The 130,785-nt window shown below is 36.7% G+C and overlaps 3 protein-coding genes across 3 annotated transcripts; 1 reads left to right on the top strand and 2 right to left on the bottom strand.

The window, feature by feature from the left end:
- The first annotated feature begins 14,897 nt into the window (after positions 1 to 14,897).
- On the top strand, positions 14,898 to 17,815 carry LOC134741854 (uncharacterized). Its single transcript, XM_063674748.1, has 2 exons — positions 14,898 to 15,093; positions 17,461 to 17,815. The coding sequence occupies exons 1-2, from the start codon at positions 14,988 to 14,990 to the stop codon at positions 17,625 to 17,627; spliced, it is 273 nt and encodes a 90-aa protein (XP_063530818.1). The 5' UTR covers positions 14,898 to 14,987; the 3' UTR covers positions 17,628 to 17,815.
- Positions 17,816 to 21,011: 3,196 nt separating this feature from the next.
- Positions 21,012 to 85,743, bottom strand: LOC134741658 (nose resistant to fluoxetine protein 6-like). The gene is made up of 12 exons (XM_063674521.1): positions 85,174 to 85,743; positions 39,948 to 40,120; positions 37,406 to 37,599; positions 36,522 to 36,804; positions 35,066 to 35,229; positions 30,062 to 30,230; positions 29,550 to 29,743; positions 28,553 to 28,678; positions 27,726 to 27,931; positions 26,927 to 27,069; positions 25,578 to 25,689; positions 21,012 to 24,798 (listed from the first exon to the last, which is right to left on the bottom strand). Exons 1-12 carry the CDS (start codon positions 85,679 to 85,681, stop codon positions 24,713 to 24,715), a joined length of 2,358 nt encoding a protein of 785 aa, XP_063530591.1. The 5' UTR covers positions 85,682 to 85,743; the 3' UTR covers positions 21,012 to 24,712.
- Positions 85,744 to 89,122: 3,379 nt separating this feature from the next.
- LOC134741647 (uncharacterized) lies at positions 89,123 to 124,372 on the bottom strand. Its single transcript, XM_063674502.1, has 12 exons — positions 122,678 to 124,372; positions 116,023 to 116,261; positions 113,291 to 113,508; positions 112,960 to 113,129; positions 111,817 to 111,998; positions 106,133 to 106,275; positions 98,742 to 98,910; positions 95,124 to 95,317; positions 93,326 to 93,446; positions 91,496 to 91,685; positions 89,848 to 89,990; positions 89,123 to 89,736 (listed from the first exon to the last, which is right to left on the bottom strand). Exons 1-12 carry the CDS (start codon positions 124,311 to 124,313, stop codon positions 89,164 to 89,166), a joined length of 3,978 nt encoding a protein of 1,325 aa, XP_063530572.1. The 5' UTR covers positions 124,314 to 124,372; the 3' UTR covers positions 89,123 to 89,163.
- Positions 124,373 to 130,785: the final 6,413 nt, after the last annotated feature.

The following is a 130,785-nucleotide window of genomic DNA, read 5'->3' as shown; positions in this document are numbered from 1 at the left end:
AATATGATAAAATGTATTTAAATATGGATAAATGTTTTTTTTTTATTTGCATTAATTATTTTTATGATTTTGACCCATGTTCTTTCACTGATATGCGTTAAAATTGTTTAATAACAAACGAAACCGTCAACGCCATCTATACGACAGTAGGCGAAAGCTAGTAGCGCCCTCTGAACGAGAATCAAATTTTCTTGATTTTCGAGGCACGTTTTTTCCTTAGACTGTATCCATCTATTACGGAGTTATATCTATCTTTGCTATTACTAAGACTCCGCTGTCCGTCCGTCCGTCTGTCTGTCCGTCTGTCTGTCAGCAGGCTGTATCTCATGTCATGTGTCATGAACCGTGATAATAACCGTGATGTTGCCGCTATAATAACAAAAACTAAAAAGTACGGAACCTTCGGTGGGCGAGTCCGACTCGCACTTGGCCGGTTTTTTATAGTTAGCTAGATATGAACGTAAATATACCGACATTTGTATGGCACTATTCAGCCATTTGTAAGGCGATTTTGGCATGTAAATGGCATTTTTTTCGACAGTATGAAAATTGTTTTAATTTAGGTTTTTGCACCTCCTAATTGGTTAATTTATGTGTTTTATTTCTCTACTATAGGTTGTCTGGAAGAAATCGTTCTCTTTCGCGATAAGGCCCCCTGTTGTTTACCTCTGTCTTCATGTATTATTTGTGTTTCCATGTACATTTATTCTGAGGTTGTGCAATAAAGAGGTAGAGGTTTGTATTGTATTGTATTGTATTGTTATGGCACTTTTTATTATTTGTATGGCATTCGTAAGACCCTGACGACATTTGTATGGCACCTTTTCGACATTTGTATGGCACTGTGCCGACATTTCTATGCCAAAGTAGCCGTCCAAATGTTGCCATAAAAATGTCGACAAAAATGTTTTTTGGCCATCTTTAGTACATTATGCACCCGATTCATGTATTTATTCATTACAATTTTCTTACACCATATTGGCAACTGTTATTATAAGGAAACACATTTTTATGTCAATTGTATATCAATATTAAGTAAGAGCCCATACAAATGTCGCAGTGACCGTACCAAAATACGTCGTTCAAGAAAATTAACTGTTCTTCTATCAAAAATACCGTCATTGCGTCCACTACCGTTGGAGATCGAAGCCCAAGTAATGGACTATTGTATCGTTAATTAAAATGTAATGGTAGATCAATAGACACACCAGATTTAGGGAGGTATCCTTGAGTAATAATATATAAAAAGGCTTTCCTGGTTTTAGAAATAACGCATTATTTTCTATAAATAAATAGATTGATTCTCTAAATAGTTCTCTACATAAAGGGATACCTTTATGGCCACCTTGGCTACCTTGCTACCTTTATTACCATTATTTTTTATAAATAAATAGATTGATTCTCTAAATAGTTCTCTACATAAAGGGATACCTTTATGGCCACCTTGGCTATCTTGCTACCTTTATTACCATTATTTTTTATAAATAAATAGATTGATTCTCTAAATAGTTCTTTACATAAAGGTATCCCTTTACGTTCCTTATAGAACTATTTAGAGAATCAATATATTTATTTATAAAAAATAATGCGTTATTTCTAAATACTTGATAAATTATTTGATAAATTTTTTGCCGAGCCAAACCGCACGTGGGACACGCGAAATAGCGGTAAATTTCGCCGTTTTTTATTATTATTACACACTTTTATTTAGCTTCACTGCGTATATACTTTTGTATAGTGCTTCAAATCTACCGGTATCTACCGGGAAGTGGTTTAAATTTTAGGTTACGACAATATGGTTAATCACGACAGTACTCCAAATTTCAACTGAATCAGATGATTCAGTTGAAATTTGGAGTACTGTCGTAATTCCGGTGACAATGCAATAATATGCTAACATAGAGGTGTTCTGATGATGCAGCCGGTAGGTAGCCAAAGGAACTCCTCGATGGAAAAACACAAACACATAAAGTTTAGGCTAATGAGCCTCAACTTAATAATGATAAAGGTCTCAAGAAGTACTCGATAGACATGCAAACGAGAAGAAGTACAGTCAGCAATAAAAGTGTGTCATAAAAAAGATTTTTTTTACAGTTACTTGTTAGGGTTGGAATTAGATTTTAGCACAAACAACTAGTACTAATCGCACTTAAACTATCGTGAGACATATTTCAAAATATTTAGATCAGTACGGTTTTTACTCACTATGTGTCTGCGGGGTGTGCACGATGTACAACCGCCGCGGACACTCGTGCCTGAGGAAGGATTCCCAAAGAATCCGCAACATGTCGCCAAAAGCGACTAAAAATAATAGTGAGTAAAAACCGTACTGATCTAAATATTTTCAACTAGTACTAGTTTTATTACCTAAGGAATATTTTGTATATTTTTATTATTAGTTTACAACATATATAATGAAAGTATACCCATGGCAATACTGTTCGTTCGTTTATTTGGAATTATAGCCTTGGCACAGCAAAAAATGCTCATTTGAAAATTGACCCAGGCCTTTTTCCTTCAGTATACCTGCATTGTAAGAGTGCTAAGCTTGTTTTATAAATGTGACGTTTTCAATCAAAAAGTTGCACATTGTCGCTTACAATAAGGACGAAAATTGCTTGTATCTTTATACGAGAAACCTGTCAGAGCGTCTATATAGCAAGCGACAATGTGGTACCTTTTGCTTGAAAACGACATAAATAAGGGGGTTAGAATAGACACCTGAATATGAATGGCATTTATTGTTACATTATTTAACCTTTTATCCGCCACAGAATAGGGTAGTTGACACATGTTGAATTTTATACCTAAATCTAGTTAGATAGAAAATGAGCAATTTATCACAATAAATTGGACACTTCATGGTGAGAGCTGGTGAGTCCATAAAAATGAATGTCAAAATACAATCTATATGTACAGATAAATACATACCTAGATACTCGTACATAGATGAATCCATAACTCTCCTGAGTTATTTATGTCATCTATATCTATATAATATTCGTGAACACACAAATAATTGCCCTTATCGGGACTTCAACCTGGGACCTCTTACTTTTTAGGCAGGGTTAGTATCCTCTAGGCTGGGAGGCTGTTAAATACATATATGGGGATGTTCGTAGTAGTTCGAAATAAAATCATGTTATTATTAAAACACTTTAATTTACTTTAATAATATAATTAAATCTTTATATCGATCTGAAATATACCTATATATAGGTGGTTACTAATAGACCCTCGAGATTGGACTCAAATGATTCACTTTTAACAGAATAAGTTTAGTGTGTTTATAAAAATTAAATTTTTGGCATTATTTCTGGATAAACTACTTACATTTATCCCTTTTCGTCAATCTTTTCCAAAATCTTTGGCACGGATACGGCATAAGTGGACTAGTTTTTAAATGATTTCTTCTTTCTTTGTTGTTTGTACCTACGCCTCTGACAGCTGAAAAAGTTATTGGTAATTCTTATATGGAGTTAAGGTATTGGTCGAGACTCTTCTCAATGAGACCTTTCGCTAACACGACACAGGAACAATAGGCTATTTGACTAATTTTTGAAAATGGTTTTAATTGATTGTTTATGACTTAATAATTACACTACATTGATATTTCCGTGAAATTTCCTGTATTAAATATAAAAAAAAAAACAATGTTAAAGTTTATTTATTTTGAACGCGCCTTAAACGCTGTTTTTGCAAAGGGGCTAATCACGTGACACGTGTGACGTCACACGCGAGTAAACTCAGTCAATGACCTTAGTAAATCGGTTTATGTGCATTGAATTGATTATTTCACTGTAAAATGGTATATAAATGGTGTATAGTGCCGCAATGTTCAAGTACGACTATAAAAAATCCAGATAAATTGTTTGTTTCCGTTCCAACAAATCCCAAAAAAAGAAAAATGTGGTTAACACTAGCGCGAAGAGACCCAAAGAGCATTTTAGCGCATACAAATGTTTTTATGTGTGAAGACCACTTCGATGTAAGTAATATTTAACTGTAAATAAATATGGTAGTTAAAGCAGCGGATTTTGTTGTATTTAACGAAACAAGATCTAGGTATTTAATGTATTACTACATAACCTCATAACATAGCTCTTTCAACATTAGTAGGTGCAGTATGGAGATACTATTCTCGTCATCGTATTCTATATATATATCGTCGTCGTATTCGTATCATCGAAATCGAAATGTTCGTAAATAAACAATTTCTACGTATACTCACACAGCTGTTTTTACATTTCTAAGTTCCGCAGCATAGTAATCCGGATTATCTTTAAATAAAAGTGCAACCATTAATGCGTCTATGTCTGGTAGGTTGCCGCTATCAGCTTTCACATATTTCGGCTCCATTTTGAGATTCTTATGAATATTGTGCTACTAGATATACGGATAAATCGGAATATATCAGAAAACTGTGGAACAATAACTAAAATTAACTAAATACAAATAAAACAGTTAAAACACTCAAGGCAATCAAGAATGTTTACCCGCGTGTGACGTCATCCGAGCGTTGACCAATCACAGAGCGTTCACGTCCCTGATGAAATTTCAAAAAATATTAAATTTTCTTTCGTTTATATTCCAAAAACTAAACATAATTTACATTCAAATATAGTGAAATATACTTTATTAGTTTATTATCTTTCAGGATGACAGCAATTCGTTATATATTTTTAATGTTGTCAAATACCCTATTATCGTTGAGTCAACATCCCACATGGCGGTTATCTCGTGAGCCAAGTCTAGGTACTTGCTGGACTTGTCCTTCTCGGCCTTCACGAGATTCTCATCATGGGAGATGGTGACGTCGTCCACAAGGCCGTATAGGAGAGCAAGCTGCTGGTGAATAATTCTGGCTACGAGATGTCTGTGCAAGTACTCGCCGTTAGCAAGATGAGAACAACCGGAGATAATATGAAATGTCGACCGTACCGTCCTTCAGTAATACGATTATTATTATGTTATTCATTTCGTCCATAAATTAACGTACACAATCTCTCTAGTACTTATTTATTTATAAAAAGGATACCTACCTCTAATAATTTACAACCTAGGTATTATTCAATTAAAATCATACAGCACCTACTAGTATTATTATCACTATATTTATCACTATCCTGTCTGGAAATCAGTCCTCCCATCTGGGGCATCTAAATGCTCAAGTCACGTTGATGTTGCCGGAAGATGCATCATGGAACTGTGTTAATAAATATTCTATCACAAACCCCATGTTCAGGTAAATATACATCATCAACTACACAAACAAATAACACAGTAATTACCTGTTGCTAACCGCCTCGTGGAGTTGGAATGGAAGCCGGCTCCAATCGTGATGGGGCATGGGGCAGAGCCCCCGCTCTTGATGGTGCTTGAATTTAATGTTCCGAGTTTCCTGACACTTATAACACAAACACAGAACCGTCACAGGTTTGTATAATATATAGTACTAGCTGTGCCCGCGGCTTCGCCTGCGTGGAATTCGGTCTGTGTCAGTAAGCGGCTAATTCACCCCTAATTTATCTCCCTGTCCCCGGGAGACGGAACTTAAAGTAAAGTTGACAAATGGATACGCTAGAGGACTGTAGTCCAGATAAAATATTTTACAATTAGGTACCTACCACCAAAGATAGATATAACTCCGTAATAGATGGATACAGTCTAAGGAAAAAACGTGCCTCGAAAATCACGAAAATTTGATTCTCGATCAGATGTCGCTACTACCTTTTGCCTACTCTCGTATAGAGGGCGTTAACGGTTTCGTTTGTTATTATTTAACAATTTTAACGCATATCAGTGAAAGAACATGGGTCAAAAAAATAAAAATAATTAATGCAAATAAAAAAGATCGTTTATCCATATTTAAATACATTTTATCGTATTTTAATAAATCTTCATTTTTAGTTTTAAAGTGTGTCGATAGATGGCAGTGTGGTTACAAAATTTACTATGACAGTACCGCTCTATAATATTACATCCTCTTTGCTACCACTAAATAAAATTACACTCCAAAAGGTTTTTGTTGCCCTTATTCAAATTTTTGACGTGATTTAAACGGCATAGAGTAGTAGGTGTATATCGAACGATACAGTACCATTTTTGTATTTTTACGTCCTTGACTGTACCTATCCAAATCGGGTACACTACATATTTCCGAAAAAATATTATTCCGAATTTTAGAATGTCGAATTTTATCATTCCGATTTTTAAATGCTCGACCCATCAAAATTCCGACTGTCATAATTACGAATGATGAAAATCACGAAGATTTATATTTCCGAAAACCCAAAAAGCCGAATTTTGTAAATTCCGAACTACATAATTTCGACTATAATAATTCCGATGGTGGCAAACACCGAATTTAACATTTACGATTTTCAAAATCACGAATTCGGAATTGCCCTTATCCGATTCCTATTTTAAATATCCCAATTTTTAAATTTCCACTTTTTTGGCAACAGTTCGTTTTCTTGGGGGTCGCAGTTATAACCTAACCTAACCCACTTTTCTGGCAACAGTTCGTTTTCTTGGGGGTCGCAATTCTAACCTAACCTAACCCACTTCTAGCAACAGTTTGTTTTCTTGGGGGTCGCAGTTCTAACCTAACCTAACCCACTTCTAGCAACAGTTCCGGTTCGCAGTTCTGTCTAATTTATTTATGCCGAATTTTTATGCCAAAAATATTTTATGCCGAATGCCATGACGCGGCACGACAGGTACCCGTAATAATTACTAAAACGTGAGTCTTCATTTGAATATCACGGACTTCATTTTTCCAATCTTAAAAAACCGAATTTCTGAATACCGAATTATTTTATTTCCGATCGGACAATGATTTTTCGGAATTTAGGAATTCGGAAAAAAAATATTTTCGGAAAAGTGTAAAATCGGAACTTTAAGCTTTCTGTCAAGTGACAATCGGATTTAAAGTTTTCGGAAATAGCACATTCGTGATTTTATTCCATCGTGTTTTTAAAAATCGTAATTTTGATATTTCGGACTTATAAATAATCGGGATTATGAAAGTCGTGGTTATAAAAATCGAAAAAACGTATTTCGGAATATTTGGGTGTTCCCATCAAAATCATGTCATCCAAATCGGTCCTCCAGTGAAATCAGTCTAAGCATGACGCCGGCGGCGGGCAGTGTCTGCCCCTTTTTTTGTTGTTTTCGGAGTGGGAAATGCAACTGCGTAGCGTCTGCCCCTACGACTTGTTGATAGTCATAGCGAAGCAGGCGCTCACGGGGACCTGTAGGCGCTTAAAGCGGAACGGGAAGTTGCTCGGAATGGAGGGGGATACGCAGGATGAACACGGCTTCTCCGGTGCCACACTCCGTCAGGATCTGCGCCTATATATGTATTGCGTACGATGTATTTGGGATCACAATCGAGACTCGCGCTGGCTTGCCGTTTCAGCCGAAAGCGAAGCGACCTGCCTGGCTAGCGCCACTGAGTCTCTCACCGTGGTTTTTCTTAGACTCCTGAGACCGTGCCCCTTGTGGCCGCAATGCATTGCGAGACTTTCGCGAAAGATTCGATTTTTTTCGGGACGGCATGGTAACGCGTATAAGTCCCAAATCGTTTGACATTTACTGAAAAATTCGTGACCATTATTAAGAGGAAAGGGCACGGCCGCTTCTCCATGCAAACGCAGTCTCCATTTTTTGGATAAAAACTACCCTATGTTCTTCCACGGGACTCAAACTATCTCTATACCAAATTTTATCTAAATCGGTTTAGCGGTTTAAGCGTAAAGAGAAATTAAAAAAAGTTTTTTTCATTTTTTTTGTGTTTTCACTCGGGAATGGTGTCATTTTGATATCATAAATGAATTCGGCATACCCGATTTATACAAAAACGATACCTAACTTGGCCTAGTAGCTAAAATGATATAGTTATCAAGATAAAGTTTTTAACCCCTTTTTCCATGGGGGATGAACTTTTAAAAACGCTGAAAAAAAATTTCTTGCTTTTTAATATAATTAACGTTTTGCAAAATTTGCACCACAAGACAAACTTTCATCCCCTTTTCAACCCCCTGAGGGGTTAAATTTCCAAAAACGTCAAAATTAGTTTTTTTGTAATCGTCTATCATACATTTCTAAGAAGTTTCAAAGCATTTGTAATGGATTCAAACTTTCAACCCCCTTTTAACCCTGTTAGGTGACGAATTCTTGAAAACGCTAAAATTACTTTTCCTGTATTATAATAATATGCCCATTATACAAAGTTTCAAGTAACGCACTCAAAAAAAAAATTGAACTCCATACAAACTTTCAACCTCTATTTCACCTCCTTATGGGATGAATTTTCAAAAACGCTGAAATTAGTTTTCTTGTATTTCAATAATATATCTTCTTACGAAGTTTCAAATTGCTAGCTTAAAATAAATCTTGAACTCCATACAAACTTTCATCCCCCTTTTTAACCCCCTTAGGGGTAAAATTTCTCAAATTTTTATAGCCTATAACCTGGCCGTGGATTTTTTCGACAGATTAGTAATGTTTGCATCAAAATCCGTTCCGCCGTTTTCATTTGTAGCGCGGTCAAATAAACAGACAAACAGATAAACAGACAAACAGATAAACAGACAAAAATTCTAAAAACTGTTGGAATGTGTTCTGTTATCGATTCTAAGTATCCCCAGCCAATTTTTTTTCGAATATCTTCCATGTACAGACTTTCGACCCTCTTCCGCTTTATTATAAGTATAGATTTTCACTATAAAACCATTTTTATTGCACCGCGATAGCAAAAACGTGTCGCCCGTGTTTTGTTTTCTGTTGCGACTCGTTTCCCTTTTTAGGGGGAACTGGGGGAAGGAGGAACTAACCGGAGAGTGGCTTGACTGTCGCGCGGTCGACGCAAGCAAGGCGTTTTCCCGCGCCATTTGAATTATGTAGCTGATAGAAATGTTTTATTATGCCTGAACAAACTGTTTCATCATTGAGTGTTACACTCAACAGATCATTTCCTTAAACTTCCGTAATTAAAGGCCGACCGTCTGAGTCTAGATAGCCCGCGTTTTCTTAATATTTTCTTAATATTTAATTTAAATATACTTCATAAAACTATTATTCGTTTAAATTAAAACTCAATTTCATAGCTAGAATTAACAACAACAACACCAATGACGTTGAAAGTCATTTTGAAGGTTGAATGAAGTAGAAAATTTCTAAGTGGCCAGTCATTTATCGTATCTTATCTAAGGAGTATTTATGATGGCGAAAGTTTAAACTAACTATTTTTGTTAAGTAGTAGGTAAACTAAGACCTACTTATTAACTAAACTAACTAATATGGCACAGCGACCCGAAGAGGATCTTGACCTCCGAAAAGAGAGCACAACAGTTTTCCCGATCCTGCGCCGTCTTGTTAAAAAGGACAATATATCACATGCCCTGCTAATATGAATAGTTTTAGAGAAATGTTGTTTCAATTGAAGCGCGGCAGGGTCCAACTTCTCCTCCTTTCCCCCCACTAAATGTGCCGTGGCTCTCGATGGCTCCCGGTCTGAATCTACTCAAAACCAGATAAGAAAACTGTGCCAAGTTTTAGCACATAGTCACAAAGTGCAAGGCTGCCATACAACGGCGTGCACTATCAAACCAGCTCATACTGTTTAACTTACAACTGTTAAGTTGCAACTGTTTAAACCTATATGGACTTTAAAAAAAATTAAGTCTACACAAACCCGCATGCTCCGCGTGCTTCATCAGTGTTGGAAATTATTATTTTTGCTTTTTAGCTTTAGCGGTATAAAAACTGTCACGGACTTGTTTAAAAAACCACTTTCTTAGGAATAAAAGTATAGGTAACGAAAGCATAATAAAAGCATTTCAGGCTTGTTTTTAGGGTTCCGTACCCAAAGGGTAAAAATAGGACCCTATTACTAAGACTCCGATGGCCGTCTGTCTGTCCGTCTGTCAGCAGGCTGTATCTCATGAACCGCGATAGCTAGACAGTTGAAAATGTTCACAGATGATGTATTTCTATTGCCGCTATAACAACAAATACTAAAAAGTACAGAACCCTCGGTGGGCGAGTCCGCTCGCACGTGGGCGGTTTTTATTTAATGGCGCATCAAGTGCGCTCTCTAAAAGGTTAAAAAAAGTTAAAATTAAGTACAAGTAATAGCCTCACTCAGTTTTTAGGGTTCCGTACCTCAAAAGGAAAAAACGGAACCCTTATAGGATCACTCGTGCGTCTGTCTGTCTGTCTGTACGTCTGTTACAGCCTATTTTCTCCGAAACTACTGGACCAATTAAGTTGAAATTTGTTACACATACGTAACTTTGTGACCCAAAGACGGACATCTAACGTAAACAAATGAATTTTAAACATGGGGGCCACTTTTGGGGGGTAGAAAATGAGAATCTATAAATTGTATATACAGATGTCAATCAATGAAATAATCAACGATGATCATCATCATCAACTCTGATCAACGTGGGACTCGAACCCACATCCTTGGACTGCCGGTCCAATGCGTTACCAATTGCGCCAGCTGACCATCCGTCAATCAACGCGAATTTATTCGTCACTATCGACATCTGCATATTAAGGTTCACAACCTTGACCACCTCTGAGGTCATGCGTTAGCGCATGAGTTACCTCCCGACCACACAAAATGTCCCACAATAAAAAAGGAAAAAATACATTAACAGTAAATGAGAAAATTAAAAAATAAAGTTTTTAAAACCATTTTGTATTTCATATCAAAAAATAAATAAATTAAATAATTAAATTAATTAATAATTATTGTGTAAATTATTTATTTATTTATATCAAATGAAAGAGCTCGTATCTCAAATTTTTTTTTTGTAATTTTTAAAATAAATAGTTTAGAAGTTATTTAAGAAAAACCGGCCAAGTGCGAGTCAGACTCGCGTTCCAAGGGTTCCGGCGTACATTACACAATTTAAACAATGTTTATGTGAAATGTAAGTGAAATGTCTTTAAAAAACCCGTAGGGGTCGGATACAAAACTAAGTAATTCAGTCCGACTCACGCTTGACCACACATTTCTAATAGGTTTTCCTGTGATCTATAGGTAAAGAACTATTTTGTGTATGTTTTTAAATTTTTAGACCCAGTAGTTTCGGAGATAAAGGGTGGGGGGGGGGTCATTTTTTGTATATTTTCGTGAATAATTTCTAAACTGTTTGTAATAAAATTATAACAAAATATATTTAAGTTTTTCACAATGAGCTCTTGTAACACGATATAGTTTGAAAAACTTTATTTTTTATTTTCTCATTTAACCCCAAAAAGTGGTCTCCATGTTTAAATTTTATTTGTTTACGTTACATGTCCATCTTTGGGTCACAAACTGACATACGTATACAAAATTTTAACTTAATTCGGAGAAAATAGGTTGTGACAGACGGACAGACAGACAGACGCACGAGCGATCCTATAAGGGTTCCGGTTTCGAGGTACGGAACCCTAAACATAGCCAAAAAATTACCATTCCCCCCCCCTCCCTCCCCCTTTTATCTGCGAAGCTACTTGGTCTCAAATTTTGAAAAAATATACCAAATACCTCTACCAGATCACAGGAAAACCTATTAGAAATGTGCAGTCAAGCGTGAGCCGGACATAATTACTTAGTTTTGATCCGACCCCTACACGGATTTTTTAAAGACCTCAGGTTTCACATAAAAAATAGGTACATTGTTAAAAATTGTGTCATGTACGGAACCCTTGGAACGCGAGTCCAACTCGCACTTGGCCGGTTTTAACCGTTAGTAGAGCAAAGTATCCAAGCAGTTGAATAATGTCCTATCACTAAGCTAACCTTGACAAAGCGTGCATGGCGCTGTAAAAAAACAATTATAAGAATCGAAGACACTCGACACTCCTTGACTTTCAGTTTCCTCCAGTATTTGTACGATGATTCACCGTTCTAAATGTGGAAAGTGGTAAACAGGAAAACATTTTACGGAATATGTAGCTTATTTTCGTTGCAAGAAGGTTTACAAATGATAATTTAAATTACCTATACCGCCGGTGTGTTGTAAAGTTACAATATCAAATGTATAAAGGACACTAATATCTATTTCTCGAAAAATAAATTGGTATCAGACCGCCTTATCTACTTGTAGAAGTCAAAGAATTGATAAGAAGTTGCGACTTTTGGTCGAACTCGCAAGTACCTACAGTTGCGGCCAAAGTATTTTGACAATGACAAAAACTCTGGTATTGTATGAAACGTATTAGTTTTTCCAATTAAATTTTTGATAAGGTAATTTAATGGCTCAAAAGCTCTTTGAAACATGTAAAAAGTTTTGTTTCACTGAATGAAAATGTAAACTTGGCTAAGTACAAAAAATATCAATTTACTGGTTCAAAAATATTTTGACACGGTCTATTACAATTTTATTGAGAACAGGGGCTGCAGAATTTAAATATTTTGGAAGTAATTACAGCAGAAAACTTTTCTTAACATGCCAAAACATAAAGCATATTCGAACGATTTCAAGCAAGCTCTTGCGGCTGTACTTAAGAAGGGTAAGTAGCAAGCTGAGGTTTCCCGGACTTTTGGTGTATCACATCACTGCATCTGATTACTGTCTGTAAAAAGACTAATAAGCAGTTTAAGGCTCGAAACTGCATGACAAATAAACCTAGAAGCGGTTGTCTTCAAAAAACTATTTCTACAACTGATCGTGTAATAAAAAAGATTTCAGTAGAAGACACACGGAAAAGTACAGCAACAGTTAAAAAAAAATACTAAAAAAACTGAAATCAATGTTGATGTTTTTACTGGTAAACTACGCTTATTAGAGCTAGAATTACATGGTCGACGCCCATTCAAAAATATACATATGCAAAGAACCCTAATTAGCATTAGCGATTCGTCACAAGTGGATAAGTGCCGATTGGTAAAAAAATATATAGATTGACGAGAGCAAGTTTAATTTAATGTCGTCGGATAGTACTTATCAGTATGTGCGTCATTCTAATAACAAAAGATACGATGTGTGATACCAGGTACCCACAGTTCAGCATGGTGGCCGCGACGGCTTAATGGCTTGGCGATATTTTTCTCGCAATTGATGGGATAATAGATGAATATGTATAGTAAAATATATTCTACACACAAATGATACCCTATACTAAAGATATGCCATCTCGTTGGGTTTTACAGCATGGATAATGAGATAATGACCCCAAACATAAATCCACTCATGTAAAGGCTGTTTTAAAGCGTAAAACAATCAAGGTTTTTGATCAGTAATTCCATTGAGCATTTATAGAAAGAGTTGGATCGTCGAGTGAGGTAAAGGCATTATTCAAACAAGGGGGGTTTCTTCCAAGGACTTCAGTCAGAATGGCAAAACACACTGTATGACCATATACTGAAATTAGGGCACTCTATGCCGTCTCGATGTACTGCTGCTGTGAGCAAGGCTAGAGGATATGCAACGAAATATTAATGAAATGTTTTATTTACCCGTCTTGCCAGTTCAGCAAAATCATTTCATCAGTGTCAAAATACTTTTGACCTACCTGAAGCGCGAATTATCAAATGTAATTCTGTCTGTTGTTAAGTTTTAGTAATATAGGTGGAAAGTAACAAATAAAGGGTAAATAATACATAATTGTAACGTAAAGATTAGATATATACTCTATTCATATACATATTGAAAGAATATTATTTGACAAAATAGTTTTGATCGCTACTATACAAAGCGTGTGTTCACATTCTAAAAATATTAAACTAACATGGGTACTATTGGGTACGTAATGTTCACTCGACATGTGCCTTCTTCTCTAGTGACGCTAGATGGATGCTCTGAAGTTGATATCATGTTGGTGTCGCATTATTAAAATCTAAATACGCTTCCATAACCGTTGGTGACTAAACCTCTAATCTAATTTATAAAGCTGCGAACACATTAACCTGCCTTACGCCTTCCCTACAATGAAAAGGTGACAAGTAGGTTACAATTTTTTCAAACACAAAATATCCATAAGACGAGAGTAAGTTATGTGTGACAATAATATTTAAAACCTTCGTTTATTTATTTTTTCATCATCACGATGATAATGATATGATTGTTTTAATCATTTCTACATACATATTAAATTATAGACACATACAAAATACAAAATAAATACATAAATAATAAATTATTTCTACATACACCATGTAGAGCAATTTCAAGCAATTTTCTAATTAAAAACACGAGTGAACCGTTTTTTATATTTTGCATACCTTTTTTGTTTTTAGGGTTCCGTACCCAAAGGGTAAGAACGGGACCCTATTACTAAGACTCCGCTGTCTGTCTGTCTGTCTGTCTGTCCATCTGTCACCAGGCTGTATCTCATGAACCGTGATAGCTAGACAGTTGAAATTTTCACAGATGATGTATTTCTGTTGGCGCTATAACAACAAATAGTAAAAATAGAATAAAATAAATATTTAAGTAGGCCCCCATACAACAAGTAGGTACGTGTTTTTTGTGCCATTTTTTGCGTAATGGTACTGAACCCTTCGTGCGCGAGTCCGACTCGCATTTGGCCGGTTTTTAATATGTCCTTACTGTCCTTAGCGACGTACGTCGCGGAAAAAAGGTCGAACAGCGCAGGAGCAAACATTTTGTTACTAGTTTGTATTTGGTATTTAATAGATAGTTATTTTAATAACTTCTAAAATTTCAGTAGGAATTAGGTTCGCTTTTCTGCTTTGGCACTAATGCCATCTTAATGGTTTTTTTTTTGTCATCTATCACTAGGAGGTATCATAAAGTCGAATACCGACTTCAGTAGGTATTTTGCCAAAACCCATTCCGGTAGGTACATTTCGCTTGTGCTTATTTTCAAGCTGTTATCAGGAAAGCTAACTAGCAGGACAGTGTGAAACCACCTTAAATACATTGTTAAAAGCGCACATGCATCGCGCTCAACATCAGTCCCCGAGTCGTTCTCGAACCAATCAGTCCCGTGACAAGTTCCTTTAATTTTTTATCAAAATGAAATATTTAATTTTCATGATTTTGGCAGTGGCAGCAACCCAGGCGAAGGTCTTCATGTCACCCAACAGCCTTTCTGTTGTCATGGAGAGAAATGAAGTTGACGGTAAGTTTAAGTATTCTTATTGTGAAACCTGGACAACCCAAATTTTCATAACGCGATATCGTCATTAGCTGCGAATTAGTAACCATTAATTACAATTATTTTGTTGGGATAGTTGGAATAAGACCTAATTTATTTTTATAAGATTTTAATTTTACGAGAATTTATTTTACATTCAACGGAGTTAAAGTAAATAAGAGATGATAAAAAATAAAAAATAAGTACTTACCTGTTACATTTAAATGCATATATACCTAGGTACCTTTAGACAAATACATAGGTCAATGATTTCTTTTATTTGCATTAATATCGCCATTTAATGATACACATGAATACATAGGTACGTTATTTAATTTTGTTGGAAGAAAATACGCCAATTTTTTTTATTTTATCACAGCGATGTTTCCCTTAAGGATATTTCATCAAACGAATCGACATTAAATTTTTATTTCCTCATTGCTCAGCCGACGTGAAACGTGCAATGTGGTACCTACATGTAAATAAAATATCATTTATAAACTGAAGTAGATAACATACACTAAAGAAAAAGTGACCAAGTAAAAAGCTGAAAAAAGCAAAGTGCAAATGACCTGTAAAAAGTAATGAAATAAACTCATTTGTATTTGTAGTACAAATTTTGTACCAAGTTCACCGGTGGCCGAGGCGGGAATCGAACCCGCGAAGAAGGCGGGGATCGCGTCGGAATCAAAAAATATTTCATAAAATAATTTGATTTGTTCCGTTTCTGTGCCGCTCAAGGTTGTATTTGTGCCGATTTAGCTAAATTAACATCGATCCTAACACATTTACGTACCTATCTCAGTGACTCACACGGAAGTAAACGCTGGTTAGACCATTGCACAGCATAGTTATGCTGCCTCGGGATGGAACTCGATACTTGATTTTTTTGTTGGCTATGACGTTTATTGCTCTGACCATTTTCCTCTAAAGTCTAGTCATTAAGTGTAAGTTAAATCTGGTGGTACCTAAATTGTGTAATGTGAATTTGTCACCGCAACATAAACAAATAGTTTGGGGTGACAGGACACCGTGTGAAATTGATAAATACACCGACAGATGTAACGAGCTGGTAAAATGGACTTTCCTGCCGAACTTCGAGACTGTTATGGCAAGTGTTGTTGTACAAACAATAAGATTCACTTCGCCTTAATATTCTTGATGACATGTACCTAAATATTATTAATGCATTGAGTAAGGCGTGCTGGTAACGCACTTGTATTCAGTAAAGACATTGCAGGTGGTAAGTACTGGAAAGGGAAAAATCGCAGGATGGAAAAAACATGTCAGTGCCCACAGGAAAGCAAGACTTTACTTTCAAAACTGGATCTTATGGGGTACACCAAATACGGGTCACGTTTTTACCTCAATGCGTCTTAGTCGGAAAGTTTTGTAATCAAGGTTGCGTTGGGTCCAAAATCACCAAGACCAAATTAAGATGGACATGCTCGTGGCGTGGCCCATCGTAAAAATCATAAGAAAATCAAAAAAATCATAAGAAAATGAAAGTGAAGACTGGACTCTCAGTTAGTGTCAACGGCATTTCAGACGCCCAGGGTATCGCTGACATGTTTAAGAATCATTTTAATAATAAGTCGTCATCTGTAGGGTCAGAAAGGTGCCTGACAATGAGGTAGGGAGGTAGGGTGCAGATATGTTACAGTGCAAAAGATATAACTAACATTGCGGGATATGAAAAGGGAAAAGTCTCCTGGTCCTGCCTTAGCGTCGAGCACTTGCATTTGCTGGCCCTCATCATCATCATTATCTCAGCCGAAAGACGTACACTGCTGGACAAAGGCCTCCCCCAAGGATCTCCACAACTAACGGTCATTCGCTGCTCTCAACCAACGGTTTCCTTCGACTTTAACCAGATCGTCGGTAAAAAGCTTGACGAGACAGATTTTCCTAGAGAACTAACACGCATGTATTTAGATATTGGTACGCCAGCTAGAGAAATAGTGTCTGATGGGGAAACGTTTTGTCAGATGAATGCGGATTAGAAAATTATTTAATCTGTATGTTAACGAGTTTATCGGTGAGCTCAGCAGCACGCATGTCGGATGCCACGTGAACAGGGTAGCATTCAATAAATAAGCTATGCAGATGATATGGTGCTTTGAAACATATTTAATTTAAAATATAATGTGTGTTTTCAAGGCGGGAATACTTGGTGTATACATTTCATGTCCCACCGACCCACCCATTCGCTTGAATGGCGAGGAGCTTATAAGAGGGTTAACTCGTTTAAATACCACTTGGTAACCGACGACTTGCGCGACGATGTGGATATCGAGAGGGAGCGAAGGGCTCTGAATCTTACCATTTACCATCTTGATATTTTCTTAACAGATGCACCCTTGGCCCAGGAAGCCATGCTGTCAGAGGAGCTATACATCCCGATGGCGCAACTGAGGACGTGCGACAACAACCGCTGCGAGGCCGCCTGCCATGCCCTCGGCTACCAGCACGGCCGATGCGTCAGTGCCACGACGTGTCAGTGCTACCACTATGAGTAGCACGGCAACGTTGGCAGCACTGGATCGATGCGGTTTAGGGCGTAGGCCCAGCCCCGCACATACCTAACTGCCCTAGTTCTTATCAAAATATCTGTCTACTTAGGTATGAGTTTTATTTTTCTTTTAAATAATGTTGTTTGAATATAAATACTAAAATGATAAAAAGTTATTTTTAATTTATAGAACCCAATACTTTTTTTATTTTTCGAAAACAAGGTGGATATAAAAATATGATAAGAGCCGATTTCTCAGTTCCCAGTTAAACAGACACATACGTAGGATTTATTTCACTGATAACGATTATCATGTGTCGTTCTTATAACTTAATTCGTTGGAATAGTTATCGGACGAGTTAGGCGGTTATCACACTGGATGTGATTCGTGTGCGAGCGGATGTTGCATAGCGGCATCTCGCTCAAACATCGGACGGACGTGCGAATCGGATCCAGTGTGATAACGGCCTTAAATGTCAACTGAAAAATCGTCCCTAAGCGTAAGCAAAGACAGGTAGGTATTTACTTAGACATCGGTTAATGGGGTACTAAGCTAAGTAAGGTAAGAGCTGCCCCGTCGTTGAAGCCAAGGAAATGTTTTGTCGATCTTAATCTTTGTCGTGTCTCACGGATACACATTGCTCGCGTCTCGGATTATGGATATTATGATTTTAGATCTTAATCCCATTACACCCAGCGGTTAGCGATACCTTCACCTTCACCGAGGTAAAAACAATTTGAAATGTACCATAATATACCTACCAATGTTAGTATTAGTATATAATTAAGTGCAATGTAAAAACTGTCATTGCAAGTTACAAATAATATTTAATCAAAACTGCGATTAAGATGCGAATGTGGCGCCGAGTCGCAGACTGTCCAACACATAGTCCAGGAATGCCCTCTCAGAGCCTACCCTGGAACCCCCGATGACCTGTTCTCACTTACTTATGACGCAGCTGAATGGCTGAGAAACTTGGATATAAACTTGTGACATACCTGAATAACTAAAATACCTGTTATATTTTCGATTTATTTGTGACTTTTTATGCCATTTGATTAAATAAGTCGACTTTCTTTAGTTTTTTTTAATGCTTATGATATTATAGTATAAAAGTAAAACGCCACATAGGTAACTCAACTCCTGTAAACGCAAAACTTCTAATGTGGCAAACTCGTCCGAGTTTCAAGAAGCGCCAAAAAGCCTCATCTACGGCCGCAGCCGCTAAAAGTGGCGTAAATAAAAACAGGTCACGAGGGACGGAGTAAAAAATATTTACCTACATAATTCAGGCAACGCAGGTGTTGAGAGGACCTCTAAAAGGGTGAAATGTTCGCTTCATCACTTCAATTTAATTCGATGCTCGCGTACAACGATTTAGGTAATCTTACGCAAGTGCTGTCGCGCTACAATGCAAAAGGACCGAGATTTTTATTTAAGTGAAGTGAAGCGGGGCAGGGGGGCGAGCAAGCGTCAGATTCTCAAGGTTCTTTAGGCTAGGAAGGCCCCTTAAGGAGATTTTCAGAATAAATTAATCGATTACCTATTTAAAATTGACAAAAGCTAGCGTATTATTTTGATGAAGCTTATGGCAGCAACTATAGCATCCAAAGTTAGGCAAGGTAATGTTGATAGGAACATTCTGGAAAATTCCACAAGAAATAAAGGCAGTCGGAGAGTTGGAAATGTTCTGATACAAAAATTTACGAATTTTCTGTGATTTTTATAATATGGACAATTTTGCAATCTCAGAAACTTTCCGTCGACTAAAAAGTAATTTTAAGATCCTAATTGCTGAAATGTAAAAATGTTTTACTCACCAGACATTGCCAAAAATGCCGCGATAATGAAAACCAGAAGCAAGCATCCCTTCATTTTGTTTTTAAGTATTGCAAATTATATACGATAATCCCGATGCACCCGACTGTATTTTGATCGGAATGTTATTACAGCTGTGTTGCCTCGTCTTATAAACAAAACTGTAACCTCAAGCAGCAAACTTTCATTTGCAGTAATTATTCGTTGAGTTCAAGCAATTTGGTTGAAGTTTTCATTCAAATTTATTGTTTATTAATAACATGAAGTGAATTTTTAAGTTTGCAGGCGGAGCCCGCCTATAGTGTATCGGTAAAGTCCCTCCCGCCAATAAACAGACGGAATGATGTCATATTTTTTGCTTGTGATACTCGGGGCTGCGGGTCTACTGGGAAGTACCTCAAGGTACTTGTAAGATGTTTATAGTTATATAACAGTTAAAATATAATTTTCTTAAGATTATGTATGAATTATAAACTGAAATATAGAATTAAAACACATTAGAATAAGTGACCAAACGGCCCGATTCGAACAATGCTTATAAGAAGTCACAGCGGTACGTTTTCTGCATTCGCGAGTGACGTCATCACAACCACTGGCTACTTAAAAAACACGAATCAAAATACTTAATGAAATAAATTTAATTTGAATATGCCTAAAATGCTTTTTTTGCTTTCATTGTATGTACCTTTGTGCATAATATATCAGCGGCCACGTATGTCGAATTTTACATAATACAATAACAGAACTATAAAAAGTCATAAAAGGCGTATGTGATAGATTTTATACACAAAAAGCTATCATGGAAAAATAGTAAACAAAAGCTTAATAGTAGGTAGTGCTAAGTTTGCGTTCAATAAAATGTCAGGAATTTTAATTTTCAACAACTATATTTGTCTATTAAAATAGATTGAAACAGAACAAGTATTATTTTGACATACATATTTATATAACTTTTATTTACTTAGTAAGAAATGGATGTTTAGATAATGGGTCGGTATAGTCAGCATCAATAGTAGCGGAAGTAACAACGCTCCAACAGCACCTGCCATTCTGGATTTTGTCTCCAAATAGAGATTTATCTCTACAGATCTCGTTATTAACTATCTGTCACAGTATAAGTTTCACTCGGAAGCAAAGTTTGTTTATTGTTTAACCCTCGTGCCTTGAAACTCACCATTTTTCGATTTTGTAATTTTTCGTTTGCTTGGATATCAATATCAACACGAAGGGTTAAACAACAATTTTGCAATTTTTGTATAACAAATAAATATTGTTAAGCTATTAGAGAAAATGAAAGATACTTTTGACGCGCAGATTGATCAGTTAATTCTGATGCTAAGTGTACCTTTTAAAGGAGGTCTCATCACGCGATCGGCGCGGCGAAAAGGAACTGACAGAAGTTTGAAAAAAAAAATGTTTTTATTAAAGCCTTAGTATTTTCTATTAAAAAAATCTAAGTAGGATATAGTTTATTTTAGGTAACCTTCAGAAAACAATTTCATAACAACACTTAAAAAAAATGGCATACCTACTCCTTACATAATTTTAGAAGAATGTAGGTAATGTAATAAAACATCCCAAACAAACCTTGTATAGAAAAACATAGTTTAGCGCGGCAGGCGGCCTTACATCGATTTTTGCGGTGCTGTAGATATGAGGAAATAATGAATATTCACGAGAACCCTAGGGGAGGATTCCGTAAGAAATTGTCAACGTAATGGGAATTAGAGGGTGATTTACGACAGATATTCTTAACCCAGTCACTATACTATTACAGCCGTTCATTATATTGTGTGGATAAGTTGGCAGTAAAACTCATTAAATTAAATTTAGATTTTAGTCAAACTATGTGTAGAGTAGCAGACGCGTCAACAAGTCTAATTTACCACATAATAAAATATCCACCTATATAGCAGAAACACCCATTATATAATTATAAAATATTAGCAATAATTATCGAAATGGACACCTCTAACAATCGTACAGTAGGTACAGGTATATTACAGGTATCAATACCTGTAAATTTGAGTCAGAAATTCAGTGTTCCAAATGATTAGTTAGCCTCCTATTTTATATACAAATACATAGGTAAATAAATAAATTAAAAAGGGCAATGTTCGCAGAACATAATAATCCTCATAGGTACTTACGGATGAGTACTAGTTTACAGAAAGATATCTAAAGGTACTAATGCCTTATGTGTATAAGCCTACACCTCGATACTTACATAATATTTAGATACGTGTTTCAATTGAAGAAATACTTTCGCTTATAGCAATGAAACCAAAGCATAGATCTAGTCTACAGGTCGCACACGAGCCTCGAGCACTTTTGATAAGAGTTAGTGAGTGCCCGCGTCCGCGCCGTGCAGCAACAGCAAACATGTGGGGTGCAAGCAAAGCGGCCCTTAAAGTTGCTCGGAGCTCATGTACAGACTATAAGATATTTGCTAATACTAATATCTTTTCATTTTAAAAGCAAAGGTAACAAATTTTACAACTAATATTTTAGGTATATAAAATGAGTTTTGGATTGGTTCGCATCCTATCACCGTATAAAAATATAAAATACCTACCAGTTACAATACATAACTCGTAAGTATAAAGCTTAGCTAAAGCTCTTCTTGTATTTTATTGTACATAATTATAGGCCACACTGAATGTTTTGCACTACTGGCCACTCGTAAACATTTAAATTACGAATTGTATAAAAAAAATACATGCTTTTGTTTATAGAATGTGATAAATGTTGGCGACATATCGATCATGTTTTCTTTTCAAAGTAATGGCTTGTCAAAGTAAATCACTTGCGTTAAACATGGCTTTGACGCGAAAAGATTTTAAAAATTCGCTTACTCCGCAAGTGTAGTGCTCGCCTTCAAAATGCTTTTGAGATTGAAGCACCACATCTGAGCACCGTGAGGGGTTGGAATGGTGAATTTATTAGAGGCCGTGTTCTAGGTAATGATTTTCGTGAAGGTCGACCGTCAACCGCGGTGACTGAAGAAAACGTGACTGCTGTGACACGACTCATTGAAGAAAACCGATGAATCACCTATGACGAAATTTGAGGACAATTGGGGATAGGCATGAGTCAAATACAAAAGATTTTACAAGAATATTTAAGTCAGGAAGCTTTGTTGTGAATTAACATAAAAACAGGTACTTGTTGACTGGTGCCGAGAAATGCTGCGTAATAATAAGCAAGGGAGTTCAAATGCTATATATAACATCGTTACAGGAGATGAAACCTGTATTTACTGCTACGATCCGGAAAAAAAGCAACAGTCCTGTGAATGGGTCTTTAGAAGGTTACAGTAGGCCCACAAAAGTTCAACAAGCCAAAAGCGTTGCCAAACAAATGATCGCCTGTTTTTTTTTAACGGGACATATTTGTATTGTACTTTTAAATAATAAAAGAACGTTAAATACTAAGTGGTAGTACTACCATTTGTCTGCCCACAGTTATTTAAAAAGTCCGCGAGAGACGACCAAGAAACCGCATCCTCCTGCATCATGACAATGCGTCTCCCTATACCGAAAAGAAGACAAGCATTTTTGAATTCTGAAAACGTGAAAAATGTCACTTATCCGGCTTGTAGTCCAAACCTTGCACCTTGTGATTTCTATCCATTTCCCAAAATTAAAGATTTAATGAGGGGTTTGACATTTAAGACCCCCGAAGAGGCAGTTACTAAGTTTAATCACCACGTCGAAAACATGCAGTCAAGTCAAGTGATTGAGCCTCATCCTTCTAAAAATGGTCCGAGCGAGTCAATATGTGCATAAAATGTAAGGGGAAATATTTTGAAAAGCAGTAAATGTATTATTATAAATGTAGTAAAAATGTTTTTATTCAAAAGTTACGCAAAACTTTCAGTATGGCCCTTGGGCTTTGTATTTATTTTACATATTAACTAGTAGCTCTTGGAGCTGATGTCTATATGTGACATGCTCGGATTAACTTTCCATTTGAAATTAGTAATTAGTATACGCAAAGATACATATAACTCCGTAATAGATGGATACAGTCTAAGGAAAAAACATGCCTCGAAAATCAAGAAAATTTGATTCTCAATCAGATGGCGCCACTACCTTTGGCTTGGCCTACACTCGTATAGATGGCGGTGACGGTTTCGTTTGTTATTTAACAATTTTAACGAAGATCAGTGAAAGAAAATGGGTCAAAATCATATAAAAATAATTAATGCAGTAAAAAAATCATTTATCAATCTATAAATACATTTTTTGATATTTTTATTTTTAGTCTTAATCGTGTGTCGATAGATGGCAGTAAATTTACTGTAGCTACAAAATTTACTATGACAGTACCGCTCTATCCTATTATATCCTCTTTGGTATACGCAAAGATAGATATAACTCCGTAATAGATGGATACAGTCGAAGGAAAAAACGTGCCTCGAAAATCACGAAAATTTGATTCTCGATCAGATGGCACTACTAGTTTTGGCCAACTCTCGTATAGAGGGCGTTGACTGTTTCGTTTGTTATTTATAATTTTAAAAGTGAAAGAACATGGGTCAAAATCATATAAAAATAATTAATACAAATGAAATAATCATTTATCCATATTTAAATACATTTTAACGTATTTTTATAAATCTTCATTTTTAGTTTTAAAGTATGTCGATAGATGGCAGTGAATTTACAGTGGTTACAAAATTTACTATGACAGTACCGCTCTCCTATTATATCCTCATTGGTATACGTAATGTAAAGTTTGGTAATTCATGACTCATGAATCATGAGGTACCAAATCACTTAGTTAAAAAAAAATCATTAATGCTGTCCTAATATAATTTAATTTTAATTTTTAGACCTTTGAACGACAAATAATGTATTTTATGTGTTTTTTTACTCATATATTGTAAATATGCAAGAAGGGCTTTAATTAAGCATTCTACCTACTATTATACCTACTTAACGTATTTTCTAGGCGCCAAGCTCCGAAACATGAGGCATCCTAATTTAATTACTAACATTTTTTTTTGCAAATCGATCGGCAAAACTCATTTACAATAGGTCTCTTTCAAAGTAGGTAACATTTGTCTTTGACATCATTGCTGTGTTGTGCCCCGTCGCGTTATCGCGCTTGTCGCTTCTGTTAGCTTTCATATAACTAAGTTAGTATCTTCATGATACTCTACTTGCAGCTTACAATGTTCTGACACTTTGCTTGTAGTATTTTCCCGGGCGCTACATTCCGATCAGTCATTCGAATATTAATTTAATTAATTTATACATTAACTACTGCTACGTTTCTAATTTTCTTTGACTAGTGTTTCTCGATATCTGGTCCTGTTGGTTTCTCATAGCGTTATCACTTAAAACTGGCCGGGCTGAAAAAGAAACAGATTTCATAAAAATAAATTGATGAATTAGTATTTAAAAAATCTAGAAAAATAATTGTATTTGTATTTAGTCATTACTCATTATTATAATGGCTCCTCTACACGATGGGCCAGTCTTTAACGTGTATAGAGGGTAAAAATGCGTTGGTGCGTGCATCATTATCTACACGTGGCCCATTCCATAGTGAGTGCGCTTACCAGCGCATGGCCATCTCGCTGGTCCAGCGCTGGGCCATCGTGTAGAGGAACCATAAACATCGCATGGCCATCTCGCTGGTCCAGCGCTGGGCCATCGTATAGAGGAACCATAAACATCGCATGGCCATCTCGCTGGTCCAGCGCTGGGCCATCGTATAGAGGAACCATAAACATCGCATGGCCATCTCGCGGGTCCAGCGCTGGGCCATGGCGTAGAGTGTAGAGGATAAGAAGAACAAACAAATAGAGCACAAACACAAAAGAAGGTAGATAATATTAGCAAGATACTTATAGTAGATAGTAGTAGGAATTAATTTTTGGGAAAAAGTCAATGTAATGGGAAATGTTTTGCTTATTCCAATTTTATTACAATACGAATTCAATCCCTTTTTTCTAAAACTCAAATTTGAATGCTGCCAATATTTTCCTGTATCGTAGACCGCTAGAGGTTACGTGAAACATTCCAGACTAAATATATTCAGTAAAGTTATTTTTTATATAATAAAAACGCATATGTTACATATAATGTTAGGGCGTAAAGGTAGGTAGGTACTAGTCCTTTTACTTACCAAACATTCTGAGAAGAATTTTCTCGATTCCATGAATAGGTGACTCGAAGCTCAGACAAAGAAGCGTAGCCAAAAAGAACGTCAGTATTATGTGGGATATAGCATTAGCCACCTGAAAGTTACGTAATTTGTAAATTATATGGCTAAACTCAGTCCGTGAGATATCAAACAGAGGGGCATACATTGTATGTAAAATTTAAGCTCCAGCAGCTGCCCCCCCGCCCCCCTCCTCCCTGCTCCTACCTGCCTACGCCCATGACAGCGCCTAAACGATCACATGATGTATGTATATTGAAGTGCTTTCAATAAGCTAAAAGACTTATAAAGAAAAAGTGAAGTCCTAGGTTTCATGATTTCCGTATCTTGCCCAAACTTTTATTCAACTTTGTATAAGTAAATAATTATATCGAAATGAAATGTCGCTCTTATCGATTTACTAGATTTATTAGGCACGTGGAAACTTTTGTATTTCGAGATCAGAGAGAGAAAACTAGTTTGGGAAATGACCAACTAAACATAATCATATTGATTATAGGAGTTATATACATAATATTATATGTTTGTAATACACCCTTTTAGGTAAATTGTATTAATCTTTGTTAACAGTTGAACAAATCGATTAAATCCATTATTTCTTTTTTGCGCCGTTGACTGGCTATTTTGTTGCTTGGTTGTTTGGCTTGTTTTTGTGCTTTCTGTCATCAAAACCAAACAAAACAATTATTATAACTATTACGTACCTTTTTGTATATTTTACTCACAATCGAAGTTAAAAGTAGAGTGTATAACTCAGGCATAAATGTCAGGCATAGATCGCTTTATGCCCTTGTTGTACAATCTAATATAATTAACTTATCTATTACATTATGTAGGTATTACCATGGCTGTCTGGAAGTGATCGCCTACAGCGATAAGACCTCCTTTCGCTACCTTTATTTACACCTTTATTTACCTTTATTTGATTGTACATCTGTTTTGATTTTGTTTTATTTTGTGGTGCAACAAAGAATAGGTACTTACTTAGTTATTTACTTAAGGGGCCCACTGACTATCAGTCCGCCGGACGATATCGGCCTGTCAGTTATAACAATTGTATTGACAAGACTTATATTGACCGGGATATAGACCGTGATTACCTTTTGTATCCCGGTCAATATAAGTCTAGTGAAACTAACCGTGAATCATTCAAAACTCTAAAAATTTGACAGTTCCGAACAACCCCTTTAGGTACTTATATTAAAAACAACATAAGACTGAATAGGCTAATATTTTTGGACAAAAGACGACGAGTCTTTCTGGCATTTTTGTCTATGGTCAAGCACGTAAAGGAACATGAAGCAATATCTTACCACAGTGAAGAATGTTATATGTAGTGGATGCCTCAGCTGCCCTACATAGTACAACTCGACGACTCCGTTGACGAGGTAAGCACAGAAAGTAAGCCGAGAGAGCGGTACGAGGAACTTCCATGACAGCAACTTGCCGAGATAACCTGTAAAAATTTAACAAACGTATACTTACTATAAAGAAAAAACTAAAAAAAGAACAATTTAGTCGTTAGTTGTACAGGATGCGTAGACAAGATGTCAATTGTTCACGCTCCGTAGCGTAGTTATATCTCGCTATTACTCTTCCATATTAGCTTGAGGCAGTTGCGTTTCGTTCGCTGCCGAGCGTTAACGATTGGCATCATGTCTACGCACCCTGTAGTCCTGTCCTACTCAACAATCATCGATACGAGAAATATGCATCCTGAACACTGCTTGAGCTATGTCAACGACTAAACTATGTGATAAGAATGTATTTTTTTCTTTGGACGTGGTATCTGGATTCTGGCTATTTTTTTTTTTTTCATTTATTCATTTTATTTATTTGGGTAGCTTATTTTTTATCCAATATGCTTTTTATCGATTTCCCATACAAACTTCCACCACCCTTTCCACCCCCTTATAGGAAATCTGGGATTAAAACTACCCTATGTCCTTCCCCGGGACTCAGAACTATCTCTATACCAAATTTCAACTAAATCCTTTCAGCGGTTTAAGCGTGAAGAGGTAACAGACAGACAGACAGCAGAGACACACTTTCGCATTTATAATATTAGTATGGATTTCGTTGCTAATAACTTTACGGTTTGTAAGGTCTCACCTCCGCTGCCAGTAGCGCAGGCAGTGACCAGCCACCCGTTGGCGATGCCCCACGCGACCTTATGCAAGGAGATGTACGCCGCAGCCTCGATATTGTTGTACTCGTACCAGTCCTGGTAGAATACTGACACGCTGAACGTGGTCACCGTCCCGAGGATTATGCTTGTCGTCCATGCGAACACTTTGAAGATGCGAGAGAATTTGTAACTGGAAACAAAAACACGTCACGTTAAAGCGGGATTCCACCAGTGTGCGGCACAATCATTTTTGTACTGAATATGCTTGTGGACACTGGTCAAATCCCGCCTTTACTCTTTACCGTGCCTAACACGGGTGTCACATCAAATTATTCACCTAATTTGCTTCATACTATACGCTTGGCGTTACCAAAAATACACATATATTCCATCAAAATCACAAGGATATTTTCATATATGGGGTTGTTCAGTATAATATTTAACTTAACTAACGCTTCAATTAATCAGGTATTATTGTTTAGATTTGTAACTAAACAGTTGTTTCCTATCCAAAAACGTCTAATTGATTCCTAATTAATCGACTTAATTATTCACGCGTCGGAAAGATAGAATTTTAATAAGTAAAGTAAAATGAGTATTTGTGCCATTTTCAACCAAAAGGGTACTAATTGTCGCTTGTCAGTAAAGCGCTATTTCCATATAGCTTCAATTAGAAATCAACCTTATCAACAAGCGACAATGTGGTACCTTTTGGTTGAAAACGTCACATTTAAATCCAGTTTGATTCAGGTACGATAATTTACGACTTTTAAGAACTAAAAGTGATTCAAGTATAGGTCCTAATACTCACTCTTTTTCCTGTATCCTGTGCAATATATAACCAGTAAGCAAACCCATGAAGTACGTAGTCAGTTTCATGTGTGTCTTGATATATTCCGTCTTGAAGTAGAAGTTTGATACGATGTCAGTAAATTCTCTGAAAAACATTTTTTTTGAATGTTAAGGATCATACTGTAATATAAAATACACAACAGATACAAGTAGACAAACAAGTAGCAAGTAGGCCACCTCAGTAAGCTATTGTCAAGAAAAGTCATGGTTTTGAACAGAGGGTTCCTATGTACAGTCAGCATCAAATTCTATAATAGCTAAACATAACAGATATATATCTAAATGTAGAACAATTAGACTGTGCCAAATACACAAATACGAATTGTAGTGGTACCGTAAAATGGGGTGAGTAGGGTTCGCGGGGAGAGTTGGGTTATGAATGGGGAGAGAATCCCTTCTCTCCTAATTCATAAGCCAACCCATCCCTGAAAGGGGGGTGAGATGGGAGTTTAAGGCTACTACTACAAAAATAATGTATTCCAATTTAAAATGGAGCTATAGTAATACACATAATAAAAAAAACGATCCAACAATCTTCCAAAATCACCTTTGTATGGAATCCCATCTCACCCCCAATTTACGAGGGACAACGGGGTGAGGTGGGATTTCCTGTTTATCGTCAAAGTTATGAAATGGAACTACGCAAAATAAAATAAAAACTTAAATGCAAACGTCCGGAACACTTATTAAATATATACACCATTGTCACCATTCAGTTTGCATATGTAAAAATAAAATGTTATCGAAGTTTGAATGTCAGTTTTGTCCTACTCACCCCATTTTACGGTATACTCTTTTTGGAAAAGTATTTGAGGGTGGCAGATACTTTTGGCGCGTAATTTCATTGCTACTATTTACTATTGACGCTTACTGTTACAATATAGGTGTTTCAGACCTCTTTTTATTTTTATTCTCAAGCTTACTATCGTTCGCTTGCATTTTGTTCACAAACTCACTTGGCATAGAACAACAAGGTGGGATCCAGATAGTTCTTATACGTGATAACAGCAGGAATGATAACGGAAACGATAATGCTGATGGAGATGAAGATGGGCCCGACGCGGCGCCAGCGCCACAAGCTGAAGATGAAAATAGGCGCCACGAAGAATAGTTGAGTGTCCACGGAGAGGTACCACGATTGAAACATGCACTGGAATAGAAACGGCAACTTAGCGCTACAGAACAAGCTTGTACAACCATTTATATTTAAAAAGGGTAGAATTTTAAGACTTCATCCTTGTACTTGGAAAGAATATTTCGAATAAAATCAAGCAAACCATTGTTTTTATGGCAACTATTGAGAAAAAGTGTTCTGGAACTATAATAAATTATTGTCAGGTTATACTGAGCCAGTACTGAGCCCATTTTGAATACATCTGAAATATAAGCGTCTATTTCTTAAAAACTATCCAAGCTTCTATGATAGTGACTTTAGTTAAGATCAACATCTACATAACTTAAATCTTACCAGATGATCAGTGTTGACATAGTTGTTGATATACAGAATGTTCGCCCACCAAGACGTCATGCATCGCTCCTGCTCCAGTTGCATCCTGTCTTCCCACAGAGGCCCCTCTCCGATTTTCGGCAGCCACGTCATGTAGAACAGAATCACCACGATATACGCGGGAGTTACTCTAGGAAAAATAAGTTGAACTCTTTTATTTAAGGGAGTTTTCAGAAAATAGTGTACCCAATTAGCGTGAGTTGTTAAGAAAAGTTAATCACTGTCAGTTTTGTGACTATAATTAAGAATTAATATTCAACAAAAACTTTGTTTTGGTGTTCATTTCATAAACCATAATTGTAATACCACATTGTAATATCGCACAATGTAAAAAAGGCAAAAAGAATATTCCCATAAAGATTTCATGCTTAATAAAATTGTCTTCATAAAACAGACAGCGATTAACTTTTATTAACTAGGTTCACTCTATCATCAGAAAAGTCCCCATCAAAGCAGATTTTCTCATTAGATGTTTGCTATGCTAATGGTAGTAATACTTCTTTTCCACATATTTGACTTGAAGTTGTTGAAGTATCGAAAGGAAATAAATACTCTAACAAGTTAATAATATGGGTTTATAAAACCCCCCTGGGGCTGTAGTAACCCGTCTTTACAGTAGGTATTGTAAGTTGATTAAAACAGTTTTGTTTTGATGTTTTAATGTGTCAATATAATCAACTTCTTTTCATTTCCATTTGGTTATAATTACGGCTCGATTCGGACAATGTTTATAAGAAGTCACAGCGGTACGATACCGATCTGTCAGTATCAACAGTGAGTATAGTGACGTTTGTTTTTTGGTTGAAGAAATGTCAGTTTTGACACTGACAGATCGGTATCGTACCGCTGAGACTTCTTCTAAGCATTGTTCGAATCGGGCCGTTAAGTAATCAGTGTCTATCCATTAAACTAGATACATACAATATAATATTAGGTATACAATTTAATAAGCTCTTTTTTTTATAAAAGGCAGATAATGTTATTTTTTTTTCCTTTTTCTATTGTGGGTAGGGATTGCAATCTGGTCCGGCGGATCCGGTAATCCGGCCGGATCCGGTACTTTTTAGGCGCTACCGGATCCGGTTAAAATCACCGGATCTGGAAAATAAGAACAAAACTCGACGACGGATAAAAGGTTTCCTTTTCTTTCATGTTGGTGGCACGATACGACGATTACATAAATAAATACAGTAGTTAATAGAAGGAAAAAATAAAGAATGGATATGACACACTTGAGAGAGAAGGTTAATGTTATGTCCTAATGTTGCATGATAGGTTGATAGGAGATCAAAACTAAACAAAAAGGATTAAATCGGCGGTACTCCACTGAGGTACGCGTCATACTCGTGAACGGGTGCTGTTTGTGGAGACCGGTCTGTTTAAGCTTCATTTGACCTATGTAACTTTACTTTTGAGTGGCATTAACGTGAGGCACTTCATTCGGTTCTTGTCTGTTTGTCTGATTTAATATCTTGTCTTTTTATTAATTATATAACAATTCAAGTCTTAGAGACCCTTTACATCTCTGGATAATTTGATGATCTTTTTTATTATTATATACATTTTATCTCTGACACCTAGAGACTTTTACATCTCTAAACAATGTTAGTACTTCTGTTGTTTGTATATTTATTATTAGCTTTTTTTGTGTAATTTGACATTTATATTTATGTAATTGTTTTTTTTTGTAATTTTGGGTTAATTTTATTGTTTGTAAAAATTGACATGTAAAAGTGCCCCTGTGGCCTATTTGCTGAATAAATGTTTGATGTTTGATGATGTTTGATGGGCCACATGGGAATTTTTTATTTGATCCATGTAACTTTTCTTCGGCATTCCCTTTCTGCGGTGGCTCTGAATCCTACACTGTTATTTTTTCGCATGAGATCGTTCAATATACTTATTTGTAAAATAAAAGTTGCAAATTTTAAAATCATATAGTCTATAAAACTACTTTATCTGATAAAAAATGCCAGCAAGACAATATTGGAGCGCATTTCATATAATTTTGGCTAAAGGTAAAATATTTTCTTTTGTTACTAGAATGGATGTCAGCGTTACGAATAATTCAATCAAAGAACAGTTACGAAAATATGTCCTTTCAAGGAATTCCAGTTCTCACCCTAATATCCCATCATTACGATTTGGAAACTAATCAAATTTAAGTAACAACAAAGATAGATATAACTCCGTAATAGATGGATACAGTCTAAGGAAAAAACGTGCCTCGAAAATCACGAAAATTTGATTCTCGATCAGATGGCGCCACTAGTTTTGGCCTACTCTCGTATAGAGGGAGTTGACTGTTTCGTTTGTTATTTATAATTTTAACGCATACCAGTGAAAGAACATGGGTCAAAATCATATAAAAATAATTAAAGCAAATAAAAAAACATTTATCCATATTTAAATACATTTTAACGTATTTTTATAAATATTCATTTTTAGTTTTAAAGTATGTCGATAGATGGCAGTGAATTTAAAGTGGTTACAAAATTTACTATGACAGTACCGCTCTATCTTATTATATCCTCATTGGTAACAATTAACGTTTGGGCACTTGTGAATGGTTAAATATTATAAATGACTTAAATCTCAAACTCTGTTTTCAAAGTGGGATTGACATTGTATTGTAACACTTTTTACTACTAAGTTTTATATTATTGTTAAAAAGCTATACATATTAACTTCAAATTATTGATTTAAAAAAATATGTTTCTGACATTACGCAAAAAAAACTATAAAAAATATGTCATTTAATTAACTATAATATCCTTATACCAATCCGCATCGGACCCGGTTGAAATCCCGGTAGGTATTGCAAACCGGATTGAAAATCAGTCCGGTTTGCAATCCCTACCTACCACGAATACCGAAGTTCGCAAATTTCGGGCGCGGGCGGGGGTGATTGCGCCTAGCACCAGTCGTTTCGTTCGCGAATCGAGTCACTTTTGGTGCGGCAGCTATAGTATTTTTCAAACAGCATGGGTATGGTGACCGATGTAGTTTCCATATAATTTATAATATAACCTTAAACCGCAAAATCTCGCAAAGTACCCATACTGTTTGAAAAATACTATAGCCCGGTGGAACTTTACGCGCGAAATTTTCAATTTACTATAAGATATTCATTTAAATTGTATGGTGTACAGGGCCATTATATTATAATCTGTATGAAATTATCAATGTAAAAAACGTATTTAGTTTGTTAATGATTAAATACTGTATCCGTGTGTGTACTTTAGCTTTGTAAATACAACATTATATGTGATCTATTTTTGAAGTTGATAAGGGGTATAGTAAGTTATCCTTAAAAGATAGACATTTATATTACCATCGCGGACTTTTTTGTAGACCAATAAAAGAGAGACAATCCCACGATACATTGTGTTGTTATATCTCAAACGGATTATTAGGCAGCATTTTTGTCAGCTCCTAGACAACGTGATATTTTCCGACATCATTAACAAACATCGTCATATTTCAACAAATTTACACAAAACCTTAACAAATTATACACCTAAACCTTCCTCAAGAATCACTATCGATAGGTGAAAACCGCATAAAAATGCGTTCAGTAGTTTTTGAGTTTATCGCGAACATACAAACACGCAAACAGACAGACGTAGCGGGGCTTTGTTTTATAAGGTGCAGTGATGTTGTGTAGGTATGTAGGTACCGTGGTCGAGCTTATTTGTTGCCCACTAAATATAACTACAAAATTTACGATGGGGAATTAAAAAAAGTGACTGTGACAAGGACAAACAATAATAGAAAGATACATAAGACCAATGAGGATATAATAAGATAGAGCGGTACTGTCATAGTAAATTTTGTAACCACTGTAAATTCACTGCCATCTATCGACATACTTTAAAACTAAAAATGAAGATTTAAAAAAATACGTTAAAATACTTAAAATGTATTTAAATATGGATAAATTATTTTTTTATTTGCATTAATTATTTTTATATGATTTTGACCCATGTACTTTCACTGGTATGCGTTAAAATTATAAATAACAAACGAAACAGTCAACGCCCTCTATACGAGTGTAGGCCAAAACTAGTGGCGCCATCTGATCGAGAGTCAAATTTTCGTGATTTTCGAGGCACGTTTTTTCCTTAGACTGTATCCATCTATTACGGAGTTATATCTATCTTTGATAAGACTATCCCGTTAGGTCATTCCCGCCCCTCATGCCTTATCTAGGTATACTATTTTCATGCCTAATAAATATAACTGGTAACATATTAAATATATCTAGAAGTCCAACTAGGTAGAGCTAAGAAGGAAAAAGTAAAATCTCAAAGAAAGTACCTAATGGTAATATTCAAGCCCCTACTTTAATTGGTTCTCAGCTTGTGCACTAAACTCGTAAATGGAACAACATTCAGGATAACTATGTACTACTAGTTAATTGGCCGCGTGAGCGACATCAAAGGCTGCGAGCACGTGCCTGTGAGGATTCGCCACAAAGGACTCCCATTGTTTATATAGGCGCTCTACGTCAAACACATGTTGACACTTTTGCACCTTATTCACTTGAAATAAGGAGAAATTTGTTTACATTTATTTGACGTGGACCTCACCTAATTTACCGAACTATAATTCTGAATCATGTTTTTGGTATTATGGTTACGTTTGTTGTGCGTTGAATAACTAGCGCTTGTAATCACGCCCTTTGTACTTTCTATTGTAAAATGCTTCAATTGCCTGCAGTTGAAACAACAGCTCAAAAACACCACGTTCAGTATCGGCCAATTATTTCAACGACAAAGCAAAGGTTACCTAACATCATGCTGACTTCTGAGAGACTTTCTAGACGCCGTACACAAAGAAAAAAGTCTGACATGCAAATATAAAAAAATCTACTACTGAAACTAGGTTACTTACAAAGGTCATTCAAAATTTTCAAAACCATTCTTAGATCTCAAAAAAGTAGTCATTTGTTAAAGTTCTTACCTAATGTACCGGAAGACCAATATCGGTATGACGTTGAGCCTGCCCTTCCTCTTGTCTAGTTCGATCAGCAGGAGCCGGCAGAACAGGAACGCGCTCAGGAACAGGAAAGTGTCCACTAGCAGGGAATTGTTTAACATGAACGCGTCCGCTGGGTGACGCACCAACTGAAAGTAAAATTGGTGTTATAAATCACTGCAATAGGAATTTGATGTAAGTATTAAGTTAAGGCCGTTCCCTGAGCCAGAAGGCGAAAAATCTTCTTATATGATCATATTTTTCTAAGAGACGTTGATATTCGTAGACGTGGGAAAAATATATGTAGTTCTTGATTATATTATTATCTTTAATAACACAGCTTCCGATACACGAATCTCTCTCACACACACACACTTCTACACTAGATACACTTCGCTCGATACAATTTATTCCCAAAGTAACCTCTAACTCGGACTTTTAATCAAACTGTACACGGTTATTTATTATGTGACACTACAAACAAAAAAAAGAAGAAAAAACAATCTCAACTTAAATAGTAATTTGACAGCTTTCGAATTTCGATATTGTAAGGCGTTTAAAAAAAATCAACAAAATTCGATCAAAATTGACACTTGGCGCGCATAGTCTTTCCCTTTCTTTCTTGCTAAATGTGACAGTGATAGCGGCAAACCGATGAAACGGCCTTAACATGACATCGTCGTAATTTTAAACTAACACGGGACTTAATCGCGTAAAAACTGCAAGCTGCTGCTGCGTGTTGTGTGTAGGCAAAGTGACAACCCTAGCGTACAAGTTATTTATCAAGATCAATAGTGCGGGTAGTTCGCAAAACCCGCTCAGCAAGAAGATGTTGATACAATTCGCGATTAAGTCCCGTGTTTGTTTAAAATTATGAGTGAAAAATCGTGTACATCGTCGCATTAAACAATTCATTTATGGTATGGTATGGTAGCGCGCACTTTTGGCCTAATCTTACGTGCACTTCAAAATAAATTTCCACGAATTATTTGCCAACTAGTTACGACTGGTTAGCAGCTAAATAACTAATCGGGGTCAATGGCCCCGTCCAAGGCGTAGACTGTAGGTAAGTTAGGTACCTACATGTACTTTACGTACATAAGTGCCTCAATGTTGTCGTAAGAGCCTAATGTAATATTATACAATTTACGGTCCACAAGGGTACGTATTAAGTACACTTAACTTAATATTCGTGGCTCGTGTCATATTTAAATTCAATTATTTTATTGTTATATTTATGCCGAAAAACCGAAACAGATAAATTCATCAAGTTGAAGTCGCGCCGCGAGGGTTCCATGCCATTACACAATATTCATAAAGGTCCGGCTGATGTTTAACCAGTTTTTATTATTTGTTGCCAAGCTAACAGGCCAATTCGGACGAGCACTGAAATCAAACCGATATTAGAATGATAGTGGAACCATATCAACGGCTATCTTACCCGGTCCCATGCCTCAGCATCCATCACTGGTCCACTGGCGATAAACAAACACGCATGCCCAGCTATTATGAACACCATGGCCAGAGTCTTGATGCCCGTCACGCACTCCAAGCCCAACGTGTGGTTCTGCTTGCACGATATCAGCTTTTTCACATTGTGGATGACGGAGAAGGAGACGACCAAATTGTGGAGTACCGACGTCTTGTTGACACCCCATTTTATCTTGTAAAACTCGTAGATTGTGCTGAAGAGCAAGATGACTGCGAAGAATAGGATCACTGCCCTGTAAATACAAATTAAATTTTCAGTTTGCCACAGGTAACAACACGCACTTGAATCTGGAGCAGTAATACTGGGAAATACGATTTAGTGAGACCGGCCATAATGCTAACTCTAAGCCTGTCTATTTTTAACGATACTGTGATGCCGGCTTACCATCAGGCGTGACATTATAAAATATATTTTTTAATAAAGGACCTACAATTTCGACCTGGTTTTATGGTAACCACGAAAATACCTACTGCTAGGTATTTTCGTGGTATTATGGTAATGACTATTTTTGAATACGTCTGCTTATGTATCTTGTGCGCCTAAAAAAATGTGTCTACCTCCCATTTGCATTAAAATGTAATTGATATTTAATTACGTCAATGGTATATTGTTTTATGTTTTGTAGGTATGACTGACAACTCAATGGATTGTGTTAAGGACATAATTTAACGTAGGTACTCATAATCAATTCAAAGTGGATCACTTTGTATGGAAAGTTCCCTACAAAAGTCCTGTTTTAATGGTATACAGAACGATAACGATGATCGTGCTTTCACTCAATTTTATAGTAACAACGAGAAAAATGATTATTGCTACCATACTAAGATACTCACAAAAAGCCGACGTCCAAAGACGTGACGGTCAACGGTGTTCGAGAGTAGCAGTCTCTCTCGGTGACTTGAACACTGGTCCTGTTTCCGACCGTATGAGAGAGGACGCTGGACACGAAGCTATTAACGGATTTGGCGCTGCAGGCGCTGGGCACGCACACCGCCCAGCGGAGAGTCTCTCCACGGCCGGTTCGAACCTAGGAAACATAGCAGTGTTAACTAATGTGCCAGACGGTAATATTATTTTTCACCTCAGCAGCTCGAACAAGCCTACTTTCGTCACTCCCTGGAGTGAGGAAAGTTCGACTTTCCTCACTCCAGGGAGTGAAACAATGAAGCTTTTTAATTTAGTGAAGGCCATGAACTTCATACTTTTATAACATTTTTTTTATGGTATGGTACGGTACAGTACGGTCCGGTCTCGTATCGTATCGTACATATTATAATACTTTTTTTTCTGTTTATTCTGTGTAATTCGAAATACATTTTAACCTTTAATATGTTCTCACTACTGAGGTGAAAAATTATGTGTGCAACACGAGAGCAAAGTTATTTTACATCTCGTGTTTTTGAGTCCCTCGCTACGCTCAAGATTCTACCTTAGAATCACTCGCTTCGCTCGTGATTCAATTATAGAATCTTTCGCTTTCTCGGCACTCAAAATAAACACTCGCAAGAAAAACCAACTTTCCTCTCTTGTTGCACAAATAACTATTTACTTGGCAAATTTATGGCATGAAATTATCTATCATGTCACCCACGTCCAGTTTTGTTTTAGGACTGCGATTGAAGGCAGATAGATTGGGATTATCTATCGATAATGAAATTGAATAGCGGTTATGTAGTTAGCCAAACCCACATATTATTAGGTATTATACAAATCTTTGGATTTCTTATGTTACACCTTATATTGACTTTGTCTTAGAATAACTTTTGTCAATAAAAATGCTAGGTGTAGACATCTTAGCGCCTCTTGCACCATCCCACTAACCCGGGGTTAACCGGTTAAACCAGGAGTCACCATAGTTACCAATACAATTTTACATTGGGTTAACGGGTTAACCCCGGGTTAGTGGGATGGTGCAAGTGGCGCTTTATGTAATTTAGTAAACTATGTACCTACTCCGCCTTTACAGCGCTCACACAAAAATACTTGTAGATACGTACGTACCTTATTAGTACTTACCGACAATTGTAATAATAAAACTGACCAAATATATAATAGACGAAAGAGACTTTTAGACGCGTAGTGCTGATGCATGTCACCCCGCTCGGGATGTTCAAAAGTATATTTTAATAGAATTATAATGTTAGTGTTTTTGTGTATCAACTGCTGTCTGAATACCTGCTTGACCTTCACAAAAAGCTTATTCCTATATAACTTTGGAATTCCGTTAGGTATAAATACTATAATATTCCGTAATTAATGTCTGTAAATCTTTGTTTTGTTAAAATGCTGTTGAAATTCGTTAGGCGATACACTATAAGTAGCCAACTAACGGGATAAAGCAAATTTTTTTTATTTTTTTTTTATTGATAATAACATGGAAAATACAATATGTGTACCTTAACACTAATAACTATGTTTTATTTTAAACTACCAACTCGTAAAAATACAGTGGCTAGTGGCGCTGTATACATTATGGATAAGTACTTACTACTATTGTTTTATGGAGTTATCGAATTTATCTAACAATATTTCTTTCAATTTTTCTTTTAAGGTTCCTATTTTTAATTTGGGGTTACCTAGTAATATTGGATTTTCATTGTACATTTTGGGGATTAAGTATTCTTGGGTTCTCCGTCCATAATAGTTTTTGGCTACAGGTTGATTTAATTTGACCATCTTAGAAGATCGAGTTACATGTTTATTTTTCCTTTGTACTTTAAAATCATCAAATGGAGAGAGGCTTTTGGAGAAAGAGCTTTTTCCATTAAAACTTTTCGGAACTATAATATGAATAATGTAATTATTGCCGTTATACTATCTTACGTATTTTTTGCATGTAATATTGCCACCCTCTCACTGCAAAAAAAAAAACAAATAAACTCAACTCCATATTACAAATTCCCACCTATAATACAAAACTCGTCACTGATAACGATATCGTCATCAATAATTAGATACTACTGATAACTACACCAGGGGGGCCTAACCAAGATGCCAATTGTTTGCTCTACGACATCGAAACGCTTTGTATCTCTATTACTCTTACATATTATCAATATCTGGGAGACCAAGCTTTGCTCGGAAAACATATTTAAACTCAAAAATGTGCGTTTTCCCAAAGACCTTGCTAGATCGATTATTCGCCACCGAAAACCCCAATATAGCAAATTTAATCGAAATCTTTAGAGCCGTTTTCGAGATCCCCGAAATATAGAAGAATTGCTCGTTTAAATGTATAAGATTTCGATGTTGTAGCGCAAACATTCGTTCGCGTTGCGCGTTGCGTTGCGTTGTCGTGGCATCTTGGCTAGGCCCCCTGGTGTAATAATTCGCAAAGTAACGACTGTTACAATATATTTAATAAGGATGCCATACCTTTTTCGCTTTGTGCTTCTTCGGCCACTTGATGGTCGCCAAACAGTATTGCCCCTCGACGGTGATACCGCCATCTGTGGAGTCGTCGATGGCGACGCACTCGTCGAAGTTGCCCAGGTGGTAGGACGAGCCGAACAGCAGGCCTTGAGGGGACTTTGCCGACGCGTCGAACACTGAAGAATTGGAGATAATATAATAAATTGTTCATAAGTTTCTGTGTATAATGCAATCATTAGTACAGCGGAGTTCTGATTTCATAATTCAAAGTTAAAGTTTAGGTTTAAGTTTTGATGTTATTATGTGAGTGACATGAGTCGCAGTGCATCTTGCGCGCCGCACCAATATACGAGCGAGATGCCCGATAACACGGCTCATACCTATTGCATGCGCGAGCAATGTGGAGTGTGGGGGAGTTCAAATTGGAATCGGGCATGCCATTAACCTAATGCATTTAATGGCACTAATTTAATTGCGTATGTTCTGTCCCTCACGGTCGCATGGGTGCACATCTATATAAATACTAGGTGTATGGTCAAGGTACTTCAGTGTATGGTGGCGCCGCCTATTTACTGTTTTTTATGGTCACTTTTTGATACATGAAGATTCATTTCCTTACCTCTACCTTCCATACGTCCATACATAGTTCACTTCTTTGTCACAGATGACATTTAAAATAAGGTTGGCATCAATGTATTTCATACAATATTTTTTAAGTGGTGGTAGTGGTGGTTATTACACGAAGTATCGAGAAGTGCCAAAAATATCCTGCTTGTATGCGAAAAAGCGTTTTTGGGGAATAAACTAAAGACTTGTCTTGACAATTATTTGAGCGATGTCCGATTTATAGGTGAAATCCCACAATGTGCAATCGCATCATATCAATATCAAAACCTTAACAGATTTTAAAATCAGAAACACCGCTCCTAACAGTTAGTACAGTTAGCAAATATACTAGCTTAAGAGTTAAGACCACTACATACAAATACTTACGTATGTAAAAAAAAATATTGACCATACCTACCTACCTACCTACTCCCTCTGCAAAAATAATTTCTAATTTTACTCCAAATGTTATAAATGAGCACGAAAATATTTACAAAATTCGTAGGCGAGCTATTTCTTGTTCAGTATTTTTAAATTGTAAATTCCGGATTTCTTTAAAAATATTAAGGTGTCTATAGTTTATCACCGCTGAGTTGGTAACAGGTGCATGTCGAGTTTGAATTCATGCTACTTTTGTTTAGTAAATATTAATTAAAAGAGGGGAATATCATTTTCTCGCAGCATATCAGCATGCACACGTCATGCTATCTGGCAATTGCGTTTTAGCACGAGATATACCTATTACCTATGCTGGAATTCGGTAGGAGGTGCAGGTGAAATGCTCTACGGCAACCCCAACGGTATATTAAATCACATTTACAATCGGGTCTATCGCGAATTTATTTTGTTACCTTTATTTACCGACGTTTCGACACAGGTTTCACTGGTCGTGGTCGCGGTCAACTGATGTCCCAGCAAAATGTCAAAACAGAGATTTGTGTGACTACCCGACGAAAAGTGTATTTAAAGTCAGTCTGTTTTGACATTTTGCTGGGACATCAGTTGACCGCGACCGCGACAAGTGAAACCTGTGTCGAAACGTCGGTAAATAAAAGTAAAAAAATAAATTTGCGATAGACCCGATTGTAAATGTGATTTAATATTGGGTTCAAAACGCGAAAGTTTTAAATGTTATAAACCCCAACGGTGCCCTAAAAGAGGTACCATTTTTTTCCATTAAGTACTAATTTTGTACTAAATCCTCATATAATAAAAACTGCCAAAACGCAATGGGTAGCCAGAGAGCATGGCGAATAATAGATACCCGTTCGAACTTAAAACTCACGTCTTACAAAATCTCTTCTTAGTCAGTCAACTCTTGATATTTGATAACAACCAACTGAATTCCATTACATAGGTACTTATCTCAGATTAAGACGGAATATTTAACATTCCCGGTTGCCTGGGAGGTTTTGGGATTAAGTATACTGAGCACCTTTTACTATGGGAACAACCCCGAAATCGCAAAAAAAATTGGCTGTTTCATACATTTTGGCTGGTCCGTTTTCTATGGGAGAGTAAAATTTTTTTTCATGGTTTCGTGGGTGGTCCCATAGAAAAAGTTGCTCAGTATAATCCCAAAACCTCCCTGGCAACGGGAATGTACTTATTTTTTAGCCACGCTGTATAAATAACGCACTTATATATAAAAAATATCACACAAGATGACGTTTGATATTTGAAATTGACGTAAATTCCGTATTAGTTCTGTACACATCGAATTCGTGACAAACACTTGAAAATTACGTCTCTTAATGTATAATCGATATTTATTTTGTTACTAGAATAATATTGCCTGTACCCATCAAAAGTTTAAAACTCGTTCATTCTATCGGTGGCCTTTTTTAAATATTGCCTAAAGCTTTATGCGAATGTTGTTTGCAGCAGGTTAGTGTTTTCTTTTTGTACCTACCTAGCGTTACAGCCAAGTGACATCACCAGCCTCAACAATGAAATAACGACTAACCTTTAAGAGCCACACGAACCCGCCGCCAAAAAGCAGCTCCCATACAATCAAACTTACGCTCTCATTTTAAAATGCCATGCTTAACTAAACTACATGAAACTTGGCACTAACAGTTATAACATAATATAAATATCAGGCCAATTCGAACGTACACTGTCATCAGAATGATATCTAAATGATGTCATTTAGTTATTGTGCGTCTCACTAGCGCCAATACATTATTTAGATACAATTCTTATGTCAGTGTACGTTCGAATTGGCCTGATAGTCTGGTACTAGTTTTCGTTCTACGGTAGAGCGCGTCGAAGTTTTGTAGTATGTTACTACATTTACTGACTGTATAGATTAATTACCCAAAATTTTTGTTCCCTAATAGCTTTTGTTCCATTCGCGTTTTTCCCCATTCTGCTTTTTAACCAAACGTTTATTTTTTCAGTAGTTAATTTAATCACACGCGTATGTCCCAGTCGCTTTTTACCCCTGGCGATTATCCTGACCGCGCGCTGCTGGAGACGGAATACCCTTTCCCACTCGGCACAGCGTCCCCATAGCTCCGCACCGTACTGGATCAGCGAGTGCGCAGTGGCAAAATAGCACGAGCGAGCGACCTTATCCGACACTAACCTAGTTAGGTACTCGTCCTAATGCAAAGCACGCACGGCCGATTCTTCCGCTGAGTCTGTTAATATGATGGTCCCACTTTAAACAGATGTGAATTTCGAACTAGGAATCCGGTGCTACTTAATTGGTCTAGATCAGTCCCATTTATAGAAACAGCAAGCGGCGGCCTCGTGCTGCGACCTGATAGATTGAAGACCAGGTAGTGGGTCTTCTTAAGGTTTAGCGCTGGACCATTGGCATTAAACCACACAAACAATGAGAACGTAACTTCGATTGCGTACAGCGGCGGCTAGGATCGTATGACTTAATGTCACGAATGTAATACATACATATTAAAAGTATAACTCTGCCTGCACTGCCACACTACGCATAAAAACCACAAGTGAAATTGGTAAATTATTAAATAAGGTAATTCAAATAGGCACGTCAATAATCAACATTAATAATTGAACCAAAGTTGTTGTATAGGACTATAGTTAGCGGCCTGAGTTTACGGAACCTAGTTTTTATAAACTGCTGCAAATTTGTTTGATAATCAAATACTTGCCTACAAGTGCTGTTTAAGTATTATAGTGTTGGACTACGTTCGAGTGCTCTCGACTCCAATCCACACCGAATAGGCGTCATAACATAAATAAATAAATTAAATAAATAAATATTAGGGGACATCTTACACCAGGGTTTCTTAAACTTTTTGCAGTCACTGACCATTTTCACAATTTAAACAATTCCACGCACCCCGGTCAAAAAAATATTTTAGAAAATTAAAAACCCTTATTTATATTTTAAAATTTACTTTGGTACCTACTTTTAAATGAAGTGTTTTTTATTCATTATTACAAACTACTACTACTATACAGACTATACAGAGGTGTCGGTTACGGTAACAGTGTCGCGAGTTCAATGGTTTTTGCCCAATTTAAAAAACCCGAGAACTCGAGAACAGGAGAACCCGAGAACCGTGAACACAAGAACCTGAGAACACAAGAACACGAGAACACAATAATACAAGAGTGAGTTGCGAGTAGCCAACCGTTGGGAATTGGACGGAATCGTGACGTCCGTGATGTTCGAAAACAAAAAGTCGTATGTAACTGTAAACTTTCTATTATGAATATTATGATATGAATATTTGCCATTCACCGTAGAATTTGAGTAGCGAATGTTCTTTGACATTTAGAATATCGAATATTCCCGATAAACGTAAAGAATAATGACAAATGACTATGAACTCTAAGTTGTTGTTTTTTTTCCATCTCAAAAAATGCCCAACGCAACGCGCCTAAGAATAAAGTAGATACTTATTTTTAAAATTGTGGAAAAATCAAACTTAGAAGTCAACGAAGCGCAATCAAACACTGCTTATTCCAAATATTGACACTAGTAAGGGACAGAAGATCAAACAATTTTTATTATTATAAATTATTTTTCAGTTGATGTACGTTTATACGTCATATTTAATTAAATAACGCAAAATTTTAAAACCTACTCGTAGATTGACCGTTTTCTGTTTGCCTAAAAGCAAACAATTTGTTAAGAAATCTTTTTTTTTAATTCTAAACTTATTTTCAGTTGATGTAGCTACCTTTATGCGTATATAAACGCAAAATTAAAAAACCCATGGCCGATTTTCCGTTGGCCTAAAAGCAACCTAAAAGTAAACAATTTTTCAAGAAATAATGCCTTACAACCTAGCAAGGGCAGCGGGAAAATAAATATATGTATATATCTGTACGATTTCAGACTTCATTTGATGGCGTTAAGTACTCGTACCATGAGTCACTCTGACAGTGTCAAAACTGACATATACGCTAACGTCTACGTAATTTACTTTCTATACATCTCGCTCGCGCTAACATGCAAGTACGAGCGAGATGCAAGCGTAGCGTTTATGTCAGTGCCAAACTGGTCGTAGCCAACTAGCCACACCGTTCATGTAAAAATTGTTTGTTTTTAACGGTACAGCACTTAAGTTTTAATATCTATTCTTGTACTTTCATAGATCATGAAATCATAAAGTATTAGCTAGACAGGTATGGAAGCCATGGTCAGACAAATTAATTAAATGATATATTATACTTATCGAGTCCCATAAAAATAATCGTAAGGTAGAAGATATACGATCCAATTAAATATATTATGTTTTGTATTTCTCGCAAAAAGTTGAAATTCCTAAGCCTTATTTTAAGTTCTTGCGGGCCTAAATATTTCGCCTTAAAAATATCTTAATTCACCCTATATTCTGCGCTTTTGTCTGTATCTTTTTAATTTCTTATATGCCCCTATACATATATCATTGTGCTCAGACAAAAAGAATAAGTCAGACTCAATGTTACGGAAACCATTACGTCACGTCAATGAGGACCGCAAGGACATTCCTTTGTTTAAAACAAAGAGCATTGATGGATGATCGGGAAAGTTCCCTGGTCATATATCCAATGAGAAATTCCCATTAGACGGCGGTCATTTTACTAGTTATATGCTCCTCGGATACGAGGTAATTTACCAGTACCTATATAATATGTGTTCATTAAAGTGATTGGAATGTTTAGATTACACGTACATATGTCATCCATCAAGGACGACTGCTTTGCAAGTTTGCAGTACCAACTTCAAGAGAAGGAGGCTAACGTTTATTCTTTTTTTTGATATAAAAGTGTAATTTGATATTTTCGATTTCATAGAATAGATGAAATGAATAGAACAGTGAGGAATAATTATAAACTATAGAAGTCCTGTAAAAGGTTTTAAGAGGCACAGGGCCGATTTTAAAAAGTAAAAAAGAAAAGCGTTAAACTCTGCCGGAAATTGACCCCAGTTAATTCTAATCACAAATCCGAGTTAGTTTTTATTTATGGTAATTAAGAGTGGGCACTGGTTTTAATGGACACAATCAAAGAAAAATACAACAAGTTTGTGTTTTTTTTTTGAGTAGCTACATAAATCTCTCTTGCGGCGCGATGCATAGGGAGTAATGTCACGTGATGTCAAGTTTAGTATCAAATCAATAATAGAATATACTCTAAAAGCAATGAGGGACTAAAGCCCATGGACAAAACGTAGTAGTTATTAATTCTAGGAACGCATAGTTTGCCTGAAGTCACAGCCTTTGTGATGTAAGTGTGATTAACTGGTGTTAATGCATCCTCTAAGCTAAGCTCCTGCCGGCCATGGTTATTGATCGCAAGTAGGTATTTATGTTTTAAACTGACAGGTAAGATATTGCAAATTTTGAATAGAAGTCTGTAGTTACCTTTACATTTGAGTTTAGTTTTATGGTTAACAAGTAATTTTAAAAATCTGATCTGCATATATTCTAATTTATCAATATTGGTCTTAGTTGTGAGTCCATAGCTTGGTCTAAAAAAATCTACGAGTACCATTCAAATATAAATCTCAAAGTTACGATTATTTTTATTCGCCTAAACGCCCTAAACAAAGTACTTATATACCCACAAGTATTATACTGTTGTTATCGTTTTGAGCATATTACTTCAACTACGCTGTCTTGCGCACTTTAAGCCACATTAGTAGTCCCCGCTTGCTCGGCCTTGGCGCCCGTGTCGCGAATGCCTAAGCAGACATTCGGGAGCTGAGGGTCTACCGCGAACCACGTTCGACTTGTTACCTCTCTGTCGCAATTGTAAATTCGTACGTAAGTGTAACAGGGAGGCAACACGTCGTACGTGGTTCGCGGTAGGGCCTCTGCAACAAACATGGCTACTGGCAACCGCTCGAACCGTGAATTCAAATCGTACCCGCTCGCAGGCGCCGCGTGGTAATGACCCAAATTGTGTAATTTTACACACTTTATTGAAATCCTAGCTCTATATTAAAACAATATTAATATTTTGAAGAACCGCCCTGAATGACCCAAAAAATGGAAACATGATAGGTACTTGACAATCTTGACATGAAAACGTAGCTCCACATGACCTCACGCAAACATCAAAGACTCCCACTTGATAGTTTCAGACGTCTTATCTTATAATATAAGTACAGTTCTGTTGTTCGTTCACAAAGGATATAAATCGGATCTGACTGAAGCAGACATTTAATATAACTTTTCGTAATCTGATTGGCTGACACATGTATAACATTGGGATTCGTTGCGCCTTGAAACCATAGAATTCCTATGCTGATGCATAGGTACTCTATTAAATAACTATAGGTACATAGGTACATACATATTTTCACAAATACCTTTATATAATAAAATAAATAAATAAAATCATTTAATCCAGATAACATTGATCCATAATTAAAACATACAAAACATTTGCAATAAAAATTAAAAATAAATAAGATTAAGTATAAAAGATAGATCCATTAAAATTAAATCGACTAAGCATTTGATAATTGAATGATAAAATATAAAAGATCTTGACAATTAATTGATGGGTAATAATAAAATTAATTGATTATTAAAAAATAAAAATAAATAAATTATAAAATTGAAATTAAGATATATTATGCACAGTCAAATTTAGTTAAAATGTCAAAACTTAAAACTAAAAAAATCAATGAGATAGGTATATAATATAAGGATCCATGACTAGACATTAAAACTAAAATAACTGGGCATTTGATAAATGATAAAAAATAAAATTAATAATTATAATTATAAAATCTACGTTAAAATTAAAATTAAAAAAATAAAGTTAAACGCTCTAAAGGTATGCGCAGTCAAGTTTAGTTAGAATGTCAGGACAAAATTATTCTTAAAACTATTCTTAAGTTAGGATAATGTGGGAACATGGAGACTATCCCAGTGCCTTGCTATTGGGCAATCTACCTATAGCCTATTAGCTACCAGACTTAGGATGACGTTGGAGCTCTCACGTATGCTTTAATTAATTAATATAACCGGGTTTCAGACATTTGACCGGCAAGATGATAGAAAAACCTTTCGATAAAGATGAAAAAAAAAATACTGACTAACGAATAAACAAAAAACCGGCCAAGTGCGAGTCGGACTCGCGCACGAAGGGTTCCGTACCATTACGCAAAAACGGCAAAAAAATCACGTTTGTTGTATGGGAGCCCCACTTAAATATTTATTTTATTCTGTTTTTAGTATTTGTTGTTATAGCGGCAACATAAATACATCATCATTGAAAATTTTAACTGTCTAGCTATCACGGTTCATGAGATAAAGCCTGGTGACAGACGGACGGGCGGACAGCGAATTCTTAGTAATTGGTTCCCGGTTACTCCCTTTGGGTACGGAACCCTAAAAATATACATAATTACAATACACTTTTTGTCTCTCCTTAGCTCAAAGTGTTTAGATATCAAGAACTATCAGGGGGCGTATTCAAATTCTAAAAGGCTTATTATTATTCGAGCAACTAAAACATTAAACTTGCATTGGGCACATAATAATACAATTTGGCTGTGATGTGTATTAATATTTTAGCCCCAAACAAATATACATAAACATCGTAATTATTAAAAATCGTCAGCAAATTAAAGCCACCAAAAAATGAATAAGGAACTTGAAATAGTCTGGCGTCTAAAATAAGAAATTGGCACCTAATATTGTAAAGCGTACGATTTTTAATATTTGTTATCATAATAGTTTTAGCACTTAAGTAATCATACTAAAGTTGAACACATCGTTTCAGGTAGTATTTAAATTGCGGAAGCAGCTGCTAAATTTAATGAATATTGGTTGATTTTTTAAAAGGTAAGGTGGGGTAAGACTATAACCAGGGTAAGACTATCACTTGACTTATTACGACCGGGATATGGACCGTGATTACCTTTGTATCGTTTTCGAGCTCCTGATATTTCTACGTTTAAGTTTAAGTATAGTCACTACTAGAGCGCTGGTGGCTTAGCGGTAAGAGCGTGCGACTTGCAATCCGGAGGTCGCAGGTTCTAACCCCGGCTCGTACCAATGAGTTTTTCGGAACTTATGCACGAAATATCATTTGATATTTACCAGTCGCTTTTCGGTGAAGGAAAACATCGTGAGGAAACCGGACTAATCCCGACAAGGCCTAGTTTCCCCTCTGAGTTGGACGGTCAGATGGCAGACGCTTTCGTGAAAACTAGTGCCTACGCCAATTCTTAGGATTAGTTGCCAAGCGGACCCCAGGCTCCCATGGAGCCGTGGCAAAATGCCGGGACAACGCGAGGAAGATGAAGTATAGTCACTACTACAGACTATCACTTGTATGGAATCCTCATACTGTTAGTCTTGCTCCGAGCAATATAAACTATGTTAGTCTTACCCCACCTTACATGGTTTGTTTATGAAAACGGGAGCCAAGTCGACCACCGCGTTATACGTATATTATTATACTTGTCAATGTTTGCACGACATATTTAATTTAAAAGTGAGTCCCACAGTAAGCACTTGTGTTATGTCGCCAGAAGAGAAAGTTAGGTTAGGTTAGAACTGAGACCCACACAAAAAGAAACTGTTGCCAGAAAAATAGGTTAGGTAAGGTTAGGTTGCTGCGGAAGAGTGCTCCAGTGTTCCTGTGGCCTCGCCTTATAGCCCTGAGGCGGTCAAGAGGGGTTTTTAGTGGGTAAACCGTGGGTCCCATGAGCCTATACGGGAGTCCCACATAACCATCCCAAGCCCGTCCCCGCGCCTGGGTGGTATGCGAAAAGCATTTTCCCCTCTATAAAAAAAAAAAAAAAAAGGTAAGGTTAGGTTAGAACTGCGACTCCCATAAAAACGAATTGTTGCCAGATATCTCGCATTTAATACATTCGTTGTTGTTGTATATAATACCTAGGCAAAGTTTAAAATGAATAATATTTCTTACATTACCTAAACGTTTTAGGTATTTTATATAGGGTAGGCTGGTCTTAGAGCACGCATCTGATAAGACTACGCTACACCAAAATCCACGAACCTGCTTAGGATACGCGCTCATTTTATGTCGTATTTTGAAGTGAATGGAAACCTCCGTTTGAAGAAGTGCTGGAAAATACAGAAGTTACGTAAGTATAAAGATTTTTCTTACAATCTTAATTATTTTTAGCATTTAGGAAGTAGTTTTGAGACAAGGCTGTCATTATTTTTTACAAATGAAGTACACAGTTAAATCTCCAAGGACGTTGCCTACCGCGTTACATGGGAGCAGTTCTGGTCAGAGTTAATAAAGGATGTCCCAAAAAGGACGCAAGATTTGAAATTGATAAAAAACACATTTTTTTTTCGTTATAATACATTTGTATATAAAATCTTGAAATACATACGTCAGGCAAATGTCCTCCTAGGCTTTGCTGGCACATACGCACTCTTTTGTCAAAAATTTCTATGACCATTTTGCATAGATGCGGCTGAATTTCTCCGATGCAGCGTCGAATTTCCTCTTTTAAAGCATGAGTGGTTGTGGGCTTTTTGGCATAGACTTTAGACTTTAAATAACCCTAAAAAGAAGTCTAAAGGCGTTAAATCGCAAGATCTAGGGGGCCAATTCTGATCACCGAATCGAGAGATCACACGACTAGGAATTTTTGAACTGTACCCGCCAAACTTTCATTACTTTTTAAATATTGTTCAATAATAAAAACGCGTTGATCTTTCGTATAATCCGCCATTTTTACAAACCCTAAACATTCAGCTGTCAAATAGTTTTTTTTTAGGGTTGCCAGCACTAAAATACAAAAATGGCGGCAAATTGAAATCTTGCGTCCATTTTGGGACACCTGTTATATGGTGTTGCCATATGCACGTTTACCATATCACTATGTGCATGAGTCCGCAGTAATGTAAGAGTGCGCGCGTATTCTTACACGCCAGTTGATGATGATGATTTATAACGGGATCTACCGTTAATAGAAGAATTTCGACAATGACAGACAGCTCATCAAGCAACTGATATTTATCCCGGGCTTATGTTCCACTTACGGAGTTTTCGCTCCAATTGTATTTATATAAACGGAACTCATCTATTGCATAAACTGTACATTTATAGCTTTGTCTTTTCAGTCTATGAAACTCGACTTTGCTAGTTTTAATATTTACAGGTACTTTTGTGTTAATGTGTAGTTGTTTTAAATACACCACAGTCAGCATTAGCAACCCTGCCCCGCGTACCATAACCGCGGTAGTTGCATTTGAAAACTCGTTTAATTAAGGAGGACAAGGTAGACCATTTCATGAGTTTTCAAACTGCTGGCGTGGCAGAATTATTATAAGCATAACCATACCTTCCCAAGGCCCACGGTCCTACATGTAGTAGGTACCTACTTTTTAAGTTCGATGAAATTTAAAATTTTTACCTCATCTATTCGGAAAAGGGCTTTATTATTATTACTCTTTACTCCTTAGACTTTATTTTTATTTTTTTATTTCTCAAATGAAAAGTGGAAAGCAGTATGGGTCACATGGTAGCAAAATTATTTTCACTGGCGTTGTCAACACTTGAATCCCTCACTACGCTCAGTATTCCATTTTAGAATTTCTCGCTTCGTTCAGGATTCAATGCAAGCCCTCGCCGTAACCATGACATTTTGCTACATTGTGACACGTTTCACTAATGTTCAATGGCAGCAGAGTGGCATCTGCTTTGCTTTGTTCTATTTTAAAACAAAATAAAATTAACCCTATTTCCTATATTATCCTCGTGAGTCTAAATGTACATTAAAATGTACATATTCATTGCAATCTAATTTGAACCTTTTGATGAAACCAATAGAGTAGCGTTTCTTTTGTTTTACAGCGTTGTAAAACAAACGAAATTCGTTCCAATTTACTTATAGAATAAAGTCCAAATTAAAAATTTAAAAACTATATGGTGGGTCTTACGAGGTTAAAGGTTTAGATTTCATTAGCAAATTTCGGACTTTTTCCTTGTATGGCTGGGCCCCAGGAGGATCAGTGCAATCTTAACACAACATTAACAACCATAAAGGTATTTCCATGGAGAATAGGTAATTACTTGCTTTAACGACAAATTTCACCGACCGTATCAGTTTTATTTACTTATTTTTCTTTTTTACATTCTAGAAAGAAGACTCAGGCAATAATGTGCTGATTTGGTAAACAATTAAAATTGATACCTAAATAGCACACGTTGTGCAGCTGATCAGTTGAGTTTTATTAAGTCTGACGCTAAATAAAGTCTACACTACAATTATGAGACACGTCCATTGTAAAGTGTACACTTATTATTTATTTAGATAACTTCTGGTTAAAACTATTATGTGAACTATTATGAAGCAGTTGTCGTTTATACCACATATTCGTGAGCTACTAATATATTACAGTCATCATTCGCTTGCCCTTGTCCCATTCATATGTCCCATGTATACTACAGTTGTACCTAGATCAACAACCGTTACGCAGACAAAAGCATTTAATAGTATTCAGACTAAATAAGACGTTGAAATATGCTTTATAGTAATACTATTAGCGCAAAAATAGTTCTTTTCTCGACCATACTACAGAAGAAAATATGGTATCATTTTATTCGATTCCTTACATAAAAAATAATAATAATATCGTATATCGTATGGCGCATAAATGCAATATTTCGCCGCTTGTTTTCCATACATCGAAACGGTTTCTAAGCAATAGCGACGTTACATCGTGACGTCACGACGTATTGCCATTTTGTTAGAAGCGTTTCGTCAGTAAAGTGCGGGTGCCAGACTTCGACCATAATTTGTGACTTGTATTCTATTGCTTATGGCAACGGGTCGCATAGACATTTGATTTTCAAAATAAACCTGATCGACTGATACCATTAATAAAAATTTGTCAAATACCCTATTATTAACGATAAGGAGTGATACTCTGCTAATTGTCACATAGACTCGTTGAATTTTAATGTATGTCTTGGGGTCCAATCCTATGTATATGTGCCTACCTGTTCTGTTGTTAAAAACGTTAGATAACTTCGATAACTCGCTAAGTATGGAAACTCGGTAGTTAGAAGGTACTTACCTAACGCACATGTTCCGTGCTTAATTACGGATAGTATTACCAAAGACCTATGTAATTCCATATAAGATGAATAAAGTCCAAGGAAATACATGCCTCGGAAATCAAGAAAAATTGATTTTAGGCTAGATGGCGTTGACGGTTTCGCTTGTTATTTAACAATTTTAACACATATCTGTAAAAGAATATGGGTCAAAATCATATAAAAATAGTAAATACAAATAAAAAAATAATTTATCTGTATTTTTGGTATTATTATACATTTTCATTTTTAGTTTTAATCGTGTGTCGATAGATGGCAGTAAATTTACTGTGACTACAAAATTTACTATGACAGTAACCGTCTAGTCTACCCTAATATATATTCTCCTTGGTATTACAATGATGTCTTAGTTGTCCGCGTTATAACGAACAGGTCAACAGGATTGTAATAATGGTGCTGCCTTTCCCCTAAAAGATAAAATGTGCCGGCATGTGATAAATGTGTCTGCAAAGACCAATTCCAAATGCAAAGCTGCACTAGGACTAAAAGAGTACCGATAAAAGTCGACGGGCCGACTAAATAAAAGTCCAAGAATGAATAAATTACCTAATGCCAATCAACTAGTTTTAGTGCCGAAAGAGCACGTAATTCTATAAATTGATAATCAGAGGTAAATAAATAGACGCTGGGTAAAAACTAAATGCTGAAAAATAAATAAAAAAACAAAGTACAAATCAGTGGCGTTGCGTGAAACCTTGCACGGCGAGAAAGCCACTGCGGTACTTTATATATGACTTGTTCCTAATAGTGAAAAACACACATACGTACATAATAACCGAGTTCGTAAAACAGACTGCCTAGCCATGGCGCCAATATCGGACAATTACCCAGACAGAGATGGGTTTTAATTAAGTATACGTATAAAAACATAAGCAAATAGGAACAATATTCGGATCAGACTTGATCTTGATTGCACCAAATTACAGTGTGCCTAGCTGAGGCAACAAAATAAAATAAAAATAGTGAATTGAGGTTGCTAGATTAACATTACAGTCGAGATACCGTATTTGAATATAATTGATGTCAATATTGTATCCAACAAGTATTATAATTATAGAACTAAATAATATGTCCAATGCAATTTATAATAATAACGGTCAAATACATAATATGTAGGTTCATCATTATACCTAATTAATATAAATCTATTTATATATACCATTGTTTGTTTAAATAACATTATACCTGTACACAAGTAAAACTACACAGCTTGTTGTGGTATGTACGGTAAACGGTAGCAGTGTGACATTCCTACCTTACTTAACATTGGACCATTTATGCATATTATAAATTGCATCATATCTAGACATATATGTACTGTATTATCAAATATGCCAAGTAAAACTAAGGCAATCAGTTGTTGTACAGGTACAAGATGTTATTGGAAAGCGACCTGTATGATATAATTTTATTGTAAACTCACGAAATAGGTATTAATTTGGTGAAAAATGTATGTAGCTGGTATGCTAATAAAAATACCTAGAAATGTGTAGCCATTATAAGGCACTATGTAGTCATACTATAGGTTAATACTTGTAAGATAAACCTCAGTTTTTATAAATTTGAATAAAAGAAAGTAGACTCAAAACTGCAAAAAAGGAGAAGGAGAAGGACTGATATTGTAAAATTAAAATAACAATAAGATAATACAATAAATGTATACAAAGACGAACTTATTCCTTTATGGGATCTCTTCCAGCTAACCGCTAAGCAATTAAGAGAGATATATTGAATAGTTGTAAATATTCCAAGGTTTGATACTGTTGAAAAATGTTTATCGTTGAACTGTTGCAAAATGAATACATCCACAACTCGCCGAGTTTCTTTCGCCGGTCCTTCTCGGGTCTGAGTTTAACGCTGTTTTCCGAACCGGTAGTAGTATGTCAGAATTAGAATCTAAATTAACCTAGCAGTATAAGATAAACATAAATCATTATAAAAAGGAAGAGATGTGACGTCATGAGATTATATAATAAATGGAATGTCGGTTAGCACTCGGCCGATAATGTGGGTAGGGTTAAAGGCAGTCTCGCTCCGACCCTGCCACCGAACGGACGAGTGCATAGCTGTGCATTCGAAACCAATATAGGATGTGTTTATTGTTGTTCCCCAAATATCTACCTAAGAGACAGGACGTCACAGGAATCTTATACAATGCCTTTCTAAGAAGTTTCAAAGCATTTGTAATAGATTCACTTTGAACCCCTTTTTAACCCTTTTAGGGGATGAATATTTAAAAACGCTTAAATTACTTTTCTTGTATTCTAATAATATATGCCTTTTTACAAAGATTCAATTCCCGCACTCAAAAAAATATTTGATCTCCATACAAACTTTCTACCCCTTTTTAACCACTTTAGGGGATGAATTTTTAAACACGCTGAAATCACTTTTCTTGCATTCTAATAACATGCCTTTATGCAAAGATTCAAGTCGCGCACTTAAAAAAATGTTTGACCTCCATACAAACTTTCTACCCCTTTTTCACCACCTTAAGGGATGAATTTTCAAAAACGCTGAAATTACTTTTCTAGTATTTTAATAACATGCCTTTATACAAAGTTTTAAGTCCCGCACTCAAAAAAAATTATGATCTCCATACAAACTTTCAACCCCTTTTTCACCACCTTAGAAAATGAATTTTGAAAAACTCCTTCTTAGTGGATACTAACGTCATAAAAGCTATCTATTGTGAAAAATTCAGCTCTCTAGGTCCAACGGTTTGGGCTGGGCGTTGATTTAAGTCAGTCAGTTATTCAGGACTTTTACGTTTATATATATAGATTTTTAGGGTTCCGTACCAAAAAGGTACAAAAGGAACCCTTATAGTGCGACTCTGTCCGTCTGTCTGTCCGTCTAAGCTATTAATTTGAAATTTGGAATAGTTATGAACAGCGCTGACCTTAACACATTGGAAGTGTAATTTTTTATTTTATTAATTTATAAAAATGCCCAATATAAAGAGGGGCCAAAAAGTCAGTCTAGTTACTAGGTCAAGTAGGATATCATTTGAAAGAGCTCGAATTGAACATTACAAAACAATTTTTTATTTGTTTTTCATAGTGGTCAAATTGACTTATGAAGGAAAATGTGAAAAAAATACCATTCCTCCCCCCCCCCCCATTTCTGGGCGGTTTGCCCTTCGGGCATCTGAAGCTACCTAACGAACCTAACCTACCTATCTATCGACTTAGTGTGACTATCGTGAAAACATTACTCTTTGGGGAAAAAAGCGACTGGGACATACGCCTGCGATTAAATTAACTACTGAAAAAATTAACGCTGGTCAAAAAGCAGAATGGGGAAAAACGCGAATGGAACAAAAGTTATTGGGGAACAAAAATTTTGGGTAGCTAATCTTAAGAGTCACATACAGGTCGCGCAAATTAGTTAGCCAATTTGCCGATAGATGGCGCTGTACACAATTACGCTTAGTATACTTCTGGTCAAGTCTTTCGTGATTCTATTTACATGAGATAATTTAAAGTTTGTACGGAACCCTCGGTGCGTGAGTTAAACGAACTCGCACTTGACCGGTTTTTTTTACTTCCTTAACATGATACAAACCAGCCTGCCAAGCCTTCAACTAGTCCGTAGATAAATTCTTACCAACCTCAGTTAAACGGAATTATATTTCCAGAAGGAGTCGGTTCTGCTCTGGAGGAGAAGAGGTTGGCTTTAGTTAGAGCCCAGGCGCACCTCAGCAATCTATCGGCGCACGTCTCGCTAGTTCTTCTGCGGAACTGTTTCGCGATGCCTAGGATTACGTACATTTTGAGAACGTCTCCCACCTGGATGTTTGAGGATGATGTTGCGAAGTTAGATGACACACTGAAGTTAGCGTTAGAGTCTATTTTAAATGTGCATCTGAATGGGACGCAGTGGACGCAGGCTGCTCTTCCGGTGCGTCATGGTGGGCTTGGGATCCGTCGGTGTCGTGAGGTAGGCGTGGTGGCTTTCCTTGCCTCAGCGCATGGGACTTTGGGGCTAGTCACTCGTATATTGTCTTGCAATGGTGGCAATCCCCAAATACCTTTTGCTGCTGAAGCATATCTCAAGTGGTCCTCTATTTGTCAGGGTACTGAGCCGCCAAGCAATCCTGCCACTCAAAGAGGTTGGGATGACATATTGTGTAAGAAGGTGGTTACGGATTTGCTGAGCGAGGCAGTCGGCTCTGATTTAGCGCGCCTCAAGGCCGCATCTAGGTGTGAGTCAGGAGCATGGCTTCATGCATTACCTTCCCCCCAGTTAGGCACGCTGCTGGATAATGATTCTTTAAGGATTGCGGCTGCCTTACGGTTGGGTTCGAAGGTTTGCGAGGTGCATAGATGTATATGTGGAGCCATGGTTCAGGAGGACGGACACCATGGGCTTAGTTGCCAGAGGTGCGCTGGTCGTTTTTCGCGTCACCACGCGATAAATGAGGTAGTTCGCAGGGCTTTGGTCTCAGCCAACGTTCCCTGCGTCCTGGAGCCTCCGGTTTTGTGCCGTTCGGACGGCAAAAGGCCAGATGGTCTTACGTTGGTTCCTTGGCAGAAGGGCCGGTGCCTCTTATGGGACGCAACGTGTGTTAGCACCTTTGCCCCGTCCCATCTGAATCACACCATCAGTACTGCTGGTTCGGCTGCGGAGTATGCGGCCAAACAGAAGCATATAAAGTACTCTGCCTTGGAACCGACGTATGAGTTCATACCGGTGGCGGTGGAGACTGCAGGATCTTGGGGTGCGGAGGCTAAGGAGTTTGTGTGGCAATTGGGTCGGCGACTAAGAGAAAGGGGTGGCGATCCTCGCTCCGGATCGTATCTGGTCCAACAGATCTCCTTGGCAATTCAGCGGGGCAACGCTGCCAGTGTCATGGGGACTTTTGAACCGGCTACGGTCCGAAGTGGGGACTTGGCCTAGTTTAATTTAGTGTTTAAGTTTGACGAAGCCTGTAGCTGATTTATTGTTGTAAGCACTTGACGAAGTTAAACGGAAGACCTATACCTACATTGGCGTAATAGATGGTCTTATTATATTTGGTCGCCTTAGCGATCAAATCACCAGCGCTCGGTAAGCAATTATATTGTACTTAATGCCGTTCCTTGGTAATGTGCAGTTTTATTCAAATGCTAAACGCGTCGCACCGCGTCATTGTTTTAAGTTGGATTGTTCTGGAGCGTGTGACGTAAGAGGGCAGGACTCTTCCAACAAAGGTTCTATTTTGAGGTGAGTCATAATCTCATAACAAAGTTACGCAGAGTTGGAATCAGACGCTTACATGAAAAGTCTGGTGTTTAATCCAAATAAAGTATGATCTTTCTCTTTCATAATTACCTATCTCTGAAAGTTAAAGTTAATTATTGCTTGTCAAAGAAGTGGTTGAAAGTGCTACGTTTTGTACAACAGTTGGAAGGGGAAACTATTATATTGGAGGGGTTATTTGCTTTTGCTTCTACTATGAGTGCGAATTGATGTTTGTCAACCATTTTTTTTGTTAATTATTCCTGCTTCAAGCTGGTAGAGTTTCGACTTTGAGCTACAGGATAGAGCGAAATAGGGAAATCAATGACCTTAAGGCTTTTTTTCGCGTGTTGTTCTTAGGCGAACAACACGCGAACGCGAAGCGAAGCGGTGCGGCGCGGGGTGAATCAATCCTTTGATACGTATAGTGTCCTACGTGGGCGATCTCGTTGCGAACGCGAACGCTGTGGGCCCGCCGCACCATGGTATAGTATCTCTGAAGAGGAGTAATGCTGATAATAATGCCATCTCTGGGTTATGCTGGACATCTATTCCTCAGCCGTGGTGCCCTGCTGAGCTAAAAAGCGGTATCTCAATTGAAGATTGAATGCAAATAAGTACCTTAAATTTTAATCATAACGTTCCATTTCCAGTTCACTCGTTTTTGAGATACCGCCTTTTAGCATAAGGAGGGCTGAGTGTGGCTAGATATCATTCTAAAGTGTGTAGATGGTAGAAAACGAAATATACCAAACAAATATCTAAGCAGGTAACTTAATCGTATTTAATATATATCTATTTTATATCTAGAACAATATTATTTTCGTAAAAAATGTTTTGATAGTGTTACTAACCTTACGTTGCAAATGAACTAGGAAACAAATTAAATTTGAAACGTATTAGTAGTTTTTTTTTAAATATGTAGTGCAAACACCGTACAATGACAGATTGACGTATTATGACGAATAAAAAACCAAATGACGTTTGGTTTGACGGGAAATTTTGAAATTATTTCTAAGTTGGTTTTTAATATAAATTCCGTTTAATTAACTAACAGCGTTTCTATCTATCACAACCAACCTTGTGAGTTGTGTTGAGTTGTGCTCTTACTCATTTAACCAAACCAACGCAGGCAAGATGAAAAGCAATGGCGGCCTGGCCGCGCCGAATCTGTGTACCTTCTTGTATGTACATCGGTACAAGGACAAGGTAAGTAAATTTTCGAGTATATACAGATATAGTGCTCCGGAACATTTATTTATTATTTCATCTTTATTAAAAGCTTTGATAGAGGCTTTGGGCAAAGCATATTTATGAAATGTTGGTGATGGAACATGGAACATTGTAACATTTCAAATAACAACCGTTGAACTAGCACCATTCTTAGTGCCCGTAAGGCCCGTCTTTAGATACACGTCGCTCTGATTATCATAACTAAGATACTGTTTTCCGTGGCTAGGTCTTAATCTGATAAATCAACTACAACCTGCCAAAATTGGAAAGACCTACATCTAATGACAAAATCCAACCGCAATACGTTTACCTTTGTCGATAACATCTTAACTGTAAATATATTTTCAGGTATTAAAAAGCTTCCAGAATAAAGTTGCGACACGGCAGGTATCGTGCTAGCTTCGATAAGTTTTTCGATTTTGTCATTGGCAATTTCAGTGAACTTAAAAAAGGAAAAATCTACCTATGCGCTGTAACACCCAGATGACCGCACCACAAATTGTGGATAAAAAGCTGGAATGTTCTAAAAACTATGAAATATGCGACCAAAAATGGATGTAAATTAAATTACTACAAAGTTGGATCAAACTATCAATGAAGCTTTCCAAGTTATTTTGGGATCAAGAAGAAGAAATGAAATAGGTTGCCTCTGATTATTATTTAAAACATAGTCAGGAAATAAATTTTTACATACTATATTTATGTATACCTACTCGCTGTTAAGATATTTTCACGCTGTATTTGCATTTGTCTTAGTTACTTGGAATAGAACGTATGTAAATAAGTAGATACTTATAAATAATATATTGTACTTGATTCAACATAAGTTTTCATTTATTTATTCTGAAAAACTGATTTATGTAGCATGTAGCATACACAATGGAATTTGGTACGACAAAGAAAACTACATAAATCAGTATCCAATATTAAAATTGTTACTTGTAGGTAAAGAACCCATAAGTATGTGTGTGTGTGTGTGTGTGTGTGTGTACATGTGTGCGTGTTTACTGCATATACAGTCTCATTAGTTGAGAGTAGGACCGTTAGGGGCAGCACTAGTAGAGACGTGAACGTGAAATATCCGAGAGTTTCTTATCTATTACAGTAACAACATATACTAATCTATGCGCCGCACCGCGCCGCGCCACTTCGCTTCGCGTTCGCGAGTGGTTCAAGCGCGTAAGACGAAGCATTACTGCCCACAGGAAACTTGACGGTCAATGGTCACTGTAGCGCCGTAATCGTTTGCAACTACGGAAGTTTGCCACTCCAGTTCAGGGGCATCACGTACGGCTACTATGGAACTACCACTTTTGGTCCGAATATGAACTCTATTTCTTGCGGACATTAAGAAAACGTGGTTATGTAGTAAAACAGGTTATTTAAAGTAGATCGCTTGGACGTGAATTTGTTGAACGAAATCGCACATTTTTTTAAACCGGTTCTCAGTAGGTAGGGATACAAATATATATTAACCTTACTTTATTGTAGATATTATTGGGATGCCACGTGTGTGAACTACTTTTGCTCCCACTCATCTCGCGCGCACGGTGAACAAGCCAAGGCAGGCGCAGCGGCTGAAAGTGCTGCTAGGTTCAAGCACAGCAAGTACGCGAACCTTGAACTGAGTGCAGTCTACTTTAATATTATGTGTCTCTGTTTTTAGGTGCGTGCGAGATGTATGTCTTCGACCATTACGTAGTTTACTATACAACAGATGGCGCAGCGCTGTGTTACTTTAACGAGAATGATTGGTCAGAATTGTAAGCATGGGCCTATCTTTACTTTTGAAGTCATTGAATTAAAATAAATATTGTAATATAACGAGGTTTCACTTTCATTGTACAGTCAAGGGTAGGTCAAGTACTGCCTTCGATGGCATGTCATAGATCGTAAATCAAAATCTTCCATAATTAACCGTAACACGCAATAAATAGCTACAATGAGAGCATAATAGCGGCGAAACAAGCGCACGCCACGCCATAGCGGGTTAGGTCTGAACTTGCTTTGTTATTGCGCAATGCAGAGCATAGTAAGTAGGTACAATACAAGTTTTGTAACATTTACTACATATAAAATTGTTTTATCTTATATTCATCCTTCAACTTTAAATGAATCGATTGCGTTTAATTATGTATAATGTATCTGTAAATTACTTAAAAATCTAGTTGTTAAGGTACCTACTTAATTTACTGTACTAATGTGTAAAAGTTTGTTATTACCTACTCATAATATTATTATAAATTGAAAAATATATGAAAATCAATTAATTTAGAAATGTGCCAGTATTCTTGTATACCTATAATAATCTGCCTTTGTATTATTTATGCGGCCAATTTTTTTCTTTATTTTTATAGAAGTTGTATTCAACTCTCATTATCTTTAATAACTTGGCTACCGCACTATCAAGCGGGCTGATTGCGTGTCACTGTAAATCACTTCTTGCATTTTTCCTTATATTACCAACGCAATCAGATCAACACTCAGATCGAAAGACGTCATTGAAAATGCCTTGTTAAGCTCCAATTGTCTTATCAACGCGACCTTGTGGCAACACGACCTTGACAGAAGAAAGTGAACGGCCGCTTCTTCATACAAAAGTAGCACCCTTTTTCCTCTCTGGATAGTTTAACATTGTAGAAAATAATTTTACACAATTTGATTAATATTAACCACAGCTTTGCCCCTTCATTTGACTTTTTTAGATTTACCAAGACTACGCTAGCACTGCATGACATTTTCAATGACAAAGTGTGGCAATGTCATAATTAGTCGCCAAAGTCTCAAGTGCAAAGTTTGCTTACATAGACTGGTGGTAGGTACAGTGACGAGCACTCGAATGTCTACGTTATGTACGTAACGCGAGAGTGATGACGTGACAGTATTTACGCGGCCATGATCATTGTTCGCGTTGTCGTGGTGTATTTAGTTGACAGTAGTCACATTCGGATTTCGACTGCTGCAGCGTTACTTGCAGCGATGTTAATGGAAGGCAGTTCGGCAGCGGGAAGTGGGCAATGCTAACTTGAGTTTATGACTTTGTTGCATTATCCAAATCACGTCATCGTGTTTACGCGGATGTCGTCGCCGCTCCGAAAGTCGCATCGAATGCCTAGTGTACCTGTAAAGGGTACTGAAGAGCGAGCGGCTCCCAAGAAGCTCTCTGTTGCCAGTGTGGATGAGGAGGATTTCACACTGGTATCAAGAAAGAAGAAGGCGCGCACGGCGCCTCGTAAGACTCAATGAGGTACCGCCGAACCGGTTAATTCTGGCTTGCGGATTGCTACACCGAGTAAGGCGCTGTACGATAATAATAATAATAATAATAAGCCCGCAGGGCAGCTTGTAAGCCCGCAGGGCAGCTTGTGGCGAGCTGTTGGGGAGTGACGACCCCACGGACCCGAGTGCTCCAGAGAGTCGGTCAGGGTCTCCGTCTCCGGCGTGTCTTCGTCGGTCGGAGTGGACCCCAAGGGGACCCGCAGGACTCTCAGCTCTGGCTTGCCTTCATTGGATGTCCAGAGGGGAGTCGTAAGAGCTATATGCTCCAGGGGTGGAAGTGTTAAAGGGCATAACGCCGCGAGTAACTTCGGAGAAAGCGCAGCACACCTCTCGACACCCCTGAGCCGCTCACGCCGGTGTTGCGCCTGGCCGTCTTTACGATGGCGCATCAGGTGCCCATCTAACGAGTGGCGAGTCACCGCCTGCCTCGATAACTTGTGCAAGCAATGTTATGGCAGGTGTCCGGACTTCTTTGCAATAGCCCAGTCTTTTTTCCACCCAAACTTAAACCATAGACCAGTACTCTGTCCATATTCTCTACAATAGCTTCCAATGCCTGCTGAAACCGGTTCACGGGTATCTATTGATGTACCCATGAATGGGTTCCAGCAGGCGTTCTACATGACATCAAATCTCTCCAAACGGCCTCTACGTGTTGGATCTATATCCCCACGCACGCCTTATAAATGACCGGGATAAAAAGATTAAAACGGAGATACACATAATAATAATATTCTTTATTGTGCACAATGAAACATGATTAAATACAGCAAATTAACATAAAAAAACTAAGCAGCAACAGGCGGTCTTATCGCTTAAAAGCGATCTCTTCCAGACAACCTTCAGGTAGTAGAAATTAGCGCAAGGAAGAAATATGTATAAGGGTAGCAAAAATAAATGGAGAACGAGTACAGGAAAAAAAAAATATCAGCACAACTAAATATATAACAATATCAATACATGCATAAATGTAATATATACAATATATATATATATATTCATACATACATACATAAACATATCACACAATACAGATAGACAGACAGAATCTAATAATTAACGAGTTTGAGGAAGGGACAGATAGTGGATTTTGAGCTGAGCCTTAAAAATGGGGAGTGATTTAGCTCGTCTTAGCTCCGACGGCAGAGCATTCCACAACCGAATCGCTTGGAAAGTAAAAGAATCGTTATAGAATTTAGAAGAAGAAGAAACTTGGGTAAGCAGATAATTCTGGGAGCATCTTAAAGAAGAGAGGTATTTGAAGCGCTCCTTCAGGTAAAGCGGGGTAGAGGGGTTGAAGAGAATACCGTATAGGTGAGCTAGAATGTGGGAATTACGTCGCAAACGTATAGGAAGCCACTTGAGCTGCGAACGATAGTAGGAGACGTGATCATATTTTCGCAAGCCATAAATGAACCGGATGCATAGGTTTTGAAGACGTTCGAGTTTATTTAGTTGCTCTTCAGAAAGATCGGGGTAGCTGATATCCGCATAATCTAAAATGGGAAGAAGCAGAGCATGAGCAAGCGCAATTTTAGTAGCGAGCGGTAAAAAGTTACGAAGCCGCCGTAGGGATCCTGTTGCAGCAAACATTTTTCTACTAACCTCATTGATGTGGGGAATCCAAGGTAGAGTACGGTCCATAATTATGCCTAGATTTTTAACTTGAAAAGAATAAGGAATCTGTGTGCCGTTAAATAAAATCGTAGGTAAATTGGAAAAATCAATTCGGGAGATTAATTTTGAACTACCTATAATGATTGCTTGCGTTTTAGATGGATTGACAATGAGACCATAGCGATGACTCCAATCTGAAAGACGATATTTATCGCGCTTGCATTACACTGCCACGGATGCTGAAGTGGTGTATGTACAATTGTACACAAGAAGACCGGTTACACGCTGAGGGTGTTACAGCCTCGACCGCGCCACTACGTGCACTTCAACTCTTTTGTGGTGCGCGTGCCGGGACCGCTGCAGGGAACCATCGAGTGCCGAATCCGACATAAGAGCAGATAAATAATAATTATGTATCTTGTTCTGTAAAGCTTAGGTACTTAAATAAAATTGCAACAACATAGTTGACAAACCTAAATATAGTTTACTAATCCTATTAATTCTATTCATATTCATATGTAATTTCCATGCACTCGTTAATATATCAAAGTAGTTTTAAACAACGTTGTGATAAATAATGCTTTATTTGTTTTGAATTTTACTAAATTCAAAACAAATAAAGTACAGTCACATCATAAATGTGTATAAACCTTTGTATTTATAGTAAATGACCGTAAGTGTACATTTATATTCCAATTTAAATTCATAAAGTTCTGTAACTAACATCAAAATTATTTTTAGCTTTTCAGTTCGCTTAAAATTCCGCAGTCGTGTTTTTAAATTTTTAATTAATTTATTTTATTTTATTCATTTTAGTGACAAAACGAACTAAAACTATGATTTATAAAAAAATCCAGGCAATTTTTAAATATAGATATTAATTTTGACCTTTTAATTAGCTCAACGTTCCGGAATTGAAATACGGTCATCTTTTCTGTGGGCAATATGTTCACGGTTTGGGACATTTCACATCTTTATATTTACATAGGTACAGCTTTTAAGGAGTAGTACTTAGTAGTTTTGAATGTTTGAGGCTCAGGAGACTCATAAAGTTTTATAAATTCAATTTTTACTTAAAAAATATTTTTATTAGGTAAATTATCTTTGACGCGACTTTGGTACGACCCACGCATGGCCTTCGGCAAAATAGCAGGTTGATAGAGTAAGACAAAGATACGTCTGCAACGATTTTGATTGTCCAGACTGTGCAAGTATTATTTTAAATGGGAAATTTCTATGAAATTATAACGTATAATTAACACTTTCACACTTGCACAAGCCGGCTCAAGACGTCCAAGAGAGACCAGCGGGTCTCTCTATGAAAACCCTTAAGTAAAGCTGCGGGAGGTTAGTGCTGAAACACAAAACCATTGTACAAATATCGAAATGCGTAGGACTTATAACTATGCAAAGGCCGAAGGCCGAGCTCCACGAGCGCGCCTTCGTTATTAATTTAAGATACTAGGGCGAAGTTGCGGAAAACGCGCACTCCGGGTCTCCGGCCCTACGCGGAATTCAGACTTCGGCCTGTTATGAATTTAGACATTTGTACGTACTATCGTTCTGTGTCTGAACACCAAATTATTAAAGGCGCTCCTCTCTCGGACGCTTCGGGCCTTCTTTTATTTAGTCCTTAATTAATACACACAGTCGACTTCATGTCGCGAGCTTTCTACATGTTAAATGAACATACTCTCTCTCTCTCTTTCTCTCTCTTCTCTCCTGACCGATTTCGGCCACAGCGACTGCAAATTATGTCTAGGAGTGGGAACTAGCTGGTCCGCACGCTCGTGGGCCCTCATGTGACTGCAGTATCCAATTTTCGTCTGCAGTGCTCGTCCACACCGAGGTTTACAATCATGAAAATTCGTATAGTACTAAATAAAATTATTTTATTTAAGACGTCACTAAAAAATAATATAGAAGGATTAATTTCTTAACATATTTCAAAAATCCTTATTCTACCAAAGTAAGAATCAACTGCATATGTTGCATATGTCTTTTGAATCGTCTCTCAAAGCTCTTAATTTTGATACCCCACTCGATAAGTTTGCAAGTTTTTTTTTTCCAAATGTCGTGCGTTATTGTGTATTACGTCCGCCATGTTGTTTTTATAATGACGTCACATAGCCTATATCACCCGGGATGACGGAAGGATTCCAATGATATATCATCTAAATCGGTTAAGGCATTCAGAAGTTATGGTGGAATAAAGAAACTCACATACATACAAACATGAACGCTGAAAACAATACACTCCTTTTTTGGGCAGTCGTGTAAAAAATATGTGTTAACGACTTACTTCATAGACGAAATTTACACCTTTGTTCACTTATTGTGTATTAACGCCTTAGGCGGATTTCACATAGGATCCGCGTCAGTGTAATAACAGTAACCGCGTTAATATATCGTACTCACCCGTTAGACACCGAGACCCCTAAAGTCTAGTTGCATGCTTGTACAAGTTTTGTGTGACAAGCAATGCGGACGCCATTTAGGGCGTCAATCCACAAAAAACTGTCAATAGATTTTGAATTTACTGTCAAAACGAAAAGTCATTGATTTAAATGGCAAATTTTAGAGGATGGATCCTTTTCGCTAAATGGCGTCCTCGCCATAGAACTACTTGCTGGAAACTTAGGTTTTGTGCAACAAAAATTTCAGTACCCCTAGTGTAAATTTCATTCGATAGCGTGACGTGACCTACGCGTTTGCGTTAAGTGTAATTTTGTATGAGATTTTGAGTTTACAAAACGTCCAGCTTGGCGTGCTGTTCAAAATCCCATATAAAAAATAGACATAAGTGACATAACGCACGCACGTCACGCTATCGAATGAAATTTAAACTTGGGGTTCTGACCGAAACGTTTATGACAGACCTCTCACGGGCCTCTCCTCTAGGTAAGTAGGTGCCTTACAAGTTATTTTACGCGCATAAATCGATTTTCCTGACATTACAGACAACTAATACCTACTTCTATTCACAAGTTCCAAGAGTTAGTGTTCTAGGAATGTCTTTGTTTTCAGTGCAGCATTCTCAGGTATATTTGAAAATACTGCAAACCAGATTAATAAATTCCGAGTTTTCCCCTGATTGAAATTGATTTGAAATTGATGACATTTATGGATGGTATAGAAACGATGCCAATCTCTTATGGCAGAATTGTTGCAAAAGTGACAGCTTTCAGCTTTAAATAATAGTTCCTAATCTCTCCGGTGGCGCTAGTTAGCTAAAATTTGCTTTCGTGTCCCCCGTAGGAATGAACGTAGTTATCGCAGTAAGGCATTATTTAGCATTCCTAACAGCAGAACAAAACACGCACGGCATTCGTATATTGGGCGCGCGTGTAGGCAGTACAATGAAAAGTGTATGGACGCTGATTTGTTTAGCAGTTCATTAGGCTTGTTTAAAAGAACTGTATATTCTTTATTAAAATAAGGGTGAAATGTTGCAAGCAACCCGATAGTAAGTACTTGTAATCTTAGTAATTTAAGTCTAAGTAAGTGAAAAGTATAAGTATAAGTCTTTTCTCTTTTTTATACATTTATATGCTATTGTATTAGTAGGTATACTATTGTTTTGATTATGTACAACTACTAGGTACTACAAGTTGGCACTATTTATCATTACTTTTTAATTGTACCTCGATATGTTAGGAAACTATAGGTCTATAAAAAATCAATTTGTAGCTATTAGCTAAGTTGCTTATGTTTATTTTAAGACTGTTTGTTTCTCAATAAATAATAAATAAATAAAAGTTAGGCTCTGGGACATGAGTATATCATGAACCATATAAGGCAACAAATAACGCGACCAAATTACTTAGGTTGTTTTTAATAGTATTTCGGTGTATGGTGGTGCCGCCTAATTACTGTTTTTTGATGGACACTTTTCATACATAGAGATTTGGCTCCTTTATATAGTCTCTATGATGATATTGTTAAAATAAGCCCTTTGGCAAAGGTGCGTTGAAAAAAGTATAGATACCTAATGAAAAATACAATGTACAACTAGGGAAGAAATCAAATTATTTTATGAAATATGTATTTTGATACTACATAGTATATGTATGTATATAAATTATTAACTGAAATAGATATCATACACTAAAGAAAAAGTGACTAACGGCGCGATTCGGGAAATGATTTAGAGATTCACTAGATATGAAATAGTAAAGATATATATGACGTCCCACGGGTAAAGGTACCTTATGGCGGTTAGAGCTTACGCTATTATTAACGTCGCTCCAATTAATATTGGATGGCGCTTACGTCGCATAGCGCCGCAATAATTTGCGACGCTATGCGACGTAAAGCGCCAGCCGCCATAAAGTACCCTTTGCCGTGAAATGTCACATATCTTTACTATTTCATATCTAGTGAATTTCTAATTCATTTCTCCAATCGCGCCGCAAGTCCACCGCTGGCCGAGGCGGGAATCGAACCTGCGTCTTCAGCGCGGCTAACGTCCTGACCACTAGACCACCCGCGCGGCCAACACAACGCGCGCGCGCGGACAATGTATAGTCTTCATCTTCTCAAATGATTTTTTCGCCTAAGACAGTAATCTGTTAAACAAAAGCCATTGTCTCTAATTGTGACGGGCTCTAAGCTTCCAACTTTGGCACGTGGCAAAACAACAATGCCGTTTAAAAAGCGAGCGCAATCTTACGAGCGCTGTGTATTCTCGCCTTAGATCGGGTTGGTCGACCGAACCACATTACCAAACCGTGTTATCTTGAATGAGCTGTCAGAAAGATTTGAACTTTAGTACTATCGCGATTCAAATGCTTTTTAAACGGCATTGTTGTTTTGCCACGTGCCAAAGTTGGAAGCTTAGAGCCCGTCACAATAGAGACAATGGCTTTTTGTTTAACAGGTTACTGTCTTAGGCGAAAAAATTATTTGAGAAGATGAAGGCATAACATGTCAGACGTCGTAAGTTTGGTAAAGTTTAGCTTATTGAAAAACAAGTTTTTGCAATGTGTTTTATTTATATTTAACATTTTAATTAAAACATGATGTTGAGAAAAAGACGTACATGAAACATAACCTGTTACCTATACCTACGCTGCTATATGTACTATATGTAGTCTGTCCAAGGTAACTGCATTCTGCAACAACTTTGATGTATAACAAAGTGTACCACACAGTGCCCCAATAAACGTCATACTTTTACAGACCTTTATTATGCTGATTTATAAATGCATGTAATATAGAGTAAGATCGAGTTTTGATATTTCTAGTGATCTAATTGTAATAATTATGTGCCTTGGGGGAGGCCTATGTCCAGCAGTGGACGTCTATCGGCTGACATGATGATGATGATGATGATGAATTATGTCCATAAGTGTTATGGTCCGTAAAGTAAGTACTCTATTTTATCACGTAGTAAGAAACATGCAACAATTTGAATTTGAAATTTATTGCGCGAGAATATGGTTGAAAATTGAATGTGTTTTCCATTGGCTATTACTGCTGTTCACGGTACAGCAGAGGCAGAGTCTTGGAACGTAGTAGGTAGGTGTAGGTACATAGCTGCCTCCGCGCAGCCTTGACAACCGACATCCTACTTCCGAAATATGTTAACGAATCATTATCTCGGCGTAGTCAACGTAAATAAAAAACCGCCAAGTGCGAGTCGGACTCGGCCACCGAGGGTTCCGTACTTTTTAGTATTTGTTGTTATAGCGGCAACAGAAATACATCATCTGTGAAAATTTCAACTGTCTAGCTATCACGGTTCATGAGATACACCCTGGTGACAGACAGATGGACAGACAGACAGACGGACAGTGGAGTCTTAGTAATAGGGTCCCGTTTTTACCCTTTGGGTACGTTGAAATAGTTTTTTATACAATCGTGATATAATAGAGAGTTTTTTAGTTGAGTACCGTGTTTAAGCAACGAAGCTTGCTGAGTTGCTTAAGTAAGGTACGAGATTGAAAAGCTTGATTATATCACTATTGTATACACTACTTTTTCTACGAGAAAAAATAATAATCAACGACACCTCCTCGTAACTCATGAGGCCCTGGTACCTGCTCCTTGCTAAATTCAATTTTAAGACAGGTTTTTTCTCGATTTTGGCCACCGTAGCCTTTGGAGACTAACAAGCAACGCTAAGCGGTTTTCGTAGGGTATGGATGTTGCTATATGAAGGGTGTCACATGCGCGTTTCTGAGTTATGAAGCAATTGTTTTTACTACAACATAAAATAATATGTTTTTGTTGGCCAACCAATCACAAAGCAGATGCGACACAGCAGCGTGTTTAAGTAGGCTAATTTGCATTGAATCGAGTCTCCTTAAACAAGAAATATTTTATCGAAATGTATGAAGTTCTATTAAAAAAAAATATATAATTGACTAAACCGTATCGATAAAATTCTTACGCTTGAGTCGGAAGTGCCATAGACTATCCAACGTTGAAAAGAGTAAGGTTGTAGTGTTGCATGTGAAGTTGTAATACACAAATTACTCGACGAGTAGAAAAAAAAATATAAATGGCATTTCAGTTCTGTCGTTTTTTTATAAAAAAATATTGTATTTGTAAGATCGAGTGACGACCTAAAGGTAACACGAATGTCGTCAATTTTTCATTTCTTTTTTTTATCTTCCTTATTTTTATTTATTCCTTTTATTTCTCACATTTATATTTTCCTTTACGTGTTTTATAATTTATAGACCCTCATGACTGAATTGTCAAACGTCAACTTTTGGCAACCGCAGTTATCGCATAATGCGGCAGAAGCCGTACAGCGCCATCCACATTAAGCATGGATTCGTCTGACTTAACACATCTCATAAAACGTATTAATCAGGTGTACACTATGTCAATAATGACAAGATTATAACTTGTAGGTATTCGAAACATAAATAAAAAAATAAAAAAACTTCTAAGGCAAAATTAATCGTAAATCTTGCGTAATAGGTAAATGATTCATCGAGCCCGTTGCCTCTAGAGTGCATTTACACGTGTGCGAGTGGGACGTATAATATTGATACTTGCAGGATATAACCAACGGAGACGCCTTGTCTGTAATTTGCTGTACAAAAAAGTCTGCCAATTTTTGCGGGGGAGGGGAACGTCAAATGTATGCGTAACGTCAAAATAGCCATGTCAGATAAACGTCAGTCGATACATTGTGTATGACCATTGGCCGAATATTTTCGACAGAGGGGAACGCCTGTTAATGGCTACTCCGTTTGGTTATATCCTCTAAGTATTGATACGATGATATCAAATTAATAATATATAGGCATTAAGCTGTGTGTCTGCATAAGCCAGTCGCTTTACTCCGGTTACATCATAACACGCGGTGACCATAATCAGGTTTCGAATTCCTAAACAGCTATCTGTGCAATGCCTAGGGATTGAAGCAATATCCTCGCAATGTAGAGATAATTTCGCAACTAATAAAACAAGACCTAACTCTTAAAAACATTGCGACACCGTCCGTAACGGCGCTGCAGCAGTAAAGCTGCAACAGAAACTGCTGCAGTCGCCTTCCGAATCTAACCAAATGCAACATAAATATTATTAAACATGTTTGCCAAATTTAATATGAGGTCAGCCTTAATTAGTCAATATCAGATCAACACTAAGGATTGCAGAATTAAAAAGCTTCATTTTAAAGAGGAATCAATGTATTTTAGGACTTTTAGGACATCAAGTACAGAATATACCTTGAATATCACTTCCTGTGTGCTTGATAAAATGGCTTCCGATCAGCATTTCGCATAAACTTTAAAGCGATTTCCAAGGCGCAATGTCATGGCAACTTTGTTTGTGAGAATATTTACTAAACGTGTTGCATACTACATAATTCAAATTATATTTCGGTGCCTAAGAAGTCAATGAGCGTATCATCAATATATTAATTAAATATATTAGGTCCGACTAAATGCACATATTTGATTAAAACCGGTTGAGTGGTGGTCCACACTATGCTAATTATATTTTTTGTATTAAAATATGTATTAACAACACTAGATACAGGCAGAATCAAGCCTTCTTTTTCTCAACACTCAAATTTTTAGGTGCCATGCTGGTCATCAATGACATTGCCTGACGGTCTGCAAGACGTAGTCCCCGATTGTTGTACATAATAAGTACTTATAATATACATAATAATACATATACACATGTGGTTACGGTTACATACAACATACCTACCTTAATGGTTGCAGATTTTTGGGAAAGGTCTTACAAGGATCGTCGTAGCCTAACATTTCTTTAACCAAACACGTCACTTTGACACTTACAGATTACTATCATATCGGAAACAGATCAAATAACTAAAATTCGAATACGCCTGTAAATTAAGCAAAGCTCTGCTTCGTAAAGAACTGATAGGCCGGTCCGCACAGTTCAAAATGTATGAGAAATCTACATTAATTCTCACATTAGAGATCTTTTGAGATGTGATTACCTATGTTACAAATAATATATTTTGAAAAAAATCTCCACAAAATATGTCAATTTGTTTTTATAAATCCAAATTATTACTAAAATAGAGAAATAAACCAAAACATCAATCCCCACACTAGAGATTTTCTAATATGCTGTTCTCAGGCATATACTCATTAAGTATTTATATTTTCTTCCAGCTTGGCACAGAAACCTGCCCCCAATAACTTTCTTTATTAAAATTTTTTTTTTACATAAAAATAACAACTAATGTGTACATAAAAATTACATGTTAATTAAGCTCTTTATATTTACTATATTCTACAAAAAAATCTCTAACGTAAATGAATCCGTTTAATTACTATTAACCATTTTTGTTTCGATTTTTTTTTGTTGCTTATAGAAAATGGACACTCGACTTTTGTTTCACCTTCATAAATCTCTTACTCATGTTAGTGTAATAACAAAAAAAAATCTCACGTATATGTAATATTGTATGGAATACAACCATAATTATTACGACGTCCAAGCTATTTAAATTACCCACGCAGGCACTAACTGACGGGTACTGATTCACTGTGGAGAACGTTTGATCGACTTCCATATCTCCGTCTCACTTCAATGTTCGCGGTAGACGATCGGTCCGCTTGAACTGCCGAGAGTTCGCGATGCGGTCGACCGTTAATTCTCCCATGACTAACTTACCCAGTTTCATCGGTACGCGTAACGATTGTTTACGCATGTATAATTTTGATTGCGCGCTTACTTAACACACCTCAGGCAAAGCTCCGATAAAACGCGCAATGCATACATTGCGGCATATATCTTACGTATGTCAGCTATGAGGCTATGACATAGCAATGACAGACAGTGGCAGTTAGTGCCAAATTAGAATACAGACTTTTTTACCAACCATAAAGTTTAGTGCAAAGAGAATTTTAAACTCCTTAGTGAAAACCTCACGGTTTGTACGAAATTGAGCGTTAAGCTATGCTATGCTAATAAAGATGATGGTGTGATTTACGGAAATTAATAATAGATATAATTTATTTTATTGTATAATACATTCCCGTTTCATTTACACCCAATATTATATCTTTTTCCGTAATCAAATGCGTTTATAATTACTGTAACCATCTGTGTAGTGTACCATAATATACGCGATGGTTTGTCCTCCGGGCCCAAAATCGATGATCCCCTTTGATTATTTATTTTAAATGAACGTCAAAATCCAGACAGGAAATTTGATTATGACATTTACGGCTACTGCCATAGCAGTCGACAGCAATGTCGCGCTTCAATATTGCTGCAGTCGACTGCATTGCTGCAGAAAACGTGAAAAAGGTCATTCAATTCAATGGGTTATGAGATGAAATGACGCAATAATGAAACTTTAGTTAATTAACAATATTATATTAAATCATTATTACATACTATTTTCCTCGCAAAAAGGTTTACTACCAACATACTTCTTGGTGCCCAAATGAAATAAATAGTACATTTCGATGCTAGTGCGGAAAGTATGTCATTACTTCACGAGTACCGAGATAGGTATCTTGGCAAGACTCGGGACGAGTGAAGAATGACATTTCCGCACGTGTATCGAACGACGTTTTTTAACACAGTTGCGAAAAAATAATAAAAACAACTAGTGAGGAATAAAAACAACAAGTAAGTAAAAACTTGGAAACTTAAAACGCCGCTTAGTAAGAAAAAACGCCTCTTTTTTGACAGGCGTTTCGGCAGCTATTCCTTTAAAGTGATATTTTCCAGAATGAACAATAAATGGGCTACATTGTCCATTTTTTTATTTAGTGCAAATCGCCACACTGTAATTGTAACAGGGAAAATTGTCACAAAAAATTACATAACATTTAAATTTTTAGTAAACAACTCATTTTTTTTGTATGGAAAGGTCTAAGAATTTTTTCAAAAATGAATTCCTCGTTCCTAAATTATACGAAAATGATATATAAGTTGCCCTAGTTGCTAAGAACAGGAAGAAATATAGCATAGATTGGACTTGGGGAGCCGACCCTTTCACCCCCCTTTTGGGGGGCGTTACGATCTCGTGGCTACCGGGCTGAATCAGTTTTATTTGCCCTGATAGTCATACTTGTTATGAACAAAATGCTGCACTTCATGATAAAAGCAAGCCGCTTTGCACAGTGATAGTAGGGACCAAACTGAGCGATTTAACCCGCAGCAGCGGCAGTTTCACCCCTTAGGAACAGAGATGGCGCCACTTCTTTAAAAAATATTTCAAAAAATTCTACAAGCTAAACCAATGAACCGATTTAAATGTTTAATATCTCAAATGAAAGCGCATTATATACGTTACTTTTAAAAAAATACTAAAAAAATATATACTGATTACTTTCGACAAAAAACGGCATCTTAAGTTTTTTTTTTTACTCGATTGATAGTTTTTACTTGGTTTCTCAAAAAAATTGTATGGAATATGAATAGTTTAATGCATGTATATATTACTGAATAAATAACAAGTATTATAAAAAAAACCCGACACCGATATCTCTAATACTTCTCGAAATATGAAAGTTTGAATGTGAGTGTAAATTTCTTCAAGATATATTGCAAATAATTCTACAAGCTAAACTATTCGACCGATTTTAATGTTTAATATCTCAAATAAAAGGTCATTATATATACTACTTATAAAAACATATACTGAATACTTTTGGCAAAAAACTGCATCTTAAGTTTTTTTTCTTACTCGATTGATAGTTTTTACTTGATTTCATAAAAAAAAATTATGGAACATGAATAGTTTAATAAATATATATATAGTACTGAGTATATAAAAGTATTACAAAAAAACCCGACACCCATACCTTTCATTCTTCACGAAATATTTAAGTTCAATTATGCACGTTCTTACAAATAAATTCTTTAAAAAAATCTTCAACCGCAGTAAGTGCACTGATTTTAATATGAAATGTGCCATATGAAAAGAAATCACCCAATTTATTTTAATAAATAAAAACTGAATAAAGTTTTTTCCTGGTGCTGAATTACAAAAAAATATAACAAATCTAAAATAAGGAATTATTTTTATTTAGTGACTACATTTGTAAACAAAAAACTTAAATGTCCTCTTCGGGTTCACCGGTAGATGTAGAACTGAAAAAAAAAGTCGTTTTGAGAAGTACTCGTACCTTTTCAATACTACAAAATCACCGATCATACATGAACTGGTTGCTGTAGATTACTGTTGGAAAAATTTTGTGCCTGTAGATTTACTGTTGAATTATTTTTGTGCCTAGTTGATTACCATTAAACCTATAATTTTGTGCCAGACCTATAATCAGTGGTCAGCATGCAAAATAACTCTGGATTGAAAATTACATTAACTTACTTTTGATTTGTACAGCCACCTTTGCATGATTTACACTGGGCTGTGCATGGTAAGCTGACGCGACGACACTCACAACGCATAGTTTCGCAGCCAGATTTGCAGCCACAATGGTCCAAGAGGCTTAATTGCGACCAAATCGCTGTAACTGCCGACCATTCCGGAGTCCAACTCTCTTTTTCCTCAGTCCATCCCCAAGAAGATGGACACGGTATGGAAACTTCTGGTTTCATAGCGTTTCCCCATATATGGCCCGCTTGGTAAGCGGCTCGAAGTGCATGTTTATAGAGAGCAGCTGATGTAGGTGGCAGGCTTGACACAAGCTTGTTTTTTGAAGCAAACAAATATTTGTGAACTTCATTTACGTTTATGTGTTCCGTTTGGCCAAACAATAACACAAATCTAGGGTTACTTTATACTAAAATTAAAATATGTAGTTACACACCTGACAACTGACAAAATCAAAAACTTAAAAGTTGACATACTCCTATTTTCCCGTCTTTTTATAGTGGCCAGAGAAAGGCAGCTTGATCTGAACGAATTCTTCCAGTACGAAAACCAAATTTGTCCACCTTCGTTGTCAGTCAATGGAGGGCGTCGTTCAGGGAACAAATCTGATTTGGCCGAGAAATTAGAACCTGCCAACCCTGCCACCTACATCAGCTGCTCTCTATAAACATGCACTTCGAGCAGCTTACCAAGAGGGCCATATATGGGGAAACGCTCTGAAACTAGAAGTTTCCATACCATGTACATCTTTTTGGGGATGGACTGAGGAAAAAGAGAGTTGGACTCCGGAATGGTCGGCATTTACAGCGATTTGGTCTCAATTAAGCCTCTTGGACCATTGTGGCTGCAAATCTGGCTGCGAAACTATGCATTGTGGGTGTCGTCGCGTCAGCTGGCCATGCACAGCCCAGTGTAAATCATGCAAATGTGGCTGTACAAATCAAAAGTAAGTTAATGTAATTTTCAATCCAGGGTTATTTTGCATGCTGACCACTAATTATAGGTCTGGCACAAAATTATAGGTTTAATGGTTATCAACTAGGCACAAAAATAATTCAACAGTAATCTACAGCAACCAGTTCATGTATGATCAGTGATTTTGTAGTATTGGAATGGTACGAGTACTTAACAAAACGACTTTTCTTTTTCAGTTTTACATCTACCGTGAACCATATAATTTGACATCACCTAATAATAATTAGTTGCCCGTTTATTTTTGTATTTAATACACTGACAATTACCTGATTCAATTCGGCTTATATGTATAAAAACTACTAAATTGACCTACTTTTATATTATACACATAGATTTAAGATTAGATCCTAAGTATGCATGTAATATTGCTATGCCCCCACGGGGTCCATGTGGAACTACCAAGAATTTGTAATACCTATAAAACCATGGTTGCAATAAATAAATATGAAATATGAACCCGAAGAGGACATTTAAGTTTTTTGTTTACAAATGTAGTCACTTTAAATAAAAATAATTCCTAATTTTAGATTTGTTATATTTTTTTGTAATTCACCACCAGGAAAAAACTTTATTCAGTTTTTATTTATAATTTTTTTATTTATTAAAATAAATTGGGTGATTTCTTTTCATATGACACATTTCATATTAAAATCAGTGCACTTACTGCGGTAGAAGATTTCTTTTAAAGGATTTATTTGTAAGAACGTGCATAATTGAACTTAAATATTTTGTGAAGAATGAAAGGTATGGGTGTCGGGTTTTTTTGTAATACTTTTATATACTCAGTACTATATATATATTTATTAAACTATTCATGTTCCATAATATTTTTTTTAAGAAATCAAGTAAAAACTATCAATCGAGTAAGAAAAAAAACTTAAGATGCCGTTTTTTGCCAAAAGGGTTCAGTATATGTTTTATGAGTATTTTTTTATAAGTAACGTATATAAAGAGCTTTTATTTGAGATATTAAACATTGAAATCGGTCAAATAGTTAAGCTTGTAGAATTTTTTTAAATATATTTTGAAGAAATTTACACTCACATTCAAACTTTTATATTTCGTGAAGTATGAGAGGTATCGGTGTCGGTTTTTTTTTATAATACTTGTTATTTATTCAGTAATATATACATGTATTAAGCTATTCATGTTCCGTACATTTTTTTTGAGAAACCAAGTAAAAACTATCAATCGAGTAAAAAAAAAACTTAAGATGCTGTTTTTTGTCGAAAGTAATCAGTATATATTTTTTTAGTATTTTTTTTAAAGTAATGTATATAATGAGCTTTCATTTGAGATATTAAATATTTAAATCGGTTCATTGGTTTAGCTTGTAGAATTTTTTGAAATATTTTTTAAAGAAGTGGCGCCATCTCTGTTCCTAAGGGGTGAAACTTGCGCTGCTGCGGGTCAAATCACTCAGTTTGGTCCTTACTAGCACTGTGCAAAGCGGCTTGCTTTTATCATGAAGTGCAGCATCCGGGCAAAAAATGGCCATAACAAGTATGACTATGAGGAACAATCAATCGTGCCAAGCGGCATCGCCTGAGACAAAAGTGCATACTCAATGCGCTTACTTACCACTATAATTTAATAATCAAATTAATGGGCCCTGGAGGGAAATTCTCTGAAAACCTTAAGTTAGCTCATTTTACTTAAAGGAGACATTCTTTTATTTTTAAAAAGAAACTAAATTGCATTCAAAGGTTTTTAATTTTTTTTTTCAATTTTGCTTGTCTAAAAATATTCTTGAGTACTAAATATTCGATTTTATGGAAATTTTGTACGACAGACGAGTGTAAGACCTAATGTTTCTTGAAGAAATGTTATCATTAACATTAACTGTATCGACGTGGTATCGACTAGTAGAATAAAATAGGGAGTGTTTATTGTTTGGAATTTTTAGTCGGTTTGATTCCCAGGCGAGACAAGCGAATTTCAAAAAACCTTTGAATGCAGTTTTGTTTCTTTTTAAAAATAAAATGAGCTAACTTAAGGTTTTAAGGCACTTTCCCTTCAGGGCCCATAAAAAAATTCCACACTGTATATTCAGAGCACGTCTTATTCTCAACCTTAGACTAATATAACTTGATCCCAAGTTTCCTTACAATTATACGTAATCGAGGGCCAGGTTCATACTGGTTTCATGTCGCGATGCGCTCGCTGACAAATACCAAGCGGTACGAATTGCTGACATTTGCGTCTTTTCACTCTCACAGCTCCCGCTACTAAAAGCATCGGATGACAGGATCGTTGAAAAGGGACAAACATATCGTTTGACGTTACGTTACTCTTCTCGTGAATTGTCAAAATTTAAAATTCGAAATTAGCTTTATAATTTGTCCGGGCGGCTATTCGAAGTATAACTAAGTGGACGGTCCTTACTAACCAGTAAGATTCAGATCAAGCATAATAGATAGTTGTAAGACTTCAAGGGTCTATTTATATCTGACACAGCATCCAGTATTCTAAACGTTTTGTGAATAGATATAAAAATTTGACAGCTATCGTTTTTCATATAAAGACAGACACTTAATGCATTGAACTATTGAACCTTAACGCAATGCCATAAGCCATAAGGTATACTTTCCTAATATACCTTGAGGCTAATTCGAACTTTGTTATTAAAGATATCATTTTTTTAATTTGCGTGTGCGTTTCGCTCGTACTAGTTAAAATATGTTTTGGAGCGAGCGAGACGGTCGGGCGAATAATAACAAAATGATATATTATTGACATCTTAAATAAAGTTCGAATTGGCCTCTGTGAATGCCTGGAAATACCGCATACTTTTTAATTTTTTTATGCTGGAAATTGATTTAATTATCGAGAGAAAAATGAATACGTTATTCTTCCATAACTTGTGCAGTTACTGGCAAAAAACTAGAAATGTCCATTAATTGTGCAGAACATTATTTGCTGTTTGTTTCCAAAATCTTGCTGCTATTCTACAAATATAGTAGTGACTCGGAAGATTTTTAAACATGATCGATACAACTACTTCATAACCACCATAGTAAACTTTTCTCTCGGTGTGGGAGTTCTTCGGTCATGAAAAACTTACAAAATAATAATTTGTTTCAATAAATCTATAATTTACATTATTGTCGAGAGATATTCTGACCGTGTAGTCGTATAACCTTCATAACCCATTCTACGAAAAATATCTTATGTGGGAATTATTGTTTAAGTAGTATAAAAGATTTAAAAAAAAGTTTTATTTCTCAAAAACGGGAACTGATATCAAGTTGTTACTTTACAGACGGGTATTCAATATGATATAGAATTCACCCATGTAGAAAAATTTGAGTGTGCATTTAATGTAACTTAAACTTTATATTGACTCCACTATGAGGGCCTACCGCAAACCACGTTCGACGTGTTGCCTCTCTGTCGCACTTGTAAATTCGTACGTAAGTGTAACAGGGAGGCAACACGTCGAACGTGGTTCGCGGTAGGCCCTCTGTCTCTGAGTAACAGCCGACGATATTACCTAGGTAGTTAAATGTTTATTTTTCCTTATGTAAATTGTGCATTGTAGAATAAGAAGTTTAACTACTAGTTCCTATTATAGTATACAAACATTGATACAGATATTTAAACAACTTTTTGTTAAATAAGTAGTTTCAAATGAGCTTAAATTGACAAAATTAAATTCCTAGTAGATTATTTGTGTTCCTCTATTGTAGATGCCTATTCTCTGATAGGTAAGTACATGTTACAAAAAAAAATTGTATATCGTAATAAAACGAAGAAAAAAAACTGAGAAGTCAACTAGTTCAATAGGTATACATTCAAGATGACCTAATCATATTATCATGACAATAAAATAGGGAATCAAACATTCCGTTCGAATCTATATCCCAAAAGGAGAATGACGTATTAAATGACGCACATCATCCTGTATGTTGCCAAAATATGTAAAACCCCAAGTAACGAAACCACAAACCACTAATTTATTGTTATATTTCTAGTTTATCGGGGTTTATTTTTAGAAATTAATATATGCAAATAAATATTAATATTATTTTGCGGTTTTTACGTTAGGGCTAAAGTCCGCATGCCAATCTGTTTATCTCAAATTAATGTTTTTGACGTGAAACGTAAGGTGAACGTCTTTAAAAACGTAGAGGGGCTCGGAATTCGGATCTAAAACCTGTTTGGCTTATATCTCTGTGTAACTATAACACATATAAGTAACTATATTTATTCCTGAGTCATGGGTGTTTTCTATGTATTTAAGTATTTATATATTATATATATAGTTGTCTGAGTACCCATAACACGAGCCTCCTTGTGCATACCGTGGGACTTAGTCAATCTGTGTAAGAATGTCCTATAATATTTATTTTATTTATTTAATACCTATATGAATGGTTTTGGATATCAGAGACGAAAGTAGCTATTAAAAATATAAAAATATACATATATAAATAAGGGACATCTTACACAGGTCAACCTAGCCCCAAACTAAACTAAGCAAAGCTTATGTACTATGGGTGCTAGGCGACTATATAATGTACATATTAGTTATATAGATAAATAAATACATGCTTATATACATACTATATATGATTATAATAAGCTTGAAATAAAACTATGAAAACGGATTATATCGCGTATATTGAATTTATAATACATCCCGACGTTTCGAACCCTTTACAGCGTTCGTGGTCAACGGGTGACGGGGCGTGTACAACCAGCCTTAAAGTTTGTAGTCTATGATTGTTCATTATTTTAGTATGTGGGTATTTTTGCACTTTGTAATTTTTCCTCAGTCACCCGTTGACCACGAACGCTGTAAAGGGTTCGAAACGTGGGGATGTATTATAAATTCAATATACGCGATATAATCCGTTTTCATAGTTTTATTTCATGAGTAACTATCGCGGTAACCGAAGACAATATTATAATAAGCTTTAAAAAAAATTAAATGTGGCATTTTTACGGAAAATTTCACGAGTGCTCTTGTTTGAGGTCACCATGTGCGAAAATTAATATACAGTGTGGAAAAAAAGGAATGTCTCCTTTAAGTAAAATGAGCCAGCTTAAGGATTTAAGGTAGTTTCCCTCCAGGGCCCGACTTATCTTTCCACACTGTATATATATCCCAATACAGAGGGCCTACCGCGAACCACGTTCGACGTGTTGCCTCCCTGTCATACTAACGTACGAATTCACAAGTGCGACAGAGAGGCAACACGTCTTACATACACTATGAGGTCCCTATAAGCGGCCCTAAGCGGCCTTTGAAATAACTTTCCACGCCACATCTCACGTCAACCACTGCGGCTGTGTCCCTGATACAGCCTATCCCTAATGTTTTTTTTAATATTTTTATCATCAGGTTTGAAGTTTATGGAGTCGTGATTTTAGAATAATATTTATCACAATGACAAGTTAATTACTCCTTACTCAATTGATTATTTAATTGACAAAACTGTTGCATTCCCACAATGTATTAATGACGGATGCCACCTGAAGAGTTAATTTTAAATTTATGACATGACATATAATTTTCTTAAGTGAAGAGTACTGAAGTCTTCTAGTACTCTTAACTTAGTGTCCCAAAACTTACGACGTTTACTATGTTGTTGCATACAGATAGTATTAGCTGAATGGCTTTTTCATATTTGTCTAATACATCTTCATTTTCAAACTTAAACAACTACAACAATACTCAATTGTGCAGTTGTTTATGTTTAATATAATTGATACATTCCATCTGGTTTTTTTTTAATAAAACTACGATATGAATGCAAATACATACATACCTATGTACGACACATGCACCCAGTACCCACAGAGGTGGGCCAAACTAAAAACTTCTCGTGTGAAGTGAGTATTTTTTTAAATAGTTTCCTCGTACGCGGATTCACGTTCCATATACGAGAAGTTAACCAAGGAGTGGGTGCCACAACGGAAATGGCGGAGAGGTCAACCTAAGAGGCGATGGCGGAACGACCTGGACCAAGGGCCTGACACTTTTTGATAGAGAAAGATAGTCTTATTGCGATTCCTATAAGAGGGAAGAGAAAATAGTGCCATGCTTTGTCCTTATCACCGATCGGGTTTTTTTTCATGGTCGGGTTATGGCAGCATAGGTAGGAGGCGATGGCGAAATACCGAAATTTATAAGAGTGAAAGGGAAAAAGGATCATGCTGCCATACCTTAACCTGTCAATACATGAATATATCTTTATCTTACCCCTGGTCGCTCGGTTTCATGTCTATAACTACTATACTATGTCTATGACCTGGACAAAATTCTAAACCACTGACCAGATATTGTGCTAAACCGGTTAGATTAAAAGGGAGACGGCCTTTGCCCATCAGTAGAAACCTTTATAAACCCTTTATACCCCTTATAGGCCACCAAAAAAAATGTTCGTGTAGGTACCTAAAAGCTTTAGTGACTGAAGTTTTTTTATTTGTATATAATTGCGATATCACTGTGTACGATCTTTTACCTACTGAAAATATGAAAAGGTGTACTAATGCATATTTATTGCCGTAATCTTTCATCAAATTATAGGTGTAGTTAGGTATAGATTAGTTTTACTGAAATAGGCTATAGCTACGTCCAGTAATAGGCTTTAAATATTCATGATCCCATAACCTTACACACTGATTTGCATACTATTTAGTTTTATTAATAATACGTATTAAATCATGATATACAAATTGGATACCAAGTGCAAGTTAAATACGGAATTAATTCTCTACTATGCTCTGTTATTGCGCAAATAATTTTCTACTCTGTCAAGAGACATTCCCTACCGGGGTACCTAATGCAAATTACCAAGTCCTACGTAGATTTTCCTTGCTATTATAGTAAACATTTATCTCTAATTCCAGGGTTTTATAATTGATCATAATATGTCTAAATATATCTGTAAATTAAGAATAAGGATACACTGTACCTAAACAATCTAATATTATTAGTTTAGAAACCAATGGGGTGACTGCTAAAGGTATTGGGCACTACATTGTAATTGGCCACTCTTAACAAGCCAAAAGATATTTTGTTAAGAGTGGCCAATAAGTATAGCAGTCACCCTAATTGCAAATAACCTAATCTTTAAAAGTGTCAATTGACTTGAAGTAAATAAACTAACTAAATCCGCACATACCGAACAAATGACGCTTAGACCTTTTGGTTTAGCAGATAAAGAAGAAATTCACTTAGGACACAGATTGACCTCTGGTCGTTAGTGCTTAGGAGAATGCTACATAATAACATTAACAAATAATAATAATGTATATACGAGTGGTTTGTTTACAGTGCAAGTCACGTCTTGACACCTTTTGACTGCATCGTAGCAAGTTTGGTTTGCTTTGTTTAGAAACGTATCATTTATTAAATATTTTTTGAACTAATTAGCAGTACGTTTGGTTTTCATGAGACTGGGGGTTCAAATTTTATTAATATTAAATTTCACTCTAACAAAATTAACCGTGTTATTTAGCAATCTCGTCATTACGAGAACACTATAGAATAAATGTAATCGTATAAAATTAATGTTTAATATTGCATCCCTATATTCATTAAAAATATTTGTTTTCCAATCATCAATCACCGTTACCTATGCTCGAAAAATATATATAGTAATTTAGGTATGTACGTACTAGAAATGCTTAAATTATTAAATTGATATTATGTATGATACATACGACCAATATAATAATCATATTTTTTTAAATCTTTTAGGCACTTAATGGTAACTAATAACGGTTAAAAAAATCGGACAAGTGCGAGTCGGACTCGCCCACCGAGGGTTCCGTACAAATTTAATTTTTAGTATTTGTTGTTATAGCGGCAACAGAAATACATCATCTGTGAAAATTTCAACTGTCTAGCTATCACGGTTCGTGAGATACAGCCTGGTGACAGATAGACAGAAGGACAGTATGGGCTTTGGGTATGGAACCCCAAAAAACTAATAACGTGCAATCACTTACTTCGTAAAGCCCATCTTTTGTTCAAGAGCAGTCCGTCCAGAAACCGGTAACCCTGCTCTCTGCAGACCTTCTCCTGCACACTGGCCACGGCGCTCGTCAGAGACAGCAGGTCACTGGCCAACACCACCGATGAAGCATAATCGGGAGACTCGTCGATCGGCACCAGTTTATCCTTCCCTATTTCTTCCTTATAGGGTAGGGTAGGGTAGGGTAGGGCAGTCACAATGCCCTTAGCTTCTTCTGACAGTCTGCTCAAAATCCCAGTCTCAACCGTGCCATTATTTTTAATCAAATCACTTATTTTTTCAACTACTTCTTTTTTTATTCCTAAAGTTTGCGCAGTTCTATTAAGAAGAGCGAGGTCGCGTCTGTCTAAAGTCCGATTGGTATCAAAGAAGGTGGAGAGTCTGTTGTGGAGTCTCTGGTCGATAGTGGTGTTAAGTTTGAGGTCGGTGTAGTTGTCGGCCGCGGCGCACACGCACGCGATCGCGAGGAGGGCGAGCAACATGACGGAAACGAGTGCCCGCGCCGATAGCACAAAAATCACTGACAGGCGACAGCCTTTGTCCACGCTGTAGTGCCTTCGTCTTCATTATAATTCCGATGACGTTTTTAGCAAATAATTGTATCTTAGTTCATATATTATATACTTACTAAGTTTAAATAAAACATTGACACCACGTAAAATCCAAGTTTATATTAAATTTATAGGTTTAACCTAATTAAATTTTTTGTTTCAACTTAAATCTCATATAAATATATAATGTTAAGCGCTGGTGGCCTAGCGGTAAGAGCGTGCGACTTGCAATGCGGAGGTCGCGGGTTCAATCCCCAGCTCGTACCAATGAGTTTTTCGGAACTTATGTACGAAATATCATTTGATATTTACCAGTCGCTTTTCGGTGAAGGAAAACATTGTGAGGAAACCGGACTAATACCAACAAGGCCTAGTTTCCCCTCTGGGTTGGAAGATCAGATGGCAGTCGCTTCCGTAAAAACTAGTGCCTACGCCAATTCTTGGGATTAGATACCAAGCGGACCCCAGGCTCCCATGAGCCGTGGCAAAATGCCGGGACAACGCGAGGGAGATGATGATAACAAATATCATCTGTTAAACCTCTCTAGCCCAGCATGATACCGGTCTATTTAATACACTCATGGACCAAAGAGGCACGCAAAAAAGTACTTATAATACTTCATCATGCTGAACAACAGGTTTGAGTGCAATTCATGTTTATTATTATTTGGTCATCTTGACATCTTTGAGTCAAAATAGGGATCACATGTCACGTGGTCAAACTCACAAATTAACTTTTTCAAATTAATTTTTCAGTGCTTTTTCAAAAAAAAAAACCAGGAGTTTTATGCAACTCTCCAGCGTGAGACGAATCTAATGACATATCACTTATCAAAATCGGACCATAACTGTAGATCTGATGGGATGTACAAAAATCGGCCTCGCGTAATATATATATATAGTAGGGCGTTCAAATGCGGTCTAATCTAGTCTACAGTCGTATACGTTTTCTTTACTTATTTTACTAGAAACTGTCGTTAGACGTAAATCAAAAAGGCATAAGGTAAGGTGGGGTAAGACTAACATAGTTTATTTTGCTCGGGGAAAGACTAACAGTACTGTAAAACTATAGTCCAAAAGCTTACTACTTTGAAATTACTTATTTTGAAATTACTTTAGGTCAAAGAGTATAGTAAGTATATTAGGCAAATATCTACGCGGCACGTTTCGTCGTATTTTCCAACCCCCGTAGTTTCGGCTTGGATAATGCTAGAGCTGAAATTTTTAATTTACCATGTAATTAGTAGACTTATTGATGAAGTTTTATTAGGCTACCTATTATACTAGAAATTTTATGGGTACCAATTTTCACTGTCCGAACCATATGAAATTCGTGTCATAGAAAATACAAACTACTTCCTGAAGTCACAGAAGACTGAAATTTGGCATGTACTTAGATGTGGATCTGTATGCAAACACATCCGGTGACCAGAAATCTGTAACTTCCGCCCTGCAACCCCTTAAAATGGGGGTACCTAAATATAACTATAAACCTAAAAACATTGGTTCCTGAAGTCCTAGAATCGTGAATTTAGTGGCAGCAGTGATTGGAATGCTAATAAAACAAGAGCAATAAAAATAAAACACTCTAAACACATGGGACTATTGGTTTTGTGAGCTGTAGAACCTCGCGAACATAGCTTAATACTAAATAAGTGTAGGCTATTAGAAAAAAATCATAAAACTGTATTGACAAAAAAATCCTTTTATCGAACTTGATTAGCAGTTAAATTAGTTTTGATTAATGATTCACGGTTAGTTTCACTAGACTTATATTGACCGGGATATAGACCATGAATAATACAAAACCGGCCAAGTGCGAGTCGGACTCGCGCACAAAGGGTTCCGTACCATTACGAAAAAAAAACAGCAAAAAAATCACGTTTGTTGTATGGGAGCCCCATTTAAATATTTATTTTATTCTGTTTTTAGTATTTGTTGTTATAGCGGCAACAGAAATACATCATATGTGAAAATTTCAACTAGTCTAGTCTATCACGGTTCATGAGATACAGCCTGGTGACAGACTCACAGACAGACAGACGGACAGACGGACAGCGGAGTCTTAGTAATAGGGTCCCGAATTTACCCTTTGGGTACGGAACCCTAAAAAGGTAATCACGGTCCATACCCCGGTCAATATAAGTTTATTTATCTTATCTTATCTTATCTTTAATATAAGTCTAGCAGTTAAATTGTCTGAATGCGAAGGCCGATAGCGAGCACTTCGCAGGTGTTTGTGGAAGTTGCAAGAACCATGCATGCATTTAGGCACTTGTAAGTACTAAAGTTTTGTGCGTCTATATCTTAGCTCGTCCTTCAGCCAAATCGTCCGCCATGAAGATACTTGGAGACGTTGCGGGTATGGAACCCCAAAAAACTATAAACTATATATGCTCCGGCCGCTCAGGGCATTCAGCCTTCCGTAGCCAAAATGGCAAAAATGGAAGCCTTACAGTTTTTTTTTGTCCGTCTGTTCGTCCGGTGATCCGTCTGTCTCTACGTATGTGACAGGCATTTTGGAACATGTGTACTTATTTTGTGAGCAGACTATGATCAGTTGTTTTATTAACAGCCTTCAAAAAAAGGAGGTTCTCAGTTTGACCCGTATGTTTGTATGTATGTATGTTTGTTCGCGATTATCTCGCGTTGGGCTGAACCGATTTTTATGCGGTTTTCAGAAAAGTGTTTGTTACATTCTGGAGAAGCTTCTAGTATACATGGATGGTTTATAAAACCAATTGGCCAGTAGGCGGCGCTGCTATCCGTATAACGTCAAATTTGATTTGCTGAAACCGATTCAGATGAAATTTTGTGTTTAGATGTAATGATGAAATGGAGTATCTTATCGAGTCTTTTGAGAGTTAACTTTTTCATTACAAATCTTAATTTATCTGCCCAGATATATATAATATGCTTAATTTTAACTCCAGGCGAACTCAATTTTAGTTACAATAATACGACGAAACATAATACCTATACCTAACTATTTACAACTCGTTTAGCACCGAAACGTCATATGTTTCTTCGCGATTATCATCGAAGTTGGCCATCGCCAACACTAGTATCAGCCCAAAACTAAATGTAGAGCCTAACTATAAACAAACTAGTACCTATTTTAGCTCAAAACCTAAAATTAATAAAGTAACTTTTTTCTACTGACGGTAATGGTTTGCCAAACTATATAACAAATATTTATAGATAGATATAATATAAGATTTTTTTTAAGATAATGTGTTTATTATATTTGTTTATTTTAAACTTTATTCTAATCAAAAAATTACAAAAGGCGGACTTAATGCCTCATGGCATTCTCTACCAGTCAACCATAGGGCCAAACAGAAGTTACCTTAAAATACCCACAAAAAAAACTTCATGAAATCGTGAGATTTAATTTACATAATCGGATGACATTATCTGGTATATCGGTAGTGTTGAGCTCCGTTTTGACTGCCATTCGCGGTCCATTCCCACTCATCGATATCCTCATCATCATCTCGTACGGGATATGCCCTTCTTGGTACGTAGTCTTCATCTCTGTCTCCCCAGAAATCATCCTCGCCTCCCTGTTCCTCCTCGATCACTTCCAAATCTTCTTCATCTAAATGATTTTCTCTGATATCATCGTCCGCCCCTTCCTCTTCTTCTTCCTCTAAAATTTCTTCTAGTCCTTCAAGTTTGTCTCTCTGAACTTCATACTCGATATCAGCTTCAGGAATTTCTTCTAACACTTCTCTATGAGCAACGAGAAACTGTCTTGTTTTTATTTGTGGAACATCTATTTCTTCTTCCTGATCTTTGGTATTTTCTGCGTCTGCCCCTATGTGATTCTCATCTAGCTTTTCTTCTGATTCTTCTTTGTTATCGTCTTTGCCAGAATTTGATGAGAAAGTGAAGACTTTGTGTAAGGATTGCATCGGTATCACAAATGTCAGAGTTAATAACGTTGACGAAAGCATTATCAAAGATATTTCGTGAAGATCAATCTATAACAAAAAGAAAAATTATGATGATGATAATGATGAATGATGATAATTAATGGATACTTCGGTCACACGAAAAACAAAATTTATTATAATTTGTAATATTTTGCGTACCATAGACATTAAGCTAAACTCGCTTGAAGTCCGAATGGTGCCAGCCTCAGTGAGGAACACGATGAACTGGCAAAGATACAGCGCGTAGGAGAGTCGACTGACAAATACCAGCAGACGGCAGCAGAGGAAATTGGCCAGTAATTCTGTAGAAAGAAATATTGATACTGTTCAATAATAATAATCTTAAGAGTAAATTACAGGGAAAACTATCATTTTTACATGTATTCACGTCTAGTAAATAGGTGTAGACTTGTAAAAAAAATACTTTAGTAGTTAGTAGCTTTTGAAATGTGGACATAGAGAAGAATGGAAGGTATAAGCTGGAAGGAGAGGAAAACGAATGCAGAAGTCTTGGATTTGATAGGGGAGAAGCGATCTCTGCTGAGAATAATTGACAACAGAAGGGCAAACATGTTGGGACACCTGATACGGCACGATAATTACATAAAGTCTATAATAGAAGGAAGAATAGAAAAAAGGAGAGGCAGAGGAAGACCGAGACATGCGTTTTTGGACCAAGCCAAAGAGAAAATCAACGTAGTGACGTATCAGGAACTCAAAACAGTGGCAGAAAGAAGAACGGAGTGGTGGTTACTCCACCGACAAGAGCCAAGCTCTTAAGAGTTATGATGATGAGTTAGTAGCTTTGACGCTACACTGAAATACACCAAATGAGAATGTAAACTCTTAAAATACAAAAAAAAAACTGGTAAGAAGAAGAAGGTTTAAAAACACAATTTTCGCGATATGATCCTACACTTCCATAATCCTACTCCTAAACGAATAAGTCACGAATGTGCAAATTAATTATTATTTATTTCCAAATATGCAAGTTTACAGTTCTAAACCAAAGCACTTACATACTACATATTATATTACATTATATTAATTTACATGTCAAACTATAATTTAAATCATTTCTTAAACTACCAATTGTACTCAGTCATATTATTAAATTACATTATAAATAATTCAAATTGTACATTAAACTTTATTCCTAAAATTATCAAGTTTATATAAATCAATCGTATTAAAATTACACATGTATAAGTCAAATCAAATTAAAATTAATTGCCCACCTATATTGCCTCTACAATTGCCAAGACACGAATGATATAATCTAAATCTAATTCATAATCCTATGGTAGTCAGCGATAAAAAGAGTTAAAAATCTGGTTTTGTTTATTAGATTCTCAAACCATTTATTTAATGATAATTAATATCGAACGAACCATTATTATGAGCGTTTTACGTTTTGTTTCTGTCAAGCTACTTAAACACGCTCCATCCAAGGTCAAATTACTTTCCCCACTAGTGGATAAAATGCGTTTTTCCCCACTTGTTTTAAAGGATAAAAGACGGCTTTCCGAGCTAGTGAGGGGAAAATAACTATTGTATTGATCAATATTGTTAACCTGACTATTTACTAAACGAATATGGCTAATGTTTATCGAGTGTATAATACATGATTTTTATTGCGCATGCTCTCCAGCTCAAACGAATTGACGGCTCCTAATGTAATGTACGTGGTGTCGTTAATATATTCATCGCAATAAGTGCCTACTAAAATATTCATGTAATCTGTCTGTTTTGTATTCTTTCAACATATTTTTTACCATCCCTTGCTGAAAGATAATAATTTACCTACCGCAATATCCATTATGCACGGCGTATATGACCCAGGCTATGGCGAGGGAAGCTGCCACCGGCGCGAGGGCTGCGTAGTTTGCAGCGAACAAAGCGCTGTACCGGTACTGAGTGTCGCCAGAGTCTAGTCCTGCCCACCATATTACACTCCAGAGAGCGCCGCTTGTCAACCAACCCAGGGCTAACAGGACCTATAACAAGAAAAATAACATGTCAACATTTTAAACCGATTGCTATGTCAACGCCGGAAATACAATTTTGCGTAATATCCATTTTACCATCTCAGCTATTTACATCATTCCTTAAAGAAAACAAATATTGTCAAAATGTTACAATCACATGTTTGCGATGATTGCAGTTTTTTTTACATTTGATGGTTGAAAAAGATTCCAATGTTATAGATGTATATGTCCCTATGCATCTTATCATACAATATGATGTTCCGATATTATGTTGTTTTAGCTGTCGTTAATAATGCAATGCAATACTAAACTTACACTTTTAGCTTAATATACCTTGAAAAAAGATAAAATATTAGCTGTACGCTTTGATGAAAAATGTTGAATCCTTTAAACCACCAACAAAAGTTATCTTAATGCGACTTTATAGTTGCCAGCTTGTACGTAGTTACCTAACTTAAATAATATTTTATTTTCAAGTTTCCTACCTATTTTTCGCTTTTCGCTACCTACTTATTTTAGAGATATTTTAATTTTAACTTGTAGAGAATATAAACTAGTAAGTTTACATAGAATGCCTCTTAGTATTAAGTCCGCCTCATAATGATTTTTTGTACACTGCTAGTATTCTAACGATTAATCTTCATAATTGTAATAAGTTAAATTAAAAAGTACTTATGTGTGTGAGGGCTACGGGAGATTCAGACCGATGGAGACAAATCACAGGAGCTGCAAAACCAAGTAATCACGATCCACAGTAATGAGGGACCGACAAAGAAGAAGATGTGTATATCTAACTACAATCTTACACAGATCGCCCCAAACTAAGCAAATGGGTTCTAGGCGACGATATACATACTTATATAAATTCCTTCTATTATAGTCATAACTCTATTATGACTATTACAAAAAAGAATACCAATTAAAACTATAAATTTAAAAAATATATGCTTATATAGGTATATGTACCTTGAAATATTTTTGATTAATTTTAATTAATTTGTTACGCATATTTACACTTACAAAATATGATTTTCAGCATTCTAATATTCACTGCTATGGTAAAAACATAACATGATATATATTCGCGATTCAATGTCAACATGTCAACATCCCTAGTGTAGGTAATTGTTATTTCATGCACCATGCTTGTAAATAATATTAATGGCATTTCAAACTGTTTTCTAAAGTCGATTTTTTTTCTACTTAACATTATTTTCATAATTTTTTCCTGTGAGAAATACTCGTTACGTATTTATAAGATTTGAGTCCCGCCGAGCTTCTTGTGTCAGTATCCAGTATGTTCTCGCGGCTGTGGTGTAGGGTTAGAACCGGTGGTTTATTACCTACATTCATATTATAAGTGCTAATATGCCTAAATTGAAGAATAAAGACTCACTTTTATATTGTTTACCGTAAGTGTAAGGACAAAGAAAAGTTAATTACATCTTCTTTATCATCCATGTTGCACCCAAAAGGAATCCGCAAGTCGCTCTACCTAAGACTACCCTAACCTAATATTGACGACACTTGGTACTACGGAACTACGAAAACGACGGCCTTCTAGCCCTTCGTCGAAAAGATGACACCACCTCTTAATTGAAAATCATATACATGAATCATTCGCTTCAGGTCGCTTCCTAATAACATACCTTATTAAGTTGAGAAGGTTTCTGCAAAGCAATGCCTAAGCTGATTCCAATGAGATATGGGGTGCAGCGGTGATACACGGAGGTGTAGCTTAAACGGGCTGTCCTGTAGAGTTGGCTGACACTAAAAAAAAAGTTGTCAAAAAATATAAATATAAATTGATTCCTTCAGTCAGTCAGTTCAGTCTATGGAGACTGTACTGATCGTACCTGCTTCTTACTGAAGTTATATGCGAGGTAAGCTAAATTTCAGTTCAATAAGGCATCAGGAAGTGGGTTTAATTTTACTTCTAAGACTTTACAGACATTGGCTAAGAACAGATTTCGCTATCTCTCATAGTTTCTGACTTCTCCATACTGACCCATTTGGATTGATCGCCCTATATGTAATAACGTCAATATCTACTTAATAATGCCATTCAAATTTCGAACATTTCTGAAAATCAAAGGAATATGAGTTGACCTGAGGTTTGACCTCATTTGTAGTATCAGTCGAGATGACGTTTCACATCACAGAGAGATTATAATATGTGTGTATAAAGCAAGCATTAAAACACTGGGATGATATTTTTAGGAAACCCATTTTCACCTCATTTCATAAACTCGTATTTTAATGCTTTTCGTTATGTAGCAGTCACTCAAACTATTATTCATCATTCCTTCTGTATTCACAATTCATGGGATTTTTCTGAATTATTATTTAAGTAAAATTAAGATGAAATAAAACTATGAAAACGGATTATATCGCGTATATTGAATTTATAATACATCCCGACGTTTCGAACTCTTTACAGCGTTCGTGGTCAACGGGTGACTCACAAAATTAAGATTTTAACATTTCATATTACCTATTGTTAATCACATGCCGTGAACTACTTGAATTTATCAAAATATTGCTACTAAGTATAAAAATATAAAACCAGTTATAAATTTACCAGTTTAGCTTTGATCGTAAATGTATTATAATATTATAGTTTACGGACACCTGCGAATTCTAACGCATAATTATGTTTCGTAGGCTCATGAATATAATAACCGGATTCTTGTTATTCAAAATTATAATAATATGGAGGTGACTTGATGTAGTGACCTATCTGACAACATCTCATGTAGTCAGGCAGGTTCAATAATCCTTACTGGTAGTGGATTGATACGAGTTCATACGTACTCAATCAACATAATTCCACCTGTAATATTAATGTTGTAAGAGTTGACAAAAGGGGCAGTAAGATCTTAAGATCTCCCTCTGTCTGACACAAGGTAAACGCCCCTAGGGAAGAGAATTACATATAGCATCTTACGTGAAATGTTGCTTTTGTTTCATTGCACCTAAATATCATATTGTCTTTATTTGTCCGTAATTTCAAAACAACGCAGGTAGTCCCAAAATACCTAAATGCCAAATTGATTCATAAATATGACAGATTTGACCATCCAATGGCTGCTTAAGTTTGTAATGAAATTTTATATTGTAACACGCCATGTTATCTACTTACATCTGTCACTGTTTTGAATCAAATATGTTAACTATTTAGATGATTTTCACCACAAAAAGTACTAAATTGAAAAAAACCGGCCAAGTGCGAGTCGAACTCGCGCACCGAGAGTTCCGTACTATTTAGTATTTGTTGTTATAGCGGCAACAGAAATACATCATCTGTGAAAATTTAAACAATCACGCTTCATGAGATACAGCCTGGTGACAGACAGACAGACGGACAGACGGACAGCGGAGTCTTAGTAATAGGGTCCCGTTTTTACCCTTTGGGTATGGAACCCTAAAAACTACGTTAAGCCTTACCTGACGCCATGATAGGCCAGCAGGGTCAAGCGATGTTCGCTGACCGTCGAATATCTGGAGTACGCAGCCAGACCTATTATGGTGGGCAGGAGGAGTTTGGAGACGCCTGGCCTGACCTGCATCACCCAGACTATCATACCGCCTATGATAGTAAGCTGCATATCCAGAGCTAGCTGGTGAGTTTGAGGGGCACACTGGAATAAAATAGAAAATAATCGAAATTATTTGATACTATAAAAAAAACATACGGTCGAATTGATAACTTCCTCCTTTTTGGAAGTCGGTTAAAAATGGCGTTACTCAGATATATGTCAAGCACAAAATATATTGGCGAAGCCCGTAGCTGATAGTGAGTTGCCTGCGTTGCGGATATAAAATTATGGTCCCTAAATAAATATAATATTTTTAACTAATACTTAGTCCATAAAGTACAATATTTATTTGATATGAAACAACACTTAGGGCCACTTGCGCGTTCCAGGGTTAGCCAAGTTAGCCAATTGTTCGCAGAAACAGATGGATCTAGATAAATACTTACATATGTTCGTATTTTCAAAGCAGTTGTGACATGTTTCTCGTTATAAAGCGCCCTACCTTAATAAATAGTACAAACCTCGTTATGTCGATTTGTTTAATCTTGCCCATTTTAGCTATAGCAAAGATAGATATAACTCCGTAATAGATGGATACAGTCTAAGGAAAAAACGTGCCTCGAAAATCACGAAAATTTGATTCTCGATCAGATGGCGCCACTAGTTTTGGCCTACACTCGTATAGAGGGCGTTGACTGTTTCGTTTGTTATTTATAATTTTAACGCATACCAGTGAAAGAACATGGGTCAAAATCATATAAAAATAATTAATGCAAATAAAAAAATCATTTATCCATATATAAATACATTTTATCGTATTTTTATAAAACTTAATTTTTAGTTTTAAAGTGTGTCGACAGATGGCAGTGAATTTACTGGGGTTACAAAATTTACTATGACAGTACCGCTCTAGTATAAGTTACTCTATGGCTATAGGGAACACAATATTATTGACAACAATAACCCATCTACAATACGCTACTGTTTACCGACCTAAAAGCTTATTCAGAAACGTAAATTATGCTTAATATGTGATACCAATATAATTCAACATTACATTGTGTACTCGCACATGTGTAAATGCACTCTGTAGTGAACGAGCGCGCGCATTCCATTTTTGATATTATTCTAATAGTGGCAAATGTTCGAATGTCTGCCACATCATTCCGAAGCCACAATTTGCAACACTTCAAGTAAAGGAATGATAAATGTATATGAAATGATTCACGAAGAATACATACTTACTGATGTCACGGCCATCGCCTGTTCTTTATGCCTTTATGACCGAAACGGGAAGCTATTTAAATAGACCTAGTGTTATATATGTTTACATTTACACTTATTATACATAAATAACAACGTATAAGCATAGGTATACCTATATTCAACATGCAGGATTGCGTAGGGATTTAGACGCGTTTTTTTTGTAAGACCCTTATTTAGACTTTATGATGTACATTATATTATTAATTTTAAATTTATTCATAGTTTATTTTTATAGATTTTGTTATACAGCCCGCGGGCCCGCTCCGCCCGTGAAAGGATTTTATCCATCCCGCCGCCCAGCCAAAATGTTTTAATTTTTATGCTTTTATTTTTTATGGTTTCAAAATAAATTTCGCTGTAATTCTGGCCCTCCTCTGAAATTTCTTAACAAAGTTTGCCCACCACTGGTCTAGAGGTATGTAATTGTTGAATGTATAATAAATAACTTTAAATAATTTTACGGTTTAGACTCACTTGTCGTTTGGACCCGGGTATGTCCTTAAACTACGTCCAAAAGAGAGGTATGGGCACTGTGAATGACATCTCGCTTTGTGTGGTAGGGCACAGGACAGCGGATGTCATTCCAGATCTGGAGCAGAGCCCAAGTGGGGAGGTACCTCCACCTTACAGAAAACCGCAGCCAAATAACACTAGACCCTACTAATAGTGTTGTGTTCCTGCCGGTGAGTAAGGTTGCCAGAGCTCGAGGGAGAGGAGTGTTAGGGTCGGAAACGCGCATGTAACTCCTCTGGAGTTGCAGGCGTACATAGGCTACGGAGAATGCTTAACATCAGGCGGGCCGTATGCTTGTTTGCCACCGACGTAGTATTTAAAAAGAAAAAAAAAACTTGTTTTAGTCACTCGCGCGACATGTTTCGGAGAGCCTTTCTCAAACACTAACAACAAGTGAGTAAACCGTAAAATTATTTAATGTTAGTATGTCTCACAACAGTTTAAATTCAAATATTATAACTGTTATTTCTTTGTACAGTACTTTACGACTAAACCGATTAGATTTTTTCATCGAGCGTTCTCTCGTGTCTCCGTCGATACGAAGGCACACGTAGTTTTGTATTATTTATCAGACTACGGCAAAATGAGCTGGATATTGTATGTCTTATATATACGTCTACGGCGGACAAAAGGTTTAATGGATTTATTAGATCATTATAATTGGTTCTAACATAATTCAGCCAAATAAAATATATGTCCGTTATTTGACAAGTAGGTGTCAACTGTAACAACTTGACATAGTCGTATTATTTTAGTTGAAATATTTCGCGGAATTTCAGCGGTCATCTTGCTTAATTTTAATTATATTGTTGCTATTCCTGAAAGATTGTTGGAAAACGTGCTGAGCTTTTATGTTTAATGGTTTGAAGTTCCCTATGTGATAATGTCTTTTGTGATCGAGGGCTGTAAATCGCATACAGGAAGAAAAGAAAATACGCACGAACCGGTAACCTTTAATCGGTGAGTTTTGTTCAATTTTGAAGAAATTAATTTATAGGACCTGACCTAAACATTGAAATCGATATGTTGTTTATGTAATTATTACTTGCATTCAAGTCTGTATAGATTTTTGCATATATTTCTGAAATTTTCTGCTAACTATGAAAGGTTATATTTTTGGCATAGTGATGTACTGTGTATTTATCGACTTCAGATCCTAACCTATCGACATTTACAGCTTTCTTATAGTTTCGCCCAGATTTCCAAAGGACGAGGAATAGGGGATATTACTGCAATGTTCCGCCACCAGAGTGCAGCACCCTTTTTAGTAAACCGTAGAGTAACATACATACTGTAACTTTAACAGGTTTTTGACAAGTTTTCAGAAGATCTACCGGGAAACGCGAATCCGAAATTTCGTTATCTGCCTCTTTATCGCTCGAATACGCAAGAGTGACAGAGATGTTAGATAACGAAAGTTCGATTTTCTTGTTTCGCGATAGACCCTCAGATTGTGATAGTGGCGCCACCTACGCCAAGTTTCGCGTAATATTCCCTATTATTAAATTAAAAAATTGTACGCAGAGTCTTAAGAGGTTAGCTTTTCTAATTCTGGATAACATTGTAGTGGTATAGAAAAGGTTAAAGCTTCTAAAATGGTTTTTATTTGCATTCAGAATTATTTTTATATGTTTTAACTTGTAACAAATATTATGTGATTAAGATAATAAGTATACGAAATGAGTAAAATGTAAGTATAATCGGCGTCAATAGCAAAACTTGTATCTAAACCAAAACTTGTACTCACCATGTCTTCGAAGCCGAACCAGTTCTGCACATAGAGCAGGTTCCACCACCAGCCCTCCTGGCAGATCTCGGCGTTCCTGGTGACGAGGGTGCCCCACATGGGGCCTGTGGAGATGGTATCCCAGATGTATGCGTAGAACAGGACCACAGCTAGTAGAGCAGGGGTCAATCTGGAAATTAATCAAATATGTACCAGTACCACACCATCCAAGAAGTACACTGCGGAGAAAATCAGCCCTAAGGATCTCCACAATGACCGGTCTTGAACATAATATATCGTCGGTACACCATGATTTTGTGTCATATGTCAACACGGGCTAGACACACTGGTTGAAAACAATTATTTCAAGACTGCGGAATTCTTGACAAACATGTAGATTACCAGGATAAATAATTTTGCATTCCGTAAACAATAAGCTCACAAGTTTACAAAAAGAAACTCTTTTTTTAAGGAAAAATCATCCGTGTTGCTTGACAATAGAAACTGTCACGTTACTTTTATATCAGATCAGCTCAATAGAGTCCGTAGAGTAATTTTGGCTTGGGCATTTATTTTCCAACTAGTAAGCAGGTTTACATGAACCCAGCAAACACAAGTAAGGATATCCCGACCTTATTTAATTTTACCTGGCTGTATCCCTGGTAATCCTTTAAATGCCCGGCAGACGTACTTTCGGTCATTTGGGAGCTGGCAGACGAGTATTTTCTGAAGCTACATATAAATTCCTATCTGTTGCCACCAGTCTCATCTTTGTATCAGATGACGTAAATTTCACTCTTTTTTTGTAACCGGAAGTGGTACTTTTTTTCGTGCTTTCGGCCAATTTTTTTTTTTTTAGTTTCCAAACTTAGCATCACTTTTATGAACGTGTGCCATGGGGCTTGTCCTTGTATTGTATTGACGTAGTAGATCATACGGTCCCCACCCGTACTACTAAGTAAATGAACCTACATCACAAGGATCGCCTTATTTTATTTCACCTTTGAATATAAAATAAAATCCACAGATAGTAAGATCGAATCGGATCAAGATGGGATAATTGAAATTACCACTAAAGTAGACCTTATTTTCGTATGTTGGCTACACGCCAGCCTTAATCTCGTTGCGCCCCACATCCTACTCAGCCGCGTAAATTTAAATTGGTTGAGTGTTAAATGTAAATATTGAAAACAGTGTTTCTGACAAATTTAACAGGTGAGCAGAAAAAAACCTTAAAAACCTGTGAATTTATGAATTTATTAATGTGTTTAAGTCAATAGAGTAGATTTTACTTACAATCTAGTTGGATGTCAATTCTCACGATGATGTCATGTCATGTTTACACCTTAACCCTTTACCAGGCTAAGGGATGTATATTTCCCACATACGGCACTTCATACATGAGTAAGACTGACATTCGATTGTCATTTTTGAAATGTCAGCTTCATAAAGTGTTAAAGAATTACTCTCTATTTATTACTATTTATTAGGTACTATTTATTGTTAAAGAGAATAAGAAAGTGTCAAGGTAATTTTGAACACTTCGCGCGCTTAGCTACTTCTGCTTCTGACTGTACTTGTAAACATTATAAAGGTGAAATCTAAATTGGAACAGTTACGATTACCTATTAGGTATAAGGCTTGTCGGGAGAAAGTAAAAACGTTTATTAATAGTTTCATCCAAAATAGTCGGTTTATATAACTTATAATAAATTTCATTTCACAAACACTTTCCATAGGCTATTTTTATAGATACGGCAAGCCTTCCACGCCACTACCCCCATAAAACCTAAATGCATTGTCAAAAATTCAGCACCAATTCACTTCGGCGCCGGGCACCGTCCTTTTTCATGCCTGAAACTGACATGAGTTGGGAATAAAAATTTGCTTCAGCGTAGCGAAGTTATTATGCCGATCCACTGGGTGTCTGGATACATAAGGTCACTCTGCCGTGTCAGACGTATCTCTGCTATCTTTAGATAGCAGAGATACGCCTAACCAGTGCAAAATGAAACTAGCCACTATCCTTTATATAATACTTAAACAAAATTTCAAAAAATGTCTTTAGTTACTGAGATATTTCATGTTTTAAGATAGACGTTTTCGAATTTTTGGACATTGAGTTATGCGTATCTCTTCTAACTCAAGTTAGAATAATTATGCGTAACTCTTCGCAGTTTTTTTACGGCAAACTGGATATCTACTATCTCGAGTTATCATAGTTTCGCGTAACCACACGCAGGTAGTACGGCGATAGGCGGCTCGCGGTGAGGCGGGGCGCGGGGCGCGGAGGGAGCGGCTCGTCGCTCCTTGCCACGTGTATTTGTTTATTTGTGTCGTTTTCAAACAAAAGGTACCACATTGTCGCTTATCATAAGGACATTCTGACAGGTTTTTCGTATAAAGATACAAGCAATTTTCGTCCTTATGGTAAGCGACAATGTGGTACCTTTTGATTGAAAACGTCACATTTACATTTCATTACGTACGTAATATTGACCCGGTTAAGTTAGCGTTCCGGTGTTTTTTTATGTTGTTTGTTCAAAATATGATAAATTAGTCTTTGAAATGAGTTTTTTACGAAGTAAAGCCTTGTTACGAATGTGTAGTGATAGAAATGTGGTAGAAAACAAAGGTTGTGCGACTAATTATCTTAGCTAATTTCACTTTGTAATCATTGCTGAAAACCCTGTGAAAAACTAATCTATTTCGTTTTTTTTTAAATCTTAAGATAACCTACATAGGTACTGAACTGTTTATCGTCGTCCGCTGTCTGTCATGAACTAGTCGTCAACTGGTCTTGTGATTGTCATGTCTAATTTTGAATTTAAATGTCGGTCGTTCCAAATGTTCCAATATTCCAAGTATGTATGTCAGTCAGCCAGTCAGTCAGTCGGTCTATGTCAGGTCGCCACGGAGGTTAGAAGCCCCGACAGGTACCTACTTACAAAAATCTTAACGTAAATAAAAAATGACAAATACAAAATTAATTGAAATAACTGACAATATAATATAAGTAATGCACGAGTACTATCTTGTTACATACTTATGTAGTAGTTTCTTTCTTCCGTAGAAGATAACTAATAAATGCATAAAAAGTAAGTAAAGTTATGAACATAATTTATAAAACATATTTTTTTACTCTTCTTTTCATTTTTATTACTAAAAGCAAGAAAAAGTTTCAAACAGTGTCAGCAGAGGCAAAATATTAGTTTAAACATATATTTGGATCGCTGGAGTGTCTTATTTTGAAATACATAGAAACGTATAGTTAATGATTCTGATTCTGAATAAATTTTTTGGAGTAACTGACCTTAATATTTTTACTATATATCTTCTAATACCCACAATAAATTTACACCAAACCTGAACCAAAACCTGAGTTCCACTAGGTACAGCCGGGGTTCATCATCAGCTCTATCTTGGGTACTGCTCTCCCAAGTGCTCATCAAGGCGTGTCGGATGACCAAAACAGCGTTTGCCTACGTTGCACCAAACCTGAGTTCCACTAGGTACTACCAGGGTTCAGTATCAGCTTTATCTTGGGTACTGCTCTCCCAAGTGCTCATTAAGACGTGTTGGATGACCAAAACAGCGTGTGCCTATGTTACACCAAACCTGAGTTCCACTAGGTACAGCCGGGGTTCAGCATCAGCTCTATCTTGGGTACTGCTCTCCCAAGTGCTCATCAAGGCGTGTCGGATGACCAAAACAGCGTTTGCCTACGTTGCACCAAACCTAAGTTCCACTATTAGGTACAGCTCTCCCAAGTGCTCATCTAGGCGTGTCGGATGACCAAAAACGGCGTTTGCCTATGTTACACCAAACCTGAGTTCCAATAGGTACAGCCGGGGTTCAGCATCAGCTCTATCTTGGGTACTGCTCTCCCAAGTGCTCATCAAGGCGTGTCGGATGACCAAAACAGCGTTTGCCTACGTTGCACCAAACCTGAGTTCCACTAGGTACAGCCAGGGTTCAGCATCAGCTCTATCTTAGGTACTGCTCTCCCAGTTGCTCATTAAGACGTGTTAGATGACCAAAACAGCGTGTGCCTATGTTACACCAAACGTGAGTTCCACTAGGTACAGCCGGGGTTCAGCATCAGCTCTATCTTGGGTACTGCTTTCCCAAGTGCTCATCAAGGCGTGTCGGATGACCAAAACAGCGTTTGTCTACGTTGCACCAAACCTGAGTTCCACTAGTTACAGCCAGGGTTCAGCATCAGCTTTATCTTGGGTACTGCTCCCCCAACTACTCATTAAGACGTGTTGGATGACCAAAACAGCGTGTGCCTATGTTTCACCAAACCTGAGTTCCACTAGGTACAGCCAGGGTTCAGCATCAGCTCAGATCTATGTATACTAAAACCTTCTCCAAAATGTAACAAACATTTTTCTGAATACCGCATCAAACTCGGTTCAGCCAAACGCGAGATAATCTTGGACAAACATACGGGTCAAACTGAGAACCTTTTTTTTAAGGCGGTTAAAATTTTTGGAGTAACTGACCTTCTGCCGTTAATTCCGCCTTTTACACTTACTGGGATTAAATATTAAATAAAGTACAAACACACACACACACACACACACACACACACACACACACACACACACACACACACACACACACACACACATACAGACATACATACAGACATACATACATACATACATACATACATACGTACATACATACATACATACATACATACATACATACATGCAATGCATACAAACGCTATTAAACATAAGGCTCTTTCCGCCATACGATTGATCTACTTTATAACCAATGATGTAAGGACTGATGGAAATCGGGCTCCTTGTATGTAATGTGAGTTAGCACAATATAAAATGGATTATCTTGTGTAGTCTGGTTACGCGTTTTACTAGGAGCACTAATACAACGAACTCTTACAACTTAAGATAAAAGAACTACGCGTGACCACCTCAATATTCCCCATGCCCTGGTTACACGTTTTACTAGAAGTTGATACAATGTAGTCTTCTAACTTTAGATAAACGAAAACCGCAATAAGCCCGCGAGCCGTGGCCACGCGAAATAGTATGAGCGCTCATACAACGAACTCGTCTAACTTTAAGTTAACATAGTTACGCGCAACCACCAAATGTATGAAACAGTGGTTACGCCAAACTATGTTTATGCGTTTATTTCAAAAACTATGTACTTTTACAAAAAAAAGTAAAGAAATATTATTCTTCACGTCTATTGAAACACAAAACACATATTAAAAATGACTTAACTCAATAAACTCACGAAATATATGAGTTTATTAGTTTTCACGCTCACCAAAAACTTTAAAGTCGATTTACTCAAAACTATGTTTTTTGAGATAGCAGAGATACGTCTGACACGGCAGCACTCGTTTATTGATGTAAAATTTAACGCCTGCGCTTTTCTAAATAGCATTTGTTCGGAAAAGTGGAATGAGCTAATAATTCTAGTAACTTAAGTGCTTTAGCATCGAAATTAAGAGACTGTTTTATAAACTAGTATTTTTAAAACCTTTGTTTTACTATTCTATTGATGCCGACTGAATCGAGAATATTTAATTACCTATATGTACCTACTTAGATACTCCGTTCGATATTCCGTTACTTAGATACTTGCTGATAATGCACAGCCATAGAACTTGCACAGCCTAGGAGCCTCGCATAATCGCGCATGAGAGGAAGCCTGTGCCCAGTAGTGGGACCATATATAGGCTGAATTATTATTATTATTAATAATAGTACCTAAATATATTCTAAAAATGTTGAAGGAAAAAACAACGAAAAAAAGGACTTTTTTTGAAATTCATCCCTTAAGAGGGTGAAAATGGAGTTGAAAGTGTTGAACTAGACTTAAAACGACCGGGATATGGACCGTGATTACCTTTTGTATTGTTCTAGCTCCCGATATTTCGACGCAGTTACATTCATCTACAAACAAAAAACAAAAGGTAATCACGGTCCATATCCCGGTCGATTTAAGTCTAGTGAAACTAACGGTAAATCATTCAAAACTGTTATTGAAAGTGTTGGAGTTGAAAGTCGTTAACTTCTGCGTGGATGAAGCTGCTTGCGATGCAGAGGTTCATACTAGTAATAAATATTTAAAAAAATCGTGAAAATATATTCACGCATAAATATTATGTTAAGTACGTGCATTTTGTCTTTGAACAGCTCTCCTGCGTGAAATCCTGCACCAGTGCGGCTACCACCAGTTTGACACTGACATGTTTGCTAACGTGTGCATACCTTATTTACTTTCTATAGGTACATCTCGCTCGCATAAATATGCGAGTACGAGAGAGCGAATATGTCAGTTAGACACTGCTAAGGCAGTTTTGATAAGGCTACTGTTCCAGTACATAGTAAACTTAGGAATTATAATATCTTTAAGATCGCCTCATACTTTAATGTTCTTTACCTAATACATAATATATAGGTAAGATCCTGTAAGAGTAAAATAACTAAGAAAACATCATTCAAATGTTGTAAGAAAGTAACGAATATTTTTAACGCCTACTTATCCTCATTATCCGAAAATGAGACTATCATAATTATTACCTACATATTATACTATTATCGTTAATAAAATAATTATACATTTCTAATAAATACTTATTTTTTGCTTTCTAGGGACATTAAATGTTATTATGTTATCAAGAAAATAATAATTGGAGTAACCCCTGTGTAATTTTAGAACGTTTTGAATATTTGCGAAGCCTTTTACACGTGTTAAAAATTTAAAAATACTTGTAAAGTAGAAGCCGGCCTCTTGTCCCGAGGATTCTGTACCATCTGTACATCAAACAATTTTTTAATTTTATTGTCTTAAGTGCGACTTATGCATGTCTAGTTTTAGAAGCACGCATGACCAAAATCGGTGTTAAAATTTCAACTGACTACCTATACAGCTACTTGAGACAGAGCTTGCTGGGAGACATTCAGACGGACATCATAAGCTTAGTAGTACTTGGGTTTCGATTTATTTACATTTTCATCTGAAAAACTCGTCCAAACTTACTGTATGCCGCAGCACAAGTGCGTCCCGTCCGTTTGTTAGATAGGTAGGAATATATCAAAAACCTAAGTGCCTTTAGTTTATTTACAGTTTTGCAGTTACCTTCCCCAATTGAATTCCGTATTAGTTACATCAACAAGCAACCTACATGAACAAGACACTTGTTACAACTTCAATAATCGACGATCGGATCAGATTTGGTAGTCAAATCACATGTTACTTTTAAAAACGATTCATCAATATGGAATTTGTACGAGTAGGTATAGGTATGACGCCACAGTCATGCTGGAGGAGTCAAACATACACTTTTCAGATTCAAGACTGAAAGAGCAGGAACATGTGTTGTTCTAACGATACTCTATTTATTATGTATATCTGTCGTGTACCTGAGATATCGCGAAAACAGCCTCCTTGCGCCTGAGCCGTCGGCCGACATGCGGTGGGCGGTCAGGGTGCCGCTCAGCAACAGGAAGCAGTCTGTGTATATCCAGCCGGCGCGGCACCACGACCACAGTGGCGAGCTTACTACCTGGAAAATAGATTTAAGTTTGTTGATTAAAACCAACACCATTTTACACTTATTATTTAAAACTAAAACTGGAATTTATCGCGTGTACCTACTTTTTTATTATTCCTTCAACCTTTTAGTTTTCAAATAATGAGCAGGGTGGATGAGACTAGCCCAGGATCGGGATAAGTGGCGCACACGAATAGATGCCTATGCTCAACAGTGTGCGACAGGAGGCTAAAATGATGATGATGAGCAGGGTCCGAAATCTTGGAAAACGATGACGTGACATTGATGTCACGACACATAGAGGATTATTCCATTAATAAACTGAAATAGGATGTCATAATTAGATTAAATTAAAGAATAATTCACCAAGCCATAAAGTGCACCGTACCCGCACTTGAGTTTATTCATATTCATATTTATTCATAATATCATTCATATTACATAATATTGTCTTCGGTTACCGCGATAGTTACTCATGAAATAAAACTATGAAAACGGATTATATCGCGTATATTGAATTTATAATACATCCCGACGTTTCGAACTCTTTACAGCGTTCGTGGTCAACGGGTGACTGAGGAAAAATTACAAAGTGCAAAAATACCCACATACTAAAATAATGAACAATCATAGACTACAAACTTTAAGGCTGGTTGTACATGCAAAATCGGTTCATAAGGCTAGTTATACACTATAATTATTTTTCAAGTAAAGATAGATATATATACGCGATAAAAACTATGCCGGCTCCAACCCTACACCACGGACCCGAGAAGATTTATATTACATGTTTATAATTTTACCTCTATAATAATTAGTACCTACTGTGACTGTAAAACGACAAGAATCCAATTAGGTGTTTAATAAAATAACTTGATTTGATATGATAATTTCAGCGGGTAATTCCTAGTCTTAATGTAGGTACTTACCTACCTAGGTAAGACTAGGAATTATCCGCTGAAATTATCTTATCAAATCAAAGGTAAGGTCATAATTAGGTACATAATTATCCGCAATAAATCATCAATCATTTAACTATTTATTTTATAATTTATGTGTTTATTATTTAAATAATATCTGGGGGCACGGCAGTGCCCCGCCAAGTCGAGCGAAACAAAGAAAGATTTTATTATTATTATAAAAAGGCACGGCCGTACCATCCTTTTTTCGACGCCATTCAGGCCATTTTCGACGTCCTGTAATTTTGTGCTGGCTAAAGCTAGAATCCTGAATTTTCAGTGACATATAGGGCATAATATGGCTTAGATATATTCTCAAGAACATTCAATTTGAACTTGTAGTGTAAGAATTATTGCACACTCACTTAAGATCATCATAATTCTAAGGAACTTCTAGCGGACCTTCAAACGAGCTTCAAATTTTAAACAAGTAGTTTTTAGCTTATCAAGCCATAAAAAACCTAAAAATATTGCAATATGTCACGTTTTAAAGATTTAAAGAGATGAGATTTCATCAAAAACTTTACATATAAAAAGATGCAAGTCTCGCAACGCAATTATTTTGTAGTAACAAAAAAGTTTTGAGATGTAATGTGATACCAAGTCGGTTATTTTAGTCAGTGCCAAGGGAAGTTAAAACCGCATCAATATTAGATATCTTTAATTTTTAAAACATATAATGACTTGGCAATCGCACATAATGCTTTACTGGTACCGTACTCGTAATTATGTATGCTCAAACTGCATGTGGTTAGCGCTAGTTTTATGTTCAATTAGAATTATTTTTAATTGTTGACGATGATCCCTATGCCATTATGCAGCCGTGCGATGGTCAAGTCATTATAAGCAATAAAAATTAAAGATATCTAATATTCATACGGTTTTGACATCCCCTGGCACTGACTAAAATAACCGACTTGGTATCACATTACATCTCAAAACTTTTTTGTAGTAGAAGAGTTGCGTTGCGAGACTTGCATCTTTTTACATGTAATGTTTTTGATGGGATTATGTTCACTTCTACCTCCACTTTACTCGTACTTACTATGTACATTCATTTTCATTACATTCGTGAAAGTGCGAAAATATTTAATGTAGAAATTAAAAGGTGGCGCGCGGCTTTGCTAAAATTTGAACTCATAATTTAATAAACGTTTATGAAGATAATCCCAAGAAACTGACACCAAGTATCTAAAGTTAAGAACTTGTGATAAGGTTTATAACAAGCCTAATTTAAAAGTTTTTGGTCGATCAATAGGTACGTATAAAAAATAATGATGATTACAATAACACTAACCTTTTGTTTGATTTTTAGCTTTCCGTGCAAAATTTTGTTTTGACAAACGGAACACTTATGGGATCACTTCGGTCTTGCAAATTAGTTAAATGCGTTTTTCTCAGAGACCGTTTGACGTAGATACCTATAGGTAAAATTTGAAACAGTTATAGCAATTACCACCACTAATATTGTAAATAAGTCATTTTTATACAACGACGGTGCCAAACAAGTTGGTGTTAAGCAGCCACCGGTGGGTTGCAGTCTATTAATGATGCGTACTGAGAAAGGGTGGCTAGTTTTACTACACCTGACCTAGCACTTGGGGTCTAGGGCGGGCAAGACTTCAAATCCGCGAAAAAGGGAAATCCTAAATCTTTAAAATAAAACTGAAACTTTTAAATAAAATTTCAAATCACTGGCAATATTTGTACCTTTACTGTATACTCCATGAAATTGGTGTTTAGAATTTGGAAAATAATGTACATGTGTCGTACATTAAGTATATCTGACAACTCTGTTTATCAAAAGTTGACGTTTGACTATACGGCGCAGTAAAGCGCCATGTTCTTCAGCGTGCTTCAGCTCTCGAACTTACGAATCGAACGAACGGCACGATCTTTTCTTCTGCTATCAATGATTTTTGGGTATCTATACACAATGATTTATTATAACTCAACATTATGTTATAGGCGTTCCAAATTTGAAGCGCTTACCTTGTGACAAATTGTACAAGCTGCCTTTAGTCGCACCTGGGCAGGCGAGAAATGTGCACGTGCTAACAAGCTCCCGCTCACCGAAAGAGATAGACCGCGAGCCAGGAACAGATTTCCATGACCAATCGCCTCCCGGGCGATAACTCGTATAGTGGTTAACGGCTATGTATGATGAACCCTCGTGGACGTCAGCTGCCACTCAGTTGGTGGGTTGAGGAACCACGTAAAAACAATTGTCATCGCCTCCCGTTTGATACTTAGATAGTTTAGATGCTATTGTGAATAAAAAAAATTGTCAGCCGGTTGTATCGCGTTGGAAAGAACGTCAGCTGGTCGCATGAACATGTAAAAAATAAGCGCTTTATCTTTTTATGATAGTGATAACAAAATCATGAAACTTTGCGTGTAGCATTCCATCAGGCGTTTCAATAAACGGATTACGCATTACGCATACTTGGCTCATAAGTGGTAAGGCGCGTATAATACACCTATCATTGGGTATTTATTTAGTAAGTGCTCAATAAACTACCCAGTTGCAGCCTATTCCGTTTGTGCTTGACCTAACGCCGTCATAGTAAGTATGACACACATCACATCATTTACAGGTTGGCTAAAAAATAAGTGCATTTCCGTTGCCGTGGCGGTTTTGGGATTATACTAAGCAACTTTTACTATGGGATCAACCACGAAATAACGAAAAAAAATTTGGCTGGTCCATTTTCTATGGGAGGGTAAATTTTTTTCGCGATTTCGTGGTTGCTCCCATAGTAAAAGTTGCTCAGTATAATCCCGAAACCAACCGGGCAACAGGAATGCACTTATTTTTTACCCACCCTGTATAAACCTAAAGGAAAGTTGAACATAGATTGTCTCTTAAAAGTTCACATTTTTCTACGCCCGTGCAGTGCATTCAGTTACACTCGCATAGTTACCGGCCAATACTATTCCAATATAGGATCAATTTGATAAATGCTTTTTAGAAAACGGGACGAACAGATATCATAATAGTAAGGTAACTAGTTCTGTATGCAAAACAATAAACCACTACAATTAATAATTACAATACAATACCATCGTATATTTACAATGGCATAGCTATTAAAAATGTGCCGCCGATGCGTCATACGCTAGATCAAGCTTGGCACCTTGCCAAGCGTATTAGGTGCGACATCGGGGATTTAATGAACCCAATTCTTTAGTTGGAGCACTCGAAAGTGAGAGTCAGGTCAGAACTGCAGATTTATTAGAAGGTACATACATGCAAGAGACAAAAATCCAGGCAGCTACATCGATTTCGACATTTGCGGTAGTAAAGTCGCGCTACAATACTGCTGCGCGATTAACGATTACATAGTAGTACGAGTAGTAGTGTAAGTAGTAATCACTTTATTGTACACAACACAGGTTTACATGAAATTTACAGAAATAAATAAATAAATATTATAGGACATTCTTATACAGATTGACTAAGTCCCAATGGTAAGCCCAAGGAGGCTTGTATTATGGGTACTCAGACAACGATGTATATAATACGTATATAAATAGAGGTACATAGGCTAACTTATCCCTATAAGGACCACTTGCACCATTCCACTAACCTGGGGTTAGCCGGTTCAACCTGGAGTTTAACCAGTACAATTTGACACTTGGTTAACGGTTTAAAGATTTGCCACACTGGATGCGTTCTGCGGGCAGCGGTCAGGTCAAACAAAGGTTGCTGTCAATGTTGTTCATACATAATGCGGGTTTGACCTGACCGCTGACCGCAGAACGCATCCAGTGTGGCAAATCCTTTAACCGCTTAACCCTGGGTTAAGGGGGCCCAAGGGATCTCTTCCAGCTAACCACCAACCGGATCTATATCGGAATCCCTAAAAATTCTTATCCTATTTTTGCATTCCCTAATATTGTTTGTCATAAAGATCAGTTGTCCTAACACTCATATGCCCTAATTTTGGTTTCCCTATTATCGAATGACCGATTTTTTTTGTCCTAATATGTTTTTCCCTAATGGCACTTTCCATATTGAGCATTTATCCTAATGTTATTTAGCATAATTCTTATTTGGCCTAATTATTGTTTGACCTATAAATAATATATCCTAATCATCATGTTACCTAATTTTACATAGCCTATGGTTGATTGGCCTAACACTCGTATTCCCTAATTTTGGTATCCCTATTATGGAAAATAATTGTTATGTCAAGTGATCGTTAGGGCTAATGCCCATTAGGACAAACCAGTTAGGGCAAGTGACTTTAGGACAAACGTTGTTAGGGATTCCGAAGGACACCCCCACCAACCACACTAAAACTGTTAAACAACTTAGTAGCGGCTTACAAATTACCTCTACACTTATGTTCAAAATTTCAATCAAATGTACCTTATAGTTTTTCAGATCTATTGTTATTTATTTTTCACTTAGATTAAAGAGATTATATCTCTTATATATATTATATCTCTTTAATATACAACTATATATTTGTCAATGCCATGCAATTTATTTAATGCTATTTTGTAAGCAATAAGCAAAAACAACTTAGTCCAGAAGGGGATTTAGCTACGTTTTTTTAGTACCTACTTGCAACACAATGTTACACACCTCAGTAATCTTCAACCGATTGTTGTAGGGCGTGACGGCGACCGGCAGAAACTTGTGGGCGATGAGCAGGGCGATGGTTGCCAGCCCCCTGATACCGTGAATGCAGGATATCTCGTCGTTAGAGCCTGGCGCGGTGAGCTTCTTCAGCGTACTGTACAAGGAGAAAGAACTGAGGAAACTATCTGAAAATAAAAGAGACATGTATTCGCACTTAAACTATCGTGAGACATATTTCAAAATATTTATCAGTACGGTTTTTACTCACTATTATTTTTAGTCGCTTTTGGCGACATGTTTCGGATTCTTTGGGAATCCATCCTCAGGCACGAGTGTCCGCGGCGGTTGTTCGTCGTGCACATGTCGCCAAAAGCGACTAAAAATAATAGTGAGTAAAAACCGTACTGATAAATATTTTGAGACATGTATTGTTAACACCACTTTGGGTGCCTTGTCTATTGTCTTTATAATCACGCTACTCTTCCTTACGTCGTTTACATGATGTTCTTTATTAAGTGTTATTGATTAAGTAAAAAAAAGTTATTACACCGATCTTCAGAATTTATAAAAATATTAATAACAATATATTCGACAATCGTGTAGCGTAGGATTCGCCATCTAATTTATTGCACAGTACAAATGTTAATTGCTTACCTTAGCATAAATTACCTACGAGTACGCGTACTGCTTGGGCTGTTGCAACGACCGAAGGGTCAAGTCTTATTGTTTTCTGTCAATAGATTCTTGAAGTGTAAACTTGACCTAGGGTAGCATTGGACTATTTCGACATTCCTTGTTTTGATTAATGATTACAAATGTTCGTATGTATGTTTAGGTCTAATTTTCAATGTCAGTCTTAATTTCAGCATTTCACCGAGCTGAAATATTTACTTAACTAAATATTTTGTATTTAATTCTTTTTTTTTTAATAGCCTGATAGTGTCCCACTGCTGGGCAAAGGCCTTTCCCTTTGATTTCCATAATTCTTATTTATTTCACTAAAAGGTAATAAAAAGTGAGCTAATTTCTATTTAAAACTAGAGAATTTATGGCCCAAACAGAAAATAATTGAGGTACAGGATATAAGAATACAACATAATATGCGAAGTGGCATAATAAAATGCCCAAAGTCGAAAAAACACCCACCTCTAGATTTTGGTGCATCGTCTTTATCTTTTTCTTCTTCTTCGGCCTCCTGGTCGCACTCGGCCTTGTCGTCGGCATCTTCGCTTGGCAGCTCCTTGGAGCTTCCACTAGACAGATAGTCCTGGACGGTGGCTACGAGGACCAGGAGAATGATGACGGCGTAGAACGACCTGCGAGCAGTGTGATGAATAAAATATCAAACATTTATAAATCGTCACCAAAATGTAAGGCTATCATGCGGTTTCTGGATTCCGTGTAATACCTGACCAGTAATATAATTTATATGTATAGATTGCTTTTTAAAATCCTTAATGACTTAATAATGACTTACAACGTCAGCACTGTCGAAAGCTGAAACCACTCATCCCATGACGACTGGTGGATGTGGCAGTCCCTCTCGTCGATCTTGACCTTAATGGCCAGGCCGCTGGTGTGCTGGTAGTGCTTGAGAGAGTCCTTGATGACCACTTCTGCATCCTCGGGGTTGCAGGCCGAGGGCACGCACACTCCCCAGCTCAACGTCGAGAAACGCGGCACGAAGTGACCTGGCTGAACGAATTATGATATGACTTAGTATCTATAATGCATGACTTTATCTAAACCGTTGGAAATAAAAATGAAAGCAGAAGTAACTGACCCGACAATCAATCCGAACATCCTTGCTTATCCGCCCACTTTTCCTAAGTAATAACTACTTCCTTTGGTCATGTTTATTTTTAACAGGCTTAGCGTAAAAGCTAAACAGAATAATAAGGAAAAGATGCGACCAAAGTAAAAGTCTCTAACATATTTTTAATACAGTTGCTCAAAAAGTGCTACTTTACGTAGCTGTTTAGCGTGCGGAAACTTGGTTTTAGCGAACTAGTGCTTTTCACTTTTCCAATTTTTTTAAATTTTTACTTGTTCCAATTCATGACTACTTATTGATGAGTGTTAATATAAGTTTCCTTTAAACGTCGTAATCAACATAAAAACCTACTGTTAATGTAAGAATACGAAAACTACACATTTCATATTTTATTACTTACCTCTTCATCATTATAACACGTTTATTTTTTAATATTGAATATTGGAAAACCGTTCTGAATAAGTTGTCTGAATGGAACGGAATAGCTATGGAAGGTAGAGGTAGGAATAGCTGCCGAAACGCCTGTCAAAGAAAGGCAACCATCGATATTGTTTTTATTCCTTACTTGTTGTTTTTCTTATTTTTTCGCAACTGAATTAAAAAACGTCGTTCGATACACGTGTGGAAATGTCATTCTCCACTCGGCCCGAGATATTATCTCGCTACTCGTGAAGTAATGACATACTTTCCGCACTAGCATCGAAATGTACTATAACATATTTAGTACTCTTCTTCTTCCTCGAGTTATCCCGGCATTTTGCCACGGCTCATGGGAGCCTGGGGTCCGCTTGACAACTAATCCTAAGAATTGACGTAGGCACTAATTTTTACGAAAGCGACTGCCATCTGACCTTCCAACCCAGAGGGGGAGGAACTAGGCCTTGTTAGGAATAGTCCGGTTTCCTCACGATGTTTTCCTTCACCGAAAAGCGACTGGTAAATATCAAATGATATTTCGTACATAAGTTCCGAAAAACTCATTGGTACGAGCCGGGGTTTGAACCCGCGACCTCCGGATTGAAAGTCGCACGCTCTTACCGCTAGGTCACCAGCGCACTATAACATATTTAGCACTACTTATGTGTAAACAGCAGTACATATATGCCACCCTTGCATGATATATTTGTGTAGTACACAAGAAAAATGTGTATAGTGTCATTTCATGGGCTGAAAACCAAGATAAAGGAATGATTTATTAATCATTTTACTTGTGTCGTCCCGGCATAATCACCATGGCTCGCTGACGGCACCTGAGGTCTGGCCAAATCTAATTATCAAGACTTATTTTAGAAAATTTTCTTTTGTCGGTTTAAATTACTTTAGCCCTTAAGAGTCGGCAAGTTCGGCCAAATTTCACCTTGCCATACAAACAGAGTTTCGTTCTCATTTTAAAACTATGTGTTGGATTGTAACGAAACATTGTACCTATATACAATAACTTGAGGTATATATAGGTCTGTAATTAGTTTATATAGCTCCAGTTTATAAAACAAACGAAATAGAGCAAAAACAAGTTTTGTATAAAAAACAAATTCGCTGTATTTTTTTACTATGGTATCTGAAGCTGTATTCTGCCTGTCCTAACCTACGGTGCCCAAACATGGTCGCTCACCGAGAGTCAGAAGTCCAAATTGAAGGTTTGCCAGAGAGCAATGGAGCGCAGCATACTAGGTGTCACAAGGATGGATCGTATCCGAAACACTACACTGCGCTCCAGAACAGGCATAGCTGACGTAGGGGAGAAGACCGCTAGGCTGAAGTGGAACTGGGCAGGTCACGTCTGCCGCATGCATCCGGATAGGTGGGCTAGTATAGCCACCAAGTGGATGCCGCAAAAGAAGCGCGGACGTGGCAGGCCCAGGCGGAGATGGCGGGACGACTTAGACACCTTCACTAATAACTGGCCGGAAACAGCTCAACAACGGGAGTCATGGAAATCTAAGGGAGAGGCCTTTGCCCAGCAGTGGTATACTACAGGTTATTAAAAAAAAAAAAAAAAAACTGAAGCTATATACATAAACTAATTACAGACCTAGATATACATCTTATTGTAAGTATAAAGTTTCAGAGCAATCTAGGTAGTCGTTTTAAAATGAGAGCGTAACTACGTTTGTATGGAGAATCGAGCTTGCCGGGGACTCTTAATTGTAAAAGAGATTTATGTCCTCTTCTATTAGCAATGACGTACGTCCAAGTACAAAATATTATTTATTTTCCCCACAACGGATTTCGCAGGCACAGGCGCAGAGCGTATAATATATAATTATTTAATGTGTTGAATCGAATAATATTCCGATTTATCCCAATCGGGAATACTCCCAAAACTGGATACAGGTTTACCCTTTTCCATAAAACTTTTGTAGTAGATCGTCATTTCATATTAATTTGTATGACATATCGACCAATCGACCTCCAACACTAATACTAAAACTCACATCATCTATCCGGCTCCTGATCAGGTTTTTGGCCTGGGCCAGATGCACTGGCACCTCCAGCTCTTGGTGCTCCGCCTTCACGTCCAGCCGAGCCAAGCAGTACTTCCCCTGGACCTTCACTACGCTTCCGGTCTCCAGTTGGACGCGTGCCCGACTTCCCAGACACTGGTCGAAGTCGCCTAGTTGAATGCCGTTGCCTTGAAGGATGCCCGAGGGAATCTTCGCTGACGCGTCTAGCACTGGAATTATAAATGCTAGTTAGTACACTAACAGAGTATAAAAACTAAAAACAGTAATCTCCGAATATTTTAAAACTTAATGTACGATGTTCATTCTTACGGACTGCCAATCGCTAATATCCAGGTTAATTTACGAAATGCTAGATTTTCTTGCATGCGACATTTTTGTTAGAAGACGATAGACTACTCTTGTTGTACCTGTACTAATCTGCTCTGACACTATGTAGCTTTTATTTCCGTTTCAGATACTTACTATTCTAAACCTTATGTATGAAAGCGTAAAGTCTCGATGTGAAATTTTACGTTTGATAAGATACTATGTACTCAGTTTTCGGTCCTTTGGGAGCTATAGCACGCAATGGTGTTGTTGAGTTTGTGTAACTATTTGTTGTAAAGCCAAAATGGAGTATAATTTTCCTCACTCAGTGCCCGTAAGGCTCTTTCGATTGAAACAGTTACATTGTGACGTAAAACATCGTTAAATGTACTTCATAGTTAAACCTACCTAGGTAATATCCATAACCTAGCTGACACAAGGTCACAGCTTGTAAAGGTGAATGAGCTTTTAAAACACGGACATGTGGACATCTGTATTTATTTTTTATGAAGTGTAAGATGTTTTAATGGTGCCAAGATTTTTCTTGAGGTGTTTCAGAAATCGTCGCATTGATAGTATAGACAAAACAGTCGGTACTAAAAATTTAAATGGTACGAAATTGAAAGCTTACATATCTAATAATGTACAGCGAGATTTATAATTCCATGAACTCATTATGAATGGAATGTATTAATAGCTGAGTATACAACCAGCGGCAAAAGTGCATGCTCACTGTATGAATTGAACTTTTGCAGCTCGCTTTAACCGACATCGTCGATATCGTCACACTTTTTTTAACATTAGATGATGGACCCGGAGGTTAATAAATTAACTCTTTTGTGGTAACCTAATACTAAAGGATTTGGGTTTGGTGGTGTAAAATACCGTCAGTAATAAAATTGTGTTCAAATTAAGTAACAAAAATGTAATTCATCAAGCCGAAGTATTTTACCTTTTACCTAACATATTTACAATTTCATTCTGAAAAACAAAGTTAACCATTAATAGACGCACATTTTGTTGGTTTCACTTATCGCGTTCGTTTATTTTTTTATCTGCACATTTGATTTTGAGATTTTAAGATAATAGTGGCCTGGCCTGGCCTTTTCTCGAAGTCTTCTAGAAATTGATATTCACTCATGTCATCTCAGATATGGGTGAATATGGTATCAATGCATTCAGTTTGGTGTCCTGAACACAAATAAATGAGATGACAAGCGCGATAAATCGCGTCATAAAGTCGCCAGTACAAAGTTCAACTTTTTTCTTTTAAACATACATGTGGGGTACCAAATGAAAGGGCTTTGTGAGTAGATCACAAATATATAACATAGGTACTGTAACATTTTCACTACTTGATATAACAAATTTAATATTTTGTTACGTATACGTTTTCTAATGAAAACGTTCAAAAATTTCACAATCCACAGTTGATTTTGAACTGCTCTAAATTGAAAATGACTGAATGGATTATTCTAAATTTTATACCAAATAACTATGAATATCCTTAATAAATAAATAACCAGATACATGAAAAAATAAGAAAAGCAACCTACATCAGTTGAAAAACAGTATAATTTTCTGTTACTGCAATTATTATTAAATTTGGTAGGTACCCATATTATTCTAGTAAGAAAAATAATAATCTTGCCCCCTTTTATTGACATGTTCTTTTTTGATTATTGACATGTTTTTATGATTGTGATGCTAGTCAAATTTTAATGTAATAGTAAATATTTTATGTAATGTTAAAGTGTACGGCTCACCCGGTATTGTATTGTCCTAGTCCTAGTTCTTAGTATATTGATTTTATTTTATTTTATTTATTTGGAGATCCAACAGCTGTGACATTAACATAAAACTTATAGTAAATACAGGAAGCCAATTATAGGAACTCACAGGCAGTGACATGATACTAAACTAAGGTTGCGCACTATTGCAGCCACATAAGGTGAGTTCGGCAAAGTTACGGACATCGGGTAAGATCGTATGATTCAAATTTCCGCCTATTGTGGGGTATTTTTTTAATGCTGGCAAGGTGATGCGATGCGCAATTTTGTTCCGCACCCCTCTTCAGTCCGCACTTGTTGCTCTGACAGACTAGAAGCGTGTTTTGTGCCGTTAAGTAGAAAAGTTCAAAAAACGTGTTTTTATTTTCCATCCGGATATACCCTCCGCCAGTTTTTTTGGAATAACTGGTAAGTTTAAGTGTTATTTGTTTCTTTTACAGATTGCATGTTATTTTTATTAAATTTGTGACAAATCTGTATATTTGGAATTCTGATACGATGCCTGTAGGCCAAGATCCGGTCTTACCCGAAGTGGTAAAAGATCGGATGCAAATCATCCGATCTTAAATTCTCAGGAATGCTCAAACTTTATACGTGTCACCACGATGCTTGATTAAATTTCTCTAACAGACGTATATAGTGGTGTTTTTTTTTACATAACCGCAAATTACAATCTAAGCGTCTAATATTGCACACTTAAGTAGGTAACTGATCTCTTTATGAATAAATAATTATAAATATTTTTATTTACCTATCTGCTGTAATTATGAAGAGGTAGGTTTATTATTATTATTATTTTAATAATGTTAAAGAAATATAATGGTTTCTTGAAATATTATTGTTGTGTTGATTAATCAATTCTTACTTGGTTTAAAATGTGTGCTTATCAAAGCGAATTGGCCTGATTGTAAGATCGAGAGATGTTTTCTCACACGAAATCATACTCGTAGTTATGTGAGATGGCGTTGGAAAGTTTATTAAGTACCTATAGACTGATATTACTGCAATTGGTTAAGTTTTGGTCGTATTAATTCCTCCACTTTCAAATTATTTTACCCTTATGTCCTATTTTATCACCCTCTTTCAATCTACCGCGCTTAAGGTGTCAATGAACCTACGTGGTTCATTGACCCACATGGGTTCATTGACCCCACACCTAAAAGTTTGACAACCATAATTTCTTAAAAATTGAGCGCATGGTGTAAGATCGGACGGAAAAAAATGCAAAAAAAAAAAATGGGTCGGATATGATAGCCCGAATTAGTGCTAGGCCAATTCTTCTATATATGAATCGGTGAGTAAAACCGGTTATTTTGCAATGGTAAACTTTATGGTACCGGCAATAGGGCCGAACTTATAGGCCCGTCCGTTCTTACACCACCAGGTAAAAAAAGAATGCTGTCAATTTATTTTGTTTCCTATATTTAAACACTCATTACACGCTCACTATGACGTTTAGAAAGATAATAAAATTCAATTATATAGAGCATTTCATTATTATCAATTCTGTACTTAAATCATGTCCGTACCCTATCCAAAAGCTGAGAAAAGAAAAAAAAACCAACATCATCTCAACCCACCTAAAATCGTCCGAAACTTAGCCGAACTCACCTTATGTGAACAGAGCGTATACAAATGATAACTAATAAGGGAGTAACTAAAATACAAATTAACTTAGCAACATAATGAAGACTAAAAGGCAAGAAAAAAGAGAGACAGTTGAAATTTTCACAGATGATGTATTTCTGTTGCCGCTATAACAACAAATACTAAAAACAGAATAATATAAATATTTAAATGGGGCTCCCATTGGAATTTGACGGCAGTATTATAATTGTAGAGTGATCATGCATGCTGTAATAGAACATTATGATACAAGTGTGCTAAGTTGGTCAATACACACGAGGCGATATTGTGCGCGCGAGCTGTAAGCGAGCGCGCAATAAGAAAGCCGATGTGTGTAATGACCAATGCACACGCGTTTTATACGACGTTTTTCAACACACTTGCGAGAAAAAAAAGAAACTCATATTAATCAAATTTTAATAGTTAAAACAGTTAGTATTGTGTGTTGCATCTGTTATACTGCCGGCCGCCCCTCGCCCCGGCCGCGGGCGGCGCGGCGGGCGGGCCGGCCGGGCCGCGCACCGCGCAGGCGAGGCGGTCGGGCGCGCCGGTGCCCGCCAGTCTGACCAATTAAAGAAGGCTCCCTTTCCATGCATATTATTAGCAATCAGTTACCTTCTTAACTCAGTCGGATAATATAATGAAAAAGCACGAGTGGAATAATACACTGAAAGAGCACGCGTGTTTAATATCTAGGATTATGAGCCAAAAATCGGTGGAATAAAAATGTCGTTTTGAGCAAGTGTGTTGAAAAACTTGTAAATGATTTACTGAATTCGTAAGGTAATACTACTCACGTCTTACGTATCACTTTGTATATTATTCGAGGGCTGCGATCATGAGCAAACCTTGAAACTAACCGTGGTATGGTTATTTACGATTTTTCCCCGCGCAACAGCTGTTGCCGAAACGGTCCAAACAGTGCCACTATAAATAAATAGCCGTTGTAATGTACTACGCAGGCATGCTGAAGAAACGCAACTTGTGGTTCACAAAGTTTACTGGGGGCTGCGACCCACCTGAACAATTTCACCATTTGTCATACAAATTCGCTGCCACTACCCCATAATTCTGCCCTGGAGTCATCCCCTATTTTTTTTATATGGCCTTGATTTGATATCTGTCTCAGGCAGTGCATCTCACTCGCACCAATAATTTAGTGTGAATATTTATAAGCCAGTATATGGGCTAGGTGCAAAATACGAAGCGGGGCAATACAAGCTGTCGTGTAGCTTGTATTGCCATTGTATTGTATATAATATTTTTAAAATTGGGATGCGCTTACTGACCAAAGGGCGTAGCCAAGATGACATTCGTTTGCGCTACGACAACGAAACACTATCTGTCTCTCTATCGCACTAATATGGAAGAGGAATAGAGATACAGATAGCGTTGTCGTAGAGCAAACGATTGTCATCTTGACTAGGTCCCCAGCAACTTAAGCAGGCGTGCGAAAGGGGTGGGGTGTTCGGCTCAGCATTGCTCCGAGCAATTATCAGGGTTGGCACAACATGACGTCCCTTTGCGTGCACGACCAATGATAAGAGAATGACTTGAATTTTGACAACCCTAAATAGCCGAAAGGGATAGTGCCATATATTACAAAGGGATAGCATGATACGACCCTGAACCGCTGTCAAACTTCGGTTTTGTAGGAAGTTTCCTTTCTGTACAGTAGTAGTATTATGGAACGAGATCGAAAACATGGTATTCTCTAGTCAACCATGGGCTAAACCGAAAGATCTAATTAGCAAGGTCAGAACTTAGAATACTGTTAGAATAAAATGGAAAAAAAATTAACACAAAAGTATATAATATTATACATACATACGCGCTGGAAAGAGAATTTGTTCTGGGCCTGTCTAATAGAGAGAGGAAGCTCATTCCACAGCCAGCTTGCCTGGGTGGTAAAGGAACTCGACATGAAACCTGTACGATGTCGAGGCACAATAAGTTGAAGGCTACGGGAGGTTCGGGCGCGCAGTCAAAAATTTTAATTTGGAACGAACCGTTAACGCCATCTAGCCTAGAATAGGCCAAAGGTGTAGGCGCCATCTGTACGAGAATCAATTTTTCTTGATTTCCGAGATTTTTTCCTTTGACTTTATTCACTTATACGGAGTTACATAGGTCTTTGATATATATGATATATATAATAAAATAACAACCAACATACAACTCCGCGCGTATGTCGCATAATTATATTGTATTCTGTAAGCAATTCGCAATAACAAGTCTGGATGATTATCACTACGTAGTATAAAACAAAGTCGCTTTCCGCTGTCTGTCTGTCCCTATGTATGCTTAATTAGATCTTTAAAACTACGAAACGGATTTTGATGCGCTTTTCACCTATCAATAGAGTAATTCTTGAGGAAGGTGTTAGTGTATAATTTGTAAAGGTTTTGGGTAACCCGTGCGAAGCCGGGGCGGGTCGCTAGTAAATTATAATTATGTAACCTTTAATCGCATTTTTATTTTTACATAATAAGGTTATTTCTTTTGCAGCTCTGCCACTTGACGTCAGAGTATTTATGCGTCTTCTCAACAACTCTACAAGAAATATTCACGTTCGTTTAAATTAAGCGCTTAACTTTAGTACAAGTACTTTACATCATGCAGCCCTGAAACTTATATAAAGAATGTTAGCATTGTTTAAGATTTTGCGGTAAAGCTCTCATCACTTTTGTTTTTGCATTGATCAAATAAGTAACACACAGCATTATAGTAAAACCAAGGCACTGTGACTACAAAATAAAAAGAAAATACCAGGAGACAAAGAAAAACAATTCACATAAAAATTAAATGTTTAGTACATTGGATTTGGGCGATGACGTAACATATCAACCAATTTATTTTCCAGCAACCTCGAGCAAAAGTTAGTTATAAAATTACGTACTTACTATTCAAAGCCCATAGTTTCGTCCCGCGTAATTGCCTTAATAGGATTTGCCCATGCCGTCTGCATTCTGGATTATGAATCCTTGAAAAATTGGGAGCGAACGTCGGTAGAAAAGCGTAAAAATCTTCAAATTCACTGGCTAACATATTTCTTCGATACAATATATCTGTCAATTGATCAATAATATTAATAGTTTTAGGTTCACTGTTGTCCAAATCCTTCGATTTCTTTTTGTCATCTTTTTCTTTTTTATATGAAGTTTCAACGGTCTCTTCAAAGCCTTTATGCTTGGAAGTCTCAGGTTTCTTTAATTCTGATTTCTTTTCAACTTTTTTTCCTTCTTCTGGTTTTTGAGTTGATTTAGGCTTAGCAAGATCTATTACAGATTCTTTATCCTTATTAGATTCTTCTTTGTGTTCCTCTTTTTTTGAAAGTTCAATTTTGTATTTAATTTCTTCCTTTTTAACTAGCGGAGGCGGTTTTTCTTTTTTTGATTCCAGCTTATTAATTTCTGCTGATTTTAGTTTAGGCTCCCTAGGTTTGGTTTCTTTAACAGAAAGTACTTTCTTATCTTCAAGTTTAGAATCCGCTTTGACCTTTTTTTCATCCATTTTTACACTGTGAGTATCTGTACTAGGAACTAACTTATCAATGGCATCTTTTTTTTGTGACAAACTGGAGCTCTTACTTTTAAGGTCCTTCTTTAAATTTCTATTATCTTCATCGTCCTCATCATCATCGTCGTCGTCGTCGTCGTCGTTGTCGTCATCATCCTTATCGTCTTGCTTAGATTTGACTGGGTTTGATTTGTTTATAACGTCCATTTTCTTTAAGCCTTGGTTTGCGTCATCTTTTTTCTTAGTCTCAATAGATTTCTCTGCTTTTTTCTTAAAGTCTCTATCGTCATCATCATCGTCGTCATCGTAGTCATCATCGTCGTCATCATCATCGTCATTGTAGTCGACCTGTATATTTGATTTAACTTTGTATTTTATATCTTCCTTCTTTTTATCTTTAATTAAATTTTCTTTTTTAACCAATTCAATAGGTTTAGGTTTTTTGTTTATAAAGCTGGAGTCAGTTTTATCGTCATCATCGTCATCGTCATCATCATCATTATCTTCAAAGGACAGTTTTGACTTTTCATAAGCTCTTTTCGTTTCAGCTCTGATGTTTACTTCAGCTTTCTTAGTAATTTCTTCTACCTTTCCTTTTTTAGCTTTATTCTTTTGGACGTCTTCATCTCGTATAGGATGTTTTGTAATTTTGGATTCTGATGATTTTTCACCTATACTTGATTTAGATTTCACTTTAGATTTATCTACATTAATACTATTGAAGAAATCAAAATCGTCGTCATCATCGTTATCATCATCATCGGTACTATCACTGACTATTTTTAACACAGAACCCGATTTCGCGTTGGCCTTCTGATTGATCAGTTGTTGTTTCTCCCTTACGGCTTTTTTCAGTTCCTCGTAACTTTTGGCACTATCTTTAACACTATATTTAGTAAACTTGTCTGCACTATCACCGACACTTCTAGGTAAATCGCGTACACGGAATGCGCTTATCACTGTCGCTAGGATAGGTAAGCAGACTATAATTAGAGCTAGCGTCCATCTGTTACGCGCCATGACCGACGCGTGAGACGCTCACCGCGCCATCATCGAACCGACTGAGAAAGTTTCAGCGAGAAACGCTACAGTTTATTTGTATCACACGTTCTTAACTACGCGCGAATAGTTTAAAATAAAGACGAATCATAGAAGATCGCAATGATTATGGAGGATTACTTAGCCAATTCGAAATTATATTTAATGGAAAGGACCTTTTTGTGTTGGGTTTTGGTGCGTCTTGTAGCGCGAGGGCACGCACGTTGGCAACAGGCCAAGTTTAGCGTAAAAATAGTATTGCAAAGGCGATTGTCCGGTCCCGATGGATGGATCGACTGCAACGACATTGTCTATTGCTTAACTGTAATCAATTAAGTACTACATCATTTAAATTCGTTGTTTCTTTCAGTACAAAAAATATGTAAGTACTGTGAGTAATCACGTTCGCATATTTGAAATATTGAATAAAGTATTTGACAAGTTATTTACTAACATTACGGCACTAAATTTAGAATTTAATGCTTATATTTACGTTTTATTATAAGTAATTATATTTATCCCACATCTCTAGCCTATTTACTGTTATATGGTTGTAGGTATTGTATCATTGTGGCTCTCTACCCAATAATCAAAAAGTTACTAAGATCCCAGGCTGCCACAATTTGCATCTGCGTATTATTATATAGAGCATAACGCGGACAGGTTTTAAATGTTTTATTCAATAGTCCGGTGTAAAAAATACTTACTCGTACATTACGCTACATATCGCATCATGAAATTTCCATTTCCTATGTTGTCGCAAGCTGTCAAAAAATAAAGTTGATACCGCTTTTGACCTTGTTAATAAAAACCACTAGACATCAGTACTGTAAAAGTCACACTTTTCATTGTAATGTTTTTAAGCAGTTAATTACATTATTAAACATAATTTTATTGTCTCGGAGATTCACCATAATGTCCTCAGTGGGAAAGATGCTTATCATTTTGATAGACCTAACACGAGTAGAACATTACATAACCTATTGTCGTCAAACACGTATGGTTATTAGGTAAATACAAGACATAGGTAAGGCTTTATAAAGCGAGATAAAAAAAAAACATGATTAGTGATAGTTTTTAGGTAGGTAAGTATCTATGTATGGCGTTATTCATAAACGCGCTACAAGCCTCAATTAGCTAATCGTTTGTCTTAATCTGTCATTTTGACTTATGTATTTGTAAGTAATTATAAGGGAGAAAATATTAATTAACTAATTGAGGCTATGATTACAGTGTTTTTCAACTGGATGGAGGATCAAGTCGGTTGAGACCCGTTGAAATCATAGCAGTAAATAAATGGAAAGTTAATAATATCCACGAAGAAAATTTTGACGGCTGTAAAATCATGTCTCAAATTATTTTTAGATACCTATTAGTAAAATCATATTTCCTTGCATAAATATTTTTAATATACGACCCGATTAGCCGTAGTCACTCAGAATGAGCCTCATAAGAAGGCCCAAAGTCTAAAAAAGAGGAATGCTTGGAACCACCAAGGACCACCACGAACTATTATATAATCTGTGCCACCACCACCAGCACCACCCTGTTCCTTATTAGAATATTAGCAAAATAACTGAGTGAATCGTTTTTTTTAAATTTTAGGTACCTAATTATTTTAGCAGAGTTTATAGATAAACTTTATCGACAACTGAGCCTATCTTTGACTTGACTATAATATGTTACAAGTGAATAAATAAATAAATATTACTTCAGTTACAAAAAAGAACTTACTCACTAAACACTTAAAGCTAGCTACATGGTAGTTATAGAAAAAGGAGTAAGGTAAGGGGTAAGTAATATATAGGACATTCTTACACAAATCGACTAAGCCCCGTGGGGTAAGCTCAAGAAGAATGGTGTGGGTACTCAGACAACGATATATGAATATACAAACCACCCATGACTCAACTGGACCTGTTCCTGAGTCATGGGTGGACTCAGGAACAAATAATTGAGTTCATCACACAAATAAATGCCCTTACCGGTATTCTAACCCAGGACCATCGGCTTCATATACACGGTTACTACCGACAACAGTTAACAATAGTAACGATGTCACATAAACCCAGTAACAATAAACATGTCAAACGCTCGTAGGTTTTGCCTCAAGGGCACTTAAATCCGGGTCCCATAACACTATAATCAAAATCATGTCATATTCATGGCTCGATTCACGGTAGGTATCGTGAGTCTGTTTTCGTCTTGATTATTAATATTCATTATCTCGCCTAGCCGGGGTGTCGCTTAATCGGGGTAAACTGTTTTTACATTTTAGAGTTAGACCAAGCTAAGTTGGCAACGATTTTGATAGCACAGACTGTACAAGTGTACCCTATTTTAAACTTCATAATTTCATAGAAGTGTGACGTTTAAAATAACACTTGCACAGTCTGTGCTATCAAAATCGCTGGCTTTTTTGACTAGCTTGGTCTTACTCTACTACATAACTCAAGACTAATATAAATGCTGTAGGTATATAAAGCTAAGGGAAACAGGGAATTGTCGGCCGAGTGTGATAAAAGGGATTGAGGAAAGCGTTTTAGGAACACAAAAACAGCAATTCCTATCCAAATAACTCAAGTAGGTAAAACTGTAACTTTCCATTCGTCTCCCACTGCTATTGTATGAGTATATATTTAAACTGATGTCTTATTTGTAATTTTAATGTGTCTATTTAAAATCCGTATTTCATTCTGTACACTATTATGGGACTTCCCAAGGTTATCTAACAGGTTATCTACCTAACGACATACCAAGAGTATCTTGGACTGTTCGTCGTGGTTTGATATGGGATCATTACAGTCATTATCCGCTTAACAATACCTTCTAAACGTATACCTACCTATACATAAATACCAAGTGTGGCATTTAAACACGAGCAGAAATCTAAACTGTAGGCTGTACTCCTCAAATTGACCAACATTTGTTCAGAGACTTAAAAAAAACTTTTATTTTGATTTTTCACGTGTTTTTCACAGACTAAAGTTTATTCTAAGACGCAATGTATTGCGAATTTTGGTACGTTTATACAAAGATAGATCATCATTCGCTTGCCCTTGTCCCATTCACTTGGGGTCGGCGCAGCATGTCTTTTTCTTCCATACATCTCTGTCACCCGTCATCTCATCATTCACTTGCGTTAGTTTCATATCATCTTTCACACAGTCCATCCACCTTTTCCTCGGTTTTCCTCTCCTCGTACTTCCCTCCACATTCATTCTTAATACCTTTCTCGTCACATGACTTTCATCCCTCCGCATCACATGCCCGTACCATGCTAGGCGATTTGCCCTTACTTTTTCTGTTATGGGTGCAACTTTCAGGCTTCCTCTTATATACTCATTCCTTATCCTATCCATTCTCGTCACGCCACACATCCACCTTAACATTCTCATCTCCGCTACATGCAATCTCTTTTCATCCTTCACCTTTAGGGCCCAACACTCTGATCCATACATGACGACAGGTCTTATGATCGTTTTATAAATTTTACCCTTCAACCGAAGGGGCATACGGGCGTCACAAATGGTTCCCGTAACCTGTCGCCATTTTATCCATCCTGTGCTAATCCGGTTTTTCACGTCGCGGTCAATATCGCCATCGCACTGTACGAGCGAACCGAGGTACTTGAAGTCGGAGCAGACCGGCAATGTAACGCTATCGAGTTCTATGGCAGCAAAACTGGAGAGACCGCCAAAATCGCAGAACATGTGTTCTGTTTTAGATCTGCTGATCTTTAGGCCAACATTCTCCAATTTTTGCCGCCATTTCTCAAGTCTGCTCTGCACCTCTAGTTCGTTTTCACCTACAAGCACAATGTCATCAGCAAACAGCATACACCAAGGTGCCTCCTCCTGTATGTCCGATGACAGTGCGTCCATAACTAGCAGGAAGAGGTAAGGGCTTAAAGCCGATCCCTGGTGCAAGCCTACTGTGACACTGAACCTGTCGGTGGTGCCAGCTGCTGACCGGACGCGTGTACAACATCGGTTGTACATTGACCGGATTAGCTCCACATACTTCCCAGGCACGCATTTCTCTTTTAGAGCCCACCACAAAACCTTTCGGGGTACTCGATCGTATGCTTTTTCGAGGTCAACAAACACCATATGCAGGTTCTTTTTAGCATGTCTGTATTTTTCGCACATTTGGCGAAGTGCAAAAATGGCGTCTGTTGTACCTCTCCCCGGCATAAACCCGAACTGGTTTTGTGTTATATCACTCTCATCTCTCAGGCGTCTCTCTATCACTTTTTCCCATATTTTCATGCTATGTGACATGAGCTTTATTCCTCTATAGTTGTTGCATTCCTGTACATCCCCTTTGTTTTTAAAAATGGGCACCAGCAAACTGTCACACCATTCGTCGGGGATTGTTTCTTCATGCAAAGATATTTTCTTTATACAAAGATAGATATAACTCCGTTCTTTATACAAATTATCATTCGTTTCTTTATACAAAGATAGATATAACTCCGTAATAGATGGATACAGTCTAAGGAAAAAACGTGCATCGAAAATTAAGAAAATTTGATTCTCGTTCAGAGAGCGCTACTAGTTTTGGCCTACAGTCATATAGATGGCGTTGACGGTTTCGTTTGTTATTTAACAATTTTAACGCATATCAGTGAAAGAACATGGGTCAAAATCATAAAAATAATTAATGCAAATAAAAAAGATCATTTATCCATATTTAAATACATTTTATCGTATTTTTATAAATATTTATTTTTAGTTTTAAAGTGTGTCGACAGATGGCAGTGAATTTACTGGGGTTACAAAATTTACTATGACAGTACCGCTCTAGTATAAGTTACTCTATGGTTTAAAGGATGAGTCACGTTAGACCGGGCCGTGACCGGGCCGGAGCTTCCGGCGCTTACTTTTCTATGACATGACAGGTGATCACGTGATGCTTTCCATAGAAAACGAAGCTCCGGAAGCTTCGGCCCGGTCACGGCCCGGTCTAACGTGAGTCATCCTTAAAGCGTGGCAAGCAACGTCAATTTACACTGATGACAGCATATATTAAAGATCATATTTAATTTGTATAAAAAAATAGCAAGTCTTCATAATTTTTAAAAGTCGCTGAACAAATGTTTGGTCAGTTTGAAGAGTACAGCCTACAGTTTAATTTTTTGCTCGAGTTACAGGCCACATCCGGTATAAAAGTAATTACGTTCATACATACTGAAATAAGTATACGTTTTATAGGCATGTATACGTAATATAGTTATATAGGTGTTATAAAGGAGCATAAGCCCTATTTACGAGTGTTTGTTATACTTCGAATGTCTATGAGATTACACAAAAAATACCTTCTTTCAAATAAAACAAAAATTGTTGAAATCGGTTCACATGATAAAGAATTAAGTATCCTTGAAAACCAACATTTATAGTAATACCAAAGATAGATATAACTCCGTAATAGATGGATACAGTCTAAGAAAAAAAACGTGCCTCGAAAATGACGAAAATTTGATTCTCGATTAGATGTCGCTACTACCTTTAGCCTACTCTCGTATAGAGGGCGTTGACGGTTTCGTTTGTTATTTAACAATTTTAACGCATATTCAGTGAAAGAACATGGGTCAAAATAATAAAAATAATTAATGCAAATAAAAAACATTTATCCATATTTAAATACATTTTATCGTATTTTTATAAATCTACATTTTTGGTTTTAAAGTGTGTCGATAGATGGCAGTAAATTTACTGTGGTTACAAAATTTACTATGACAGTACCGCTCTATAATATTATATCCTCTTTGCTCATAGGTAATCATAATCATTAATCACACACAATCGGCTACATAAACATGACCTACTTATATATCACAGTTATAATGAATTTAATGCAAATTATCTGACACTGGGTTGAGAGTAGAGCTCATTCTTTAATCTCCTTCTTAGTATTAAACGCTTCTGTAAATAATATAATTTAAGGACATCAGTGCTGTTGCCTAAATACTTACTGCATTTTAGGTATTTGTTGCATATTTCAAATGGTATTTCTCTTATTTCTTGTGTATTAGTTTCGATAATTTTCCCTTTGTAATACGTACTATTATGTGCTATTACCTCGTTTTCATCGAAATTACGCGGATCGGATTCCATGCAAACACAAAACATTACATACGACTAGATTGTGTTTATGGCGGCTCGTACTCGGGCTCGCCAGTGAAATTAAAATTTTGTAGGTAACTGTCTATGTGCGTAGTGCTTGGAAGGGGAATTATAGAAGAAGACAACGCACGACGTGGGAAAGTAGGTATGAATGAGGTATGAACTTTTATTAGATTCAACTGTCACAGAACTATTTAACGTAACACAGCGAATAGAGTAGCTATTATTTTCATTTCTTAATTAGTACAACGTACAACTCTAACTTCATACTAAAACTTATTTTACTCATTAAAATATCAAATTCTAGGATAGATTTACTAGAAACT

This window comes from Cydia strobilella, chromosome 5 (assembly GCF_947568885.1).
Source record: "Cydia strobilella chromosome 5, ilCydStro3.1, whole genome shotgun sequence".
NCBI classification, from domain to species: Eukaryota; Metazoa; Arthropoda; class Insecta; order Lepidoptera; family Tortricidae; genus Cydia; species Cydia strobilella.
The sequence above is the reverse complement of the archived record's forward strand: the minus strand, read 5'-3'. Positions and strand labels throughout refer to the sequence as shown.

Coding starts and splice junctions, on each gene's coding strand:
- LOC134741658 (XM_063674521.1), bottom strand. CDS start 85,681: ATGTTGCTCGCCCTCCTCGCGATCGCGTGCGTGTGCGCCGCGGCCGAC. Junction 27,932..28,552: donor CACAGGATACAGGAAAAAGA/GTGAGTATTAGG, acceptor TTTTGTTTCCAG/TTACAAATTCTCTCGCATCT. Junction 24,799..25,577: donor AATTCTTCTCAGAATGTTTG/GTAAGTAAAAGG, acceptor TTTCTTTTTCAG/CCCGGCCAGTTTTAAGTGAT.
- LOC134741854 (XM_063674748.1), top strand. CDS start 14,988: ATGAAATATTTAATTTTCATGATTTTGGCAGTGGCAGCAACCCAGGCG. Junction 15,094..17,460: donor GGAGAGAAATGAAGTTGACG/GTAAGTTTAAGT, acceptor TTTTCTTAACAG/ATGCACCCTTGGCCCAGGAA.
- LOC134741647 (XM_063674502.1), bottom strand. CDS start 124,313: ATGGCGCGTAACAGATGGACGCTAGCTCTAATTATAGTCTGCTTACCT. Junction 111,999..112,959: donor CGATGCACCAAAATCTAGAG/GTGGGTGTTTTT, acceptor TTTTATTTTCAG/ATAGTTTCCTCAGTTCTTTC. Junction 98,911..106,132: donor CTGTTTTCGCGATATCTCAG/GTACACGACAGA, acceptor ATTAATTTCCAG/ATTGACCCCTGCTCTACTAG.